The following is a 137931-nucleotide window of genomic DNA, read 5'->3' on the forward strand; positions in this document are numbered from 1 at the left end:
CACCAGGCTGCTGTCGAGCATGCGCTGCAGCCAGGCGGGGCCTCCCGCCTGTGTCCTCGTCCACACCCAGAGCTACGCGCAGTTACCCAAGTTCTGCTTTTCTGGTGGACGTGTTGCTCCTCCCGTGTGTGTCCTTCTGGTCCAGGAGAAGCTGAGTGATTCCTCACTCACTCAGCAGCTACCAGGTCCCCCTCAGACTCTTGTCCTCTGCTGGTCTTTCTTTTTGAGGGCTTGTCTTTCTCAAGGTAATGTAGAGTAGTTTCCTGTATGTTCTCTCCATCTGTTAGCTTGATGCCCACTTGTTAACATGGTCTATGGAATCCTTCCTTCTGATATAATCAAATCCATCCATTTTCCACCTTATGCTTTGTTCTTCTGGAGAATTGAAGAAATCCTTTCCCGCTCAAGGTCGCAAAGACACTCTCCAGCGTTTCCTCCTGCAGTTTTATCATTTACGTTTAGGTCTCTAGCCTCTTACACACAGGTTCCCCTCTGTATGTGGCATGAGTTAGGGACCCTATGCTCCATTTTCCATAAAGTGAGCCAGATTTCCCAATATTGTTTGTTCCAATTCCTATTGCTACATAAAAAATTATCCTAACACTTCGGGGCTTAAGGCAAGCATCTTGTTTTGGTCACGTTTGAGCTCCTGGAATTTGGGAAGGACTCGTCATGTGTTGCAGTCAGATGCCAGGTGGGGTGCACCGCTGGCTTGGTCCCTCACACGGCTGGCCATTGGCTCTGGCTGTCTCCTGGGATCTCCGCTGGGCTTCTACCTGAGTCCCTACCTCAGGCCTGTCCAGCATGGTGGTCTCAGTGTAGACGGACTTTGTGGCTTTTGCCTGGCTGCCCCCAGAGCGAGTGTCCCAAGAGAACAGGCAGAAGCATGGCCTCTTCTGATCCAGCTGTAGATGCTCTGTGGTGTTATTTGTCGGCATTCTGTCGGTCATAAGCAAGTCACTAAGACCAGTCCGGGTTCAGGGCAGGAGACACAGACCCTACCTCTCCGTGGGAGAGTGTCAATGTATTTGCAGAACTCGTTTTTTAAAACACTATTCTTTTTTATAAAAAAATCTTCTTTTTCCAAAGATGTACTATATCAACTCTGTCACAGATCAAGCTGCCAGAAATACGTGGATTTGTTCGGGGGGATCTGTATTTAGGGTTTGGGGAGTTTATCTGGTCCAGTGCCACTGCCATACAGTTTTCTTCCTATGTCTTTGTAGTATATTTTAATAACTTTAGGGCTGTCCCCCTTCTCTTTGTTCTTCCTTTTCAAAAATGTCCAATGTTCTTGTATCTTCACTTTTAAGTGTAACAAATGAGAATTTGTTACACTTCTCAAAACACCTTTGATTTGAATCAAATCATATTTAATTTGTAGATTAACTGGCAACTTTATGATGTAAAGTCAGCCGTCCACACACATGACAGACCTCTCCTTCCATTCATGCTTTTTACTAGATTTGGGACTTTCAATTTTCTACAAAAGGATCTTATGCACTCTCTTTAAGGTTAAAACCCAGGTACTTTATTGTTTCAAAGCTATTGTAATGGTTCCTGTTCTCTATATTTTCCATCTAGATACTGTTGGTTTGGGGGAAGACTAATGATTTTTGCAAGATAATTGTGATAGTTTTACAAATATGTCCACAGATTCTTTGATACTCTTCCCTTCAAGAGATGGAGCTAAGGGATTTCCCTGGTAAGTGGGTAAGACTCCACGCTCCCAATGCAGGGGGCCAGGGTTCGATCACTGGTTGGGGAGCTAGATCCCGCATGCATGCCAAAACTAAAAAGTCTGAACGCTGCAACTAAAAAGATCCCGCATGCCGCAGTGAAGATCCCAAGTGCCACAACTAAGACCCAGTGCAGCCAAAATAAATACATAAATAAATATTTCAAAAAAAAAAAAGAGATGGAGCTTAATTCCCCTCCCTTGGAGTGTGGGCAGTGCTTAGTGATTCACTTATGACAAGCATATGGTGGAATTGGCAGTGTGACTTCTGAAAGTAGATTATAAAAGGCACTGTGGCGTCCTCCTTCCCCCTCACTCTCCCGCTCTCCCTCTCTGATCACTTGTTTGGGGGGCGGCCAGCTGCCATGTCGTTTGGACATTCAAGTAGCCACATGGACAGGTCAACGTGGTCACAAAATAAAACCTCCTACCAATGCCAGCAGGGAGCTGAATTCCTCTGACGGCAGTTATGGGGTCCACCGTCTTGGAAACGGATCCTCCAGCCCCAGTCAAGTCTTGCAGCTCCAGCAAATGTTTGGTCTCCACTTCATGAGAGATGGAGCCAGAGACACCCAGCTAAGCTGCTCCCAAATTCATGACCCACAGAAGCTGTGAGATAATCAATGTTTGCTGTTTTAAGCTGCTGATTTTAAGTTGTTACACAGCAATTGACAACTAATACAATGATCTTGTATCTGTCAGTTTTGTTAAATTCTCTTATCAGTTCTGATGCTTTACCTGTTGGCTTTGTTGTGCTTTCTACGTAGGTAATCACATCACCTGCTTAAAATAAGTTTGTTTCTCTCTTACCAATCCAGTAACCTCTTACTTATTTTTTATTGTCTTACTCCATTCTTCTTGGTGACTAGTTTGAGCAATAGAAGTGATATGTCCTTATCATGTGTACGTGTTTAATAAGAGATTTATTATAGGGAATTGAGTCATGCAATTATGGAAGCTGACAAGTCCCAAGATCTGCAGTCGGCAAGCTGGAGACCCAGGAGGGGCGATGTGTTGTCTGGCTCAAGTCTGAAGGCCTGAGAACCAGAAGGGCCAGTGGTGAAACTTCCTGTCCGAAAGCTGGCAGGAGCAAGAACCAAGACAAGCCAATTTTTCCATTTGAGTCTGAAGGCAGGAAAAGACTGATGTCCCAGCTTAAACAGTCAGGCAGGAGGAGTTCCCACTTATTCAATGTTTTTGTTCTATTCAGGCCTTCAGTTGATTGGGTGAGGCCCACTCACACTGGGGAGGGCAATCTGCTTCACTCAGTCCACCAATTCAAACGCTAATTTCATCCAGAAACATCCTCACAGACACGCTGGAATCACGTTTGATCAAATGTCTGGGCACCCCACAGCCCAGTCGAGTTGACATGTAAAATTAACCATGATAACGATCAAATCCTCTTTTTGCAGGGTGAGTGGGGAGATCTAGTCAGCTTATAACATAATTCTTCTTTTTAGCCCATTCATGAAGTCAATCACATTGAAAGATTTTCTGAAGTTGAACCATCTTTGCATTCCTGGAATAAACCCATTTGATATTTTTCTAAATATAAAAAAAATTTAATATACACTTGGAGTTGGCTATATTTTATTTATGATTTTTTATTGAAAATGCTTATAATTGTCTTTTCTGTTCTGATTTTGGAATAAGTGTATTATAACCCATAAAATGAGGTGAGAGACTTTTCCTTATTTTCTGTCCTCTGGAAGAGTTTTCATAAAACTAATTTATCTTTCTTGAAGTTTTTTAGTGGAGGATTATTTGTTTCCCATTTCAGGTTCTTTAGTGGATTTGGGTCTATTTAAGTTTTCTACTTAGTCTGGTGTCAATTTTGGCATTTTATATATTTTTAGAAATTTATCCATTTTATCTGTATCCTGAGTATATGTGTAGGCGTTCATAATCTGCCTTTATTATTTTTTAAATTATTTTCCATTTTTCTTTCTTTGTTTATTTGCTTCTTCTCTCTTTTCCATCTGGCCAGAAGTCTGACTCTTTGTTATACTGATAAGGACTGAACCAGTTTTAGCTCTGTAAATCTTTTCTGGCTTTTTAATGTTAAAAATGTTCTCTAGTTCATTGATTTCTGCTCTTATATTTATTTCCATCTTATTTTTTAGATATATATTTTAGTTTTTTTATAGCCTCTTGAGCTGGATACTTAGCTCACTTATTTTCATTCTTTCTTTCTTTTCTGATAAATGTATTTAAAATCATAATTTTTTCTGTTGTTGTTGCTTTATGTACGTCCCACAACTCTTAACTTGCAGTGCTTTAAATATTTTATAATTACCTTATGATTTTCTCTTAACCCAAGGCTTATTTAGTACTTAAGGTTTTTTTCTTCCTAGACATCTGGAATTTTTTTCACTATTCTTTTGTTATTTATTTCTTTGCATTACTGTCAGAGAATACAATCACTATTATGTTGATTCTTTGAAATTTATCACATTTTCTTTCGTGGCTATAATGAGCAGTCTGCCTCCAGTTTTTGATGTTTGAATGCTGACAGCTTTTAAGCCTCACCCCTCCCTCTTCCCTTTGTGTCTTGTATCTGGACAAAATGACAAGAAATCCTGGGTACTCCCTCCTCTGATGCTGGTTGGAGATGCAGACCACACATGGGAAGATTCTCCCCAGCCCCAGCCCCTAACCACAATAAAAACATCTTTCCTTGGTCTCTCAAGTGATTTCTGACTTGCTTGGGAGGCCTACACTGCTCTCCTCAGAGACATCAATTATGCAAGTAATCCAAACCTTTTCATACCCCCTTGGTGTGTGTGGGGGTGGGGGGGAGCTCCTTCAGTCTCAATATTTGAACCAAATTTGCAGTGAGGCCTGACTGCCTCTGCAGATAACCATAACAGTGGCCTAGCACATAGCCCATTTTTGTGAATAATAAATTATGCACAAAAGAACCCATATTCTCCATATGATATGTAAATTGATAGGGAAATAATAGGTGTAATTTAATTAATTTACTATACAATTCAGATTTAAATACTGTATCTATACTGACTTTTTGTATATTTAATCTATCATTTTATAAGAGGAGTTTGTTAAAAGTTCCAACTACCATAGTTTAGTCATATATTTCTCCTGGTAATTTTCTCATTTGTAGTTTTATATTTAAGATTATATAGCTTAAAGGATACACATTTATGATTATTATATCTTCTTGATCTATTATTCCTTTGAATCAATGTCTAATATTCTTTGCCTCATGATTTTCTTTGACCTTAATTCTATTTTGTCTGGTATTAGAATTGCTACTCCAAATTCCTTTTGGTAGCTTTTTTCCATCCCTTGATTTTCTTTCTTTCTTCCTTTCTTTTCTTTCTTCTTTCTTTCCTTCTTTCTTTCTTCTTTTGTTTTTGTTTGGTTTTGGTTTTGTTGTTGTTTTGTGTGTGTGTGGTTCGTTGCTTTACTTTATAACTCTCTGTATTTTATGAAACTTTATAACCAGCATATATGACTTTATAATTAAGTTTTTACAGTTTGTCAAATAAAAAAAAATGGGAGGAAACAACACAGAGAGCACAATATTGTTAGTGCTTTCTTACATGCATTTCCCAGGAGGAAACTCTGTTGTTTAAGAAGAGCCAGTTCTTCTCTCATAAGACTAAGACACAGCTGTGTGCCTGGTGCTGCCCAGTGTGGTGGGGAAACAGCCCGCAGAGCTGTACGTAGCAGCCCTCGGGGGAGTTGCTCCATCCAACGACAGAAATCTCTGGAATCTTTGAGAAATAATTCTGCCTGCTAATGCTCAAACTGTGACAAACAACTTCAAAGCTGGAGGTTCACAGACACCAGGTTTTTCCTCAAAAACCAGGTCAGCACATGGCATTCAGATGCTCACCTGTGTACCTCCAGATCCTGCTGACTGTGGTCCCACATCCACAACACTCTGGCTCCTAGCAGCAGCTGTCAGCTAAGGGGACCTGCTCCAGCAAAGAGTCCCCCTAAGCCTCTCCAGACTGCAACACCTTGACTGCAGCTGTTGAAAGCCCCTGCCCTTTACTGGTTGCTTTTAGGTGCATGGAGGCCAGGCTGAGATTTCAGTCAGAGCCTCTTTGGCTGCTGGACGATCTATGGCTGCCATCCCAGCAAGCCATGCTTCATGTCCTAGAGGTACTGCTCTGGTCCGTGGAGTGGGAACTTTGTAGCAGCAGCACTTACATCTCCCGTCCAAACACTGCTGTTCTGGGGGTCCTTGGTATCCTTGTATTTCTTCTCGGATGTCTTGTCTCTGAGGGAGACAACGTTTGCAGCAAGGACTGGGCGAGATGCTCCCTCCAAAGGAGAAGTTGCTTTAGACATTGCAAAGGCTGTTTTTTAGGGGGCACTCTTACTACCTTTGTGCCTCTTCCATCCTTTGATTTTCAATTTTTCTGTACCTTTTCCTTTAAAACGTTCCTTCTCTAAGCAACAGACTGCAGCATCTTGTTTCTCATCCAATCTGTGAGACTCTGCTTTCAATCACTGAGTCTAACTCATTTATATTTATTGTACTCATTTTATATTAGGGTTGATTTATGCCATCTTGTGTGTTTTGTAATTTCTATACTTGGCTTACTTTTTTCTTTTCTCCTTTTCTACTTCTCCAGGGTTGCAAAGACCCTGCCTCTCCCCCTTCTCCATGCAGGTTTGTCCCTCTCTGGACACACTGTGGCCTCTGCCCTCCAGGCTCTTTGATCCACCTAGAAAAGCCAGCCACCCCTGCATTTGCCAGGAATGGAGTTGAGAGAGATTGCATGTCCTGTGATGGCGTTCCTGCAGCAGGTGCAAGCCAGGACGTGGTGAGCTAGCGAGGACAGGGTGGCAGTCAGTCTTGTTTCCCGTGGCACCTGCAGCACAGTGCCCACTAGCACACCGAAGGCCTCAGTTTATATTACTGTGAGTGAAATAATGAAAAATTAAGTCCTCATTTTTTTTGGACACATGACCTACCCTGTGTCCACCCCACCTGTGGCTCCTTCCAGGTGTGGATTCAGGATCCATCCAGGGGCCTGGGAGTCCCTGGAAGGAAGAACATGAGCCCCTGCATAGGTGGCCAGGGAGGGGCAGCAGAGGGAGGAAGCAGAGTCCCTGGATTAGGACCTCAACAGGGGGCACACGGCTGCAGATGCCTGGCCGGCAGCCCCTCACCCCACGCCCACCCCTGCCTGGCAGCCAGTGCAGGTGTTCAGAGCCTCCTTCTGGGGTGCAGGGCAGGAGAGAAGGCTGAGTAGGAGGAGAGCTAAGTAGGAGAGCAGATGGTTAAGCCCGAGGCCGTCAGTCGTCCGGGCCACGGGCGTGAGCTCAGCACCAGGCGCTGGATGATAAATGGACGCTATTTTTAAAAGGAGACGCGGCAAAGCTCATTTCTATTTGTTTCTGTGGGGTTTAGTCTGGGCCGCTGTACCTACGTATTAATGCTACTCTCTGAGGAAGATAAACGGGAAAGCTGAGCCCTGAACCCACCTGATACCATCGAGCACCACAGGGGAAAAAATGCCGCGTAATAATCTTGTGAAGGTTTTCTAAATTAAGACCAAACAGATGACCCTCGGTGTATCGCCCGCATCAGCCACGTCCGACACCGTACTCCCATCCGTCTCCCCAGACAGTGACAGCTCCACGATGCAACCTTGCAGCCTGGCGACCTGTCACCCCCACGTGGCCTGGGGTGTGTCCAGCGTGGAGGAGAGACCACACAGATGATCCCCAAGTTCACTGGAGGGAAGGGCTTCCCAAATGTGGGGCCTACGTGGTCCCGACCTGCCACGATTTGCTCCTTCCCGGGACTCTCGCTCAGTCGGGTGAGGGTTCCTTAGAGGGTCCCGAGGCCACTGAGAACAAGCAGCTGTGTGCCGGACCCCGCACCCAGCGCCTACGCCCCTTGCTCTGGACTTGGCCTCGTTCCTCCCGATGCCCAGTGCCCAAGTCCCCACACCCCCAGGCCCAGCTCCCACTCCCCAGACCAGGCTGGGCCGCAGGACCCTCAGTCTGGAAGACACGGGGTCAGAGGGGCAGGTGGATGCCAGCCACAAGTTGTCAGGGTGCCCAGAGTGGGGAGAGACCGGTTGCTGGAGCGATGCCCGAGGCCGGGGGACAGGACCCCCACCCTTGCCCACGTCTGAGGTCAGGGCTGCCCTCCAGGGGTGCTGGCCACAGCGGTCAGCCCACAGGCCACGGGAGCAGGGCCTCCTGGAAAGGGCCCACCTGCCTGGGTGGGGTGCGCCCTGAGGCGGGCACATAGAATAAAGGCTCAGGGCCGGCGCACCTGTGCGAGGCTGGCCCTTGGGTTGGTCTCTGCTCCCGGGGATCCAGGGGCCAACACCCTCCCGCTGGACATTCCTGATTGGGCTCCACTAATGGCGGCCAGCTCTGCAGGTAGGAGCCACCCCCTTAGGCCAGAACCCAGGGCTCTTGAGACCCAGGGTCTCTGACGAGGCGGCAGAAAGCACCCTGCCCACGCAGGCCCCGGGCCTCCAGGAGAGATCGTTGCCTTATCCTCGGCCGGCAGCATCCTTCCCCCCGCGCCCCTCCAGTGCAAGTGAGGCATAAAAGACAAGGGGGCTGGAGTAGGGGTGGGAGCATGGCTGAGGCCTGGGAGACGCTGCCAGTTCTCCCTCCCGCTGCTCCGAGGGTCAGGCCCCTCCTCCTGGCTCTCCCCGGCCCTCGCCTGCCCCTGGCCTCGTGGAAGCAGCTATCGGAGAGGCTTTAGGGGGTCCATTCTTCCTTCCAGTGCAGCTGGGAGCGTGTGGACAGGCTCTTCCAGGGCCATTCGTCATCCCACGGGTGCCACCTTTGGGTTGGCACTGGTCCCAGGGGACCTAGGACGATCCACACACTGTCCCCACCCCCCAGGTCCTGGAAGAGCCCAGAGGAGCGCAGGGACCCGACTGAGGCCTGAGCCCCCCCAACTCAGAGAGCAGGACTGGGTGGGCCAGGGGCATGGACGCCCCATCCCCCCCTGGGCTGCACGCAGGCTGCTGTCACGATGCTGGCGGAAGTCACCGCTGTGTCTCACAGGGCCTGCTCCGCTGGCGGGGGGCCCACCTGCACCTGGCAGTGAGGGCCGGAGTGGTGGGGACACAGGGAACCCTCCCCAGATGCCTGTGCCAGGCCTAATGGGGGGCAGAGCTGCATCAGCCCCTCGCTTGCCTCGAGGGTGGCCCAAGGCAGGCGGCACCCCCAGTCCTGGCCTTCTCACCCCTCTACCAGCTGATGGGCCCCAGCTCGGCCAGTTGGCATTGGCGCCCTTCCCGAGAATCAGGGCAGTTCGCTGCCCACCCTCTGAAGCGGCCCCCCCAGCACCCTCCTGTCGCCCTGCTTCCTGATGCAAAGTCCTGACAGTCGGGGTGCAGACCCCACAGGTGCCACGTGCCCACGTCTGGGCACTAAGCTGGCACACCCTGGAGGCTGGAGCAGGGGGCAGCGAGGGGAAGAGCAGGCACGGGACGGGGGCCCTCCAGCCTGGGTCAGCCCCTCTTAGCCCCCAGCGCAGGCCTCGGGGCGTCCAGGGGGTGGCCAGACACTCTGCGGCCTGCAAGCCTCAGGGTCAGAGACGCACCTACATGCCTCTCCGTCAGCACGACCTCCTCGCCTGCACGAGGGAGGGAAGCTTGTCCCCATGGCCGAGGGCTGGCACCTGCAGCCGGGAGCCCCAGGGCCCCTCCCAGAGGTGTCCGAGGTGCGTGCAAGATCGGCCCGGGGCTGCCCCTCCGCACCTCACCCCGTACCCCGGCCTGGCCCCCTCGGTAGATCAATAGCTTCGGAAATCTGAAAAGAGCCCAAACAAAGAAGTGGGCTTGTAAGTACCCAGCTTGTATCAGCTGATAAATGGGCCCCTCTTTAAGGGACTTATCTCTTTAGGGCTCGCGGGATGAGGGATGGCGTCATTTGTCCTGTTGGCTCGTCTGGACCAGCCCAGCCGGATCTATTTAAAAGATAGCGCGATACTGTCGACAGCAATAGACAGGGTAATTGCAGAGCGACTGCCGGGGTATAAATTACACGGCTCTAAGTGGTGGAGCGGCCGCGGGAGAGTGGAGAAATTCCTGACAATTTACTTGTCCCTCTGCCCTGCCGCCTGCTTATCACGGGCCAGCAGAAGAAACGCGCTCCGGGTGAAAAAATTAAGTATTGATCAAATTAACAGTTTTTACTGATTTTTTAAGGGAGAAAAGGAGTGCAACAATTAAATTTAGAACACAAAAGACGGGCAGGATAACTCTTGACCCCAGCGTGGCAAAGTCTGTGACACCAACAAGCAGGAGATACAGTCTCGGGAGGACTGCCGTCCACCGGAAATTTACGGGCCCGAGAGCGCCCGGCGAGCAATGGCACGTCACTGCCGTCATCTCGGGGCCCGGGAGGGAGTGGCAGGGCCTGGCCGCAGGGAGGGGTGCCTCGGAGGGCCTCCCAGACCCCAAAGCATGGCAGAGCCAGGACAGCAGCACAGTAAGTGGCACCTCCACTGCCCCAGAGCCCCTCCAGGGCAGAGCCCCTCGTTCCCGAGGGTGCTGGTTAAGGAGCAGGGAGGTTGGGGACCCGGCGGGGGCCCTGCCTTCAGGGGCTCTCGATACAAGGCTCCAGAGGCAGGATGGACAGACAAACACAAGAACTTACAACTCACGGCACTGCCTGGAAGGCTTCCTGGAGGTGGAGGCGGGCGGGCTGGCGGGCCTGGAGGGACAGACAGATGGGGTGGGGGGGAGGGAAGGAAGGGAAGGGACCCAGCAGACCCCCCGGCTGGAGACAACCCTGGGGGTCCCTGGGGGACTCTGGTCTCAGCGCCAACAACTCAGCTCCAGTTTCCAGTCATGAAAAAAGGCCAACCGCAGCCCGTCCTGCCAGGGCCCTGGGACAGCCGGGCTGCTACTGTGACAGCTGTTGCTGCAGCCGCTCTCGCCTCTCCTCATCCCACCTCCCGGGCTGTGGGCCTGACACCACACTCTGAAAGGCCCTGAGGTCTCCGAGGTTCTCAGCTCCCGCCCAGTGTCCACGGCAGGGCGGGGCGGCCCTCACTGGCCGGGCAACTCCCCTCCCTTCTGCACCGCTGCCCCGGGTGAGGGCACAAAACCCCGCACCCATCGGGGGTCAAAGGGCAGGACAGGCGTGCGGAGAGCCTCAGGGCCACGGAGAGGGGGACGCCACTGAAGGCTGAGGAAGGGGTGTGGGGGAAACGGGCCCCATCCTGGGCCAGGGGTGGGGACGGCAGGTCTGTCCCCCTGGTCGGTCACCCCTGGAGCTCCATCCACAGGATGCCCCATGCAGCTGCCCCTCCCCCGGGCCTTCGTGGGCACTGCCGCAACACGGAACCAGTGGTCGTCCCAAGTGGGTGCTGGGGCAGGACGGGGGCCGGGGGGGGCTCTGGGAAACGGCCTCCTGGTATAAATTAGGGGCACGAGAAGCTGTTGAATATACAGCCCCTGAGCAGACGCCACCCGAGCACAGACCCTTCCTGACACCACAAGGTGGCCCAGGGCCCTGCAGTTCGCCCTGCGTCCCGGAAGGCGGTGGGCAGCTCCCAGGAGCCAGCCTGGTCCCCTCCGGGCCCAGCCGGGCTAAGAGGAGCTGAGAGGCCTGTGTGGTCCCTTCGGGCCCTTTGTCTCCTCCTCTCCCTTGACCTGTCTAAGGAGAGTCCCGTCCCAGTGGCCAGGCTGCTCCTCTGGCCCCCACAGGACTGGTTGTGTCTCATGGGTCACTGTCAGGTCAGGCCAGGCTGAGCTTAACCGGGGACAGGAGAAGGTGTCTGTCTTGCCTCTCCTGCACTGTCCCTGTGGTGTGATACGTAGGGTCCCTGCTCCTGAGCCAGGCTCAATGTGCACTTGGTGACAGAGGGACAAGAGAAGGGAGGACACCCAGTAGCTCAGGGCCACCCCCAGGCCACCCACAGAAACACTCAGGGGCACAACCCAGGAGCCACACCCTTGGGCCACTTGGTGAGGGCCGTGGCCATGCCCACAGGGGCAGGGCTGGGTGGGTCACATGCTTCCCACACCCCCCGAAGGGGGGCTTCTCCCTCCATCCACGCTCCCCCCTCTAGGCTCCCCCCAGAAAGCACCGCCTTCTGTCCAGCAACAGGCGGCCTGGGCAGCATGGCCGAGCATCTGCCCCTCACGAAAGGGCTCCAGGGTGGCTGGGTTGAGCCCCCTCCACTCCGTGCGCGCACAAGCCGGCTGCTCCCCTGGCCCCGGGCTGCGCTGGCCTCAACCACCGCCCTCACCCGCTCTGGGTTTCCCACGCGGCCTCTGGGAAAGGGGTCCAGGGCCCCAGTGCACATGAGGGAGGTGGGCGCCAGCAGGGATGGAGTGGGGTGGGAGAAACCCAGAGTCCCCGCACGGTAGTCACGGCCGTGACAGCGCCTGAGCCCCGTCAGAGCCCGTGGGCCTGTCCACACCACGAGCACCCGAGCAGCCGACCCGGCCAGGTGCCGGGCCGCACAGGTGGGTCAGGCGCGGCCCACGCAGGGTGGGTGAGCGCCCGAGGCTGGCCCACAGGCGGATGGGAGGAGAGGCCGGTGCTCTCCCTCTGCATCTTTCCACACTGGAATTTCTTATTACAACTGTTGTAAAACTACTTGTTTTTAGTTAAACTTTTATTTTGAGAAAGTTACAGAATCACATGAAGTTGTCAGGAACTGTACAGAGCGATCCCACGTTCCCTTTGCCCCCAAGGCAGCTGATCTCAGCCAGGACACCGGCGTCGACCAAGACGCAGCCGCCACCCCGGGTCCCTCGTGTCCCCCATCCCCGTGCCCCCGCAGCGCACACAGCCTGCAGTTGTCGGTGGACCAGCTGGCGCTGCCCAATTCCCTGGACGCTCCCACCGTCCAGCACCGCCGGCACCCATCACCCCTTCCCACTAGGGTGGGTGTGACCCTTTAGCCACTGGACGACATCCAGCCGCTCCCAGCTTTTCAACCATGGTGCTTCTGAAATAGCACTTCTTTTTCTTTTTTTAAATTAATTTATTTCATTTATTTATCTTTGGCGGTGTTGCATCTTCCTTGCTGCGCGCTGGCTTTCTCTAGTTGCGGCAAGCAGGGGCTATTCTTCGTTGCGGTGCGCGGGCTTCTCATTGCGGTGGCTTCTCTTGTGGTGGAGCACGGACTCTAGGCACACGGGCTCAGTAGTTGTGGTGCATGGATGCAATGTGCTGCAGTAGATGTGGCTCGCAGGCTCTAGGCGCGCGGGCTTCAGTAGTTGTGGCGCACAGGCTTAGTTGCTCCGTGGCATGTGGGATCCTCCCGGACCAGGGCTCGAACCCGTGTCCCCTGCTCTGGCAGGCGGATTCTTAACCACTGCGCCACCAGGGAAGCCCTAGCACTCCTTCTAAAAGGAGAGACAGATAGAGACAGACCCGTCAGCGGCCTTGGAAAGTTAGTGCTGGGAGCCTCGGTCCAGCGTCCATCAAGAGGCTCGAGAGGGCAATGCTCTTTGAGAGCACCCACGGGCCTGGTGCTGGGTGGGAACCTCGGCTGGACCCTGGAGCCCCAAAGCCCAGAGGCGCCCAGGCAGCCCCGTGTCCTGGCAATGCCCAGCTCCTGCGTGACCTCTGCGGGGCCGAGGCCAGGCCCGGGCTACCCAGATCCCCCGTCCCTGCTCCCTGCTCTGTCCTCCCGCTGCCCCTCCACAGGCGTCTCCCACCACTACCCCCGGTCCAGCCTCTGCTGCAGACCCCAGCTCAATGACATCCCTGAGGCCGGCCAGCGTACCCCACCTGCCCCCCTCCTGACACTGCACCACCACTGGCCTGTCTTCCGCTAGCACAGGGCTTCTCCTCGCAGGCCAGCCTGACCCCGCAGACCCTGTGTGTGGCAGGGTCTGAGCTGGCGTTGACCACGGGGCCCCATGCGGGCATCGGCCCCCAGCCCCTCCTCGGAACTTCTGAGCAGGGCGGGCGTGGAGGAAGCAGCCGTCACCGCCCAGGGCCTGTGCTTCTGCAGAGACCCCCACAGCCCTCCAGGTCACAGGGGTCCCCCGGCAAAGCTGAGGATCTCACGCGGCTGACCGAGGGCCGCTCCTTGGCTCTGGGGCCCTCCAAGCCCTGGGGCGGTCCCCGCTGTGCCCAGGGAGACGGGAAAACAGCCCCCCTTAAGGTCCGAAATGCAGGGAACAGCACAGCCCTGGTCAGCACCAAGGCCGTTGCTCTGCCCACTGACCTTGGCCCAGAAGGGCAGCCGCGTTTGAGTGTCTTTGAGAAATTTGGGGGCAGATTCCAAACCTCAGCCCTCCCGCCAGCCTCCCCAGCCCAGGGGGGTGCAGACAGGGGCTGGGACCCCCGTTCGAGTGCCCGGGCTGCCTGGATTCCATTCCTCAGGCCTGAGGCTGATGGGGGCTGACTCGACCCCCAGACGTCTAGTGAGGGTAAGAAACAAAACCGTAAAAGCCCGCAGGGAGAGAGAGGCACCGGAGAGAGGCTCCGGCAGCGCATCCCTCAGAGACGACTTTTAAGCGTGAAGAATCGCGTGGCAGGACCGTTCTGGAATGCCCCCTCCTACGTTTGATGCCTCTTCTCTGCATAGTAACGTGTCTTTGAAAAAAAGACCCCTGATACATGTTACAAGAAGTGTATCTCTTTCACTGAGACAGAACATTTTAATTCCCCGACACCTTTTAGTGATTGCTTCAATTTCCAAAGATTTTGATAAAATCATGCGGTTTAAGAGTCGCAGGCTGGAGTGCCTGACGCGGGCAGAACGTAATGAAACGCTCCCGTTTCACAGCCTCCATCTGACACAGCCCAGCTCCGGGGGCTAATAACGCCGCGTGATAAATGTTGGAGCCACGATTGTAAAAATATACTTGTAATTGGGTTAATATGCTTTAAAATACTACCCATCACTTATCTTCCTTCTCCTCTCTGCGTGTGCGGGGGTGCGTGCGGGCGAGGGGCTCCCCTGCCGCTTCCTTCTGTCCCCTCCTCGCCTGGCTGGCTCTCCATCACTGAGACCAGAGGGTCTGGAGGGCAGGGGGCAGAGGCAGCCGCCCAAACCCCCAGCAGGACACACGGGGTAGGGGTCCCTCAGGCAGGGAGCGTGCTGTGCGCGGACGTCCCCAAGGACAGGTAGTAAGAGGGCGGGGGCGCCCGCGAGGCGCTGACCTGCGGGCAAGCCGGGGGGAGCGGGCGGGCCTTCCCTCCTCTGCTCTGGGGGGCGGCCCAGGCTGGGGTGGGCGCTGCGTATGCCAGGGAGGCACCCTGGAGCTGAACTGGAGCTCAGATGGGACCCCAGGAGGGACCCCAGCCCTGCCCCCGAGCTGCCCCCCACCCCCCAGTCACCTGTCCGTGCAGGGGAGGTGGACTCGTGGGGCCTGCTGTGTTCTCTGGGGTCCCCAGTGCCCAGGCCATGGCCTGGCCCCCTCAGTGTCCTGTGCGTGTTAGTGGACACACCGATGGACGGATGGGTATAAGGGTGAGGGGTGGATATTTGGGTGGGTGGGTGGCAGGAGGCTGTGTGACCCACGAAGCACGTAGGGCCACCTGGAGCAGCACGTGGCGGGGAGCCTCTGTGTGAGGCGGGAGGGTTGGGGGGTCTTGATTCAGGCCAGGAGGGGCTCCCCTTCCCCCCCGGGCAGGGGCCTTCTCCCCAAGGGCTCACACCCTCTCCGGGGTCTCAGTTTTGCCCGTCCCCACCCTGCTGGGGGTCGGCTCTGCAGCCTTCACTCGTAGACCGCCCCCACCACTGCCCAGGCTCTGGTCTCGCCCCCAGCCCCCGGGGAAGCGGCTGCGTACGATCCAGGACCAGGGATCCCGACAGGGACAGACTGGGGCACCCAAGGGGGTTCAGGGGCTCAGGGCCGGCTGTGTGGGGAAGGGGTTCGCTGGCCAGTGGAGCAGGTGGAGAGGAGGGGCTGGTCGGGCCACACGTGGAGACGAGCATGGGGCGGGTGAGGGTGGGAGCGGTCAGTGGAGCCAGACCTTGGCTGTCTCAGCGCACCACACACCCAGGCCCCAGAGGGGTACTTGGAATCTTCTGGAAGCTCCACCCCACGGGGGATGGGCCCGCCAGCCGGGAGCTCCCCTGCCTGGATTGTCCCCTGGGCTGCAGAGGGCTGCTGACGGGAACGCAGCCCATTTCACAGATGAGGAAGCCAGGCCCAGAGGGGCCAGGGCGCGGCAGGGGGCGGGCCAGCGCTCAGAGCCCTGGCGGACCGCGCCGAGGCCAAGGCTTAGCCGGCAGCAGACTGACCTCTGAATGGAAACGACCGTGCTGATGGCGGGGTATTTAAAAGGAATCCTCCAGCCTCGCCCTGGGTGACTCAGGGCTCACACCCCACTGTCCCTCCACGAGACCAGAAGTGGCCTCGCCGGCACACTCAGCTCAGCAGCCGTGCTCCTCACACGCACACACCCGGCACACACCGGGCACACACCCGGCACACACCCGGCACACACCGGGCACTCACCGGGCACACACCGGGCACACATCCGGCACACACCGGGCACAAACCGGGCACTCACCGGGCACACACCGGGCACACACCGGGCACTCACCGGGCACACACCCGGCACACACCGGGCACACACCGGGCACTCACCGGGCACACACCGGGCACACACCCGGCACACACCGGGCACTCACCGGGCACACACCCGGCACACACCCGGCACACACCGGGCACTCACCGGGCACACACCCGGCACACACCGGGCACACACCGGGCACTCACCGGGCACTCACCGGGCACACACCGGGCACATACCGGGCACTCACCGGGCACACACCCGGCACACACCGGGCACTCACCGGGCACACACCGGGCACACACCCGGCACACACCGGGCACTCACCGGGCACTCACCGGGCACACACCCGGCACACACCGGGCACTCACCGGGCACACACCAGGCACTCGCCGGGCACACACCCGGCACACAGCGGGCACTCACCGGGCACACACCAGACGCTCACCAGGCACACACTGGGCACACACCAGACGCTCACCAGGCTCACACCAGACACACACCAGGCGCTCACCAGGCTCACACCAGGCACACACCAGGCTCACACCAGGCGCTCACCAGGCTCACACCGGGCACACACCAGGCTCACACCGGGCGCTCACCAGGCTCACACCGGGTGCACACCAGGCACACACCAAGCTCACACACCTCCCCCCAGCCCTTGTTGCAGGGCCCCGGCTCCGTTCTCACCAAGCACAGCCACCTGCTCTCAGCCAGGCCTCAGCCATCTCCACATGAGGCCCCCGCCATGCCCAGGCCTCCACCTCCCCCCAAATGCCCCCCCAGGTGTCTCCCCCCGTGGGGGCATCACATGTCTTTCACTCCTCAGCTAACTTTTTGGACCCCATGGTTTCCTGCCATTTGCCCCAGAAGGAGAAGCTCCATGGGGGTCCCTGCAGCAGCAAGGAGCCAGGGGTGGCTGGGTGGGTGTGGGCAGACGGAGGAGAGCCAAGCTGAGGCCTCCTGGGGACCGTGAGGCACCAGGAGGGGCCCGGCTCGGCCTCCGTGACCCCGGCCCGTGGGCTGTAAGGCCGCTCCTTCCGCCCGACCCCCCACCCCAGCCCCTCTGAGTGGCAGCCCCGTGAGGAGGGGCAGAAAGCAGCCTGTGGGGACCAGGCCAGATGAGGCCAAGGGCCGGGGGGTGCGGCCCCACCCCGGGCCAGTCAGGAACGGTGGGTGGAACCCGTATCTCAGGGTGGGCTCCCCCCACTCCCCAGAACAGGTCACAGGAAAGGCTCTCGCCTGCCTCCCCAGACCGCGGGGCACTGACAGCTGGCCTCTGAGCCCCCAGGCGGCCCAGGGGCAGAAGGCCAGGCCCAGCGACCACGATTCGTGGCCCATGTCAGTGGCCCAGCTTGGTGGCCGAGGCCACATTGATCAGCTCCTCATTGGAGGTGAAGGGACGATCCCGCAGGTGAGGGTGGGGGGCTGGCTCCTAACTGGGGGGGCCGTGCCCGGGGAGTTGGGGCTTCAGGGAGTGGGGGTGCTGGGGCATAGAGGTGGGGAGAGGCCACAGGACCCCAGAAGGAGTCGGAGTCGGGGGAGGGGGTGGGTCCTCTGTAGGGAAGGGCTGTGGCCTGGGCGGGATGGGCAGGGGCTGTGTGTTCACCACCCTCCCAGGAGCCCACCAAGGAGGCGGCTCCTTGTATGGACAGGTGGACATGGCAGCCCGCCAAGCCAGAAGGAGCCGGAAACACCACCTGTACCGGCGGGCAGGGCCAGGAGGGGAGCAACCCCCACACACACACCTCCCAGTCCAGGAGGGCCTCGGTGAAGGATGCGGGTAGGCACTGCCGTCCCGGGGGACCCCCACTCACACGCACCCCCATCCACCGCACCTCAGGACCGGGCGGCCCTGGGATGCAAAGCCTGCACCACCAGGCAGGCACGCAGGCCGAGTCTAGCTGCCCAGCCGCCGGAGTGGCCCCGGGGGGGCACGGAGAGCAGCCTACTGGGTTCGCTTTCCTCTCCAGCCACCGTGGCCCACGTGCTCACCACGGCCCCACTGCCCCAGCGCGTGCCCACCACTTACGTTGAACCTTCCTGTCTCGTGCTGTCCTCCTGCAGCAGGTGGGGCGTAAACAAGACAGATGGACAGAGGTCTGTCAGGCTCAGGCTGTGCGGGGCTCTGCACACTGGGCACTCCAGGACCTACCCTGCCCTTGGGGCCCCACCCTACAGGGAGGTGGAGAGGGGGCAGGAAGCTCCCACAGCTGCGGGAAGAGCCCAGAGGCCTCCAGAGAACACCCAGTGCCACACCTGGGGGCAGCCGGACAAGGGCCACCCAGGCCTGGGGCTGCCTGTCCTCTGGGACGCGAGAGCGCCCCATCCTTGACCTGACCGTGGGGCCGTCAGCACAGCCCCGCCCCAGTCGCCACGATGACGCTGGGCCTCCACTGAGTACCTCGGGAGGCTCCATGGCCCTCGGAGCCCCGGACCCCAGTCCCACCTGCGTCAGCGTCCCGTCACATCCTGGGCCCGAGGGTGGATGGCTGGTCCACGGGCAGTCTGCGGGCTCCGCCCCGGCGCCTGCCTCAGGGCAGCGGGCTGAGGGGGCACACAACTGGACAATTCCATCTTAAGAGCCGGCGTGGGAAGGGCCAGGCTGGGGCCCGGCCCCAGAGCTGCCTCTAAGTGAAAGCGTGTTTGGGGGAGCCCGGGGCGGGCGTGGGTGCGGCCCCCCCGCGTGGGGTGACGGCCTTGCTGTGCACTCGCGGGACAGGAAGGAGACAACCAGCGGTCTGTGGCCCACACAAAGGCTGTGGCAGGTGAAACGGTGTTTGCCCGCTTCCGGGAAGAATGATGAGACTTTAAATGAATCGCTGACCTTTCTGGAATGACAGGTGACCCGAGCCATATCTGAGGTGGGTATCGAAAATTGCTGCTGCTGCCCGAAAATAAACAATAAGACAGCAAATGTGGTTTGAAAAAATTGACTCGCTTCAACACCGGGGGTGGGGGAGAGGGAAAGATTTCGGCCCCTCCCCTGGGGCGGCAGGAGGGAGGCTGGAGGAGGGGGCGCCTTTCAGCCCAAGTCCTCGGGGATGGCCTGGCCGTGGCCACCCTTCTGCTGCTCCGGCCCCTCAGCCTGCTGCCTTCCAGGGCCCACTGGAACCGCACAGGTGGGCTCTCAGGGCCGAGAGGAAGTCCCCTCCCATCTGCAGAAGCTGAGCTCTCCAACAGGGGCTGGGGGGGCCTGGGGACGACGGGCCGGCATCCGGGGAAGGACGCGGGTGTGGGGCTTGAGCAGAAAGTGCTGGGCGAAGGTGCTCCCTTGAACCCCATCTGTCGCACCCAGGGAAGCAGAGTCGGCCGAACCCGGCCCCGCCTCACCCACAAGCACCTGCCAGGCCGGCCACGCAGCCAAGGGGGGGCGCCCCTCTGCAGGGGACAAGGGGCCCCTCGGGGTCAGGGCCGCGGGCACAGCGGCTGGGAGAGAGAGCCGCCGCCGAGGCCTGTGGTGGCCAGAGCCTCGGGCTCTGCCACCTGCGTGGCAGGGAGGCCGGACGGGCAGGACCCAGGGGTCCCGGGGGCAGGGCTGAGCCCGTGGCCACGCACAGCACAGCATCTCCCTCCACTGCACCTCCTGCCAGCCCTGGTCCCCTGGATCCCGGCACCCCCGACAGCCCCGCTGTGAGGCCGGCCAGGCAGAGGCACTTCCCCTGAGTATGGGGCAGCCCTGAGAGAGTGGTCTTGCGCCCCCACCCCCAGGCTTGGGACAGTCTGGCTTTGCTTCGGCAGGTGGGACCCGCCTCCCGGCAGCAGTCCCGGTGGGAGGCTCAGGCCATCCAGCGGGGTGGGCGTCCTTTGCGCCCAGGGCTCTGCACACCTCTGCCGCCACGAGATGTGACCCAGGGGGCCCCTCAGAAGAAAGGGTTGGAGCAACCTTAAGAGTAAGAAGTCACAACATGTGCCCCCCGATGCTGGACCAAGGCCCTCCGCCCAGGGCAGAAGCCGCCAGGCCTGTGGCACCCCAGCGCTCCCGCCGCTGCCCGGGAGTCCTGGGTATTGCCGTATCACCCAGCAGGTGTGTCACCCAGGCCACACGCCCTGGACCGCTCCGGGTCCAGCACCACCCCTGCTTCCACCTCCTCCGGAAGACCCCACTGTGCAGGCAGGGGAGGGCGGGGCCGGGTGGGGGCTCCAGCACGGGAGGGTCTCTCCTGGAAGGGGCCTCTGGGGCCAGGGGTGTCGCAGCCCCGAATTCACACGGAGGAGGACACGGAAGTCACTGCAGGCAGGAGGGGGTGCCCGGGGAGGCAGAGAGCTCGGCTGGTCCCGGGGTCAAGGTGAGGCCTCCAGAGGAAGAATCACCCCCAGCCTCCCAGGCCAGCACATCCCCGCCCGACCCCGGGAGGCCCCAGGAAGTGCAAGGCATGCTCTAGAGTCTCCGCCTAAAGCCACATGGAGTGGGGCCTGCATCCAACCACACGCCACACGCCCCTGGGCTGAGCCTGCGCCCCCTCGGGCTGCACCTGCTCTCTGGGCTCCTGGGCAGGTTCTGGTTCCTCCCGCCTCCACCTCTCCTCAGCCAGACCCTCCTCCTGGTGTGCAGACACCACCCCCCAGCCCCACCTGGCCCCTAGGCACGTGGGCTTCAGTAGTTGTGGCACACGGGCTCAGTAGTTGTGGCTCGCGGGCTCTAGAGCGCAGGCTCAGTAGTTGTGGCACACGGGCTTAGTTGCTCCGTGGCACGTGGGATCTTCCCGGACCAGGGCTCGAACCCGTGTCCCCTGCATGGGCAGGCGGATTCTTAACCACTGCGCCCCCAGGGAAGTCCCCACAGAACTTGTTTCACCCTCTCATTAAAACCTCTGTACTTAAAAAAAAAAAACTCTGTACTTAGCAAACGCTAACTCCCCCTCCTCTCCCTCAGCCCCTGGCGCCCACTGTGCACTCTTGTCTCTGTGAATTTGACTCCTCTAGATACCAGGGCAGAATGTCCTCAGGTTTATCCGTGTCATAGCAGGTGTCGGAGTTCCCTTCCTTTTGAGTGTGAATACTATTCCACCATGTGGACGGACTACATTCATCCCTCCCTGGACACTTGGGTGGCTTCCATGTCTTAGCTGTTGTGAACAATGCTGCTACGAAACAGGTGTACAGACATCTCTTCAAGACCCTGCTTTCAATTCTGTGGGGTATAAACCACAGAGTGGGATTGCTGGATCGTATGTTAATTCTATGTTTAATGTGTTGAGGACCCTCCGTACTGATTTTCTCAGCAGCCGTCCCGTTTACATTCCCGCCGACAGCGCCAAGGGTGTCAATTTCTCCATTTCCTCGTCAGAACTTGCTGTTCTCTGTTTTTTGGGCTTTTTTGGTTTGGGTTTTTGGGGAGGGTGTTTGTTTGTGTTTTGGGCTGCACCACACGGCTTGCGGGATCTCAGTTCCTCGACCAGGGACTGAACCCGGGGCCATGGTAGTGAGAGCTCTGCGTCCTTACCACTGGACTGCCAGGGAATTCCCTGTTTTGGTTTTGGTTTTTGACAGTGGCCATCCTCCTGGGCATGAGTGGTATCTCAGAGTGGTTTTGATTTGCATTTATTTGCATTATGATGGAAATGTTAATACACACATAAAAGTAGCAAGATCTGTATAAAGGACCCCAAGTACCCATTGCCCTTCAACAGCTATCAATTCAGGAATCTGGTTTCGTCTCTACCCGCACCCACAGGTTATCTGAGAGTGAATTCTCCACACAAACCCTTTCATTCGGATGTGCTTCCAGTTGTATTTCTAAAAGCCAAGGAGACTTTCAACAAAACAAAATCACTAGAAATGACGACCGCCAATTCCTGACAGACTGGTGTTCCCCAGTACCTGGTGTGTTCACATAAGGCCGAAATTGATGGTCTCCTGATTCACACGCCGTGGGGAAATCGAGTCACCCCAAGCCCCCACTGTCCCCCTCCCACTCCCCGCCTCCGCCCAGGGCCCCGCCCCGTCACACCCCGGGTCGTTGCCGCTGCTGCATCCAGGGCCCCTGCCCCGTGCGCCCTCCGCTCCGCGGGGTTGGGTGGGGGCCCTGCTTCCTGGGGACGGGGCTCGGTGAGTCGATGATGACTCCACCCCAGGGGCAGGGGTGCCACGTGACCCTCTGAGAACCACAGGCCGGGAGAGAAGGAGAGTCAGACAGAACCCAGACGGGCAGAGAGGGGGACAGAGAGCCCCCCAAGCCCGGCCACGGAGGCCGGTGGGACACGGAGGGCGGGCGGCACACCAGGGCAGTCGGCAGGGTTCTGGGGCACAAGGAACTTAGCGCGGCCTTTCCACCCACCCGCCCAGGTTTCCGAAAGGGGACAGAAGCCCCCGGTAGGGGTCCCATGCCAAGGGTCCGGCAGTGCCACCTGCACTGCTCCGATCCCAGGCCCCTCCCGGCACCCACCTGGCCCGGTGGGCGCACAGCAGCCTCCGTGGGGGCCGGGACGTTTATCACCGTGTCCTTCACCGGCCCCTGCGCCGCGCCTGAGGGAGAGCCATTTGGACCTGCCCAAGCTGAACAATACAATATTCCTGTTGAGCTGTGAAGTTGATTAATAATTTGGAAATGAAATCAATACGGCTGTGCTTTTCATTCCTGGAGTATCCCTGTGCCTAGGGCCACGGGCGGGGCTGGGGTGGCCTCCACGCATCTGCTGACCTGACCTGTACTCACCTCGAGCTCTCTGCGGTAGCTGGAGGATCACAGGGCTGCGGGGCCGGCGCCTGAGCTAGTAAATGGCCAGGACCTTCGCCTGGGCTCCTTGCAGGGACTGTCTGTCCCCTGCCTGGGGCCCACCCACCCCAGGACGCAGGGCCACATCTCCCTATATCCCTCGCTCTCACCGGGAGGCCCGGATGTGCACCCACCCAGCCTCCCTCGAAGCCTGGATTTTCGCTGAGGCTCAGCCACGTTCACCGTGGCTTCCCTGAGCTGTGGTTACCCTGACCCCCAGATCATGGCTGCTGAGCTCCCTGCCAGCCCATCCGTGCCCTTCCTCGCTGCAGCACGCAGGGGCCCGCCCTTCCCCAGGACCCTCCCAGGGCCAGACCACTGCCCACCCCCAGTGAACAGAGCCCAGGGGCAACCGCGCCCGTGCAGCTCCCCCAAAGCCCGCTCCCCACTCGGCCTGCCAGCTCTCCGCTCCTGGTCAGGCAGGGGTGGGGTTAGTCTGCAGATCCAACCCCCCAGGCCCAGAGCTGCTTGAGGGGAGGCCTGCTGGTTCATCCCAGGGCGGAGGGAGTAGGGATGAGTGTGGGCTGAGCCAGCCAGAGAAGGAACAGGTGAAGGGACGGGGTGATGAACTGGGCTCTCAGGAAGGACGTGAGGGCTGCCCAGCGTCCACGGGGGCAGTGACCTGAGGACCCAGGGGACCCCCAGTGTGGAGGACCGGAGCAGCAAGGGACACCCCAACGCTAGGCTGGGGAGGGGTCTGGAGGACACAGGGAGCAGAGGGCTGGGCAGCAGGACCCCCCGGGCGGGGTGGGGCAGGTTAGGGGAAGGGGCGCCAGGCCTGAGGACCTGCCCCCAGGGCTTACCGTGTCCGGCCCTCAGTGCTCACGGTCAGCCGTCAGCGAGGGGCCACCGCCATGTCCCACCCACCCCTCAGCCATCGCAGAGCCCCACCAGGACGTGCCTTCCCAGCTGCCCACGCTGCAGCCGTCTGGGTGCTGGGCTGGCTGTCCTGCCCCGTCCTACTCAGCACACCGGCCTGCACACTGCCCACCTCTGCCCCGCCCCCCCGGGAGCCACCCCTAACCCACGACAGCAGCGTTCAGCAGGGCCCTCTCAGCCGCCCAGAGGTCAGAGCCCCTCGTGCCTGCGGCGTGGCTCTGAAACCTGCCCGTGGCCTTGGGCAGGTCCTTGAGGCCCAGCCCCTCGCCTGGGACATGGGGGCACAGGAAAAGGCCCCCGTGCTGTCCAGCGAGCGGTCTGGCACTCGGCCCGGCCAGGCGTGTGGAAGGGGGCACCCCTGTTTACTTGCTCAGACTGGGCCAGGGTATGGGGGCTGCGGGGTCCAGCCCCTGCGCCCCCCAAGACCCTCTTGCTGCCAGATTCCAGTCCAGGCCACCCTAGTCTGATGCCTTGCTGCCAGCGATCCATCTACCCCACCGTCTGTCCCAGAGACCAACCCTCAGACCCAGACACTGGCTACGAAGGGCAGCTCTGGCCTGGCCCTAAATGCCTTTCACCAGCTCCCAGGGGGGTGACCCACTGGCCGGCACAGGTGGCCTGGGCCCGTGAGTGGGCAGCCGGCTTCCCTGGCTGTGTGCACCCTTGCTGGGCACCGAGACAGAGGGGTACCAGGGCCCAAGGGGACAGTGGCTACACCAAGCGGAGCAGATCCACCGAGGGGGTCTCCTCAACTCAGGGGACGGCAGGCCGGTGCGGAGGGGAGAGGGGGCCCCCGCCCACCCCGGGTCGGCTCATGGCGAGGTGGCCCCCCAGTGGGCTGGCAGTGGGCACGCGCACAGAGGTGGGATGACTCAGCCGTGCCTGCCGTGGGAACAGCTCCCCGAGAGCCAGAGTTCCTTGACCCACGCTGGGCGGGGGAGGCGTTTTATAGGAGCCATTGACCAGTAGCATTGATCCCCGAGAATGTATCGCACAAATCATTTTGCACTAAACTGCGGAATCGATGGAGAAATCTCCCGGAAAATTTATATTAAAAGTCTCTGTTTGCCTAAATGAGTTCCCTGTGCCCCGTATTGAATATTTGGCTGATGAATTGAATGGGTTTAAATTTGAACATTGCGGACCCATTAAAGAATGAATTCTTAAATCAAATCCTGCCGTCTATGATTGAAATGAGATTTCCTCTGCGATGGACCAGCCGCTGTATAAGTCAGCTGTGCGTTTTATACGCAACCGTAAACAAGATATAATTCTTTTAAATGCACAACAGGTGCCTTAAATCTTTTGATGCATCTTGTATTTATCTGAAGTGGGGATTGCTGTATTTACACCAGGTCATGTGGGGCGTCTGACGGCACTGCCCGCGAAGGTGAAGGTCTCTGTGCCGTGGGGTCCCACACAAGGTCCCTCCAGAGAAGCCCACGAGGGGCCAGGTGACGCCCAACCCGGGCGCACACCAGTGCCCACAGCCAGGCCCCTCAACGCTCGTGCACACACAGCACACATAATCATGCTCACGTGAACACACGTGCATGCATGCACACGTGAAAGTGTACACAGCACAAAGGTGCTTGTGCGTCTGAGCGTGCTTGAGTGACCCACGTGCACAGATGTTCGTGCAGGTAAAAGGAGCAGGTGGGTACGTGTGCCTGCCTGTGCACAAGCATGAACAAGCATGCACACACCAGCACATGCACATGGCACGAGCACACACAGATTCGCACACGTGGATATCACCCCACACCATCACAGACCCCCGCCTGTACACACAGACACATGAGCACGCAGCACCCCACATGTACGCACGCTGTCCTGCAACAAACACGCCAGACACACACACGTGCACAACGGCACAAATCCGATAACACAGGAATGCACACGCACACACGCACTCACCTCAAGGCTCTCCCCAGGACCCGAGGGCTCAGGCCACGCTAGGCTCTCTCCTCGAGCCGCAGCATCTTCTCGGCGCTGTGGGCTCCACCCGACCTGGCCTGGTTCTGGGAGCGGAGAGAAGCCTCCCCATCGCGGTTCTGAGCTCCCGGCTGCTGCCCGTGCCTGGCACCTACACACAGGAGCCCTCTAGCCTCCTCACACCTACATGACCTCCAGGAAGAGGCAGGCCAGGCACCAGGAGCTTCTGAGTCATTACAGATGCCAGCTGGGCATCCAGGAAGGCTTCCTGGGGGAGGCGACACCAGTGCTGAGCCCAGGGGATGAGCACAGTCTTCCGCCCCTGGTTTGGGCTCCAGGCCAGCGGGCATGTCTCGCATGGACAAACCCTTCCACAAACTCTCTCGGGGCATCTGTGCCCAGCCTCCATCCATGCCCACTGGCAAGCCCCAAGGGCTCCCGGCCCTCAGCTGACCACTTGGGCTGGAGGGGGCTTTGCTGCCCGCGAGCAGCAGTGGATCCCCAAGGAAGGGCCACAAAAAGCACCCTCACCCGGTGATATGGGTGTCGGGAACATCAGATTGGGAGACTAAGGCTGGGGGGAGGGGTGGGGCCAGAGCTCCAGACCCTTATCCAGAGGCTGGCACCTCCCCCAGGAAGGGATGGCACTGGGATCCCTCCCATCAGCCCTCCTGGTCACACGTGCTGCCCCCAGACGCCCACCCATTCTCTCCAGAGCCGGATCCCACCCACCCTCCGAGTCCTGCCTGCCTGGATGGATGGGTGGTCCTTACTGCCGGACACCACGCCCCGTCCTCCCACTTCTCAGGGACTCCCCTCCCTCGCCGGCAGCCTCGCAGAGCTCAGGCGCACACACCCAGCGGCCACAGGCCCCCTGCCACACCTCTCCAGCATCCCACCCAGCGCCCCCACCCAGGCTGATTCTCTGCGGAAGCCTGCCCTTCCCCCACCCAAGCCCCCATCCCTCCCCCACCGCTCCCCACGGCCAGCTGCCCAGCTGGTCTCCCACAGCTGCCCCACGGCAACCAGAGCAAGTGCTCAAAGCAGCATCCAGAAAATGCGTCCAAATGGGCGGAGGTTTTGTTTGTTCTTTTGGCTGCGTTTGGTCTTCGTTGCTGCGCGCGGGCTTTCCCTAGTTGCGGCGAGCGGGGGCTACTCTTTGTTGCGGTGCGCGGGCTCTAGGTGCGTGGGCTTCAGTAGTTGTGGCGCGTGGGCTCAGTAGTTGTGGCGCACAGGCTTAGCTGCTCCACGGCATGTGGGATCTTCCTGGACCAGGGCTCGAACCCGCGTCCCCTGCGTTAGCGGGTGGATTCTCAGTCACTGCGCCACCAGGGATGCCTTTCCTCAAATGGGTGTTTTTGAAAAGTACCACCTCCCCCACCGAAGACCCCGAACCCCCCAGGCCCCTCTCACTGCCCGACACAGGCCGTTCCGGAAACAGAAGAGGGCAGTCCCTACCTTGTGAACCGAGGTGATGGCCCTACACCAAAATAAGGGCACACAGACGGCTCTGAAAAGAAATCAGATGTGGAGGGGATGTGTGCAGGCATGTGTGTGTACCTGTGTGTATGTTCAGATGTGTGTACATGTGGATATGTGTACACATGTGTACAGACGTATGTACATGTACAGATTTGTGTGTGCACAGGCACGTGTGTACAGGTGTGTGTGTGTGTGCAGACGTGTGTACACATTTGTACAGGTGCATGTACGTATACAGATCTGTGTGTGCATGGGCAGGCACATGCGTGTACAGGTGTGTGTGCCCATACAGGTGTGTGTGCCTATACAGACGCGTGTATATGTGCAGATGTGTGTATGCACACAGGCATACATGTATGTACCACAAGTACATTTTCATTTTAAATGAAGCTCTTCTAATCGAACCCAGTGGTGTGTTCTAAATGACACCTCGTACTTCGTGTGTCAAAGTGACTCAGCTCCATCGAGGGCCAAAGGGAGAAAAATGACACGAGCATCTCAAAAGATCAGGAAGTGTGTTTGGTAAAGTTCAACATCTATTTATTGTTTTGTTAAATCACTTAAAAACTAGGTATGAACGGGGATTGGATTATTGTACAGAGAAAAATAGAGCTGCGTTCCCAGCTCAGGCCAAACGCAAAGATCTAGGGGCTGAGGCCACGTCAGCAAAGTTTTGGAAATTGATGCGAAAAAGCTGGAGAACCCAACAGAATAACTGGGCAGACAAACAACATAGGGGAAAGCCGGTAGGCTAAGCCGTTCACCAAGAGGTCGACCCAGCCAGGAATCAGATAAACGCAGAATCGGACACACTCGGTGCCCTGCGGAATAGTGGGCTTCTGAGGTCAGCCCAGAGCCGACGCTGGCAGAGCCCGGCCACCGGAGCAGCTGCGCAGCAGGTCCCAGAGCCCATGCGGATCCCGGGCCTGCAGCCCCACTCCCGGGCCCGCACCGCCAGGGTCCCGGGAGCCCCGCCACGGGCAGGCTTGACGTTTGCAGAGTCGGAGCAGCCAGACATCTGCCACCAGGGGAAGGAATGAGGGCAGTGGAAGTCGTCCCAGAACACTGGGGGCAGGGGGAACGCAGCCACAGGCGGATCGTCACCACAAAGGCCATGGGAAAGGAGGGACGTACAGCCAGAGGCCACATCTGAGCCAAAGCGGCCCTCCTCGCTGCTCGCGGCCTCCTCGCTGCTCGTGGCCAGCGTGCTCTATCGTCGCCGGAAGCTCGGAATCTCTGGACCCGCAAGCGCTCACCCCTGGCTCCTGGGGAAACACCGGGCTGCTTCCTGCCAGCCTCTCGGCACGGCGTTTTCCCCGATGGGTCAACACAAAAGACCACTTAGTGAACAGACACCGTCGTTGGCTCGTTAAGCACTGACCCGGCCGGCAGCGCTGTCCCTCGGCCCGGACGGAGCTTCCCCGGCACACGGGTTCCTCCGCAGGGCACGTCCCGGCCTCGCGCGCTCAGGACTCTGGATGTGAAGAGCCCTCGGCCGGGGGCCGCGGAAGCCGCAAAATCACCACCGAAAGCACAGGAGCGGAAATGCAGCCCCGAAGGGGCAGGAAGAGGGCTCGTCACGGGTGAGCCAAAGCGAGAAGGCAGGGCCCGTCCATCCGCGCACGTCCATCCGTGGACAGCCTCAAAGGCGCCGCAAGCATTGCCGACGGTGGGACAAGTGGGCCTTCGCCAGCAGGCGGACTCGCAAAGACAGGCTCCGCAAATACCGAAGACCGCCATCTGTCCAGAACCAGCGCCTCGCCCTGCCCCTCCGAGCCGGCCACACAGCAAAGACACAGGCCAGCAGGTGCCCAGGCCGGGGAGGGGCCAGGGGCCGGCATTTGAAGGACAGAGACCAGCTGACCGCAACTCAAGGCTCGAGCTGCTGGGCCTCCGGCCATTGGGCCAGGCTCCTGGCTCTGTCGTTCACCCTCCCTGGAGCGCTGGACCCAGGGGCGCCCCACCTGGACCCCAGGAAGGCGGGGAGACGGGCTCCAACGAGGGAAGAAGGAGAGACTGGATATCAGGGGACAGTGAGACCAAAGACAAAAATGAGACAAAATAAAATAAAGTAAAATATAAGAGGCAGGCCTTGCACCGACTGGGAAGGAAAAGCTCATTGAACTGCACGGGAGGCTCTCTCAGCTCCGCATCTGAGGCTGGAAATGCCACGGGGTGGGGCGTGGGGGGCATCCGGGGCTGAGTAGGGCTCAGCGGCCGGCGCAGGGCGTGAGCTGGCCGGGGCGTCAGGTGGGGAGGGGCACAGGAGGGCTTCGAAGGCAGTGCGTTCCTGTCCTGTTCTGTTTAAAGGCTCCTCATCAAACACCCGAGCTCCTGAGTTTTGACGTGTAACAGTCTCAGTATCACCATTTTCTAAACTGCCCTGAACGACTGGGCTTTTGTTTCCTCTTTGAGTCAATGGATATTTAGGGAAGAAAGAAAGAGATGAGATTGTTCCACGGTGTGAGCATGTTGAGTTGTTTCAGCTTCTGTTAGTGACTCCGAGTGTTATACTGCAGCCAGAGACTATAAACGGGGTCTCTTCTGTTTGAGGAATTTATTGAGATGGTCTTCGTGGGCCACTAGATACCTCCTTTTAGTAAATGTTCCCTAATTGCTTAAAATGAGGGTCTTCTGAATGTAGAGTAGGAAGTTTGATGCATATATATATGTATATGTTAAATTATCTCTGGATAATTTTATTCAAATCCTATGTACACGTGTGAATTTTTATGCCCTGATCTGGTCAAAGACTTTCATCACAATTGTGTCCCTATCGTGTTTTTTTGTTTTTTTGTTTTTTTGTTTTTGCGGTACGCGGGCCTCTCACTGTTGTGGCCTCTCTGGCTGCGGAGCACAGGCACCGGACGTGCAGGCTCAGCGGCCATGGCTCACGGGCCCAGCTGCTCCGCGGCACGTGGGATCCTCCCGGACCGCGGCACGAACCCGTGTCCCCTGCATCGGCAGGCGGACTCTCAACCACTGCGCCACCAGGGAAGCCCCCTATCGTGTTTTCTTTGCTGTTGTTATAAGGGTTCTTTAAATACTTTGATGCTATATTGTTCATCCCATAGAAGTTTATCGCTCCAGTCTCTTCATTGTGGAGTTTACCTCTGGTCAATATAAGTTTACTTTTGCTCCATTCTCATGCTTTCTACCTTTAATCACATTTGGCCTATGGACATTTGTACAGGCCTGCAGACTCTCCTGCTGGGAAAGGGTACCTACCCGCCCCCACCAGGCCGGAGGGTGGCCCGGTCGTGGTGACCGGAGAGCGAAGGAGAGGGCGGCCTCCAGCCCCTGCCGAGGCCCACGTGGGCGGAAGCAGCAGGTGAGCGAGAGGCCTGGGAGACCCCACCCCGCTCAAGCCTTTGGGCGACGCAGATTCCACCCACACTTGCTCCGCCTCGCTCCGGCCCAGCCCAGAACCACCAGCCAAGCTGCCTCCGACCCCTGCCCCTCGGAAGCCATGAGGTAATGGCTGTTCCTCCAGCTGCTCGGTTTGGGGTGACTTATTACACAGAAAAGGGTAACGAATCCGGCTTGGCAACGTTATCTTACCTGACCGCCCGTTGTGGCTCAGTGTTTACCCAGCATGGTTTTACTCTCCTTCATGTGTAACCTCTCCCTGAAGTTCATTGCAGGTGTAACGTCGGGATTCCAGCAGGAAGCAGATGGCGGCCCCAGCACCAACAGAACAGCGGGAAGGAGGACGCGAGCGCAGCGCCTGGCGGCCGAGAGCAGGTCGGGGCAGGCTGCCCAGCGCGGGTTGTCCCCTGCGACAGCTGCACTAGCAGACGGTCCCAGCGTCGGACACAGACACAGCCGTCACGTTTCCACAGGGCGCGTGGCTCGCTTACACTTACGGTCACGACGTATATTGCTCTCACATCTACAGTGTTCTTCAGGAGCTGTTTTTATGCTGCTTCCTGGTCTCTCTGCTTCTGTCGTTTGGCTTAGGAGTTATGGCTTCTTTGCTTTTTTCTCATTCGTGATTCATAAACGGGCATCCTGTGTTTTCGTTTTTGTTTGTTTTTGTTTTATTTTTATTTTTTTAACTTTTAAAAAGTTTTTATTGGAGTATAGTTGATTTACTGTGTTTTTAAATTTACATGTTGGTTATATTTGCATTAAAAACGTGAACTGGATTGGAGGCCGGGGATGGAGGCTGAGAGCCTGACTCGGGCTGACTGAGGGGACGAGGACGTGTGCCCCAAGCCCGTGCCCAGCCCCACCACCTACCTGCCCGAGGCCTCCCACCTCCCCGTGGACTGGCCGCGACCCCTGTGCGAGGCGTGTAGGACCCCGGGAGTCCCGTCGGTGTGGACATCACTGAGTGCCGGGAAGGGATGTCTCGTACATGTTTGAGGCAGAAACGCAATGGAGAGGAGGCTACAGAATCTCCAGGACACCAGCCACACCACCCAGGAAAGGCTGAGGCCTGTCGGCCCAGGGACAGTGAGAGCAGAAGGCAGACCTGCTCCGAGACGCTCACCCAGCAGCCGAGGCCCCGGCAGGACTGCTGTCAGGACCGGGCCGTTATCCCACCAGGATGTGCCGGCCGGCCGGAAGCAGCGGGTGCCAGCCAGAGAAACGCCGCGAGAGGGCACTGTCCTCGAGCCCCTCGCATCCCATCAGAGCTGTTAAAATAAAGAGCAATGGAACCTGAAAAAGAAACCTCCATTTCTCCATTTCTTGATTATTCCTAACTTGATTCATTTCTCAGGTGAACATCCTTCAGTAATTTTTAAAGGAAGAAGACGTAGGGGGAGGGATTTTTCTCAGGGTCCTTTCATATTTCAGAATGTGTTTCAGTATCTTTACGTTTTGGGAAACAGCTCTGCCTAGAACGATCACGTCATAATCTTGTTTCAAAACCTGACAGCTTATTCAAGGATGAAATTCCTTACGCATAACCCTACCCAGGAGGGAGCCTCCAAGGTGGCCCCTGACGCTCACACCTTCGGTGTGGGCTGGATGTGGGGACCAGAACAACGTCACTTCCGAGATTCGGCTGTAAAAGACTGGCCTCCGTTGTGGGGCGCCCCCCTTCCCCTCTGAACTGGCCCACTCACGCCGGGGGCGCAGCTGCCATGCCTGGTGGCAGGGGGAGTCAGGTGAGACCACAGCCCCAGCCAGCAGCTTGACTACAACCTTGTGAGCCCTCGAGCCAGAGGCCCCCAGTTAAGCCACACACAGACTACTGACCCTCAGAAGCCGTGAGATCATAAAAAGCTTAAAGCAAACAAGTTTTAGGGGTAATTTGTTACGCAGCAACAGGTAACTAATACACGAAGGGATCCCGAAAACAGCTCCTAGAACTGACAAATAGAGTTAGCAAGGTCACAAGGTCAATACACAAAATGCAATTGTATTTCTGCAAGCTACTAGTAAACAATTAGAAAATGAAAATTTTTAATCTATTTAAATTAGCACCAAAAATAAAATACATGAGAATAAATTTAACAAAACATGTGCAAGACCTCCACACGGATAACGGAGAGAAATTAAAGACAAGTAAATGGAGACACCGACTGTGTCTGTGGGTTGGAAAACTCAGTCCCATCAGGATGGAAATTCTCCCCAAACTGGTGTAGCTTTAGCACAAAATCCCAATCAAAGTGCCAATGGCATCTTTTGTAAAACATGTTTGAAACCTGGCCTGAAATTTTTAAAGGGAAGGGAAAGACTGATGTCAAGACTTACTGCAAAGCTGCAGTGGGACAGACGGACCGACAGACAGTAGGACAGAACAGAATCCAGAAGTGGACGTGTAGAAACGTGGCGTGTTTACTTTTGACGAGACACCAATGCTTATTAATGGGGGAAGGAAAGTCTTTGGAAAGAGACGGACTCCCCTCCTTCCTCGTAGCACACCCCAAATTAATGCAACACAGGTCACGGGTCTAACCGAAAGCCAAGGCTACTGGTTTAGGAAAAGCGCAGGAGAGCTGCTCCTCGACTTTGGGGGTCGTTTACGGATTCACCTTGGTGATTTTGAGGGGGTCCCTTTCCAGAGCTTCTGGGGTGTTATTCAGACACAGGGTACCCCCAAGACGTGTGCAAGCCTTGCCCCCTTCTGTCCTCTCCTGCCCCCTTTGAAACACTGTCATCTTCACTGTTTCCTTCCCGCTCACTGGGAACCACGTGGGCCGCGTGCGGTTTGGCTCCAACCATCACTCAGAATTCAGAGGACTTGGGGGACAGGGACCTTCATGTTCGCCCACCTCTGCTGGTCTGTCCCCGTCGCTCCTCCTGCTGAGGTCCCGGGCTTCTTCTGGTCTGTTGCGAGGATTTCCTTTGGCCCATCTTCTAGGGCAGGCGGCCGGCGCAACCTTCCCTCGCTTCCCCTGCATCGTGAGGCTGACAGCGCCTTGCTCTCTGCACCTGAGCAAAGGAGGACCCCTCCCGCAAGTGCACCCCCGGGAGGGGATGCGGCACCTCGGGGAAGACCCCACAGGCTGGTGACCCCGGCATCTCCCTGACCCATGAGGAAGTGATTTTGAGACGGGCGCTCCCACATCCAAACGCGCGTGGGCGACCCACGTGGTCCCAGGAGCGGGGATGGGGCGGGGGGGGTGGGGGGGCCGCGATGTGGAGGGCGGGGACACTGCAGAGCACAGGGCCCTCAGCCAGGCTGAGCCCAGACGGGCGGGCTGGGTGGGGAGGCCGGAGCAGACCCGGTGAGCGGGGGCCTTCCTCCCCAGCTGGCTCGGGGGAAGCTCCACCTCACTTGTCCTCTCCCACCCACCGTCCTGTCTCCGCCTCCTTTTCTCTGTCCCACGTTTCCTTACATTGTATTAAAAAACAAGTCGATGCCTCATAAAAGCCACTGTGTTTTCCAGTAATAGACCACAGCCAAGTAACCTTGACCTCAGCTGTTGGGTGAAACAGACCCTCCCGCTGTAGAACGCCCCACAGGACTGGCCCTGCGAGCCTCTGCTCTGTCCCGGAACAAGTGAGGCCTCTCTAGGAGCTGCTCCCACACACGGTGGATCCTCCTTGGTTCCTGCCTCACTCAGGAATTGCGCTGGCTGCATATACCACCAAAACACTACCAGCAACAGCAAAAGTGGCTTCGGTAAGTCAGGCGTTCACGTGTCTCTCATGAGACAAGAGTTGCAGGTGGCCAACCAGGGTGGTCTGGGTCTCCACAGTCATCGGAGACCCAGGCATCTCTGTCCTTCTTCTCCAGCTCCTTGCGCATGGCTTTCTGTCTCAAGGTCGCCTCATGGTTCAAACTGTTGCCAGAGCCCCAGCCATCACACCTCTGTTCAGGAAGCAGAAAAAAAGCAACGCAAAGGACAGGGGGTGCTTTTCCCAGGTGAGTCAGCTACTTTTAAGGAGCCCTCGAAAGCTCTGTCCAGCACTTTTACTCACATCTCCTTTGCCAGACCTTTGTTATTTGGCCGCACACAGCTGCAAGGAATATCGGGAAATGGGGTCCAGAGAGGATATCTGGCTCGGCCACGATGGTGAAGGCCCAGAAACTTGGGATGGGGGAGCCCTGTGGGGCAAGTCTGCCCCCCAACCCAGCAGAGAGCGAGGACAGGGGCCAGGATGAGCCCCACAGAGTTCTGGCCAAGGACACAGACCAGTGCCAACTCCTCCCTGCGGGACTTGGGCGGGACTCGTGCCCCCTCCCTGGCTGTCCCAAGGCCCCGCCTCCGCAGCTCCGAGACCCCAGCAGGGTCTTCAGGGACCAGCAGGACCCACGGATGGGGGCAAACTTCTGATCTCGCACCGTCTCTGTCACGGTGCCTGGGGCGAGGTCCAGCCAACCCTCTGCAGTCCACTGACTCAGGACACAGCTCAGCCTTGGGATGCGTTGTCCAGCCCTTGTGACAGTCCAAGCTTGGGCCTGGACGCCTGGACCAGAGGCAGATCTGTCTGGAGCAGCCCTTCAGTGGGGCTCCTTCTCAGCCCCTGCCCATGGCCTGCTCCCCGACCCAGTGGTCCCCCAGGACGGCCATGCAGATCCCACCCACGCATGCTCTGCCTCGCTCTGGCCCAGCCCAGACGCCAGCCCTTGGGGTCTCTGTGTCGGGCACCATGTTTCCAAGCGCCTCAAGGGCCCCTGGGAGCCCCTGCCTAGGCCTGGGGTCCACAGGCAGCACCCTAGCCCTGGAGGGCCCAGGAGAGGGGCCGGTCAGGAGGTCCTACCCCCTCCCCGGCAGGTCAGCAGGAGGCGGGAGGAGAGGCCTGGAGAGGAGTTGCGCTTTGCCTGAGCCCCTCGCCCCAAGCCGAGGAGAAGGCCCAACGTCATCCCACGGTACCGATGAGGAAACTGAGGCACAGAGCACAGAGGTGAGCTGCCCCGGCCACGTAGCTGGACGGCCTCCCGCCGTGGCCACCAGCCCGGCATCCCTTCCCCACCCTGAGAAGCATGGGGTAAGGCAAGTCCAGCTCTCGGGGCTGGCGGTGACCAGGCCTGGGAGCCCCGGCTGCAGGACAGGGATGCACGGCTGCAGGCAGATCCCAGCCTCTATCAGCAGCTCCAGGGGGCCGGCCGAGCTCTCCGGGACCTGCTGGTCAGAGCTCTCCAGGGACGAGGCCCCCGCCCTACCCTCCCGCGGAGGGGCAGCCTTGGTGCCAGCGAGGGCGGGCGTCTAGCTGCCCCCACCCCGCGCCCTCCGCGGACAGCAGGCAGAAGGCCGGCGGCCGCGCTCTCCCGAAGGCGCTCCCGTCCGCCAGTTTCGCGGAGTCCGCTTGGCCGCCCACCTTCCGGGGCGCCCAAGGCCCGCCGGCCCCTCCCGCAGAGGGTAGTGGCTGCGCCGGTGACCTTGTGGTAACCTGAGCGCCATCCGTCAGCGGCCGGCCGCCAGGCTCTGGAACGCTGCGGCAGCTCATCTGAATTCAAATTACCCTGGGAGACGCGCGCCGTGCCAGCCATAACTCAGCGCGGCTGGAGAAGCACGGCCGCTGCAGATTGGACATTACCATACATTCCTAGGGCGTCGGACAGGGCTGCTAATGAAAATATCAATCAAAAACTCAGCTGACTTAATGGTCAATTTAAATTAATTAATTGGGGAGGAGAAAAAAGTCGAGGGGGCAGCGCTGACGGGCTCCGTCTCCGGTGGCCGCTGAGAAGCTTGGTGCCCGACTGGTACAGCCCCCGGCCTGGCAGACGGGGCATCCCCTCCCAGGGACCCCAGGACACCCGAGGACCCAGGGAAGGGGTGTTAGGCCCGGCCTCCCTGCCTCGGCAGCTCCCAGCCAGCTGCGGGCAGCCTGTCCGACTGTCCGGATCCCTGTCTGCAGGGATAGCCAGCCACCTCCTGCCGGGTCCCCCCGGTCACCAAGGAGCAGAGAAACCCCTTTGCCCGCGGGACGGGGAGCGGCTGGCGGGGCGAGGGCAGATGAGCCACCGTCCGCTCGGGTCTATGCCTGGACGTCTGCCCACCCCCTTAGGCCTCATCTCCTTGTCCATAAAAGGGGGTGGCGGCAACCCCCGCCCAGGGTGCTGCAGGCCAGGGCACCCCAACGCCCCTCGGGAGAGTCAGTGAATTGTCTTCCACATACAAAGAGAGAGGGCAGGTCCCCAGAGCGCAGCCCCGCTACAGCCAGGCAGCTGGAGTGCGAGCTGTTTAGTGTCCCTCTCAGCCGTGTGGCACTGGGAAAAGCTTCCAAGGCCCCAGGTGACAGGGGAGCAGGGCTCGAGGGACACACGGGGACCCGCCACTCAGTGAGGGAATGGAGCTTGAGAGGCAGACGCCACGGCCCAGGGGCACCGGCAAACCGTTCAGCTGCCAGAAGGGGGGTCTGGGGGAATCAGGATTCCGGGCAGGACCCTCAGGGAGATGCCCACCGCAGGCCCCCGCAGACGGGACTTTTTACATCCTCAGAAGCAATAACAGAGCCCTCCAAAAAGGAGGGAGGCGACAGAGCCAGGCTGGCCTGGCCCCCCGGCCCCGCTGCAGGGCACCAGCCATCTGCAGACCTCTCCAAGGGAAGGCTGGCCCTGGGGTTGGGTCCCAGATGCCAGGAGGAACATTCCTTGCCATGGGCTCTTACCCAGCACCTTTCCTGCAGGAACTGCTCAGGGACATCGCTCACGGCTGAGAGGAACCCGCCATCCAGGGTCTCAGCGCGTGTGGTCAGGGCCGGGGGAGCCCGAGGCGACGCGGGGATTGGAGAGGAGGTGGGAGGCTGGCGGGGGGCGGGGGGGGGCAGTGAGGAGGGGTCAGGACCCTCGGAGGCAGCCAGGAGGCTGTCAGTGCCAAGTTCAAGTGATTTCACAGGAGGGGGGGGTGGGCAAGTCAGGGTGAGATGTGATGGGGAGGGCTGGGTGGGCATCTCGGGCTGGGGATTGGGGACCCGTGGGGGCTATCCCTGGGCTTCGGGTTCTGGTGGTGTTTGCGGTCAGCACTGGGGCACCACCAGGGTTCTGGGGAGACCCGGACAGTCACCCCCACCCAGCCCACCTTCAAGGGGAGGGCCCACTGCCTCTCCCGGGCCTGGTGCAGGAGGGGGGCCTCATGTCCCCCAGCCGCTTCTGCCCGTGCACTGTTAGGCCCCAAGCCCCCGAGGGTCCCCCCGACCCAGCTGTTACCTCTCGCGCCCCCAGGCCTCCTGGTCAGTGCCCGGCCGGGAAGCCCAGCCACCCAGGTCCCCGTGGGCCAAGTACCGGGGACGAAGGGCCCACCTGGCCCAGCAGGTGGAGGGGACACGAGCTCCACTTCTGACCCCAGGGCACTGCCGAGACCACGGCAGCTGCTCAGCAGGTGGCACTGTTCTTGACTAATTCCGCCCACCGGCGACAGCTGGTGCAGGTGAAATGTCTGCAGACGCACGTTTCCCAGGAGAGGTACGTGCCGACATCACTCCTCCAATAACTGCAGGATCGATGGTACCAGGGGCCCCAGACCGAGGGACCCTGAGGGGCCCACCCCGCCCTCCGCCCCTCCCACCCACCCCCACCGGGCCTGGGTCCCATATGCTACTTGCCCTCCCATCACCTGTGCCAAACTCACTGGCCAGACGGAGCCAGGGTCTAGGCTGGGCCAAGCAGCCAAGGGCTGCAGCCAGGCCGAGGCCGGGACGTGGAGAGAGGGCGTGAGGGACGGAGCCCAGGAAAAGGGGGTCCCAGGCCCTCACCTTTGGGCGCTGGTCCCTCCCAGGGTCTCCACTCAGTGGGGTGGCTGCTCCCAAGGTCACGCAGCAGGTTGGTGGGAGCCTGGGGCTTGAACCTCAATTTCCCCGGGCTCCCCCTGGCAACCCACCCACCGTGAAGTGGCCCCTGGGGGATTCGGCTGTGTGAGCTCTGTGGCCTTAGGCGAGTCCCGCACCCTCTCTGGGCTCAGAGCCCCATCTGTAAATTGCAGTGTCCAGTGACTAGCGCTGGGTTCAGTAAGCCCTGGGGCCACGCTCACAGCCACTGGGGCCACACCCACAGCCACCGGGGCCACACCCACAGCTCACCCTGCCCCATCCGACCCTGGGCTCCTGCACTCCTGACAAGCCTCCTGGATGGATGGCCTCCCTGGGGAGGGGACATCTCATCTTGTCCACACTCCCCAGGGTGGCCAGCGCTCTTTGGGAATGGCATTGATCCCCTTCCTGGACTCAGCCCTCTCTGGGAAGTAGAAGGAGCCACCAGAAGCCCTGAGGACACTGAAGTGGGGAGACTGACCGGGGGACACCATCGCCACCACACCCGGGGCCCCAGGGTCTGCGCCACCTCCACTCCCACGCCAGGTTCCAGACCACCCTCCACCCCCCACCCCACCCCCACCCCCCGCAGGCTTGCCCACACGCCGGGCAGGCTGAGGTCTCAGCCACTGCCAGGGGCAATCTTTGCTGCCACCCAGCGACCGCCAAGGAAAGTGCAGGTGGAGCCACCGGCCACCGCAGGACCACCCAGCCACAGGGGCCTCCAGGAGCTGGCCAGTGGAAGTAGAGCCCCTCTTTGGGCCTGGACCATGCACCCCAGAGGCCCAGCCAGAGGGCAGCGGGGGACCAAGGGGGTGGGGCCGAGTTCTGGGCAGAGCAGCCACTGCCTAGGTCTAGGGCCACCTGGCTCCGCCAGCTGTGGGGAGGTGAGCATCCATCCTCCAATTCCTGCACGAGCGTCCCGGTCGCCCCGTGAGGCCAGGACCCCTAGCCCCACACACTGAGAGCGTCCAGCGTCTGGACCCTCAGGCTTCAAGCTGAGAAACAGGCCTCGATCCAAGACCCCCGCCCAGCTTGGGCAGCCACAGTGCGATGCCCACGCGCAGCTGCTCCCCTCGGGCCCTCGGGCCCTCGGCCCCAGCCCACACCCTCAGGAGGATGGGGAGGGAGGCGCCCCCGCCGGCCCTGGCCTGTGATCCCAGCTGCTCTGGGCACACCCGCATCCAAGTGTGAGCAGCTGGGGCATCACCGGCTGCACAGTGAGCATCTCAGGGGCCGTCTGCGGCACAGCCCTGGCTGTGGGGGGCCTGTGTGGCTGCAGAGCCCTGGGGCAGCCCTGCCCCTCCCTGCCCTGGTCCGGGATCTCTGAGCCGGGTCCGGAAGGCTGCGGAGGGCGGGTGGGATGGGCCGGGGAGCCCTAGGCAGCAGACACTGCCTGGCAAGGTGAGGCCCAGCCTCTCCCTCCCTGACCCATGAAGGGACAAAGCCCCCCAGGCCACAGGCTCCGCCCCCCGGAGGCCCCTCTGTGCACTAGCCTGTCATCCGTCAGGTCCACCTGCAGCCTCCCCCGCAGCCCCTGCAGCGTGGCCTTGGCCTGGCGTGGAGAACCGCCCGGGCCCGGCACAGAGCGGACCCTTGGCAGACGGGAGCCCGATGCCCAGGGCAGCCCTGCTCACACCCTGCTTTCATGGAGGGCATACTGGGGGCTCCCAGAACAAGTGTCTCAGGCCCAAGCCAGCCCCCCGGGAGGAGGGAGCCAGCCCTGAGTCCCTGGTAGTCCCAGGGCTGCCGTGGCTGTCCTCACCACACAGACCCACCTGGGCCACCCAAGGCAGCTCTGAGATCAGGGCCCCCCCCCTCAAAGGCCAAAACCACGACAGAGGGGCAAAAACCGTGGCCGCTCAACACCCTGCCCCGGTCAGTCCGCCTCGCCCTCACGCCCCGGGTCCATTCAGACAGAGGAGGTACCATGCTGGGAGGCGAAGCCAGGCCCTGGGCCTGAGTGAGTACCCACTGCCCCCTGTGTCCCCAGCACCCCTGAAGGAGGAGGCCTTGGTATCTGTTAACGGACAGGGTGTCCTGCCGCCCGCCTGCCAGGGCTGGTGGAGGTCTGTGCCAGGACAGCAGGACAGAGGACCCACGCCTCGCGCACAAGGGCATCAGCCACCCCTGCCAGCCGCCCTGAGCCGAGCTACACCCACGAGGCGGCCGTGCTCCCAGGAAGCCAGGAGAATGGGCGTCAATCCCCATTGGACGGATGCTACGCTGGGGCCCAAAGAACTGGGGCTCCCGGGGGCCGGGCCCTGGACCTCCCTACCCTGGTCCAGCACCCTGTGTCCTTCTGTCGACGGCGAGCATAACCAGGCTAGCGGCGGCCACGCATCCAGCCAGGCGTCGGTGGCGGGGCTGGGAGACTGGGAGAACTGGGCACCGACCGCGGGGTCCGCAGATTCCATAAAGCACCAGAGGCAGCGTTTCCCCCTCGTGGGCCAGACAGCCTGTGCGGTCCCTGCTCACCTCTGCCGCCCGACACGCTTCGCTTTGGGAACAGCCAGGCCCGAGGGCTGCCAGGTGCCGAGCCTTGATCTCGTGGGTACACTCAGCCCAGGGCCCGTCCCCCGCCTCCCGAGGCCTCTTCCTCTCCTGCACCAAGGGCCCTGATGTGCGATTCCATTTCCGTGAAATGTCCAGAATGGGTAAATCCACAGAAGCAGAGCAGGCTGGTGGGGTGATGGCCAAGGGTAGGGGGCTTCTTTGGGGCCACGGGGTGAAATGCCTCGGAACTGGATGGAGATGGTGGCTGCACAACCCTGTCAATGTCGTAACTGCCACCTTAAGATGGTTAATTTTATGTCATGTGAGTTCCACCTCAAAGCAAGTTTCAAAAAGACAATTAGATTGGAGGGATACAGAGACGATTAGCATGGTCCCTGCGCAAGGATGACACGCAAATTCGTGAAGCGTTCCATATTTAAAAGAAAACAAAAATGAGATAACTTGGATGTATAGTAATATATGAAATTAATACCTAAGTCAATAAATCTCATACACTAACAGTAAAAAGATGTTTGCAATTAATTGTGTAAGACTTTTAAAATAATAATACCAGAGACGGAAGGCTTTGGTCCTGTGGCCGCTGCATCTGCCTGGCCCCAGCCCCCCTCTAGCCCCTCACCTGTGCCCGCCCACCTGTGCCCGCCTGGGCTCCCCACAGCCTCGCCCCAGGGAGCTCCTGGCTGTGCAGGGGTGGACGACATGACCCTCCCGCACGGCGGCACCCACAGCAAGCGTCTCGGTCACCCCACATGTCCCAGGTCTCGGCCTGGGAGCGGCAAGGCTGGTGTTCATCCCAGACGCCACAGCACACTCTCTCCGCTGCAGTCCGTGCAATGCTGTGGGGTCTCATTTGTCATCTGTCACTGTGGTTTCTTGTTCTTGGAGCGAGTTCCCAGCTGAAGGGGAGCTCCCTGGGGAGGGGTCCCAGCACGGGGCACATGCAAGACCCAGAGAAAGTTCCCCTGAGCTGAAAGGGCAGAGACACCCCATGACCCCCGCCTCCTGGGTTCATGCTGGCTGTGGGCCGCACCCACACTTCCATCAGGCTCCGCAGATGGCGGGTGTGCTGTGGCTAGCTGGCCCGCCGAGGGAAGCTGGCTGCTTGCAAGTTTCCTTGGAGAAGCCCTGGCGGCAGGACCGAGGGTGACTCCGAGGAAACATGTGCGGTGCAAAGGGCAACGAAGAGCCATCAGGGTGGGACATATGTGGGGACACCCACAGCCACTGACAGCACATGACAGGACTGTCAACGTCCTGGGGGTAAAACGAGGCTGCCCGTGCACAAGAAGAGGACAGAAAGCCAAAAGGGCAGGGCCGGAATTAAAGTGACCAAGGTCCTGGTGTTCGGGGGGAGGCAAAGACCTGGGTGAGCTTCAGACTTTGCGAGGTAAGGATGCTCATTATGACGGCGGGGCACCCACTTACAGAGCAGAAACAGAACTCATAACATCACGACCAGGAGAGGGAGAAGCCACAGAACCCAGTGACAGAAGACTTACAATAAGTGAAAAAACACCTAATTCTCCAGGTAAAGCTGGAGGTGGGATTAAGAAAACCACTCTGGTCTGTTCACCAAAGGCCTAACATGCAAGGCTACCGAAAGATTTAACACAAAAGGATGTAAAAATATAGACCCAGTGACGCCCGCTTCTGGTCAGAATGCAGAGGGTGTTGAAACCCTCGGCTTCCGACAAGAAAACTCATCACATGAAAGCCAGGGATGCAGGAAAAGCAGCGCCTGCAGGGCAGCTTGAAGAATTGAGTTGCACAGAGAGACGAGCCTTTCCTCACGGGCACCTGGGGTGGGCACCTGTCTGGCACGGTGGGTCTGCCTGCAGCGGTGGGGGGTCAGCGGGCTTGGTCGACAGTCCAAACTATCAAGTGTCTAACAGGCATGGAGCTGGAGGCCCAGAGGGCAGAAGAGAGAAGACTACAGCAAAAAATCTAACAACCCACTGAGTTCAGAAGCTGGCTGAAACAGCAGCAACCGTGCAAGATAAATACAAAGAAAAACCATTCCTAGGTGTGGCCAACTGCTGTAAACCAAAACTAAAGAGAAAATCTCAAACGCTTCCAGGAAAAAAAAAAAGACACATCACTTACAGGGATTCAACAATAAAATCACTTCTGACCTCTCACCAAAAACTATGCAAGCCCGAAGACAACGGAATTGTTTCTTTAAAGAAGGAACGAGACAAACTAGAATTCCATGTATGGCAAAACTATCCTTCAAAAATAAAGGCGAGGGCTTCCCTGGTGGCGCAGTGGTTGAGAGTCCGCCTGCCGATGCAGGGGACGCAGGTTCATGCCCCGGTCCGGGAAGATCCCACATGCCGCAGAGCAACTGGGCCCGTGAGCCACAACTACTGAGCCTGCGCATCTGGAGCCTGTGCTCCGCAACAAGAGAGGCCAAGACAGTGAGAGGCCCGCGCACCGCGATGAAGAGTGGCCCCCGCTTGACGCAACTAGAGAAAGCCCTTGCACAGAAACGAAGACCCAACACAGCCAAAAATAAAAATAAATAAATTAGAAGAAGGCTCAACATTAAAAAAAAACAACAACAAAAAACAGACAAAAAAAACAACAGAAAACAAGTGTCAGCCAGGATGTGGAGAAACTGGAGCCCTGTGCACGGCTGGCAGAACGTGAAATGGCGCAGCTGCTGGAGAACAGTGTGGAGGCTCCTCAAAAAACTAAACAGTCACCACTGAACCTGGCAATTCCACTTCTGGTCACACGCTCAAAAGAACTGACAGCAGGGTCTCAGTGGGGTATTTGTACCCCCATGTTCATAGCAGCGTTACTCACAACAGGCAAAAGGTAGACACAACCCAAGTGTCCATTCACACAGTGGAATGTTATTCAGCCTTAAAAGGGAAGGAGATTCTGACACCTGCTACAACATGGATGAACGTTGAGGACATTATCCTCAGTGACATAAGTCAGTTAAAAAAAAAAATACTGTGTGATTCCACTTATATGAGTCCCTAGAGGAGTCAGATCCATAGAGACAGAAAGCAGATGGTGGGGGCCGGGGGAGGGGGACGGAAGGTTAGTGTTTAATGGGTGCAGAGCTCAGTTTGGGAAGATGGAAAAGTTCTGGAGATGGATGGTGACGGCTGCACAGCAACGCGAATGTACTTAATGCCACTGAACTGTGCACTTAAAAACAGAAGTAGAGTCATGGATGTAGAAAACAAATTTATGGTTACCAGGGGGTAAGGGGGGGAGGGATCAACTGGGAGACTGGGATGGGCACAGACACACTACTATATATAAAATAGGTAACTCATAAGGGTCTACTGTAGAGCACAGGGAACTCTACTCAATACTCCGTAATGGCCTATATGGCCTAAAAAAGAGTGGATATATGTATAGGTATAACTGAGTCACTTTGCTGTACACCTGAAACTAACACAACGTTGTAAATCAACTATACCCCAATAAAAAAAAATTTTTTTAATGGTTAACGTGGTAAATGTTATGTTATACGTATTTTACCACAATAAAAAAAAAATTGGAGACAGGGTCTTTAAAGAGGTGAATAATGTAAAATGAGGTCCCAAGGGTGGGCCCTGATCCAATCTGACTGGTGTCCTTATAGGAGGAGGAGATTAGGACACAGACACACACAGAGGGACGACCCTGTGAGGACACGGGGAGGAGGTGGCCGTCTGCACGCCCAGGAGAGGCCGCCTCAGGAGGACCCAGCCCCGCGCACACCCTGAAATGGGACTTGCAGCCCCCAGGACTGGGGGGAGCAAATGCCTGTTGTCTGAGGCCCCCAACGCACCCTCCCCAGTCTGTAGTATTTGCTGTGGCTGCCCTAGAAAACTCATGTACAGATTAAAGGAGAAACATCGTATGATCATCTCAACTGACGAATAAACGAAAATTCAACGTTCGTTCATGATTTTTTTATCATTAGCAAACTAGGAATAAAATTGGACTTCCTGTGAATCTCCCGGGTCTTCCTCGCGCTCTGCTCCTTGTCTTTGGGGTTGGAGGGAGGACCTGGGGCCACAGGACGAGCCCCACCCTCTGCCACCAGCACAAGGATCCCCAACAAGCCCTTCCCAGGCCGCCCGCCCGGGGGCCTCCAAGGTGTCTTTTCAGCCTGTTAACAAGCAGTCCTGGCCATCGAGACCCAGCAAGGGGCGCGAGATCAGGGATGTCACCGTGAGCATCTGGGGATGCCAGCTCCAGCGCCCAGACCTCAGCCAGAGACCCAGGACCGGGTGGACAAAACTGGAAGGTGGACGAGGCCTGAGTCCCCTCCTGGACGCCCTTGACTGGACAGCCCTCGCCCGGCCAGAAACCACATAACATTCCCCACACGTGTGCATGCACACACGTGCACGTGGGCACAGCCCCACACGTGCATATACACGCCCATGCATGTACACACACACACGTGGGCCCACAGGTGCACACATGTGGGTGCACGCAGGTTCATGTGTGGGCACGTGGGTGTGCACGCTTGCATATGTGTGCACGTAGGTACACACATGCACACACATGCAAGCATGCCTCACCACATTCCAAACGGTGAGACATTTATACGCCTCATTATTTAAACCAATGCAGTGACACTAAAAATTGCTAAAAGGATCTAAAAAAGAAGCCAGATGATTTGGAAATTCAAAGCTACTCTCCTAAATAACTCCTAGGTCAGAGAGCAAATGAAAGTTGCTGTGACAGACGATTTCACAGGTGTTGGGAGAGAGACTGCACATCCCCGGGGCCAGCTTCAGGAACGGTTGTCAGAGAATTCGCAACCTTAAATGTTTTTATTACTGAGCAAGAGAGACTGAAAATAAATGAACTCAACATTCGACACAAGGAGGGAAAACAGAACAATAAAGTAAATCCGCGGGAGGCAGGAGCGAGGAGTACAGATAAAGGCGGATTAATGAATTGGAAACGAGGAAAATGGGGGAACTCAAAAGTAAATCCAAGCGCTGGTTCCTCAAAATAAATAAATAAAATAAACAAACGTCTGACCAGGCTAATCAACAGAGCGAGAGAACCCAGACGCCGTGCGGGCCCAGAAGAGGGGACCAGAGAGCCCGGATTAAAAGTGACAGGTTAGTACATGGGATATTCTTGATGAAACTGACAACGTTCTAAGACAATATAAATTACCAAAATCAACTTAAATAGGTTTTTAAAAGCTATATCCACAGCTGCAGAAAAATAGGAAAAGGTGCATGATGGGCAGGCACTTCCCCTCCCACTCGACACCAGGGCAGAGGCCCACGGTCGGGATGGGCTGCGGGCACCCCGGGAGGGGGGCCCAGCTGAGTAGTGGGGTGGGGGAGGGGGTCAAGGTCAGGGGGCCCGGGGAAAGGGCGGAGGGGCTTGGCACCTACAGGCTGGTGGCCACTGTGAGGGGACCAGGGCCCTCTCCCTGCTGTCCGGAGGCCTGGGGTGAAGGCCAGGAGACGGACCCTGCTTGCCCTCGACCCTGACCACTCTGACCCTTGACCCCGACCACCGCTGAGCTCCACCCCACCCCCACCGCCCCTCCACGCCGTCGTGTCAGGGCCTCCCTGGCCACACTGGATTCTCGGGGGCATGTCTTCTCCAACTGGAATCTCCTCCATCTTGTGTATTTTGTAGGATTTGCCCAAAGTCTTCTGGGGTGGGTGTGGTCTTTGCAGGAAGATGCTCAGCCACGGCCCATTTTGTTCAGTGGTTGCAGGACTAGCCCTGGGTTCTGACTTCCGGCACTGGCTTCTGCACTATTTTCCTGGGAATTCGCCCTTTCCTCCCCGCCGCCCACCTCGCCCTCTCACCATCGGCAGGGGCCCTGCTGCCCTCAGGCTCTGTCCTCTTGTCACCCCTGACTGTCCCTCTGGGCTCCGTCCCGCTCGGCCCGTCACCTGAGTTCATCAGAGGCAACACTCCCGTCTCCTCGCTCTGGGTCTGTCTCCTCGCTCTGGCTCTGTCCGCTTCCATCGTTTCTGCTCTTACTTTACCATCGATTCCTCCTTCTGTCTTTGACTTTATCCTTTAATTCCCCGAATTCAGGCACCAGCAAGCGACCCCTGAACGGTGACTGCCCGAGAGAGCTCAGATGGATTTTCCACTTCTGCGGGGAGAAGACTGTACGTGACCCTCCAAATCCAAGGTATTTACTATCTGGGGGCAACCAGCATGGGGGTCACAAGGCACTCACCTGGAAGAGGTCAGGAGGCTGGGAGCTGCGGAGCAGCGGTGCTCACCTGGGCTCCTAAGACGCCCCTCCGCGGCCGCCCAGACCTGCAGGCTGACCCCGAGCAGCTTGGAGTGACACAGATGTGCTCGGCCTGGAGACCCACAGCCGGCCCAGCTGGACAGGGTTGTGGGGAGCTCTCCCCTGCCCGCCCGCCACCTGCTCAGGGCCCCCCGGGGCTGGGCCCGGCTGGGCTCACTCCTGCACACAGCACTGCCCCTGCCGTCGCCGACTCTCTCCCACGCTTCCCCGCCTGGGCCCTACAGTAGCCTTTGCCAGGCCAGGGTCCCCTCCTCCAGCCCCTGCTGAAGAGCCATCCTGGGGGCTCTCCAGCCGTCCCAACACCACCAGCACCACGTCCCCTGCAGCCACCTTCCCGTCTCACCCCCACCCCGGCTCCCTCGGCAACTTATTTTTGTTCTTTTCTCTTTCAGCTAAACCTGGGCAGCTTCCAGGGCTTCCCTGGAGGTCCAATGGTTAAGACTCCACGCTTCCACTGCATGGGACAAGGGTTCAATCCCTGTCAAGGAACTAAGATATCACATGCTGCGCGGCGTCGCCAAAAAAAGCCCAAAAAAGGGCTTCCCTGGTGGCGCAGTGGTTGAGAGTCCGCCTGCCGATGCAGGGGACACGGGTTCGTGCCCCGGTCCGGGAAGATCCCACATGCCGCGGAGTGGCTGGGCCCGTGAGCCATGGCCGCTGAGCCTGCGCGTCCGGAGCCCGTGCTCCGCAACGGGAGAGGCCACAACAGTGAGATGCCCGCGTACCGCAAAAAAAAAAACAAAAAAAAAAACAAAAAAACCCAGGCAGCTTCCAAATCCCCGCTGTCCAGGTGACACCCCAGACGGGCCCAGCCAGTGGCAAGGGCCTCTGACTGGACATGTGGGCTGTTCAGAAAAGGCAGGAGGCCCCTCTGCATCTGTCTGCGGCACAGACATCCACCCCCCCCCCCCCCACTTCCCAGGAGAGCAACCAGGAGCCCAACTGTGCCTCTGAGGACAGCGGGGCCCTCAGGCTGCCGCCGAGGTTTTAAGAGAAGAAAGACCTCTTCGACACTGATGGGAAAAGAAGCCTTTACCGCCACTTCAGTTCTGCAAGTAACTGTGTCAGAACAGGTGCTGCTGAGTTTCCCAAGAGGCAAGAGGAGGGTGGGTGCCCGGCAGGCGGCCGCGCAGCACTCAAAGACCCTGCCCCCCACCTCACAGGGTAGGGCCAATGGGGGGCCCATGGGGAAGAGCACGCTTCCCAGCCTTGCCCGGCCCCCAGCTAAGCCCAAGCCAGTTCAGAAGGCGCTTCCAGTTAACAACAGGGCCCCACGACCATTTTCTCAGGAAAGAAAAGCAAGAATATTTCTCCAAAGATTATAAACGTCTCCTTTCGCTATCGCAAATCCTTCCTCTTACCCAAAGTTCCTTAGATCAACGTGTTTGGTAGAAAGCCTATGATTTTATTGTTAGAATGAACAAAAAGAGACGCGAGGCCAACCAGGCCTACGTGACCTGGGGAGAAAAGCGAGCGGCAGAAGCCACACCGCAAAGCAAATGAATGCCTTTTATTGAAGTGACAGAGCAGGGCTGCCAGGACCACGTCCTCACGGCCCGTCCCAAGTCCTCAGCGACGCGGCCCTGCTCCAAACAGCCCGGCACACAACGACCGCGTCCACAGAGGGGCCGGCCACGCGCCCAGTGTTTCCGAGCAGCTGAACCACGCGCAGTGCCCTTCACAGCAGGCGTTTCACCAAAGGAACGCAAACCCACCCCAGGGTCTGTGCACAGACCCTGTTAACAGAATGCCCTCACAAAAATTCACTTCAAAACAGAGACGCTTTCTCGGAACCGTAAACGCAGTAAAAACGCAGAACACTTCTTTAGGAAAGACTGGATCAAAGCGACACCTCGAGTTCAAAACAGCGCATTCGCGGGGAAGAGCCGGGGCTCCCCCGCCTGCCGGTCAGTTGTTCTCGATCTGCTCCAGGTCCAGCTCGCCGCGGCCCAGGGGGAAGATGCCCTCCTCCCCAGCGCTGTCCCAGTCACTCGGGTCCCCGCCACTCCCGCCCTCGCCCTCACCGGCCACCCACCCCCGCCAGACCCCCGGGCTGGGGCCGGCGTCGCCGGGGCTGGGCGCAGCGGTGCTCATGGGGCCGTGCGGGTCGCATGGGGAGGACACGGCTGTCTTCACTTGGGCGTCTTCCTCATCCTCGTCTTCATAATCGAGGGAGCAAAGGCTTTTTGAATTTTTTAACGTCTGCAACAGAAAAGACACGGGCTTGAAGCATCTCCAGGAGGCCACAGGGGAGGTGGCACCCCACCAAGAGGGGTCCCCGAGGTCACAGAAGGCGTCCTCGGTCCCCTGGGCCCCGCCACACGCCCTCCCACCCTCGGGGCCACTTTCTCAGAGCCCTGCCTGCCCGCGCCCCTGCCTTGCCCAGGGCCATGGCCCCACTGAGACCCGGCTCATGGGGGACAGGGGCCCGGGGACTCGAGGCCGGAGGTGTGTCCACGATCCCATCAAATACCTGCGGAAGGACTGGCCGGAGGTCCGGGGTCCTCGCGCAACAACGGCCCCGCTTGTCAGCCCAGCCGGCGCCCGCCTCCACAGCCTGCCTCAGGGGACCCCCACCAGGGTCCCCAGCTCCTGCCAGGCGAGCCCCACAGCCACCCCCGGTGCCCACCTTCCTCTCCCCTCAGCCCTCCCTCTTCCAATGGTTCCGCTTTCAACACCGACACGCCGTGACTGTCCTCACCTTAGAACATCTGAGACGCACACTCTACACAGGGGGCCTCCCCTGAGCCTCCACCCCCTCCAGCCTGGCGGGCATCTCCCCACCCCACGCCCCTGAGAGCCGCTCTGCCGATGGTCTGCCGCTGGTCCCTCCCTGAACTCCTGGTCCCGCAGCTTCGTGCAGTGCCACGTGCTGTCCACAGCGTGTCCAGGCGTCACCCCTGGGCTGCCCACCGTGCCCCGCAGACATGTCACCACGTGTTTTTGGGCTTCTCAGGGCATTGGCAGAATCCGACGTGGCGACGTGTGTGTGGGGGTGGCGGCCACGGGGCGAGGGTGCCCCCAGGCCTCCCGCGGTCAGGCTCCTGGACACACGTCTCCCTGGAACAGGCCCCCCAGAACCACACACGCAGCTCCCTCTGGAACCAGTGCTTTCGGGGGTGCCACTCAGCTCCACCAGACCAACGGCCTTATTTCGGCTGTTGTCCTACTGTAAAGAGTGAGCCACCAAGAAGTAACACTGAAGAATCAAGTCCCTGAAGATCTGACAACTGGCCACAAGCCCTGGTCACAAAATGAGGACGCGTGAGATAATTTCTTCTTCATTCAAATCAAGGTGGATGCCACAGTCAAGGTCACTTTCGTACGCAGACCCCACAGCACGGCGGGCCCAGCCCTCCACCCACAGCAGCAGAAGCTGACGTGTCCTTCCTCACATCTCCACCTACAAAATTCTCCTTTTGATTCACAGCACGGAAGTTGAAGCCCTACCCAGACGGTAGTAACCTGACAGCTGGCGGGAGGACCACGGCCCACAGGTCCTCTCGGTGGCCAGGACGGAGGCCCGCCTACGACCACAACTGCGGCTCAAGCGTGAATGCAGCAGCTCTGGACACTCCCGGCTCAGGCCACGCACAGCTCGAAGCCACTGACTCTTCACACTGAAGAGCCCAAAAGGGGCGTCACAAAGCTCCAGAGGGCCGGGCCTGACCTGACACGTGTGACCCTCGCTGCCGGACGGTGCTGCTCTGGTCTGACGGTGACCTGCATCTAAGCAGATGAACAGAAAATATCTTTTCAAAATCAAAGGTCAGGACTTCCCTGGTGGCACAGTGGTTAGGAAACCGCCTGCCAATGCAGAGGACACAGGTTCGATCACTGGTCCAGGAAGATCCCACAGGCGGTGGGGCAACTAAGCCCGTGCGCCACAACTACTGAGCTCACGTGCTACAACTACTGAAGCCCGCACACCTAGAGCCCATGCTCCGCAACAAGAGAAGCCCCCGCAATGAAAAGCCTGTGCACCGCAACGAAGAGTAGGGTCTGCTCGCCGCAACTAGAGAAAGCCCGCGCGCAGCAACGAAGACCCAGCGCAGCTAAACATAAATAAATAAATAAACAAATAAATAAATTTTACAAAAACAATCAAAGGTCAAAACTTTGAGGTCTGAATCAGGGGCCCTCAGTTTTAGAGGGTCTTTCACCTTGTGTGCAAAACAGCCTGGGGGACGCGCCCACCACAGACCACCCAACTGACGCAGGCAAGAGCTCACGCTCAACCCTCCGCGGCTGGAGCCAAGAGGCCCCGTGAGACTGAGCCGCAAGCTTCTGCAAGAACAGACACCATCCTGCCAGCAAACGGCCGGCCCGGCCCAGCCGCAGGCTCGTCAGGTCTCTTCCTGGAAGCACAGCCCAGTGTCCATGCTCGAGACCAGAGCTGGCCCTGCCCACAGGCCACGGTCACAGCCCAGGCGGGAGCCCCCGGCTGCCCGGAGCCCCTGGAGCCCAGCACCCGGGCGCGGGTCCAGCCTGGGCTCCAGCCGAGGAGAGGAACCCGGACATGCACCGCGGCCGACCTGGCCGAGCCAAGGCCCTCCTCACCCGCCACGGGCGGAGGCCGGCCCGGTGGACACCACAGGACTGGGGGGACGGGGGGGTCCACCACGAGCAGGACACATGTGGAAACGGGGGCCACCTGAGGGTCGGCACCCCGTCTGGACTCCCAGCCTCCCCAGGCAGCACTGGAAGAGGCCTCTCTGTGGAACTGGGGGTGAAGACTTGGGGGGTCCCAGCACCCCACAAAAAGCTCACGGCCGAAGGGCCACACCCAGGCACATGGGGCCGCCGATCGGCCTTTGGGTCCCCGTCTTAAACGCAGGCAGGCGTCCCAACGTTACCAAACACCTGGGAACAGCATCTTGTATGTAAGGCAGCAGTGAGGATAACCCAAAAGAGGAAGCAGTCTGGAGGAAACAGGCGCTGCAAGACAAAGAAAACGTCCCCAAAACCAGACCCCCAACACCCAGGGATAAGATCCTCCATCTGCGAACCGACAAAGGGAAAGAGGGGACCAGTCAGGAGGCCCACCCTCTGAGGACGGGGGCCCCAGAAGGCAGACTGAAGAAAATCACACCCCGAAATCATCTCCCCAGCAATGCGGGAGCCCCCTGGACCCGACTGACCCCCAAGGACCCGGCACAACCGACAAACACAGACACACGAGGTCTGTCCTCACGAAATGCTTGGAGGACAGAGAGGAGATTGGGGAACCAGGACCAGACGGGATGGTGCGGGGCCCGGAAGCTGAGGGCAGCGTCTGGAGTGTGAAGGGGCCGGTCCTGGGCAACGGGAGAGGACGTGCAAGGCCTCTGAATCCATCCACCCCCCTCCTTCCTCAAGAAGCCGTGCGCTGAAAGAGATGGTGACAAGGAAGGCTGACCCCTGGGTCTTGGGGTTGGCGAGTCCACTCTGCAGTGGACGGCCACCTGTCTCTGGGTCTCTCTGGAGGCCCAGACACCGGCTGGGGGGGCCGTCACCAGGTCGCACAGCCAGGATGGCACCACTGGGGTGTCTCCTGCTGGGCGGCCTGCAGTGCCCGGGGATCCTCATTTCACCAGCGAGAGCCCGTGGTGACCTCAGCGACAGGGCTACGGGGGCCTTACGAACACAGCCTCTCTCATGCCTCGTGCCCTGGGCCCTGCGTGTCTGGCACCTCGCCTGACCCCGGCACTGACCTTCTCAGAAGAGGGAAGAGAGCGTGGCCCCGAGGCCACTGGGCACACCTCCACCCACAGTGCCACCCACAGCGGTAACAGTGTCCCCTCCGCAAGAGAGATGGGTGTACCCGCCACGTGCGGTTTTTACACTCATCACCTTCCACGTTCGTCTAAAGCAATACGCTCACGCGACAGTCGATCGGGAGAAGCGAACAGGTTAAAGCAGACTAGACAGAGTACATCTACCGTGACACGGTCTGTTTACTCAACTTGGGGGAAACTGAAGCACGAATAAAAAGGACGAAATGAAAGGCAGACACAAGCTGCTCAGAAAACGAACTTGAAACATGTGGACAGGGAACTAGCCTCACAAATACAGAAGCTGCAGGTCAACCACCACCACCCCGGGTCTTCCCCGCCTCTGCCGGACCCTCCCATGGTGCCCTCCCCCACCCTGGGCTGGTGGACGGACGGCCAGGGCGAGGCCCCCAGCCCCACCTGCTCACCCTCTGCCCCCCTCAGTCCAGCAGGCCGTGAAAAGGCCGCGACTGCCTGACCTCTCGGTGCCGGGCCCCCCGCCCTCTCACCGGCCCAGTGACATCCACACAAGACTTGGGAGTCAGGGTCCGGCCGCCCCTGTGGCCACTGGGGAGGCACATCAGCACCCTGGCCTCGTGGGGGGCCCTCCCCAGGGAAGGCTCACAGCCACATTCCGGCCACAATCTCTAAGGCACTGTGTGCATGACACAAAAATAAGGACAAGAACCAAGAGGCTGCTCCTGTGAGAAAGCAGTGGGAACCCAGCTGACCAACAAGCTTCCAGGCCTGGCAGCTCCGGGCAGCTGCGGGCGGCAGGCCCGGGTGGGAGCCGGCCTTGGACAGCGTGGAGCCCCAGCGCTGTGTCCAGGGACCTGTGCACTCTGACCTCTCGGGGCTCCTCCCGTGCCTAGGAAGCCTCGTGGAAGGGAGACGGACTAAGGGACAGGAAACCTGGGGGTCTCCAGGTACAAACGGACAGAATTCGCCAGATGTCCAGGCTGAGCGACGGGCATTTCCCCGAGGCGACGTCCTGCGCGGAGGGGACGCCTGGTGACAGCGGGTCCTCTATGCCCCAGCCGCCCGCAGAGCCCAGTGACCGCCGCGGCCAGCCCAAGGGAGGGACCGGGACCAGGGACTCAAGTCACTCCTGCAGACGGTGCTTGGCCCTCCCGCTTGCAGCCCCGCAGCAAACACCCGCGACACTCTCAGCTCGCTCCTTGCGCAGCGTGCCGAAGCGGGCCTGCCGCCCTACAGGCCCCACACCCCAAACGCAGGGAGGCCCGAACCTCGCCACTCAGACCCCGTGACTGCTTGGCCACTGTCACCTCACTCCCCTGACATTTGAAATAATCGTGTTTTCTAGGTACGTTGTAACATCGTGATGGAGTACGGAACATACTTGGTCTTCTTGCAGGTGCCTGGCTCAAAGCTCTAAACTCCTCGGGGTTCCCTGAGTGACAGGGGCGGGGGAGCCCCTTCCAACCCCACCCGAGTTCACGCCAACACGACTCGACCCCGCAGCAGCCTCAGGATGGGGGCTGGTCACCAGCGGAGCCAAGCCTGGGATTCCAGGGTCGGACTTTCAGCCCACCCCACCTCCACCTCCAGGGACCCAGTTAATCACCAGTGGCCAATGGCTTAATCAATCACACCGATGCAACGAAACCTCCATAAAATCCCCTCAATGGTGGGGTTCCTAGGTGACCTCGTCAAGGTGCTGGGAGCGTGGTGCACCTGGAGAGGGGTGTGGAGGTTCTGCGCCCTCCCTATGCCTTGCCCTACGCATCCCTTCCATCTGGCAGTTCCTGTGTTGTAGCCTTTAAAATAAACGGGTGTCATAAATAAGGTGCTTTCCCGAGTTCTGTGAGCCATTACAGCAAATCATGGACCCTGAGGAGGGGTCGTGGGAACCCCCTATTTATAGGTACAGGAGGCCCTGGACTTGGGGCTGGTGCCTGAAGTGGGGCCGTCTTGTGGGACTGAGCGTTGACCTGCAGGGTCTGCACTAACCCCAGGTAGTTCGTGTCAGAAGTGAAGTGAGTTGTTGGACACTGGCTGGCGTGTGCAGAGGACGGCAGGTGTGTGGTGGGGAAACCCAGGCATTCAGTTTCAGAGGCGGTGTGAGTCCACACAGGTCACAGTCACGTCGCCTGGTGAGGGATGGAGGGGCTGCCGACCGGCCGAGGGGCCCGCTTGGGCACTGACCTCTGCACCCGGCCCGGAACTGACCCCACGCCTCAAAATGGGGATCAGAACTGGCACGGGGGGAAGGTTCTTCACCAGATGCTTTTCAACAGGTGGCCGTTGTGATCTGTTTGCAATGTTCCTAGCCACACACACTTCATCATTCACATTAAAGATAAAAAAGTACAGACTACAAATTTTAAAGGCCTGAGAAATACAATGAGCAACTTTGTACCCAAAACTGAAACCTTAACTGTAACAGACAAGTCCCCAGAAATACTCAAAACAAACTGAAGAAACAGAAAACCCTACTAGATCCTGACTGGAGAAAGTGGGTGCGGGTCTGTTTAAATCCACATCCACCCCAGGCCCAGATGGCTTTCCAGCAATCCCACCAAACCTCCTCCACGTGAGGGAGCTGGGAGGTGGCTCCCCCAGCCCCAGTCCAGCCTTAGGTGCCCACAGCCCTGGCCGACAGCATGGCCGTGACCTCAGGGAGTCCCTGAGCAGAACCGGCCAGCTGAGCCGCTCCTGGGTGCCCAACCCACAAGAACATAGCACAGACGTGTGCTGTTTACGCTGCTAGATGTGGGGTGTTTGTTACGAGGCAACAGATGACTGATACACTATCTTATACTTTCATTTCAGAGATGGCTCTGCTGGGGACATCAGGGTTGAATCAGAGGCAGACACCAATGAGTACGAGAGAGGTTGCCAGGAGCCTGGGGCAGGATGGCTGGAGAAGGAAGGGGACACGGGACGAGACTGCTGGGCCCGGGAATTGCGTGGTAGGGGCGCAGGGGAGCTAGCTCTAGGACCACAGCCACACGCCCGTAACAGGAGGAGCCATCCTAGGAGACAAGCAGCCTCTGCCCTCCCCGGGCTTGTCCCTCTGGGGGGCGGCACCTCAGCCCTGTCCTGCCCACACCCCAGCTCCCGTCTCCTCTCTGCTCCCCCACCAGCCGCCCTGCACGGCAGCCTCTCCATCACAAGGCGATCATGACCACGCTTGGCCCAGAACTCAGCAACCCGAGAGTTGCCGGGTTGGGTCCACACACATCTGTGGTCAGTGGTCCTGACACCCTCCTCCTCACCCTATCCCTGCCTCCTCCCTGGTCTGAGGGGTTGGCACGCCCACCCAGCAGTGAGGGCTCCCCCTGCTTTGCTCCCCCTGCCTACTACGGAGTCCCTGGTGGGAACGTCCCCACAGTCCTGCCCCCTCGGGGCCCGCAGACGCTGCAGTACTCGGAGCTGGGGGGTGCGTATCGGGCTCACGGCCAGCTTTCCTCCGTGGCACGTGGCAAAGCTCGGAACATCCCCTTCCTAAACCCCAGCTCTCCGCGGAAACTTCACAGCCAGCAAGTGTGGGTTGGGAGCTCCCTCCCCACCACTGGGAAGAAGCTTCCAGAAAACCCACCAGTCAGGAAAGGTAAAGCTGACAGTGAGGTCGAGAGTGGGTATAGATGGCATCGTGCAGCCTGGATCCCACCTGGGTTCTGTGGACCACGGAGACCTCAGTCCCACCCTGCGGGCTCCTGCGCCCCCGCCAGGACCCCAGGCACAGCCGCCTCTGTGATGAGGAGGCCTGGCAGGCTGGCCTCTCCCTTTTCTCACACCAGAGCCCCGTCCTTGCTCCTCAGCACCCCCAGAAGGTCCTGCCATCCCCCTGCAAAGATGCCCAGGTCAGACCTCTGGAAACCGGCTCTTTCCTTTAACTCTGCTCTGAACTGCCCGCGATCAGAAAACAGCATGGGAGGGGCAGGCGGTGACCCCGGACACCAGAATCTTCAAGCTGGTTCACAACCCAAACTCTGAACAACACCTTCTCCAAAGAGGCATCATTGGTGGCAGGCTCCGCGAAGGACGGCAAGGAAAGGCTTGGTGGCGGACGGCGCCCGCTCAGCCTCGACGCCCTGACCAACGGCTCCTGTCTCCACCCTGCAGAGGGCAGCCCAGGCCCGCGTGGGGGGTGGATCCCCCCATAAGCACCCCGCCCCGTGGAGGGGGTGCCTGCACTGGACGCAAGAGGGAGCCTCACCCGCGTCATTTTCAGGAAGTCCAGGGCCGGGCGCGGCCAGCGGGCATCCTCCTCACGCCTGCGCTTCCGCTGGCCCTTCCCGCCCGCGCGCACACATGGCTGAGAGCGGCAGCGGAGCAGGCCCCGGCGGCGGCCCAGCTCGGGCGTGGACGCGGGCGGACGTGTGTGGACGTGGGTGTGGACGCGGGCGTGCTGCCCGCTGAGGGTGGGGCCGCGTCCACTGGCAACAGGTGCTCCTGTGACAGGGACAGGCGGCGGCGCGGCGAGGGCAAGCGAGGTCCAGCGGGTTGCCGAGCCGGGCCCAGGGCCAGGAGGCCGCTGCTGGCCAAAGCCGAGGCCGGCCGGGGCACAGGGGGTGAGGCGGAGCTGGCAGCGGGGAGGGCTCGGCCCGGCGACCAGGCACTCCTGGCCTGCAGCGTGGCGCTCCCGCCACTGTGGCACCGCCTCTTGGAGACAGGAGCCCAGACTCTGGAGCCACCGGGGCGCCACGGGGACCGGCAGCGCGCCAGCTCGTCGGGCTCCGACAGGGAGCGGCAGTGTCGCTTGGTGGGTGGTGCTGAGGGCGGCCCTGCGCCGTCCCTGAGGTCCCTGGCACTGACCGCACCCAGGCTGGCGCTCGGGCCGCAGGGGCCAGGAGGGAAGGGGATGGCAGGGCCCGTGGCCCCCTGGCTTCCAATGGGCTGTCCTCCACCGACGACCTTCCAGGAGTGCTTGTTTTCTGGGGAAACACGAAGGAGAGACGGGTGAGGGGCGCGTGCCCCCCGCGCCCTCAGCCCTACCTGGCCTCAGGGTGGGCCCAGCCCTGCTTGTGGGATGCCCCTCCTCCCCGCCCCTGCCCTGCACAGTCGCAGCTCACACCACGGTGGGGACGCCTAGGGGCACGGGAAACCTGACACCACAGACCCAGCTTCCTCGTCATCAGACGGGGGCATAAGGGTCACTCGAGAGGCCGAGCGTACAGGGGTCAGCAGCTCGACACAGATGGGCTCACGCAGGCAGCATACCTGGGCAAGGGGGCAGCCAGGGGAGTGGGGCCAGGGCTGGGGGAGCCCAGAGCCCTGATGACCTGGCCCAGGGGCGGCCAGCAGCCCCTCCAGCCCAGCTGCTCTGCGGTCACCCCCAGCTGAGGGGCCTTGGCATGGAGGCCAGGACCCACCGCTGGGAGAGGCACAAGCAAAGGCCCTAGGTGACCCCGGGTCACGAGGATGCACAGTCAGTCAGAAAGGATGGCAGGGCCGGCTCCGTGGCCTACGGGAAGCCCGAGGGGCTCCGAGCCAGGACTGTCCCTGTGTGGGATGGAGACAGTGCCCAGGGCCACGTGCGGGCCCATACTACCCGAGACCTTGGTGACAGCTGCACCTGAGCAGCCTGGAGGAAGCCGAGCACAGCGTCCCCGTGGAGGTGAGCAGGCCCGCAGGGGAAGACCTGGATGCCACTTGGACTGTCCGGCCTGAAGTCGCACCACTAGCACCTCACTACGACCACGGACACCAGCCACGGTTCGTCACAGGGGCCACGGCGCCCACACTCACGCTCACGCAAACAGACTTACGCTCGGGCGGCCAAGCCTCCTAGGTCCATTCAGACCACAGGGTACACGTGGCAGGGGCGTGCAGTGCAGGGAAGGGGTGTGGCAGACCCAGGCCCTCCAGGCACGCACAACCCCGGCTCCTACCACTGGCCGGGTGTGCGCCACACCAGCGCTATGGCACAGGCCGTGCGTACCGCCGGACCCCCATCCTTTCCCTGGTGGCCATAAGACCCCACCGGGCGGGCCTTTCAGGTCTGCACTGCCAGGCCACTTCCAGAAAGGAAGCTCTCCAACCCGCACCGCTGCCCAGAGGAGGGAGAGGCCAGCAGAGGAGGGGGCGCAGCTGGGGCCTCGCGCTCCGTGTCAGCCTCCCCATCCAGCCCTGCTCACGGGGTCCTGGCCCACAGCAGCCCAGAAAGACCCGCTGGGGCTTTTAAATACTTACCGTCGGTCTCAGAAGGGAACGAGTGGCCACTTGTGTTCAGTTTCTGGGCAGAACACTGAAAGTGAAGAGAAAGAAGTTTCAGTACTGTGGGTTTACACATGCGGATTCAGAAAGAGTTCCAACTCAAGAAACAGGCCTGTGTTTTTATCCCTGCAATAAACTTGTTTGTCCCCAACACTGTCTTTCTTGGTGATTAAAAAGAAAAACATGGGCCCCGGAATACATTTCTTTTCTTAATCAGGAATTTTAAAAGCCTCACAATTACTCAGTTGAGTAAAGGACATAGAGAGCCACAAGCGGACTTCCCTGGTGGCACAGTGGTTAAGAATCCGCCTGCCAATGCAGGGGACACGGGTTTAATTCCTGGTCCAGAAAGATCCCACATGCCACGCAGCAACTAAGCCTGTGTGCCACAACTACTGAGCCTGCGCTCTAAAGCCCGTGAGCCACAACTACTGAGCCTGCATGCTGCAACTACTGAAGCCTGTGCGCCTAGAGCCTGTGCACCACAACAAGAGAAGCCACCACAATGAGAAGCCCACGCACTACAACGAAGAGCAGCCCCTGCTCGCCGCAACTAGAGAAAGCCCACGTGCAGCAATGAGACCCAACGCAGCCAAAAATAAATAAAAGTTTTTTTAAAAAAGAAAGAAAGTGACAAGGCAAACCATGGGATAGGAGAAAATACTGGCAAAACACACATCCAAGAAAAGACTTGTATCCAGAATATACAAAGAGTTCCTACAAACCAGTGAGAAAAATGCACACAACCCAAAAGAAAGATGAGCAAAAGGACAGCAAAAAGGACATACAGACACCCAGTAAGTACAGGAAATGGCCCTGATCTCACTGGTCATCAGGGACACGCGGTCAGAGTCGTGAGCAGACGCCACCATTCCCGACCAGGGAGACGGCACGGCTGGGGCGCTGACGGGCCTCTGGGCAGGACTTCGCTTAACACAGTGGGAACAGACTTCCACAAAAGGCCTGCACGCGAACGCAGTCAGCGGTGTCATTCTTAACAGCCAGTCGTGGACACATCCCAAGTGTCTGGCAACAGGAGACGCGGACCATTCAGCAGAGTAAAGGAACAGCTCCTGATGCACCGTCCACACAGTGAACCCAGGGGCACTCATTCGCCTTGAGTGGAGAAGCCAGTCTCCAGGAGTACACGCTGCATGTTGGCACTTCTGAGACAGCAAAGCCACGTGGGGCCACAGGGGACTTCCTGGGGCGATGGAGAGGTTTGCAGTGACGGTGACAAGGTTATCGCGTACACGACTGGAAAACTCACCCAATCCACACCAAACCCCATCTGTGCATTTCACTAGATGAAACGTACACCTCAATAAAAAAGTATTTTTTAAACTCAAGGCTTTAAAAGCTGAGCTCTCTGCCAACCCAACTATACCTGCACAGCCGGACGTGCTGGAGGACACACACAGCACGCTGAGGCTACGTCCACGGGGGCCAGCACACGCTGACCCTCCCTGACCTTGCACCCCCCCTCACTCCTCCACCTGGCACCCTTCCCAGGCCCCCAGCACAGCCCTGCAGCAGAGGGGGCCTGCTCCCCTGACCCGAGTCATGGCCTCTGCTCCAGCCCTGGCCCTCACTGAGAACGGACGCCAAGCACCTGTCCCCACCAGGCTCGTGTCCCCACCGGCTCCTGTCCCCACAGGGCTTGCGTCCCCACCAAGCTCTGGGGCCTGTGGGCCCTGCTACCCTCTCACTCCCGCGTCCGGCCCAGGCTCCAGCTGGCTCACCGCCCACAGCCTCTGCTCCACCGAATTCCAGCCCTGTGTCAACTCCCAACGCCCCTCCCCACTCTACTTGTCCCCAGCATATCACCTGCTTCGCCTCGACCCCAGCATCGAGAACAGCTGCCCTGCTCTCTGGGGTGCCCCGAGTCCAAAATCAAACAGTGATAGAGATGACCGGGACTTTCTTGCTCAGAAAGATACACTAAATTGTGTCTTTCACTATGTAAATTACACCTCTTATTTTCTTTTTTTTTCTGGCTGCGCAGCTAGCAGGATCTCAGTTCCCTGAACCGAGGCCCTGGGGCAGTCAAAGCGCCCAATTCCAACCACTAGGCCACCAGGGAATTCCCTCCTCTTTTTTCTTTTAAGTGAATGTTAGAGCAGGTGCTCTAAGCACGTCTATGCACCCGCAGCACAGGAACCCCACGGACGCATCAGCAAGCCTCGCCAGGAACTCAGTGAAACGCCCACTGGTACAGAAAGGCATTATTTCCCACACACGTGCATCCTGTACGAAGGACGTGTGGGGAAGTCACACAAGGTGAAATGATGTGTCACAACGGGAAGAGTTATAAGTGGGACTTTTCTTGTCATGCTCTCTCTACAGCGAAACCCGCTCGCGTGCCCCCTTCCCTGCAGGACACCACAGGCGACAACAGGCCAAGGGCTGGGTGTGGGCGACACGACAGCGCTGAGCACCCGCCCGGGGAGACGCTCAGGCACAGCCCCCAGCACCAGGCAGGTGCGGATGCTCAGCCGCCTCCCTCTGGACCTCCAGTTTAACCAGGCAGGGTGTGAGCTGAAGGTCATGGCAACACGGCCCTAGAAATCGGCTCCACCTCGGGCAAAGCTAACCCACAGAGACAGAATTCAAGAGGAGCTCTCAGGAGGGGCGGCGCCCGGAGGCACGGGCAGCGTCTGGTGGGCACGGCTGCCGACCGGGTGGACGTTTGCCCACTCAGCACCCAGGACCATATGCGTTTATGTGTAGCTTAGGCTTTCAAACTTTGTTTTTAATGATGCTGAGAACCCACCATCACGACGCTGACGGGCTCTGGGGGCTGCGAAGGCGCCGGAGCCTCCCTGGGATACTGCCCCCTCCCTCCTCACCTCCCCCCATCCTCTCCCCCAGCTGAGGCCCAGCCCAGGCAGTGGCCCCCAACATGGGCCGGGCAGCTCACCGGGCCGGCATCGTAGCTCTTGCGGGCAAGGTCATCCAGGCTCTGGTTCTGCAGCTTCTCAGTGATGAGGGTGACCATGGTCTGGGGCCCGTGCCCTCTGTCCGCACCGACAGGCCCTGGGGTTCTGGAACATCAGGCTTCAGGAGGCCCGGGCCGCTGCTGGCTCTGAGCTAACCCTCAAGGGTACGTTTCCATTTTAAAGACGAGCGATCCATTTCCGAGGGTTCTTCAGAGCTTCGTGCCTGTTTCTGGCAAAGAGAAACAAACCATCATAAGGATTACAGGCAAAGCCGTTCAGCTAATGACTCTGTCACCCGCCAGTACTGCGTGTGTGAATATTCTGATCTTGCTGCCTAACAAAGACCCTCCCGCGTGAAAACTACCACAAGAGCTCTCTCCTGGAAAATGTAATAAAAGCAGCGGTCTGGGTGAAGGATGGCAGGTGGACACGCGTGAGAGCCAGCGAGGGAGGCCGCCCCACCCCTGCTCCAAACACAGGCGCCAGACGGGAGGAGGCGCGACCGCCACGCTTCGGACTCGAGAAGCTGCTGGAAACCTAGTCCTCAGCCAGCGGCAGCGAGACCCCGGAAACGAGCTGGCCATGAACGGCTGGACCCACCTGGCCGCTGACCAGTCACCGCTGACCACTGACCGCAACAGTTAGACACCCCTCCGCTCCACCTGGCCAGTGAGAGCCCCGCCCCCAACTGAAGCTGGGGTTCCCTCCTGGGAGGGGGGCGGGGGTGCAGAGTTGGCAGCAGACCCACCTGGCGGCGGCCCGGGGAGGACACTCGGAGGACCCGGCTCCCCGCAGACGCCGACGGGAGAGGGCCGGCCACCCGCCCACCATGCAGGCACCCCCTTCTCAGTGGCTCGCTGCCGCCCGTGAGCAGCTGCCGAGGGCCCCCAGCCCAGGAAGCCACAGACAGAGGCGGACAGACAGGAAGACCCCAGCAACTGGAGAAAACAGATGACGCCAGAGGACGAGAGCTTCCGAGCGAGAAGGCGCCATACCTACACAGTAAGATTGCTAAAAGGGAACATTTAGAGAAAACTAAAAGAGCTGCTGGAAATTAAACACGACAGCAGTGATGGAACCTCCATAATCTTCAGAGCCCGGTTCCTAACTGCCTCCCAGAGGCCGTGAGCTCGCCCCGACCAGAGGCACCATCCACACCCAGGATTGGTTCTAGGCCAGGAGAGCTGCTCTCCATCCACAGCGCCCACGTCTGCGCCCCTCAGCCTGAAGCCCGTCCACGGGGTCTTCAGCACCCAGCATGCTTGGTGCTGACAGCACCCCTGGGCTCCCCCTGTCCTAAGTAGAGATGGCCATCTCTTCCAGCACAGCCAGGGACCCCAAGGCCCAGACAGGAGGGTCAGGGCCAGCAGTTCCCCAGGGGGCAGCTCTGCACCGGCAGTGGTTCTGCTTCAATGCGTTGCGAACCCGGGAACCAGATCAGAGCTGGCCACACCACACGCCCACCGCCAGCCCCCAGTCCCTGGGCAGGACCAGCCAAGCCACAGAACAACTCTCCCTGCCGCTCCCCACAAAGCCACCTGGGCCCCACTCAGAAATCCCTCAAGAGAGGGCCTTTACGAGGGCCCCTTCATCCCAACACGTGACAGATCAGCCTCCCTTGCTGCAACCCCCCGATGCCCACGGCACTGCCCTCTGACAGACGGCAAGGGGGCAGCGTCCTCCTCTGCCCTCTGCCCCGAGCCGACCGCTCGGGGGTCTCTCAGACCCTCCTGTCAAACCCTCTTGGTGGCACACAGCACACAAAACCCTAGAAAGGTAACAGCAGCCACGGCAAAATTTGAAAAAAATAATAAAACAACTAGTACTTTAAAAACAGGCCCCACGGTCCTTGGAGAGATGGCTGATGTCCAGGGCTGGGGCAGGGAAACGACCAGAGGAGGCTGGGGCATCTCCAGGTGCCAGAGCATCAGGACAGGAGCAAAGAGTGGTGACAGGTCCCCCAGGGCAGCTGCGAAGCGAACGAGGCAAGTGGACTATACTCCACAGAAAAAATGAGATGCACGAATCCACACTGAAGTAAATAATTGAAAAGGTGGGCTTCCCTGGTGGCGCAGTGGTGGAGGGTCCGCCTGCCGATGCAGGGGACGCGGGTTCGTGCCCCGGTCCGGGAAGATCCCACGTGCCGCAGAGCGGCTGGTTCCTTGAGCCATGGCCCTGAGCCTGCGCGTCCGGAGCCTGTGCTCCACAGCAGCCACAACAGTGAGAGGCCCGCGTACCGCAAAAAAAAAAAATAATAATAACTGAAAAGGTAAGGAAATTGGGGAGGGGGAAGCTCTTCCTTTTGGTAGAATGCCAACTAAGACACGTAGAAGGAAGGACGGAATGTCTTTTAAATCACCACCTGAAAAGCACCGCATAAAGTTCCAGGCAAGAATCATCGCTGAAGCTAAAGCCAGTGGGTGGAAGCACGAGGAGAGGCAGGGTATCACGGGGCCCCAAGGGTCTCCCTGCAAGGCGCTCCATCGTGGACCGCACAGCACAGGCGCCTGGAGGCCTCACAGGGCCCCAAAGGGTCTCCCTGAAAGGCTCTCTGTCATGAATCTCACAGCACAGAAGCCTGGAGGCCTCACAGGGCCCCAAAGGGTCTCCCTGCAAGGCTCTCCGTCGTGGACCGCACAGCACAGGAGCCTGGAGGCCACCGTGAAAGCCAGAGGCCAAGGTGAGCACAGCCTGTTCCAGGGCACAGTGACAGCATGGGACACGGGATTCCTGTCAGAAACACAGAAGCTGGATTTAGCTGTGAGGAAAAGTCAGACAAACCCAAATGAGGTGAACTGTGCAAAGTGACGGGCAGCAATCAGCAGTGTCAGGGCCGGGAAAGATGCGCACGAGGGGGTCCTGCCCTGCTGACGGCCCTGGGAGGACACGAGGTCCTGGGTCAGAAAAAGGGCTCCAGGGGACAACGCCCGACATCTGCATCGGCACGGCGGTCAGAGCCAGCACCTCGGGTCCCGATGCGACCCTCACGCTGCGCCACGTCCGACACGGACGCCAGGAGCCACGCGGCCCCCAGGGGGCACGGCCAGCTTCCACGTGGAATGGTCCTCCGCCACCACTGCAGACGTGCAAGAAAGGCAACAAAACAGCGTCAGGGCAAACACGGCTCCCGGCTGCTACGGGGCGGTGTGCGCAGGGCGCAGCAGCTGCGGACAAAGTAAGAGACGCCCAGTGGGGACGCCCAGCTGCCCACCCGGGGCTGGGGGTGGGGGCTGAGCACCGGGCAGAGGAGAACGACCGTCCTGGGTAACGTTTTCATTTTCGTCTTGGGGAAGGAACGCGTGCCACTCACAGTTGCTAATATGCAGATTCAAATCCCAGCTCCCCGGAGCTGCCCCCACGAAGAACCGAAAATGGGGGGCTTAGGACAGCAGAAACCTACTTCCTCCGGGTTCTGAGACCCAAAGCCAGAAGTCGAGGTGTCGGCAGGGTTGGCTCCTCCTGGGGCCTCCAAGGGGGGATCCGCTCCCTGTCTCCCTCCCAGCCTCTGGTGGCGGCCAGCGGTCCTTGGCATCCTTGGTTGGGTCGGCATCACACCCACCTCCGCCTCCATCCTCAGGCAGCCTCTCCTGTGCGTCCTGTATCTCTGTATCTCTTCTTATCAGGACACCAGTGATTGGGTTGAGGTCCACCCTAATCCAGTATGACTACATCTTTTTTTTTTCTTTTTTAAAAATATTTATTTATTTTTGGCCGTGTCGGGTCTTCTTTGCTGCGCTCAGGGTTTCTCTAGCTGTGGTGAGCGGGGGCTACTCTCCATTGTGGTGCGCGGGCTCTAGGTGCCCGGGCTTCAGTAGTTGTGGCTCACGGCCTCCAGAGTGCAGGCTCAGTAGTTGAGGCACATGGGCTTAGTGGCTCCGCGGCATGTGGGATCCTCCTGGACCAGGGCTCGAGCCTGGGTCCCCTGCATTGGCAGGCGGATTCTTAACCACTGCGCCACCAGGGAAGTCCCCAGTATGACTACATCTTAATTTACATCTTAATGTAAAGGTCCTGGGGTCAGGACTTGAGCAGACCTTTTGGAAGGACACACTGTATCAACCCTCAAGGCCAAGCCAGTTCCCCTTACAAGAAATCAAACGATCAGGATGGAACCTCACGGGCACAATGCATAATGCCCTGCACGTCCCTGCTCAACGGTTAGCATGACGAGCCGGGGCTGGAGCAGCTCAGGACAGCGTCCTGGCCCTGAGGGAGGCAAGCTCTCCTTGGGAACAACGCCAGCTGGTGGCAGGTGCTAGAAGGAAGTGAGCAGGACCCCATCCACGGCAGGGCGGCCTGTTGGGAGGACGATGGAGCCAACACTGAAATCTGAGCAGGAGGTGCCAGGACAGAGGGACAAACCCAGGACCCTGGGGGCCCAGGTGGACGCAGACGCCAGACGTGAGAGGACTAACCGGCCCTGCTGGCCGGGCGCTGAGGGCCGGGGAACACAGGATCCGTCCCACAAGCCCCAGGACGACTGAGGCAGACGTGTGGCCAGGGCTCCTCGGCACCCCTGGAAGCACAGGTGACCTTTGACTCCACCCACAGCCCCAGTTCAGAAGCTCCAAGACCCCACGCACACACACTGGAGCATCCCCTGAACAGGGGACAGTCTCCTCCCGTGTCAGGCGGACCCGCCGCAGAGGAGGCCCGACTGTGGACGCCTCACCACTTTTCCTACCGTGAGAAATTCAAAGCCGCTGTCCTTCCTCCAAAGGCGCTGGTCCTTCTTCACAAGCAAACCAGTGACCCGGCTGCCCACCTCCCGGGGCTCCTCTCCCTGCCCACCCCTGTGAGCCTGGGCGGCCGCAGCAGCAAAGCTGTCCCTTCCCGTCCACTCAGCAGCCCTCAGCTGGCCCCAACAAGAAGTAGCCACAGGGCTCCAACCACCAGAAACACCCCGCGTGGCTGCAGGACAGAGGCCAAAATCCTCACTCGGGGCCTCCTGGCCCCTCACATCCCCACAAAGGCACCCTCCAGGCCCAGGGGTGTCACGCACACAGTAACTGCTCAATGGGCAGCCCCACGCGTGGCCCGACCCAGACTCTGAGGGCCTCTTGGCCGGCCGCTCTGGCCCATCTCATCCTCTGGACCCCACCCTCCACAAGGGCGCCAAAGTGGCTCTGCTTTTCTGTTCTTTTCATTTCAGTTTATTGACATAGAGTCAGACAGCATTTGTAAAGCCATATATGAGTGTCTGAGGGCGGCCACACGCTGGGGGCTTAAGCAACAGACACTTACTGTCTCCCGACTCTGGAGGCTGTGCTCCCCCTGAAGGTGCCGGGGAAGAGTCTGTTCCAGGCTCTGCCCCGGCTCCTGGTAGCTCCTTGGCCTGTGGCAGCCTCATTCTCACTGTGTCTGTGTCCAAAACCCCCCTTATTATAAGGACACCAATCGTTTTGGATTAGGGGCCACCCTCCTCCAGCATGAGTTCACCTTAACTAATTACATGTGCAACAGCCCTATTTCCAAGGCACTGGGGTTTAGGATTTCAACACAATTCAGCCTACAACAAGCCACGTCTATCGTATCACGGCAACGCATAGGTTTAAAAGCCAACACTGCTGCGTTTCTGTAACGCAGAGGACGGGCGCCAGCAGTGCCTCTGCCAGGGCACTTCCCCGCAGCTCTGCACTCGTACCCCGAGTCCATGCTGGACAGTGCATGCGCACAGCTGTCCTTGGTTGTCTCTGACTTGGGGAGCATCAGGGCTGAGGTCTTGCCAGCACGTCCCCACACCAACTCCCTGCCTCCTCCGCCTCCCAGCCTCCCAGTGCGGCCCACCAACACTTCCGTAAGTCATCGCCGACATCACTCTGTCATTGTAAACAGCATCCCCAGCCGAGCCACACAGGGAGCCCGTTTCCTCAGGTTAATACTTGCCTCCTTTTTCTCCTACGCAAAGTTTCTGCCCGATACAAACTCTTCCCTCAAACTCCCCCAAAGAATTATCAACTCGGCAAGCAAGCTTCATTTGGTCAAAGACGTCAGGACGGCCGTTAGCCCGTGCACTCCTGGACCCCCGGCCTCTGCTCAGGCCGGAGTGGCACTGGCCAGCTGGGCCCTGGGCCTCACCCTCACCTTGTGGCTTCCTGAGCAGGGTGCCTGGCGGGCGTGTGATGCCCGCGCCCCTTCTCTCCTCCCTGGATGCCTGCCGGACTTTCTGACTCTTCTGTCTCCCAGGGCTGGGAAACATACACAGGGCCTTGAGAAGGGTCTTCTTAACCAGGAACCCGAGCCACTGGGGCCTCGGAGGTTCGACAGCGTCACTGCCGAGCCCCTCCCGTCCCCCCTTGCCCTGGTCTGTTTCAGGGACAGCCGGTGCTCTGCGTTGCGCTCCTGGGCTGGCCCTCCCTGATCGTCCGTCTCTGTCTCGTTTTTGTTGCTGTCGATCTGTTTCCACAATGGCCAACACCTCATCTTCCACGCCTTCCAGTGACATGTTTATTTCTGCTCCCCTGTTTAACCCGAGGGCCCCGGCACGCCTCTGAGCGCCGTGAGCCTCCGTGTGTGCTCATCTATGAGGCTCTGACCCAGCACAGGGCTCTCCTCCTAACAGTTCCTTCGTCCTGTTCCTGCTATAGTGTCTCGGTTCCCTCAGCCAACTCTGCTCAGCTGGACTCAGCTTCAGGCCGGAGGTGTCCCCTGCGCCCATCACCCTGCTCCCCTTTCACGCTGGGAGGGGCCTGCACGGCGTCTCCATCGAGGGCCACCCGGCACTCGGGGAGGTCAGTGAGGACACGCCGAACAGGTGGATCCGCGTGGACAGCAGGCTGCAGACGGCAGCAGCCCGGGCTGGGGGCGGGGGGACAGGGCCACTGGAAATGCAGCCTCCCTCCAGCCCTCAAGCCGGACCCAGCCCTGGCTGCAAACCAGACCCCGGGCCCGAGCCTGGGCTCTGGACAGGCTGCTCCAGCTCCCCCGCCAGCTCCTGAAGCGCGAAACGGGGAGAAAAGTTTCCAGGACCTGCTCAGTCAGTGGTGCCAGAGCGCGGGGAGGCCAGAGCCAGGCCACTTTAGACCCAAGAGCATCGGTTCTGGGGTTTTCACAGAAAAGACAGCACGGAGCCCCCGGCGCCGCAGACCCAGCAGCGTGTCCCCAGTTCCAGGCGCGTCGTGCAGTCACAAGCTCGAGGCCGGCACAGCGGCACCACCTCCAGCTTCTCAGAGATTTTCTTTCATTTTCTCACCAAGAACACTCGAACAAAACTTGGAACCTGACTGGACATGAGTTATTAACTAGCACCGTTTGTGTGCTGGTCTCAGCGGCCCCCAGGAGAAGGTGGAGCTGAGGTGCCCCTCGACCGGACAGAGGCGAGGTGACCTCCGGGCACTGCAGAGGCCTGGTGCCTTTAGAGACACACCCTGGAGGCACCACGCACGGGGCGATCACAGTGATGGAGAGGCCAGCCACCCCGATCCCCACATCTTCCCAGCCCCGGAGCCAGAATGTCCCCCGAAGGGACGCTCAGCCCCAGCCCCCGGCCAGTCAAGCTCCTCCAAATTCCGGGCCCTGAGACCCTGAGCAGTAATAAATGAGCGTTGCTGTTTGAAGCCACCAGTTTTGGAGTGAATTTGTTGTGCTGTCATAGTAACCAAAGCAGTGACACTTAGCAAAGCGAAGGGAGCCAAGCGTCCCCCTCGAGCTGCTGGAGCCAGTCACGGTCCCGACTCCTGCATCACATGGAGGCGGGGAAGGAAAGGGGAGTGGCCATGTCCCCACGCTGCATACAGACCACAAGGGAAAAGTTACTGCAGCCGCCGCAAACGCCCGATGATTTTCAGTTGGCGGGGTCTGGGGTACGACTCCACATCAGGGGTTCGGTGCCTTCCCTAACAGGGCACATTCGGTGCCACACTCATGACCCCTGGGAAAGTCTGAGGCAAAGACAGCCCTGTGTCAGTGCCACCGAAAAACTGTGCGCAAGGCCACCGAAGTCTTTTCGAAAAGACTTCAAAACAAAACGAGAAAAGAAGACAGAAATCACCTGTCCTAACTAACCAACATCTTGCTAATATTAAAATACACAACTGGAGGGTTTAGACAACAGGAGTTTTAGTTTAAAGTTGCCCGGAAACCATGTTTGAACTGTGACCTTTGCAAGGCAACAAGGAGAAGAAACTTACATGATATCAATAAAAAGGAGACTATGCCCATTACCTCCCTGCTAGTGCGTGCAGAGTGCACCGCGCTGCAGAAGAGACACCACACCCAGAAATATCGTTCTGAGAAAGGATGTAGGGTGGGCTCTGATCAGCTGGACAGAAGGCCCAGGGTCAGACCCCGGCTGGCCTGCTTCGAGCTGGGCTCTCCCAGGTCCGTGACGTCACGTCTCTGGGAAAGAACCAGCCACATCATGAGGCTGCAAGGAATCAAATTAAGAAACACGCGTGAAAGTGCTGGGTCCCCGGCACACGTGTTAAATTACGACCACTTATAACAAATGCTTAAAAGACTGTGAAAGTCCACTTTCCTTTCAAAAATATTACAGCAGAAAAAGCCAAAAGGGTTTATATAAAAATTTTAATTTGCTTTAAAAAAAAAAAAAAGTCGTTTTTGAATGTCTGCAATGCACCTGTAAAAAACACCAGACTGGGGCTTCCCTGGTGGCGCAGTGGTTGAGAGTCCGCCTGCCGATGCAGGGGACGCGGGTTCGTGCCCCGGTCCGGGAAGATCCCACATGCCGCAGAGCGGCTGGGCCCGTGAGCCATGGCCGCTGAGCCTGCGCGTCCAGAGCCTGTGCTCCACAACGGGAGAGGCCACAACAGTGAGAGGCCCGCACAACGCAAAAATAAACAAAAAACACCGGACTGTTGCCCTGGTTCTTTTATCTACCAGCAAACAAACAGGCCTCCTATGTGCCTGCTCCCTGTGCACCCAGGTGCGCATGAGCAAATGTCTCCATAACCAGGAAAGGTCCTGATGCACCCACTTAAAAAGGAAAAAAAAGACAATAACGTTGGCAGCCTCTCCATTACACATTCCCAGCAGCTACAAGAACGCCTCTCCTCTCCCCAAATCCAAAGTAAGTCAAAAAAATGTAGGGATCCACCCAAAGAGCAAACCCTTTACACCACACGTGCCACCCACCCGTGATCCTTAACCAAGGCCTAATGGTTCTCTGGACAGTGAACCATGGAAGGAGACCAGTTTAAAGAAAAGCCACTGTTCCTAACCAACTGCTATCTCAATTTCAACTGGGGGGTAATATTCCAGAACTTCAAAATCAAACTGTTTCCCGGCCTTCTACCATCTGACTGCTAAGGCTGCGCTTCCCTGTCCGGACCTGCTTTGATAAGACAGTGAGATGAAGAAGCAGAACCTATAAGCTCAAGTTAAATTTCTTAAACATTGTGAAACTGAAGCCATTCTTGAAGTCAAACAAACCTATCTAGAAAAGCTCTCAATACAAAGAGGTCATCATAAACTCAACTAAGTAGTGAGTGACTGAGTTAAAAACAAAAGTAAAGTTGTGGAAGCTTAGAGTCAAGTACAGGTAGCCCATGACCAAATGCAAACAACTGGAGTCAATTTAACACAGACATAACACTTCAGATCTGCGACTGTACTTGGAGTAAAGGGAAAATAAAGTAGAAATAAAGAAAAACACACTCTACCTAACGCACCTCTCTCCACTCCCAGGAAAAGTCTGAGAGACTCAACCCTCGTCTATGCAGAGAAAGCAGCTTCGGAATCCACTTCCAATCACCTTCCACAGTTCGCCGGGGAGGGTCTGGTCTCCCCCGTCGTGCGGGTCCACCTTTGGGCTCCCTTGACGCACAGTTTATCACGTCCAACTTCCTGCTTCTCTCTCGCTGCAAGATGACAGGCACATGAGTCCCGGGAACCGCTCAGGCCGCGCGTCTCGGCACCGGAACGACGACAGCTCGCAAAGGCGACACCCAAAGTCGGTTCAGCAAGTGGCAGCGCGCCCCAGGCAGGGCCCCTTACAGCCAAAGGGCGCGTAGAGTGTACGGGGCCCCGGGTGCGCAGGCTCTCGGGGCGCGCGGGGGTCCCGGGGCGCGGGGCTCTTGGGGAGCAGGGATTCCGGGGCGCAGGAGTCCCAAGGCCAGGGATTCTCGGGGCGCGCGGGGGTCCCGGGGTGCGCGGAGCTCTCGGGGCGCAGGGGGCCCGGGGCCCGGGGCTCTTGGGGCGCGCAGGGGGCCCCGAAGTGGGCAGGGTCTTGGGGTGCAGGGGGACCGGGGAGTGGGGGGCCCGGGGCCCGGGCCGGTCCGGGGGTGGTGCGCGCGACAGGAGTCCCAACCCCAGGTCGCGAGCCCCCGGGTCCCCGCGCCCTCAGCGACCCGCCCGCCTTGCTCTCCGTGTGCAGCGGCGAAAACGCTCGGCACCGACGCGAGTGGAAAAGCATCGGGCCGCGCGGGCCGGGCTGAGCGCGCTGACAGGAGCGGGCACCCTCTGGCCCAAGTTCACGCGCGGCCCCGCGCGGGCGGGCGCACGCACGGCCCCGGGTGCGCGCACGCACGCCCCGGGTTCTCGCGGGCCACGCCGGGCTCCGCACCTGAGCTCGGCCGGGCGGGCTGAACGAGGGAGGTGCCGGCCCTCAGGCCGCGCTCCTCCCTCAAAGGACGTCGCGCCTCAGAGGCAACAGGACCGCGGCCGGCGCCCCGCCCCCACGACACAGGCCCCGCCCCGCGCCACCGCCCCGCCCATCAGCTGGCCGGCACTCGCCTTCCCACAGCCGCGCCGCTCCGAGCGCATGAGAGGCGGGGCCTATGTCGTGGGGGCGGTATCTCGGTCGGCGAGTGGGCGGGGACTTACGGCGGAAGGGGCGTGCCTTGTGGGGCGGGGTTTCAGCCAAGGGGGCAGGGCCTGCGCATGCCGGGGCTTGTTTCCGCGGCGGGCGGGCGAACGGCGCGTGCGCCGTGCTGCCCCCGGCCCCGGGTTCGGGGCTACACCCACCCACCTACGTGCGCGCCTGCGGGCGGTGGGCGTGAGCCAGTGTCCAGGAAGGCGAAGGCGGGCGGCGACGGCGACCTGAGGCAGCGGGAAGGCACGCTCGGCGCAGGGGCGAGTGGCCTCCCCGGCGCGAAGGGCTCGGCCCCGCCGGCGGCCCGGCCGTTCGGGGTCCCCACTCCCCACACCGTACGCCCCGGAGCCCTGGTTCGGCCTCGCCGCCCACCGCGCCCTGCCTGTGACCTGCTGTGTGACCTCGAGCAAGTCTCTTGCCTTCTCCGGTCTCCCGGCGACTCCGCCCTGTGCGACCGGCAGGGCGGCAGGGGCTCAGAGGCCGTGGTTAGCGCTCCTGGCAGGAGAGAAGTGTGGGCCTTCGTCCGAGCACAGTGACGGCTGAGACCGGACCTCTGGGAGGTGAGGCTGGCGGTCAGGGGACTGGCCCTTGGAAGGGGCCCTGCCTCGCCCTCCAGCCTTCCATCCTGGGTGCCGGTTGGGTCCTGACCCAGGCCCACAGGCCCACTGGCCCCCGCATCAGACCCGCCCTGCTGGCCCAGCTCAGGGGGCAGCTCTGAGGCCGGGCGTCTGCGTGGGCTTGTTTCAGACGAGATGGTTCATTAAACGGGTAAGGGCAGGCAAACGCTCCTCACTCGTGGGAGGGGGTCACTGGGGCTGGGAGAAACGTTAGGGACCCTGTGGCCCACAGTTCCCCCACTTGAGTCTCCAGGCCCTGAGCTTTGTGCAGGTAGCAAGAAGGGGTTCAGATGGGAAAGAGCCACCTGCCACCTGTGTGTTCACTCTTGGCCTGGGGGCAGGGGCATTGACGAGGGGCTCCACGCTGACCAGGCCCTGCAGTGGGCCCTGAGGCCAGACAAATGCATGACAGGGATGGGGTGGCGGCTCTTTTAGCTGGAAAAGGGAGTGGCATTGGGAAGAAACCCGAAGGAGGTGAGAATGGAAGCCTCCTGGGCATTCCTGGGGTTGGGTGTTGGGGGAGACATCAGGGGTGTGGCCCCTGAGCGCCAGGCCAGGGCCTCCATGCAGTTTCTGGGCCTGGTGAGGCCTGTCCTATACAGGTTTTAGAGCCGAGCCAAGCCACCTGTCACCAGGACTGGCGGGGAAGAGTCCCCCTGCAGGCACCTGGAAGAACTGGAGTCCCGGCATAGCTGGTGCAGGGAGCAGGGCCAGCGATAGATGGGGGCGGGGGGCACGGCGATGTGGGCGCCCAGGCCGCTTCCACGGGCATCCACACCGCCATCCTTTAATCCCCTCCAAGAGTCAAGCGGTGCTGGTCAGGTTCCCCGAGGACAAGTGGCTCTGTGATCCAGGACGGAGCAGGACACAGACACCTGGGGGCACCTGTGTGGGGGAGGGGAGCTGGGTCTTCTGCTGTAGCCCATCTGGACCCGTGATGACCACCTCAAGTCACCAAGGTCACCTTTGTGTTTGTCAGAAGCCTCCGGACTGATTAAGTTGTATCCCCCTGCCGCTCAGCCCTTATTTGCATATTTACTGAAGGTTTCCAGTGGATCAAGAGAGGTAGTCTGTGCCCCATTAATGTCTCTCATTGGATCTAATGATTTCACATAAAACTGAAGAGCATCTCAGAACCCTCCTGCAACCGGGGACAAAGTTGTGGGGATGGAGTTACAGACCAGAGGTCCTTGCCAGCTCTTGCTGGCTCCTGCCGCTGTGGCTGTCCCATCAGGAGGGCTTGGCCCACACTAGTGCCCTTTGTCAGGCCCTGCATGGATTAGCCCGAGGGAGGGAAGGTGCTAGAACCGACCCTTTCAGATCGGGAGGCTGAGGCACAGAGCAAAGGGACTCGTCCCACCCCGGTGCTCATCCTCCCTCTGCCGGAGCCTTGTTAGGAGTGAGGACAAGCCCCCCCAGCCTGTGACCCCGCCCAGAGCGGCCAGGAGCAGCAGAAGGGGCACACCGCATGCACGGTGGCTTTTGACCTCTGCTGGGGGTGGGAGGTGCGGGGGCACCCTCCAGGAGGCGGAGCTGGAGCTGCCTTAAAGCCAGCAGCGCTTTCATGCTTTCACCAGGAGCCACAGGGCTGGGCACTGGGCACACGGGCGGACGAGGGCAGATGCTCACTCTACGCTGTGCCCTACGTAGGGGCCGTGAGGCCCGGGACCTGCCACCGGCCGGAGACACCCACGCACAAAAGGTAGTCACCGGTGCCCAGCCGCGATGCACTATGGAGCGAGCTAAGGAATACGAGGGCGGGTGGGCTGGTGGGAAAGCTCCTAATCTGGGCTAGGAAGGGCCTGGAAGAGGGGATGTCCCTTGGGGGTTTAAAGCCCAGTGGAAGTGAGAGGAGGAGCAGGCAAAAGTCAGGAGGTTGAGCCCTGGAAGGAGAGTCTCCAGGAGGCCCCTCTCGGCCCCAAAGCCTGAGGGGACATCTCCACCCTCCACCCAGGGCCCTGCCCCGTCCCTCCCTGGCCTTCCTGGCCCAGGGTGCCCTTCGCTGACGCCCGGCACTCAGACTGGGCTGAGGAGAGAGCCTTTTAGACAAGCCTCTCTGGGTCCCCAGGGGCCTGGATGGCTTTCTGATGGGAGGGCAGGAGTGGAACCCCTCTTTTGACCCAGGGGCTAACCTCCAGTAGCGAGAGCCTACCCTGGGCTGCCCTGGCCTGCCATCCACCAGTGTCCGCCTCTGGGTGCGGCCATCCTGTTTCCAGAGAGTCCTGGGTCCAGTCCTTCCCTTCAGGCTCAGCTCCCACTTCTCAGATAAGAAAACCGAGACCCAGGGAGGTTGTGACATTTGTGCCAGAGATGGGTCTGGAAACCGGCCACTCAGAGCTGGAGTCCGGGTCCTCCTCCAGCCCAGCACCAGCCTTGACAGCCACCGAGGTAGTCTGGACCGACGGGCTCAGCAAGTCAGGCAGCCCAACTCCGGGGTGCCACTCATGCACCTGAGCCACCTGGCGGCCCTGGGGCCTCCCTCCTTCCAGAGGGGTCTGCCGGTGCCCAGGCCCCGAGGTGCTCCGGGCTTCGCGTTGGGAGAAGGGCAAGCCAGCAGGGCCACTGCGAGGAGGCTGCATGGGGTGGCTGAGTGTCCCTGTGGGGCGGGGGAGCTGCCCCCTGGCTGGGCCGTCGGGAAGCCCCAGGGGAGCAGCTGATGGTCAGAGCGGGGCCTCACGAGCAGGGCCGAGGGCAGGGGTGGAGCCGGTCATCGGGCCAGGGCGGCAGGAGGCCAGCACGGGGGCTCTGAGGAGGTCCAAGCAGAGACCACGGGCCAGGGCTGGGCGCTGGGGGCGGCGGTGGGACAGCCCAGCCCCAAGTCAGGGGTGGGCTTCGAGGAACATCACGAGGTGAGACAGACGTACAGAGACCAGAAAGGGGGTTACTGGCTGTCCAGGGCTGGGGGCCGGGGAACAGCGGAGGCATGCAGGGTTCTTTGTGGATGTGAAACGTTGACTGTGGTGAGGAACACGCAACTCAGTGGCCCTAAAAGCCACTGAATTGTGCACTTTGTGAATTGCACAGTATGTGAACCGTTCTCAACAATGCTGCTTAAAAAAGAGAGAAATCGGGACGTAGGCAGCCTCCCCAGGGGGCTCGTCAGGGCCAGAGGCACACCCTCCCCCAGCCGGACCAGAAACGCTCCTTTCCTGGACCTTAGAAGCAGCTGACGGACCCTGGGGGCAGCGCCCAGACCCCACGGGAGCTCAGTCCTGTCCGTTTCCCTACTTGGAGTCCCTTTGGCATCTCTGATCCCACATCCTCCATCCTTTTCCCTTCCTTTCCACGCAGTTGCAGAGCCGGGACCACTGTGCCATCCCTGGAGTGGTCTGCACGTGGCTGCTGCGGCCTGTGGGCAAAGCCCAGCGCCGGCTCCTTCCTCTGGGTTTCCTGCCAACCGGCAGTCAGACCCAGGGCTTCAGTCAGACTCAGCTTTGGTAACTGGCCAAACTACAGGTGGTGCTGGGCAAGGCTGGGGCGGCTCAAATGCCTGGCTGTGTCACTTGGAAGTCTGAGTGGCCGTCCCAGGGGAGACCCTCCACTGCCTTCTTTGTCACTGATCGTCGGAGTCCTTGTGCAGACACCGTCCAGTGTGGGCCCTGCAGGGTGCAGCTTGGTCCGGTGGCCGCCGGAGAGACGCTGGGATCATCCCCTCCCGCCACCGGCTCTCACGAGTGAGGTAGCTCCCACCAGCCTCCAGAAGTGGCCCATTTCTCTTTTTCCAAGGTATCATTCTGAACTTGTGAACTTAAACATTTTGATGGGTTTTAATCCATGGCATTTTTTATCCCCACTGAAGATCAGGTTGTTGCAGTCTTGGCCAGTGAGGGGGTCTCTCCAGGCCACTGCCAGCTGCTTTGGACATGACGCTACTGGACCTCAACGCAAGGCCCCCGGCCTGATGCTGTGCCCAGGCTCGCGGTGGACACTCCTGCCCCATGCCTCGGACAGGCCGCTTCTCCAAGAGGCCCTCATCGTGAGAAATGCTATTTCAAGACAACGGTGTGGGGCTTCCCTGGTGGCGTAGTGGTTGAGAGTCCGCCTGCCGATGCAGGGGACGCGGGTTCGTGCCCCGGTCCGGGAGGATCCCACATGCCACGGAGCGGCTGGGCCCGTGAGCTATGGCCGCTGAGCCTGCGCATCCAGAGCCTGTGCTCCGCAACGGGAGAGGCCACAACAGTGAGAGGGCCGCGTACCGCAAAAAAAAAAAAAGACCACGACATGGGGGCAAGGGATGGGCACTGCCAGGTTGCTTACTGTTTCTAGACCTTCAGCACAGAGCTAGAGGGAGATAAGAATGATATAGATATCGGTTAATATAGGTGACGTATAGATACACAATACATACATAGGATCTCTGGCAACCACTGATCTGCTCCATTTCTGTAACTGTCTCTCCCCCAACGTTACACAGGAGGAAGCACATAGAACACAGCCTTTTAGGTTGACTGTTTCCGCTCAGCCTGACCCTCTGGAGATACGCTCGGGGCTGTTTGTCCTAACAGTCCGTGCCTTTGTGACGTGGAGTATTGGGTGCTGGGGCCACCGAGGGTTTACCCTCACCCGACAAAGAACGCCGGGTCCTTACAGGCATGGCTGTTACAGGTGCGATGGTGCCCTCGGGGCTCCCCGTGCGGCCCAAGACCCAGAGCTGTTCCGTAAGATCTTCTCTACTTTCGACGTGTGCATTCTTCTTCAGCACAGAGGACCACACAGGAGACGCGCCGTCTGGAAGATCCATCCCACAATTACTCATTCAGTTTTCCCAACAATATGATCGCTAAAAACATGAAGTGTTTTTGCACCTCTGCCCTCTCTCCCTACCCTCCTCCAGGCTGCTGCAGGCCCCACTCTCCCATCGCAGCCTTGCCGGCCCGGGCCCCGAAGTAGCTGTGCGTGTGACACTGTCCTCGGTGCCCACGCTGACGCGTCTGATCACATCAGCGGCAGATCATCTTCCCGTAGATTCTCGGGAAGGGCTCACAGGAACAAGATCTCTGAATTCTGAGCTCTCCCACGTGGATGACAACTTTTCTGTGCCCTTTGTACTTGCAAGTGAGTTTTTTGGATATAAAATCCTTGGTGTACACTTTCTTTCTTCAAATATCTGAAACATGTTACTCCATTGTCTTCTGGAATAAAGTATTGTTGTCAAAAAGTATGATAGTCTAAAATCAAAAAATAGAATTTTTTTAAAAAAGTAAAAATATAAAAAAATAAAAAAGTATGATAGTCTAATATTCTTTCCTATATAAGTAACGTGCTTTTTTCAAGATGCCCAAAGGATTTTTTTTTCTTTTCTCTTTAAAGTCCAGTAACTTTTCTAGAATGTGTCTGTGTTGGTCATTCTGAGCCAATATATCCAGGAACATGGTGTGCCCTTTCAACATGTAATTTTGCCTCTTTTGTATTCCAGGAAAATTGTCAAGAATGATCATCTCCCCCAGGATAAAATCTTGCAAAACTCCAGTGCACTGTCATAACCAGTGAGCGCCCGTCCACACTGGGGGTGGCCTGGGGTTTGCTTGGCCACTGCCTGTAGAAGGACATGTGGATTGTTCTCGTCTGGGGCTGTTCCACACTCGACCGTTAGGGACATTCACACCCAGGTTTCTAGTGAACATGCGTTTTCAGTTCTGGGATAAATGCCCAGGAGCACAGTTACCGGCTCCGGTGGTAACTGTCCGAGTACCTTCCAGAAGGGCTGCGCCACCTCCCCTGCCCGGTGTTCACCAGCCCTCGCTGTGTCCCTGCGCTGACGTCAGCACTGGTGGCTGGTTCTCAGCCACGTTTCCCTAACGAGCAGTCTCGCTGGACACCTTCTCACACATCCTCTGCCCCTGTGTCCTCTCCATGACTTGCCTCCCTCCTCACGCCCCCTGCTCCTCTTCTAGCTGGACTGCTTTTCACTGTGACTTTGGGGAGTTCTCCTTTATCCCAGGAGAACCCCTGTCAGATACGTCCCCCGAGCCCACCGCCTGTCCTTCCGCCCTCTCAGCAGGGCCTTGCCCAGAGCAAGTCTTTGATTGTGATGAGGTCTTGTTTAACCATTTTCCCTTTTGCGGCGCATGCTTTTGGTGTCCAGTCTAAGCACTGCCTCGCCCTAGAGCCCAGTTTTCTACAAGTTTTATACTTTTGCACTTTACACTTAAGTCTGCGGTCCGTTTTAAGTTAACTTTCATGTAATAGGAGACTGAGGTGCCGGCAGACGTCCAGCTGCCCAGCAGGGCCTCTCACGGCATGTCCCCAGGTGGCTCCAATGGCCCCTCTGCTTGAGGGTGGGCTGGCACCATAGCCCAAGACGGGACCCCCACCATGCTGTGTCTGCTGGCACTCTCATTTGCTCTGGTGAAGCAAGCCCACCTGGCAAGGAGTGAGGGCGACCTCTGGCCCATGGGGCACACGCTGAACACAGCAGTGGACATGGCTCCTCCCTGGTCGAGCCTTCAGATGACACCCCAGCCCCAGCCGATGCCCTCTTTTTTTTTTTTTAATATTTTATTTATTTATTTGGCTGCGCCGGGTCTTCTATATGGCACGTGGGATCTTTAGTTGTGGCAGGTGGGATCTAATCCCCTGACCAGGGATCGAAGCCAGGCCCCCTGCACTGGGAGCGTGGAGACTTAACCACTGGACCACCAGGGAAGTCCCCCCCAGCCGACGCCTTGATTGCAGCCCCTTGAATGCAAGGACCCGACCGAGCCACAGAAGCTGGGGGATAAGTACCGTCTTGTAAGCCACAAGTTTGGGGTGACCTGTTCCACAGCAGCAGGTAACCAACACGGCTCGCGCCACCTGCCCGCATCGGTGGCAAGGCCCCACTTGGCACTCCCGCCCAGGGAAGGGAAGGGGCTTCCTCTGCCTTCTTCCTAAGGAGCACAGCAAGTGCACTGATGGCCACCACACCTGGAAAGCCCCTCAAGATCGCACACGCCACATGCCCCTCGCATGGCTTGGCGTTCACGCAGGGGAGCGGCAAGCACTGGACTGGCTCCAGGGCCCCTCCCTGGGCAGACTGACCATCTCTAGGCCTCCGGGAAGCAGCTTCGATGCCCGTGTGTAGTGGGTGCCCACTTCCTAAGTGCCTGAGGCCCATCCCTGCCCTCCCGTCAGTGAAGGAGTTAATGGACATGTGGGTTTTGTCGGCACCTTAAATGGGGCCTTCGGCAACCTCGACTGCTGCCGTCGCCCAGCATCATTAGCTCGCGGCATTCATTCTCTCCTCTAATCCTCAGAGCCAGCCTAGGAGGTAGCTGCTACTGCCCAGGTCTTATCCACGGGGACATGAAGGCCCCGTCACACAGCGGAAGAGGCAGAGCTGGCACCGCAGGGCAGGGCCGCATCCCACATGCCATACGTTGAATGCGCCTGCGATGTGCCAGGTGACAGGCTCTGGCTACACTGTACAGAGTCGGTGCCTTTTGGAAGGTCAGTCACAGAGCCTCAGTGCCAGCGTCAGAGGCTTTGTTTCTTCCACCCTACACTGAGGGAGCATTTTTCCGGAAAACTTCATGTGCATCTTCGAAATGTGAGTTTTCCAAAGTGGCTTTGATCCCATTAAAGTCTGCACGTTACAAAGCAAACAATGACAACAGAGCAACAAAACTCCAAAATAAAAAACCCTCAAGACTCTTTTGTTTTGTTTTGTTTTTTGGTCGCGCTGCGTGGCATGCAGGATCTTTGTTCTCCAATCAGGGATCGAACCCGAGCCCCCTGCAGTGGAAGCACTGAGTCTTAACCACTGGACCGCCAGGGAAGTCCCCCCTCAAGATGCTTAAACGTAAAATATACAGACTGACGATCGAAAAGGCACACGTCCCCCCTCCCCCCGACCCAGGTTCCAAGAAGACACATTAACTGCAAGGTACTTCCGGTTTGTCAAGTAGCGTCACATGACTCTACCTGAGCGGCTTTTCGAGTTTGCCTACACGGGCAACCACGCTCCTGTAACCCCTCCGTTAACTAGAAGAGCCACCCACACGGGTGGAAGAGCAGCCTTTTGGTTCAGGTGGGCTGCTGACTCACCTGGGAGGATCTGTCACCATCTTCCTCTCAGAGGCGGAGGGACCAGCAACCTGATGTCAGGATCCCGGCGGGCCGGCAGGAGAGGACGACATCACGGCACAGCAAGGAAGCGAGTTGGGGATGGACGATGACAGCCCTGATAAGCTGCCCACATCTGCACTCAGGAGACAGGAAAATGAACCTCCACTGGGAACGAGATCGCAACCAGCCTGGCACCGTGCAGAATTAATCATGCTGGACAAACGTAATGGAGTTCTGACACCTCTGGGTTCAATGTACGAGAGTCAAGAATAAAGAGCCCTCAGTCCCAGCCGATGGGCTCCTTGTTACACTCACACGGAAGAACCAGCTCACGTTAACAGCACTAAAGAGCAAGAACTCAAGCCTGAAGACTGATTTCCCTGGTGCTTAAGAGCATTCTAAGAATGTAGGTGTGAAGCAAAAGCCAGTAGCCGGGGTGACTCTTCCAGAACCTGAGTCAGATATCATGGCCCCTGCTCAAGGGCCCCTGGCTGCCCACCCCAGACTGCACCCGTCACTCCCTGCTCCAGCCAGCCTAGCCTCCCTGCCCACTACTTAGGGCCACCGCAGGCCACGCTCTGGCCACAAATGATCTACGGCCTTCCCGAGGCCCCCAAGTCTCACTCTGCATCAGCACCAGCCCGACGTCCCGATCCCGTCACAGGAACAGGCTCTGATGGAGGAGTCCCCCAAACCCAGCTCCTGGGGCGAAGAGAGACGACTTACGTGCACTCTGTCCCCAGGACCCGCCACACACACACCAACATACGATGGGCCAAGCCTGGCGTAACTGCTTCGGCCGCTCCTGTAGGGGCAGGGGGTACGGGGGGAGGGCTGGGCAGGTCTCAGTCCTGCTGCATCGGTGACTCTCCACGCCTCTGGGATCCACCTGTGAATCACGCTCCCTTTTCCATGAAACGCAGCCTGTGTTCGCAGCTGTGTAGCTTCTTCAACCTGCCTCCTGACACTAGAATCTTGAGGCTCCAAAGGCCTCTTTTCATTCTATACTGCCCGTCCATTTCAGTCCAAGCTGGCAGTGTTTCTGCCAATACGATTCTTTCAAAAGCTTTTTGAGTCTCCTGTGACTCTTACTGCGGTTCGATTCATTAGACAACAGCCACACGCACAGGTCTCCTCAAAATAAGCCCTTCTCTGCCTTGGGCTACTGGGGGACATAAGCTTCTTAGACGTCCTGTTGTCTGATACAAAGGCTCTCGAACTTCCGAGGTCCTAACCAAGCATTTGACAGCCACGGCCTCAGCTTCACTGCAGACCCGTCTCCCCCGGCATCCTCTGGGTTTGATCTTTGCTCTGAAGCCGTTTCTTCATGTTCACCTTGTTTGCCACCCAGGAAGGTGGACATAGCTGAGACCACAAAGGGCTCCCCCCATCCCCGCAATTAAACAGCCCTTCCCTCTGTGTTCTCGCCTCTCGGAATGAGCCGTGGGAAGTCAGAGGCAGCTCCGAGGGTCTGCCTAGAAACCCTACCGGCCCATCCAGGCCATAGGTCAGTGTTTTCCACCACCCTGTGCGCAACAGGGCTGCCAGCGGTCACTACGCAGCAGGGGTCCACTTTGCTTCGGTTCCCAGTGTTCTCACCCGTCCTGGGCAGCCTCCTCCAGGCCCCGAGGCGTCCCCTGCCCCCCTTCACAGCTCTTGTCTTTCTCAAACAGGCTCCAGCCCACACCAGCTGCCAAGCCTCTCCCATGTCTGAGCACTGCTGGGGTTCCGTACACCATATTCCTACCCCAGGGCCTTTGCACTTGCTGCCCTCTGGGGTGAATGCCCCCGCCCCACCCCGGCAGCACATCTCTGCTCACACACCACCTAATAGGGCATCTCCCAGCCGCCCCCTGCCCTGCTTCGCTGCCCTCCTACCCTGTAACCTGACACCATATTTGCTATCTTCTGTCCCCAAGAGCGTGAGTGCAGACTTCGGGGCACCCTGTCTCCTGTGTCCCAACATCCACGAGGCTGCCTTACATACTACGAGCTCAACACATGTGTGAAGCCAACAGGAAGGGCTTCTGGCCTTTCAAAGCACCTTGAACAAAGTGACCGATGCCCACCCCTTGCTTAAAGGGAGCTCAGCATCACTTCAAGGGGGTGTCCACAGGGCACGAGCTGCCAGGGGCTACGCGTGCCGCTGTGGGTGGGGCAGCCCCTCAAGCGGGCCGTCGGCTCTGGCGTGGACTGCCCAGCCTTGGTCTGTCTCAGGACACAGGGAAAGGCCCTGTCACCCCAGCTGCCAACCAAGCAGCAAGCCGAGGCCCCTGGCTTCCTAGTAAGTCTGTGGGCACACACTCCCTTTAACCAGGAAAGCCTGGGTCCAGGGAAAGCACACACCGGGCCCACCGCTGACACCAGGTCTGGACCCGGCTCCAGCCCAACCAAGACCCCAGGCCAGAGCTGCAAACCTATCAAAATGTAGGGCTCCTCGCCAGGCAGGGCGGGGCCACAAGCCCAGGCACGACATTCCCACCACTGCGTGCCACCCTCCCTGGGCACAAGCCAAGGGCAGGAATCACCACAGCAGGCAGCCTATCTGGCAAGGTAGTAAGTCAGTTAAAGAAGGTCCTTTTTATTTTTGCAATGTCATTCCATACAAAAGCAACAGAAACATAACAGTCTTAACAAGAAGTTTACAATTGAATATTTGAACAGAAAATCTGTACACATTATCATTTACAGCAATTGTACACCGTAAATTAACTGACTATAAAAAAATGTTCTTTCTAAATCCTTCTGCTGTCTTAACTCTTGGAGTAGTATAGGTAGAAGGGCTACTGAGTGCTATTTACAAGTACCAAATTAAGACCGTATAACTTACATAAACCCCATTAACCTACCAGCTCAATTTAACATCTGACTATTCAGTGCTCTGTACGAGGAAAAACACCCATCTTGACATACTGACAAACGGCCCAAACCCTAACCCTTTCCATAGATATTAAAGGTATCTGATTATGAGAATACTCGGCCAGATACCAGTAAAGAAAGCCCCGTGAACATATGCTTAGACCCAAACCAGCCCTGACAAGCAGCAATTAACACCTAAAAAACCTGTGGAAAACCAGTTACGGTACACTTGTCAGGTTAACTTCAAGGATGCGGAGATTACGCAATTAAGATCGTTGCAAGATTGCCTCGAGTTCAATTTTCCTCGGATTTAGTTCCATTTACAATTTAAAACATGCAAAATGCATTCCCTATATACAAAATTAACGTTTCTTAAGAAAATAAGGCAAGAACACCAATTCACCAAGAGACTGTACACTGTGACAGAAACCCCCAGTTACAAAGGCAGGACGCATGCTTGGTGGGCCACCCCGCCCGGGGAGGCAGCGCTGCTCCCAGGGGCCTCCAGGTGGCGCCGGTTAGCTCATGGCTGAGAAGTCTTTCAAGGGTTCAGTTAAACAGGCTTCCAAGTCAAACTCATCCCCCGCATGGCAGTCCACGTGCCTAACTTTCGTAGGGGTGCCACAGTACATGTCCTAGAAAACAGAAGCACGGTCACAGCCGGTCCCTCGGGCACACTGGACTTGCTGCTGGAGGTGCTGAGCAGGGGGCTGAGCGCCTCCCAGGAACGCAGGACATGCCCGGGAGAGCATCCAGCAGATACTGACCGCCAAGCTTCCCTTCAAGCATCTGTCAAACTCCCACCCCCCGCCCCCGCCCCATGAGTGACCAAGTGACCTTTAAGGCCCCTGAGCCACAGCCGCTCACGCCTAACAGGAGCCACTGTGTGGACGGGACACGCCACCGTGGCTCGTGAAGCAATCACGTCACACCGCCGAGCACTTGGCGCTGGCGCTGGGCTGAGGACCGCCCCACCTCACCCCCAAAACGGGGGCCAAAGGGTTCAACCTGAATCTAGTCCTCAAGGAGACAGTACGACAACTCCCAACTGAGGAACATCCTGCTTCATAAAAACGGGCCTGAACCCTTCCAAAGAGGTCAACGTCCTGGGGGAAAAGCAGGAAGACTATTCTAAACTAAAGGAAATTTAAGAGACATGGCAATTAAACGTGTAATCCTTGATTAAATTCTGGGCCAAAAAAGAGAAAAAAAGACCTGTGACAAGGACATTATTGGGACAACCGGGAAACCTGAGCGCGGCCTGGTTACGAGGTAGCCGTGTTTTACCACGGCTGCGTTTCGTGAGCACAGCAGTGAGGCTGTGGTAGTGGCCGGTGCTCGGCGGCGAACGCGCTGCTCCCCGGTGCCTCGGGCTCGAGCAGTGCAGGCCCGAGCCGGGGGGCTCCGCTTCGCCACCCAGCCTTCTCTCCTGTCCCCCGAACGTCCCGCCGGCTCCCACCTCTCCTCGGCGCCCCAGGACCCCCCCGTCAGGACCGCTGCCTCTGATCTTCAGGGCCTGGCCCCCGACCCGCCCGTGCAGTCGCCACCCCCTAACTTCTGTGACCACGAGCGGCACATTCAGACTCGGCTTCTTGAGCTGGGACAACGGCCACTCTTAATCCACACCAAGGATACCACCTGCCGAGATCGTCATGGGTTTTAGTCCTGCCTGTGTATAAATATCCACAAAACTGGGATCATCCTGTGGGTAAGTACCCTGTTTTATCTTGACGATTTTCCACGTTATCAGTCTTCAAAAACAATCTGTAGTAGCTGCATTGCTTATGAATGTAATTTTGTCATTCCTCTCTCTTGGACATTAGTGTTACTTTTTTTTTTTTTTTTGGCCACGCGGCTTGCAGGATCTTAGTTCCCCGATCAGGGATTGAACCCGAGCCTGCTGCAGTGGAAGCGCTGAGTCCTGACCACTGGACCTCCAGGGGAGTCCCTGTGTTACTTCTAACACCTCGAATAGTCACAAAGAGTATGTGGGATGCAGATGGTCCCCAAGACTGGAAGGGCACGTCCCAGGCTTATCAGGGTGACACAGATGGAAGGCAGGCAGGAAAAGGCAACTACGCACTTTCATTTTATATGTTCCTGACCTGTTCAGATACAGTACAGGTTGATCTTCTATAAAGCATGAGTTTTTCAAACAAATATTTATGAGTTCCAGTTTTTAACCTACTTTTTTACTTAATGCGCAGAATATTTCCACATGTAAATACTGGGGCCGTCTCTTTTAAAATAACAAAGGGATCCTTTCACTGTAAAGTGCTGCTGTGCATTTGGCTTGTATACGTGCAGAGAAGTCTGGAAGAACGTGCACCCAACCCGTAACTAGAGAATTAGAGACGAGGCAATTCTGTACGTCGCTTCTCATCTTTGGAGGTTTTTTCTTCCGAAAACACGTAATTTTTAAAATTGGCAACTGTGGGGACCCCTAGGCCCGGAGCACTCCTCCACTTACAACTAGCAGATGGTTCCTATGCTAGCGACTCACCAGAGCCAGACAGCCTAAAACTAAATAGTGACAAAGCCTGCGAACCACAGAAAAACAGGCCTTTCACCTTTAAATGAAAATGGTGGTACGGATTAGTTGGATTGAACCCAAAATCTAAAACGAGGCCACTACCTACGAACTCCATCAAATCTGACACTTCAATAAAGTCAGAGAAAGGGGTAAGGAGCCCCTTTTTCATAAGTATCAGAATCAAATTTCAGCTTAAACCTCAGCTTTCAGAGGGGCATATGTTGTCAACAATTAACCTGTAACACTCACGCGCACAGATAAAACAAAGGAAAGGTACTTACAAAGTTATCCTGAGAGCTCGTCCGGGACTCAGAGCTGCTCTCCGCAGATTCCGTCTCCATCTCCCCGAGGTCTACAGGACGTCTGTGCGGTCAGAACAAGCACGTCAGTCACCGCGGAACAGAGCCAGGAGAAGGCAAACGCCACCATGGCCTCGCTGCCCGTGAGCGCTGACATGCATCTCCTCTGCTCCCTGAGGGACCCACCAGCTTTCAGCGACTCCCCGTGTGCCAGACGGACCCTCTGCCCGATCACCTGGCAGAGGTAAAGCAGGCCCTGCAGGCAAACAGGTCCACCCGGCTCGGAGCGCACAACCACCTGCCCGCTGTTGCCCATGGCCCACTATCTGTACACACCCGCAGGCATCCTTCTAAGTAGGAGCGTCAATAACAGAGCCCAGTTCTGGGGGGAGACAGACACCGTGACAAGCCATACTACACACCATCACTCATCTGTCCAATTTCCTACCCATAGACAGAATGGGACAATAGTGACACCGGGAAAAAAAATCAGTGTGTGTCTGTGAGGCCAAACTTCTTTCTAAAAAATTTCCCTAGCACAAAGCAGAAACTCCAACACTTGAATGAATAAATGTGTCTCTGAGGGCAGGAGAGTCTCAGGTCGAAGGAGCTGAGAAGAGAGGCTGCACAGACAAGTCTCTCCACCTCCGCACTCAACCGGCATCCCGACCACGTGGCAGAAACTCAGGCCTGAGACCTTTCCAACTAGACACAGTTTAAAAAGATAAAAGCCTTCCTGAGATTAAAAAAAAGACCTTTCATGTTTATAGCTCAACATAAATTACTCACATGCTTTTTAAAATGTTATCTTAAAAACAAACAAACCCCACATATCTCTAGGTTTCCTAAGATGAGTCTGTCCGAGCTACAGACAGTAAAGCCAGCCCAGGAAGCACACCCCTCCCTCCAGCCTCTCCCGGAGCCCGCCTAGCCGGCTTTATACACTCGTGCAGAGAAAAAACACACACGAAGCTGTGACCACAGGCGGACGTTATGCACGATAACGTGCCACACAGTGACAGAGCCACTGCGATCACCGCCCGAACTGCAGACACGGAGGACGAGAATGCAATAAAGACATACATTTCTTGCAAATCACATCCTTCTTCCGCTGGAGGATCCCAAAAATGCAGAGCCACCTTCCAGAGTTTGATCTGCTGGTCCCACGATCGTCGACTATACTTCTTGAATTTGTTGGGGGTTTTGGGATGAATGCCAGGCTGTCGAAGGTGCCTACCGGGACAGAGGGATTATCCTGGCACACACCATCCACATTTGCAGGTGAGCTTAAAAGCACTACCTCTCTGCCTCTGCTTTCCTTCGCAGTCCATGCCCCAGAATAGGACATCTGCACTTCAATCCTGCCAAGCAGCTGGTACACTCTCTAAAGCTCCCCTTGTATCTTTGTGTGCGTGGGGGGAGGGGGGATGCTGCTTACACAAAACGGGGCAAGACTCGTATCTTTCTCTAATGAAATCTTCACAATCTGTAACTTGAACTTTACATTTTCCCATCATGTGTTTTAATAATCTTACATTTACAAGACAGCTATGAGTCCTGAGAAACGAAATGTCATCTAACATTTTAAATTATGAAAATGTTATTTATCTTCACGTCCTTGGTTTCTCAGTCACCAACCCATTCTTCTTTATTTATGTAAGTGCCTGAAAGTCATTAATAATTAATAGTACACTTCTTAGCAGAACTAGGCCCAGAATCAGATTTACCACCAAAGCAACTCTTTAGACGGCAATGCCACATGACTTGACCAGGACATGCTGGCGAAACAAGACTACCTTGGGACTTCTTTAATATAGCGATCGTAGGCAATGGTGTTCTTCCCATAGTTGATCTGCTTCTGTCTCCTCATCAGGACACTTTCATCGGTCTCTAAGTCGGCTGGCAATGCTGACATAGACTCCTTCGAATCCGAACTGAAGAAAATGAAATGCACGGCACAAGCCTCACTTACAAGATCACGACGTAGGAAAACGTCTGAACACGATACAGGAGTATCTGCGCTCTGGATTCCAAACCATACTAACCCCACGACAGTCCAGGATCTTTGAATATATGGGAATTTAGTTCACGATAGATACACATTTCTAATCAGTGAAGAACAGAAAAACAGTAAATGCTACTGAGACACTTAGCATCTCATGTTCCGTTTTTTTTTCATTAATAAACTACAGATCTATTAAATTAAAACAGAAATAATTACACAGCATTTACCTTCCTGATGATGATTTTCTCTCTCTTCCAAAGTCATTTATGAGGAGTTTCCTTTTATATCTGAGAGCAAAGTAAATGTTGCTGTTTTTAAAAAGGTATAGAAATGAACACAAAGCTTTTAGAGCTAAGAGAGCCACAGGGAACAAAGCCTCCCTGAGACTGCGGTCTGGTAAGTGGATTAAGTAACAGTAGGTGGCTTCTTTTATTTTCAACCTCCCTCAATCACCTTTGAGGCAAAGATAAAGGTTACGTGCCAAGATCATACAAGGTGCTTAAAACAACCAGGTTCTAAAAAAAAAACTACTGCCGCCAGTTAAGTAGTGAGACCCAAACGACACAGAAAGTTACATCCCTCTAACCCGGAAGGCTTTAGAAAAAAATAAACATGAGTTGAGATACAAAGCTTTTATTTCTAATACCACGATTACTTATTAATGAGGCGTGTGCCTGTTGGGACTACTCACCTTCTTAGAAAGACTGCACACTTTCCCCCCTCCCCCCATCCCTTGTGGATTTCACCGGGCATTTGCCTTCTATCACAGCAATGACCAACACCCAACTTTGCAAAAGCACGTCACCAAAAAAGCATAGTGCAATCTAATGTGGAAACCGTGAACCACCTCTAGCTAGAAGCTCACGCAAGTGTCTAAAAGATGTCACGTATCATGGTGCCGCCTTCCAAATCTAAAATTCTCAACCTTCCCCAAGTTTGCTGGGGCACCCCAGTGAAGCCTGGATACCAGGAGATAATGAACCACCCCCTGAGAACTGCGAAACTAGTCCCTGAAATCATTTTCTGTAGGATTTCATTATTTCTGGAATCCCAGTTGAAAAGACTGGCTTCAGGTATGACTAAAACCCATTTTCAAATTTTCAGACCGCTGGTGTGTAGTGTGTGCTAGCCTCCTTGGCATACAGTGAGCTGAATTCTTACCTCCCCGCTTCCTGGTGGGAAGTAAGACAGACCACCATCATCAAAAGCTCACATCACTTGGGTCTTATCAAAAGCAGCAGCTTTCCATCAGAAAGGGTGTGATCCACAGAGCGGCCCAAAACTGTGCTCTGGACAAGATCAGGCCTGCTTTGCAAGGTAGGACAATTTTCAGAAAGGAACAAAGAGGGGTCCACCAACAGGAAGGTCAAGACAAACAGGGGTCTCCCTGCAGCACATAAGAGCTGCAGACAGTCCCCAGCAAAAGGTGACACTGGGGGTCCATATACACAAGGACATGATGAGAACTGTTATAACCCTTGAGCAGAACACAAAAACTGCATAGACCCAGTCAAACAGCCTACCGTTACAGCTGGGAAAAATCAAGATTTATATAAACACGAGAACTCATTCAAAACACTGAAGCCCACGGCTGTCAACTCCAGTTCACCCTTCTACCCAGGCATCCTACTCACCCACACACATGCATTCTAATAATGTCTGAAAGGAATTAAGTGGTCACAACCAACCCCCACGTGTGTCCGAGCCTTTCCAAAGAAGGCAGCTCTGGGCTTCCCTGGTGGTGCAGTGGTTGAGAGTCCGCCTGTCAATGCAGGGGACACGGGTTCATGCCCCGGTCCGGGAAGATCCCACATGCCACGGAGGGGCAGGGCCCGTGAGCCATGGCCGCTGAGCCTGCGCGTCCGGAGCCTGTGCCCCGCAACGGGAGAGGCCGCAACAGTGAGAGGCCCGCGTACCGCAAAAAAAAAAAAGAAGGCAGCTCTATATACCATCGACCACTGCAGAGGGGGAGGAAGCAGTCTGGCCCTGCTTCCCTGCTGACAATGAGGACATATTTTCTCATCAGAATTAAGAACAGACTCTTGGTTCAATATACTTCAATTAATTTCGAGCCACAACATTTTAACTCAACGTTCATGCCCTGGGTTGGATGGCATCTATCAAAGGGAAGAAAGGCCCCAAAACACCAGGGAGAACGTAATCCAGGGGGGTGAGCAGTGGTGAAGGATGCATCACTGAGGAAGAGGAAGTGGCTTGGAGTTGAACTTGAATACACAGCTCTGGGTACGACTGCAAGGGGTTCACAGACACCAAGTCAGGGACCCGTCCCCGCACGCACTCTGGCATTTCTGAGCTGTTAGCAGCGCCACCTCCCACTTACTGCCACCCTGGAAGGACAGCCCCAAGACACCGGTTCTCAAATTTCAGTGAGCAGACTCATCTGAAGGGCTTAAGCCAGGGCTGGGCCCCACCCAGTTTCCCATCCAGCAGGCCTGGGGTGGGGCCTGAAAACCTGCATTTCCAACAAGTTCCCAGGAGCTGCTGACGTGGCTGGTCTGGGGCCCACCACTCTAAGATATGCCTCAAATTTAATATATAATTTAAAACACCAGAGATAACATTTCAAACTGGCCTGAAATGCATACCTTGCAATTTCTTTGTTAACTCTAGTCCTCATTTCATCTTCTTCGACTGCACTTGCCCAGTCTGAACATCTAGAACGGGGCTTAGGGCCTTCGGGAGTGGTAAAGCTGCAATAAAATGAAAACGCACATTTGAACCATGACACAACTTTCAGTTTCCTTTCAAACCGCGCATCAGGAAATGTTCTGAGGTTGTTTGGAGAGTGCCAAGAAAACGGGCTCCAGAGAAATCTCTGCTCCATGACTTGCTAGCTCACCGAGTTCAGGCAATTCGTCTGAAGCCTCCTGGGCTCTGTTTGTTAAACAACTTGTGTGTGCCAGTGCAGGGGAAAGGCAGACAGAGTCAACGGTTATCATCGGCACCTACCTAGTACCACTTCTTTTATTTACAAAAAGAGGGGTTTTTTTTAGGATTTTAAAAAAGATTTCAGCTAATACATTTTTAGAGCTAAGCAGAGTGACCAGCACCTAATAAATGTGGCTACTATTTACTTCTAGATGCGCACAATTAATGGCTCAGGATCTATCACATCATAATTAAAATGGGGGGGATAAAAATGTACTTCAGAGTTCTTACTGCATTAGGACTTAGTCTACAGGTAAAGGTGCCCCCTAGAGTTGGGTTAAATTTAATCTAGAAGCTCAGTTCTATCTAGGGCTCAAGGAAATCTTTAGTCAAGTTCAGGCAATTTGAACTTGATGCCAAGAACTCTGGCAGTTAGAATTGTTGCTACATCTGTTAGTTAGAGATTAGATGTAAACTTGCATTTTTACTTTTCCTCCTCAACTTTCTACTGGCCATCCCTGGTATATCAAAAGTGGAAACTAACTTCAACTGCATCAGTAAGCGGCTTTATACATTCTAGCTGGAAACCCAATGACATGCTTTGAAAATGCAACAGCAATAACAAAAAAGTAATCCCTTTATATAATTATCATTTCTCTCCTTATAATTACTCCACCCATAGAAAGTCAAATTGGATCCGCAAAAATAAATTTCCACAGTCTAAATATGGTTGGCAGGGTCTGAAATCAAATTAATGAATTAAAATGACTCAATGACTGTATGGTAGATACAGAAGAGAACCAAATGGAGGCCTGTCTAGGGTTAGACGTCAACATCCTCACTAGTGTTATCAAGAGGTCCAGGTCTGGGTTTCCCAGCCGTGACAGATTCCTGAATTTCTAAAAGGTGCTTACAAACGACCTTTCACTCCATCTCATGTTTTGGTAGCTTGATAAAAACTACCTTGTGTGGAACTAAAATTCATTTCTTAGATTAGGCAAATTATATTCACCAACTCACCCTATCTTAGGACAAGAGTACTTCTGGAACAGTGCTCAAGTAGAAAACAAAGCCTATTTTACACAATTAGCTAACGTCCCTCCAAAGGAACCAGTTCTTGCAGCCGTGGAGATGTAAGTGGCTCCACTCACCATGCGCCCCGTGTACTCCCCGCTGCCACCACAGGGGGTTGTGGGAATAAAAGCACATGCACAGAACGAAGAGCAGGGGCAACGTGCCTAGGACAGGGGCATTCCTGTCAGAAGAAGGAGGCCTATGGGGTTGCTGTGAGCCAGAGGAGGACACAAAGGAATGCAAAGCAATGTAAGGATTTAACACCTTGTCTGCAGCTAAGACAGAGACCACCGCAGGGCTCAGAGCAGGAACTCAGAGATACCATTCGGTCACCTGTTCTTCACATCTAGCCCTAGGGCGGTGAGGGCCTCTTCTCCGTTCCCATCTTTTCCCAGGTAATCTCAAATCCCAAATCTTTAAAAGCCACGTATATGCTAATCTAACATCTGCGCCTCCCCGACCAGACTGTGAGATCCCGCCCGCTATTTCCTCAACGTCTCCTCTTTACTCATCTGAAAAGCTTCTTAAGCCTAATCACCAACTCCTTCCCCAGAGCAGGTCTGCTCCACCCCCATCCTCTTCATGGTGGCAAAAGATTCCACAAATGAGCAAGGTCTCCAGGCCAAAAAGCTAGAGTCACCCCTGAACTCCTCCCAGCACCCACCCCTAACCCATCAGTAAGTACCTGAACTTGGCAGCTGTGCCCCGCACCCCTCGCCCTCCTCTCCTCGGTGCCCGTACAGGCCCTGGCGGGTGGCTCTCCTGGGGACCCCCTCCCATCTCGTCCCGACAGAGGCCTTCCCTGACCACGCTGCCCTTCACCGCCGCCCCCTGCGCGTGCTCTTCAGCCGCTCCCGTCTCTGACGTCCCTCGTCTGACTCGCTGACCCGTGTCAGGGTGCAGGCAGACCAAAAAGGAAATCTAGGTTGACACGGCATCTTGGCCTCCCCAACACACTGCTCAGCCCAGAAAACACTCAAGCGAGCGCGTAAACACGTAAATGCTGCGACCAAGACTCGCCAGGAGGGAAGCGCCTAGGGGGCGTCAGGGTGGAAAGAGGGGCGTGGAGCCGAAGTCTCGGTTTGCATCCTGGCGCCCACCTTCTGTGACTCTGCTGTTGACACCCAACTTTTCTGAGCTGACTCTTTTAAGGGTCAACCTAACTGCTCTGGAAAGTTCTAAGTTCGTGGTGGCCCCCAATGCCGTCCCTGGAACACAGTAGGGCTCGCTGACTGAGACTGAGCCCGCTTTCTGTTGACACCCATCACGGAGACACCTCACGGCCGTATGGTGAGGCACAGGTACCGGGACTAGTCAGGGGTGGTGACCCAAGGGCGTCCCGACTAGTCAGGGGTAGTGAGACAAAGGCACCCTGACTAGCCGGGGTGGTGACCCAAGGGCGCCCCGACTAGTCGAGAGTTGTTGGTGACCCACGGCACCCCCTAGTCAGTCGGGTGCGGGGACCCCCCCGCTCCGGACCCCGACGGCCGCGCCGGGCCCACCTGTCGGGTCTGCGGTCGCCCGGCGGCCTCGAGGGGCCCTCGGCGTCCTCCGGCTTCCGGCGCCTCCCGTCGGCCGTGCGTTTGCGTCCGAGGCTCCATCTTGAGGCGGGCGGCGGGCTGGCGACAAGACACCACGTCAGGGCGGGGAGGCCAGGGACCCCCGCCCGAACCCCGCCCGCCGCTCTCCAGCCCGGGAGCCCCCCGCGCGCGGCCCGGCCTCACCTGGCGTCGCCGTCGCGGCGGCTCCCGCACCCGTGGGGACTTCGCGGCCGGCAGGCCATGGCGACGCGGCGGGCGGGATTGTGGGGGACTGGGGTCCGGCGGTGGCGGTGGCGGCGACTTCGGCGACTTCCCCTTCTCGCGACGCTGACTGAGCGCGCCCCGCCCCCAACAGCCTTTATGGGCCACCGCCCCGCCCCCCGGGCTCCCGCGCGCGCCGGGCCGGTCGAGACCATCGGGCCCGCTCCGGGGGGAGCCTCTCGGAGGCGCGCGCCCCGCAGGGCGTCCAGGCCGGGCCGGGAGCCGCGAAACAGCTGCCCCGCGTGCTGCCATCCGGGAGGCGAAGGGGCGCCGCCGGGTTGACTGAGGCGAGGCCCTCAAAAAAGGTTGCCCCCTCCGCCTTGGAGGCGGCCAGGCCGCCGCGACCCTCGGACGCTGATTGGCCGCGCCTTCGCGGGCGGGGATAGGGGTATTGGCGGGAGATTCGGACGCTGGCGACGCGGGCGCGCCAAGGGAACAAGGGACGCGTCTCCGATTGGCCCGGCCCCGGTTTCGGGCGCTCTCCGATTGGTCGGTTCGGCGGGAACTGTGTCCGCGCTGGCGGGAACCCGGAACCCGGAAGGGGAGGCAGCAGAGCAACATCTGGCTGCAGTCTTCAGGCACGGAGACGCCTGCGGTAACTCGCTGCACGCGACTGAAGCCCGGCGCCGCGAGCCTATGTGAAGTTCCCGCCGCTGAGCTCACTTCTGCCTCTTTCAGAGCCGCCTCCTGCGCTAACCGCTCCCCCAACCCCGCACACGGCCCACGGGCCCTCCGTGACCCCCACCGGGTACCCCACCCGTTGGGGCCCTGGGCCAGTCTCCACGCGTTAAGTGGTGATGCTGTGTGCAAAAGAAGTAAAGAGAAGGACTGAAGTCGAAAGAACGTCAAAGATCTCCGGGATGTAGAAAATTCAAGACTGTGTTATCTTTGTTTGTTTGTTTAGTACGCGGGCCTCTCATTGTTGTGGCCTCTCCCGTTGCGGAGCACAGGCTCCGGACACGCAAGCTCAGCGGCCATGGCTCACGGGCCCAGCCGCTCCGCGGCACGTGGGATCTTCCCGGACCGGGGCACGAACCCGTGTCCCCTGCATCGGCAGGCGGACTCTCCACCACTGCGTCACCAGGGAAGCCCTACCTGTGTTTTTTAAATGGGTTGCATGTACCACTTTTTAAAAACGTTTGGGGGCCAGCACCAATATAAGAGAGCAGGAAGCACGTGCCGTTGAGGAGCTCCCCGACCTGAGCTGCTCTCCTGGAGCCACCCAGGCATCCCATGGGACACCCAGACATCCCATGGGACACAGCAGAGAGCTCAAGGTTGGAGGCCTCGACGAGCAGGGCCCACCACCTTGGGCCACCAGTGTCCCCTGTACCTGGAGCACCTGCATGCTGACCCCCCCCTACAACCCCCAAGACCCTTCAACGAGGGTGCCCTGGAAATGGGCTTTCTGACCCCAGCTGGGAAATCAGAGGAAGATTCCCGCATAGTCTGCCTCCCTTCTCTTATTCTGAGCAAAACGTGCACATTAAAAGCTGCCACTTCTAAGATGGCATCTCCCCAATTATTAACCAGAGTTTTAGTATCAGGAAAAACAAAATATTCCAATCAAGAAAATATATAAACTCATAGTAACATTTTATTAAATAGTGTATCACTTCACTACAATAGATTTATCTTTATAAAACTAAGTAAGTTTCTTTTGTAGAAAAGATAGCCCCAGGCCTGGCTCTCCCTTGCCAAGGTTTGCAACTCCAGGCTGAGGCTGGGCATGGCTCCCGCCTGCCCCTCTGGTGGCCTTCATCTGTGGGCACCCCCGAGGACCACAAAGCTGGGCTTCTCACTTCTAAATCCCTGGCTTTGGTGCAGCCTTGGGTGAGATGGGCCAGCTGAGTCCATCTCCCCTGCTTAGAATGACCAGGTTTAGGGGGCTTAGGGCCCCTCCAACAGTCCCATTTGTCAGAGCTGTACCCAGGGACCTGGCACTTGCCTCCCTGCTCCCCTCCTGCACCAGCAGGAATTGGGAAGACAGCTGCCATTGTCCTGACTGCTGGGCACTTCCCTTCCTAAGTGGGTGGACCCTGCGGGGCTATGGCCAGCCCCGTGCTGAGTCCTAACAAGCCTGTCATCCGGATGTAGGACGCTGCTGTGGAGCATGGTCTTCAACTCAGTGCCCTCGCTAGCAGGAGTCTGAAACTTGGCCCTTTCCCTGGACTCGCAGGAGCGGCAGAAGGCACGTGGTTACAGGCCCCTCCAAGAAGTGGGCGGCCCCCACAAGCACGCGGCTAAGAGAACGGCAGCTGAAAGCAGCCAGCCCCTGATGGGAAGCCCAGGGTATCCCTGGGCAGGGAGCAGGCAGGGGCCACCCCCCCCCCAAGGAGTGGGCTCTTGGCTGCCCACAATCACCAGGAGACCCTGGGCAGCGCTCTCACCCTCCACCAATTAGCTCTGCGCCAGGTCCTCAGAGCAGCCTCCGTGGGGAGAGTGGAGGGTGCCAATGCCACAGGGCCAGCAGCCGGCTTGGGGACAGGAGCAGGATAGACTGCAGTCTCGGGCAAATCCAAGTCTGTCGTGTAACTGACGAGCAGTTAAGGTTTATGTGCCCCATACGTTTAAGGCAAGTGGCTTAAGTTAGGGCCATCTGGGGCAGACGACGGGGTCTCCCAGAACACAGCTCAAGGGGCCCCAGAATGCTCTGGAGATGGACCCAACACCACGTTCTGCGTGCCCAGCATCTACCCCGTAATCAGAAGCATGAAGAGTCGGGGAGACAGAGGCGCTGAGGACCCATCCCGCTGCCACAGACAGAACTTCAACAGAAAACTTCTTTTTAAAACCAAAACCCCAGCCCTACTGCAGCCTCAGCCCTTCTGCACCGGTGAGTCGCCACACCGGGATGAGCCACCCATGACAGCCCAAACCAGGGCCCAGAGGCCCAACTACTCCCCAAGGCAGTGGCGGGGTCCCTCTGGCGGGCTCAGCGCACGGCACACACGTCCAGGATGCAGAAGCGTGCGCGGCAGGTGGGGCAGGGCACACGGCTGGCCAGCCAGGTGTCGGGGCGCTGTGGGTCCTGGCGGCTGGCGAACCACTTGCCCATGCAGGTGAGACACCACATGGGGCGGCAACAGCACTGCTGACACTCGCCCTCGTCCGCCTCCTGGCAGGTCTTCACCAGCCTCACGCTGGCCCGGGTCTGCATGCAGCCGATGCACGCCTCCAGGTCCTGCAGGCGGCCCAGGCGGTCAGAGGGAGTCCTGCCAGGCCGCCCTGGGGGGCCCCCACCGCAGGAGACGTGGTCCATGGGGGCCCAGCTGGGGAACCCGCCACCCCTGCCCAGCCCCCCACCTGGCTGCTGGGGACCGAGTAGGCCGGGTTGACCTCCACCAGGGAGGCGAAGGTCTCCAGGAACAGGTCGCCCAAGCTCTGGTGGATGACCACGTTGGCCGCGCTGTGGATGGGCGCCCGGAGCTTCTCACACAGCTCACCATACTCCGTGGAATTCAGCCTGCACGAGGTGTTTGCTGCTGGGTGGGGACCACCGGGTGCGTCTACGGGGCAGGGCTGTGGTTCCCAGCGGGCTGGCAAGGACCCCGGGGCGGGCAGAGAGGCCAAGGCTGCGCCCCAGTGCCCAGGGCGCCCACGACCACACAGACGTGGCAGCTCAGGCACAGCCCAGCAGCTAGCAGAGAGGGCCCTGGGGCCGGAGCCCACAGACCCAAAGCTGCCCGCTGGCCCCCCACGACGTGGGAGGGCAGGGGGGCGGGAGGACTGTAGCTGAGAAACAGAGAGCCTAGCCCTCGGCAGGTTCAGGCCCGGGGCATGTCCCAGGAGGGGCAGCGCAGGCCCGCCACAGCCTGAACTAGACGGGAACACCTGGGCTCGGGCCCAGGCCTCAGAGCCGAGGGAGCTACCAAGCCTCTGTGCGACACGGCAGCCCCCAAACATCCCCCGCGTGCTCCCTCCGACATGCTGTGGAAGACGGCTCAGAGCAGGGTGTGCAGAAAGGGGAAGCGGAGAGTACCTGGAGGGGGCCGGGGGGATGGGGGCGCTGAAGGAGGGGCACACTGGAGGGGCGGCTGATAGGACCAGCTCCCACCATCATCACCTCCTGGAGCAACTCAAAGACCAGAACTTGGGCGCTGGCTGGCCACACCCACCCCAGCAACCCCAGCCTCACCCCCACCCAGCCGCAGGCCCACCTACCGGATGTCGAAGGCCGGCAAGGCAGGGTTGGCACTGGCCACGCGGATGGTAAGAAGCTGCACGGGCAGGTTCGAGTCTGGGGAGAGGTCGTGCTGCTGGGACTCCGTCACGGTCAGGTGCACGTCCTGCTGCTGGGCCACACGCACACGGTACGTGGTCACCTTCATCACCCACGTGTCTGTCACAATCACACGGGCACCCGGCGCCCCCGTGGCAAACTTGTCGATCCGCCGGAACTCGGTGTCCACGGAGGAAGCGACGGCCCGCCAGCCTGACTGCGGGAGGGCATAGTGGGCCAGGGTGCGGGCCAGTGGGTGGTGGGCCCACTGGTCCCGGGACCAGCAGTAGATCAGGGTGCAGGCGATGGTGGGCAGTGTCAATGCCAGCAGGAGGAAGACCCGCCAGGTCTCCGGGGCCTGGCTGGGGGAGTACAGCCGCTTTTCTGAGGCTGCGAAGCACATGCCCACGTAGTAGCCTAAAAGGAACAGGGCAAACCTCAGCAGAGGTTGGGACTGCCACGCTCATCCTCCTCAGGTGGTACCCACCAAGGTCCACAGTGCTGTTCCTGACCCTCCGGGGGCGGGGGGGGGCACACTTCCTTTAGCCCCCAGGCCTGGGCATGGCCGTCTGCCCTAGTCGGCCCCCAGAGCAAGACCACGGTGCCCCAAGGCAGGTGGGCCTCGCCCGCCTCTACAGCTGACTCACCTCAGTCCTTGCCCTGTCAGCAGGAAACGTTTTTATCTTACTACTTTATGTGCAAACGACATATAACTACCAGAAATAAAACAAGAAAAACCTAGAAAAGCAAAAGTAAATACAAGGATCTGGCGTCACCCAATGCAGAGCTGCCCACTGGCCCTCCTGGGGCCGGATCTTGGCCTCTGAACCCCACCTACTCTGAGGAGGCGGATCAGAGCATGGCCCATCCCAGAACTGGGATGTCCTGCACCAAACAGTAAGCAAAGAATGACAGGAGCATGTCACAAGGACACAGGAGCCAGCTCCAGGGCTCCTGCTGGCCAGATGGGGGCCAATTTGCATGTCGAAATTAATGAAGTAGACAGTGACCTGCAGCACAGATTTGAGATTGCGAAAATAATAATAAATGTTGTTGATCGAGTTGATATGCTTTAGGTAACTCATCGTGTAGAAATAAATAACACATCTCTAAACATTCAAAGGTATTTCAAAACAAATTTAAAAAAAAGCAGACTCCTTGTCTGACCACAAGGCCAGGCTCCACCCCATTTCCTCCTCGAGCGGCCCCCCTAAGTCATCTGGCTCACCTTCCAGTTTCCCTGTCCATCACAGAATGGTGGTGGCCCAGCCCCCCCCACAGCCTGGTGGGAAGATGCAGTTAGAGGCTCCATAAAGCTGCAGAGATCCTTAGTTCCCAGGGTGGAAACCCAACAGACGACCCTCAGGAGAACCCAAACTCCTCGTATGGGAAGCCGGCTGACGGGCATCCCTGCCTCCCTGCGGGTTCAGCAGAGCTCCCAGCTCACCACATCGGCCCTGCCTCTATGCTGGCGTGGCGTCTCCTCTGCCGCCTTCCACACAAAGCAGGCAGCCCCCACGCACAGGCCAGCCTCAGCCCAGCCCGCTCCTGGCCACTTTCCATGCCCTGCTGCCAGCTGGAAACCCTTCCCTGTGTCCACCGAGCTGCACATGCTGCTGGCCACCGCCACCGCCCTCCCAGACCTAATTCTGACCCCAAGTCCTCAAGAGAACCCCACCTAGTAACCCATCCAACCAGCCAGCCTCCCAGAAGCCAGCTAGCACCTAGATCACCACCCAGCACAGCCCCTGACAACGTCTGAGCATCCACACACACACACGCCTTCCCTGGCCTCTGCACCTGTCACACTCCCAACTGGCGTCACCCTCTACCTGCCTTTCACGCACCCACAGTCCAACGACTGGGAAGGGTCACCCCTATTTGCATCAGTTAACTCATGCCCCTCTCCTGGGAGCTACCCCCCCACGTGACAGCTCACCACCCGCCCCAGTGAGCAAAGCATCCCTTCCCCCAGGGTTGAGCCCGCCTTTCCGCCAGGTACCTGCAAGAGGCAGCTGCCGCCAGCACCGTTCTCCCCACTCCTGGGAGCACACGGGCGCTTGGCCCGCAGCCCCGGCTCTCCCGCACGGGCGCCCTCCGCCGTCCCTCCCCACTCCGGGGTCCCGGAGCTCGGTCTCGAGCGCCGCCCACGCCCGCCGAGCTCACCTAGCGGCAACAGCGAGTGGCACAGCACCGTGGCGGCCGTGCGGCGCAGGTGGTAGGGCACGAAGGCGGCGTCCTCGCTGCCCAGCCAGCCCGACAACAGGTTCTGCACCGTGAGCCCGGCCGAGTGGAACTCGGTGGGGGTGAACACGAAGCACACGGCGAACACCACGTAGGCCAGCGTGAAAGTGACCTCGGGGCTGTCCATTGCGCCACCGTCGCCTCCTGGACGCCGTCCCGGCGAGACCCACTGCCCCAGCGAGAACAGGCCGCGGCGTCCGGGTCCGGAAGACGCGGGGCACTCTGGGAAATGGAGTCCCCACCCTCAGGCCACTCGCGGGGCGCTCTGGGAGACGGCGTCCTGCGGGGCACCCTGGGAAATGAAGTTCCCGGTTGTGAACTGCCGCGACAGTCCTCGAGAGGGTTTGGATGCTCCTCAGGACCCGCCTTGGTGGCGGTGCTGCACTTGGCCCCAATGCACAGCTGGGGAAACTGAGACTCGGGCGAGCGGCTCTCAGGCCCTGACCTTCCCGCGCAGCCCAGGCGCGTCCGCAGGAGAGCCCGAGATTCCCGGGCGACGGCGGGCACCGCAGTCACTGCCCGCCCGCGTACGGCCTTTCCTCTACGCCCGCCTGGCAAGCTGCGGTTACCGAGAATTCCAGCGACCGCCGCGCCCAGCGTGTCGTCACCCCGGAAGCGGACGCTCCTCGTGGGCGTGACCTGTGATTCGACCTCCCATTGGCTGGCGGCGCCCGTTCGTCTCGCCCCAGCCACGCGCTGATTGGCCGCGCGCGCCAACCGTCGGTATTTGAATCGGCGGCGGGCAGAGGGGCTCCCGGACTCCTCGCCTCCCGCTCCCTTGGTTCCGTGCGGCGGCCGACAGGTAAGGCGGTGGTGGGGTCCGGGCTCGGGGCTCCGGTCCCGCCTCTGGCCTGGCCTCGGGTCTCTGCCTGCCGTGCTGGCGGCCACCCTGTATGTGGGCCTACGCCCCCTCCGGCTCGTCCCGCGGCTCCGCCCTGCCCGCCGTCTGGGCCCCTCCTCAGGGTCCTCTCTCGACTGACTTCGTCCCGCCCGCCCGGGCGCAAACGGAAGCGGAGCCGATGGGCTCCCGCCCCTGCCTCTAGAGACGCCTGGTGGCTCCTATGTCGCCCTCCAGGAGGCCCCTCCGGCCCGCTGCGCCGGCCTCTCCTCTCCCTATCCCGGTGACCTCGTCCAGCCGCAAACCGCCCGTGGCTGTGACCTGCAGAAACACGTCTCCGCCTCTGAATACCCGCGGGCTTGCAGCTCTGCGCCAAAGGCAGGCCTCCTAGGTCCGGCCCCTCCTCTGGGCGCAGCCCCACCTGAGAGCCTTCACCGACTCCTGCAGCACCTGACTCCTGACGCACCTGCTTTGGAAACCTGGGCTCCACGCTCCCCGCCCCGCTGATTCCGGAGAACCCGCTCGCCCCCGGCCACCAGCCCTCCTCCCCGCCTGGCCCTGCTCCCTCTGCTCAGGAGCCCCCTCCGTGGCCCCATCATTATATAAGCCAAACCCCTAAAGGCTGCTGTCATTGTTCTCCCACCTTCCCCAGGCGACGGGGGTCTTCCGACATGATGTCTCCCTTCTGTGTCCTCCAGCCATCCAGCCCCCTTCCCCGTTTTACCCCGTTGCTCAGGCCAAACCTAATAGTGACCCTTGGCTTAGGCTTATCTTTCCCGCTTCCACACGGCAGGTGCGGGCTGCTCTCGAGCCAGGGCAGACCACTCCACCCTGGCGCGGTGCCAGAGCTCTGGCCGCCCCCTTCCCTGTGAGCCTTCCCTGTTCACACGCAGCGCCCTTCCAGGTTGGCTTGTCACCCTGACCTCCCACGCCGAGCTCACCTCTTTTCAGGCCACCCTTTCTCTCCCTGCCACAGCCACCTGGTCTCTTCCAGGCACAGTCCCCAGGGCCCCCACTGCCAGCAAGGACCTGTAGTGCCCCCGGGCAGGTCAATGCCCAGTGCTCTGGTGTCTCCGAAGTTGGGAACGCCACGGTGTTGACCATTATGAGGGCTTCGGAAGGAGGAATGGGATTGTTCTAGAACCTCCTGGGCCCCACTGGAGGCCCCTGGTGCAGAAGCTCCTCGACTCCCCCCAAGTGACTCTGCACCTGCTTCTTGTTACTTCCTCTAGCTCCTCCTCTGAGCCTCGGCCCTCCTGACGCCCTAGTCCAGTCCCTGTTTCCCAGCCCCGTGGGTGGAGAGCAAGCTGCTGTGCCCTTCTGCTTTACTTTTTTTAAAAATTCTCTTTTTTCTTCCTCCTCCTCGTCTCTCTTTTTCTATTTTTTTGAAATAGCATCTTATTGCATTACTTTTTCATTTATTTACCTTGGCTGTGTCGGGTCTTAGTTGCGGCATGTGGGCTCCTTAGTTGCAGCATGCAAACTCTTAGTTGCAGCTTGCATGCGGGCTCTAGTTCCCTGACCAGGTATCGAACCCAGGCCCCCTGCATTGGGAGCGCAGAGTCTTACCCACTGGACCACCAGGGAGGTCCCCCCTCCTGCTTTTGTTGTCCACTAACTTGGCAGCTGCTCCACCTCTGATGCTGAGGCCTGTGGGGAGGCCCAGGCTTCCTCTGCCCCTTGCAGTTTTGCCACAGATCAGCCCCTATCTGTCTCCCAACTTTTACCCACAAAGTTCGAGTTATTTCGAGCACTTGGGTCTTCCTTCTTGCCCTGTGGGCTGAAAGCCCCTCTAGCTCTTGCTCCTGGGAGGTGGCAGCTCCCCCAGCGCAGGATGGGGACTGCCTGGCAGAGGACACACTGCCTGAGGTGTGACCCACCTGTGCAGGAAGGCGGACGTCCTCCTTGCAGCACTGTGGGGTCAGCTGTCACATTCACATATGTGCGTCCAGACAACGCGGGTCACTGCCCTACTCCCGACACAAAACTCTCTGCTTTTCAGAATGAGTCTGCACGTCTTCAGTGACGAAAATGTCACTGGTGACAAAAGTACAGAAAACTGCGACTTCCTGTTTTCACCACTGGAACTTACCGGAAGATCATCTGTTCTCCGTCTGTCACAGAAAGAAAACGTACCACCTAAGAGCACAGCCAAAGCTATGAAGGTAAGCACGTCTTGCCTCTGCGTACTGTCTACCGTGCGTCACACATGAGGTCACCTGCTTTCCTGGTGACTTACTGAGCTGGCAGGGCAGGGCGTGGTGCTGCCAACATGGTGCTTGAAGACTTGAATTATTGAACAGGTGCCCTCCTCCCTCCCCGACAGGTTACTTTTCAGACACCTCTGCGGGATCCACAGACACACAGGATTTTAAGTCCCAGCACGGGCAGCAAGCTTGAAGCTTGTTTTGCTCTGGGCGACACCATTGGATTAGAAAACTGTCATCAAGTCTGGACCCAGAAAGAGAAGTAAGTATTGGCGCTGTTTGATGTACTGCAATTTGTAACCTCTCCGATGGACTTGGCAGGAGAAGTCTGTTTCACCCGCCACATCCGGTTGGGCTCCTCCTGGTCTCCGCTCTGGGTCTGTGTAGTGCGCGGCCCAGAGCACCGCCGAAGTCGTTTGTTGTTGGAAAAGTGAATAATAAAACAGGAAGTTTAAACTTCACATTCTGCCCCTCTGTTGTGCTCTTGCCAACAAATTGGCCTTGGTTTTGTTTCTCTAACTTCATGAAATGTCCTGGCCGAATCTCCAAGGAGGGATGCTCTGTGGTTTTGCTTCTTTTTTAGCATTCCACTGGGGTCTCCTGCTTGCAGGTCCGTCTCCTGTCCTCAGCGGCAAGCCTTGGAGAAAGCTTACAGATAGCTCTTACTGCTAAAGGCAGAGGAACCCGTGTGTTGTGTAATCTGACCAGAACACGTGTGACCTGACGAGTCAGATTTGAAACACTTGACTTTAACCAGCAGAAGCTTCTTTGCAGCCTCGCCTGGCTTTAGGTGGTTGGCTTGCGTGAGGTGGTCGACAGTGTGAATGCCAAGGCTTTTCCTGCCTCTGTCTGGAGACGAGGACCCTGGCGGTGGCCCTTCACCCCCAGATGAGGCTGAATTAACCTGGCTGGCGCCCCCAGGGACCCTCTACATCCAGAGTGGGAAGGGGCCTCGCTGGCACATTTCGTTCTGACTTTTGCTGACTTAAACTGTTCAAAACTTGCTTTTTCTTTTAAATGGATTTCAGATGTGCAGAGAAAGGTATAAAAGCAAAAGGTCACTAACATACCCTTCACCTCGCTCCAGTGAAATGTCCTTGGGCCGAGTATCTCCCCATGGCTGGAAACTCCTCAAACCGGAATCTCCCCCTCTCCCCAGGTTTCCTTGCTACTTTTCAACTTCAATTTTTTAGTTTTCATTTTGAGATTCAGCTGAGTGAGATTAGAGTGACTCAAATACTGTTCTTTTGTAACAATCCCCAGGAGGGAAGGGAAACCCAGCCGTTCAGATGCTGCCTCCTGGCCCCTGGGTCTGAGCTGCTCCAGCCACAGAGCAGGGGCGTGGAGGGGCCAGGAGGACCCGGGAGCTGGGCCCTGCTCCTTGTGAAGCCAGCGTCCTTGACCTGGCCTTTCTCTCTCCAGCGGGAAGCCTGACCCTGGTGTGCCCTGACTGTCCCTGGCCGCGTAGCTGGTGGTCCCCAATCAAAAGGGGAAAATAGGCCGGCATGGAGGACCTCAACCTTGGCTGTTGCCAGTCAGGTTCCTCCTCTCTCTCAGTCACCTGTGTCTCTAGGTGGCCCGCCAGCATTGACTTGTGGGAACGTACTTGTGAAGGTTAATCTTGAGGAGAGGGTTGGCCAAATGCTCTTTTTTTTTCCCGTGTATTTAGCTAATGTTTTCACGTGGACTAAAATCTAACTAAAATCCTAACTGGTTCTTTAGTGTTAACTACGTCTTTCTAAAAAGCCAACAGTTCACCAAGGAAACAGACACTAGAACGACCAATGGAATTCTCCAGAAACCAGCAGTGGCCGATGCCAACCCCCCTTCAGAGGACATGAGACCAGCCTCTGACGACAGGCATCGCAGCGGGCCCTCCTTGGCTCCCCAGGCCTGCCTGGATCCTGCAAGCTCTTCCCAGATGCCCGAAAGTGTTGAAAACCCAGAGGCATCTCCGGGACAAACGTCAGGCAGCCCTGAGCCCACCCAGGAAGAACACGTCCATCCTCATTCCTTAGAGGAAAGTGCTACCTCTACTTCCACAATTCTAGAAGACCCTCCCGGGATGGCATCCCAGGACAGAACAGAGGACCCGCTGAGAGCCACAGGAGAAAACTCGAGCGGGGTCCCTGCGCCCTCTGCCGGGGCCGCTTCAGCTCCTGGTACCCACCCCGGCGGAGCCCGCGGAGCAGAGCCCCTCGTGGACCTGCCTAGCGAGGCCCCAGCTGGCCCCGTGGAGGCTGGAGGCGCCACGTTCCCCAGTCCTCAGAAGGAGGAGGCCGAAGGCCAAACGGCCGACTCTTTGAGGAGTGAGCCCATAAGGCTGGAATTTGACTTTTCTGATGCCACCATCAAAAGGCCGCCCCCACTGAGGAAACGAGGGAAGACCCCGGCTCTCAGACCTCCCTCGAGGAGACCAGAGGCGAGGCAGGAAAAGGAGGAAAAGGCCCTCGTGGAGGCGGGCGAGGGTCCCGATCCCCCTCCCCGCGGGTCCAACAGCCTGGACCGGGACAACCTGGACGACCCAGACTGTAACCCCGCCGGAGGTGACGGAGAGGCCCGGCCCCCAGAGCACCCCAAGAGCGGGCCGGCCACAGAGGCCTCGTCTCCAAGCCGGTGAGCACGGGGTGGCAGTGGTGGGCACGAGACCAGAGATGCCACCTGCAGCCCTGAGCAGGGGCCCCAGGGCAGCTGCCACAGCTCTTGGGGAATAGCGGGGAGGGGGTGCCCACGCTGTCTGAGATGCGTTCCCTGTGATGCATCCGGAAGGTCTAGCAAGATACCTAGCCGAGAGCCCCAGGATTCCCGCAGCGCAGCTCAGGGGAGCCGTCTCCCGGCGTGAGCCCCGCCTCAGGCCTGTCCCCGCTCTCCGGGGACGCCGCTCAGTGGCCGAGGGTGCACCCAGCCGTCCAGCACCGGCTGCTGTTGCAGTTTCCTGGTAAAAAGGATAAATGGATCCTTGTGGTTTGCTTTTTCTTGAGTTGAAATGACCTCAGAGTGCCTTGTCTGCTTCTGAGGAGCGATGCTCTTGCAGGTGAGGTCGGGGGATGGCTTTGCGTGGCCACCCGGATGGGCCTCAAGCCTGGCTTCTGGGCTGGGGGGGGGTGCTGGTGGCAGCTCGGTGCGGGATGGGGGGAGGTGTGGGGCACGGGCCCTGCTGACCCCGTCTCTTTAGGCAGGTGCTCTTGGCCTCGGCGGATGACACACCGGGGGTGCAGACCTCGGCAGGGACCGCAGAAGCGGCGGGCAAGGTACGGATGTGGGCGGGCGTCCTCATGCCGTTGCCACGTCTGCGGGTCGTCACGGGGCAGAGGCAGGCCGGTGGTGCCCGGGGCTGGGGGGTGGGACACGCTGCTTCCCCTGCTCCCCCCACGCATCTTGATGAGCCCCTGCGGTGACCCCAACCTCCCTTCCAGGAGGGGACCACAGACGCTTCGGGGGCATCGGCTCCAACCAGCAGCCCGGGCAGCAAGCCACCAACCGTGCCTACTGACCCCACACCCGCAACCCCCCGGGGGCCGGAGCCCGGCCTGGACCTGAGTGGGGAGCACTTCTGGGACCCCGCCGAGGGTACGTCATTCACCCGTCCTCAAGGCCAGGGTGCTAGAACCGTGTTCCGTGGCGCCCGCAGGCGGTCATTGTGCAGGCAGCCCCGTCCCCTGACTTGAGTGATTCACATGGAAATTTCTGGTTTTTCAACTATGGGCATTTTCAGGAGAACAGGACTAAGATCTGTGATATTAAAAAAATATATATTTTAAGCCAACTTAGAAAAACAGGCAGCAGTCCTGACTGACCCAGGCGGTACAGATACAGACACAGGAGGCAGCGGGAACTCGCTGAATCGAAGTGCTGTTTAAAACGAGACCCCGTAGAGATAAAAGGAGAAGCCCTGCCCGTCCACGCACCCTGGATGAGGGGGTGGAAGAGTCGCGGGTCTGAGCTGCCTTCAGTGAGGACTTCCAACTGAGGTGCTTTACAGGACAGGAGGCAGCACGCCAGGATCTCAGTTTTGGTTACTTAAAACCCCCAGGCCTAGAGAAGGCAGGAGACGAGTGTAGGGTTTCTGTGTGGCAGGGCCATTGTGGGGTCCTCCCTGTGCGGGCGGGACCAGGAACCGTGGATCAGCTCCACTGGGGCAGCCTGCTCCCCGGCCAGGGACCCTAGACACGTGACTCGGGGTTTGTGTCCTGTGATGTTTCCAAGTCCCTCGTGTCACATTGTGTGTGGACTTCCTTTTATGGCTGAGTAATATCCCCCGTGTGGATAGACCGCATCTTGTTTCTTCTTTTACCAGTTGATTTCCACTCTTTGGCTCGTATGAACGAGGCTGCCGGGAACACTCACGTACACGTTTTGTGTGAGCGTACGTTTCCCATCTCTTTGGGGCAGACGTACCCTGAAGGGGACGTGGTAACACTGTGTAACTGTTTGTTCCCCGCGGGGTCCGCACCCTCTACTCTGCCCCCGCATGGTTTGAGGGTCCGGGTCTGCACCCCACTGTCCCAGTGGGTGTGCAGTGCAATCTCGGCGTGTTTGGGTCTGTTTCCCTGCTGACTGACGTTGACCTTTCGTGTCTCTTCTTTGGAGAAGCATCTGCTCGGGTCCTTTGCCTGTTTGTTAATTGAGTTGTTTTTTTTAATTGAGTTGTAAAGATTTCTTGTATAATCTGGGCAAGAATTCTTCTTTGGGTACATGATTCACAAAAATTCTCTCTTTGTTTCTTCATTTGGCTCATCGGGTCTTAGTTGCGGTACTCGGGATCTTCATGAGGGCACCCGGGCTCTGTAGTTGTGGCGCGCGGACTTAGTTGCTCCGCGGCATGTGGGATCCTAGTTCCCCAACCAGGGATCAAACCCACGTCCCCTGCAGGCAGATTCTTGACCACTGGACCACCAGGGAAGTCCCTCTCTTCACTTTCTCGATGGTGTCCTTGGAAGCACGAACGTTAACTTTCCAGCCCCATCTCTTCTGTTGCTGCTTGTGGTTTTGGTGTCAATTCTAAGAAATCATTGCCAAATCCAGTGTCACGGAGATTTGCCCTCGCATTTCCTTCTAAGAATTTTATGGTTTTAGCTCATATATTTAGGTCTTTGATCCATTTTGAGTTAATTTTTGTCTATGGTGTGAGTTACCCTTAGGTTTTTTAAGCAAAGGTCATATTATCAGAAATTAAAGGATTCTTTTCAGCGTGGTTTTACACAGTGGTTCTCAACCGGGGCGATTTGGACCCCAGGGGACGCTTCTGGTTGTCACGCCCCCAGGAGTGCTGTCAACACCCTGCGGGACACGGCACGGCCCCATGGAACCATACAGCCCCAAGCGTCCTGAGCCTGCAGACAGCAACCCCGCTCTATAGCAAAGGGCCGTCAGTCAAGGGTGGATGGGGAGGGGTGCCGCTCCGAGCGCACAGCCCGAGTGCTGGCAGTGGGATGCAGCTGGCAGCTGGCGCCTCCCTTTCAGTTCTAGGCACGGGGGCCGAGGTGGATTACCTGGAGCAGTTCGGGGCGTCCTCGGTAAGTTCCCGGCGCCTTCGCGGCGGCCTTTCCTCAAGTGCCAGTCTCAAAAGGGGCTCTTTCTAGAACAGCCCCGGGCCGCGATTACTCAACCGCGAGCGGTGTCCACGTCTGACCGGACGTGGCGGGCGGCCCGGCTGCTTCCGCCGCTCTGCCCCGCAGGCCACTCGGGTCAGGGCGGCTCCCGGGCAGGACGTGGGGCGGGGCGTGGAGGCTGTTGTGTCGGGGGCACCGGTGACCCTGCTTCCTTCTCTGCAGTTTAAGGAGTCGGCCCTGAGGAAGCAGTCCTTGTACCTTAAGTTTGACCCACTCCTGCAGGACAGCCCCCGGGGGCCGGCGCCTGTGGCCCCGGAGCCCAGCAGGTGCGCTGGGGCGGGCGGGAATCCGATCCACGCAGGCCGTGTGACGATGGGAGCGCCCTGCCGCGGGGAGGGGGGCAGAGACAGTGGCCGGGCCTCAGCTGCCCTGGCCGAGCTCGTAAACAAGTTTGTAAGCGGGTCTGTGCTCTTCTGTGCCCGTGCAGCCCCTCCAACAGCAGAGGTGGGCAGCCTGATAGGCTGCATGGCCCACGTGTCCAGAATATTGACCCCGTGGCCCTGGGGGAGAGTCTGGGCCGACCCCTATGCACGCAGACAGCATGCGTGTTCTCTTCTGGTCTCAGTGCACGGGGCACAGACGCGCATTCCTCGGGAAGCCCCCCGGAGGCCCAGCTGCTGGACCTGGACTTCGCAGGAGCCCCGGACATTCCCGTAAGTGGTTCGTCCCCTCTGTGGTGTAAAGAGACACTTGTTCTAATGGCCCGACTTTCATGTGCTATGGATCTGAAGGCTTAAGGGGTCCGTTGGGCCGAGGGGGGCTGCACTGTGCCATCTGGGGAGCTGACGGGGCAGAGAAGAGTGCCAGGGGAGCTTGCGGCCTAGCTGGTCTCTGTCACCCTGCAGACGCTCGGCCCAGCTCCTTGTGACCTCGGACGCCGGGCTCCGCTGCTGCCCGTGGGGCCCATTGTGGACGTGCTGCAGTACAGCCAGAAGGACCTGGATACTGCGGTGAGGGCAAGGGGAGGTGCCCAGCAAGCGGCCCCCACCTGCTGGCTGCAGCCCTGGGCGTGGCACCTGCAGGCTGCTCTGAAGAGCCTCGGGGAGCGGGGGTGGCAGCTCTGTGCGCTGGCCTTTTGCTCACACCGTGCAGGCAGGATCGCAGGCGGCCACTCACCGACCCCCGAGCCAGGCGCCCAGCCAGCTGAATGTCCTGCGTTTCCACCCAGTGTCTCTTGCAGAACCTGTTCGCAAGCGAGGGTCTGGGTGTCCGCTCTGAGCTGCCCAGGGGGTAGCGGCCCCCAAGTCCCCTTGCTGCCTTGGTGATGCCCTGGGTGGCGTCCGGCTGGTCCCCTCTCAGGGAGGCCTGTGCGCCGGGCCACGCTGGGCCCAGGAGCTCCTGGCCCCTGCCCGCCGTCTTCGGGCGGTGTTCTCTCTGCTGTGGGGCTCTCCCCCGCATGCTGCTCTACCGCCCCGCCTGTGTCGGGAGGTGTCCCACCCGTGCACCCACCGCACACCGACCCCCCAGCACTGCGATGTCTGCTGAGTGGGGCGGGAGACCCCAGCACGGCAGGACACTAGCGCCAACTCAGGTGTGTGGTCTGCACAGGTTGGGGCGACACAGAAGGAGAACGAGGCGCTTAGGGTCAGGTGCACGGCGCTGCAGGAAAAGATCCTGGAGATGGGGTGAGTCTGCGTGCTGGCTGCCTAGGACCCCACAACGCACTCTCGGGGCTCATGGCATCTGCTCTCCTCCCACAGGAAAATCATGGACGCGTTTGAGGGGACCGTGTACCAGGCGATGGGTGAGTTCCTGGGCTGGGGCAGCTGGCAGTCAGGGAGGCCGGGGGGTGCTGGGCCCCGGATGCTTATCAGCCCTCAGGTTGGCCGGGCCCCGAGTTGGCATCCGGGGCTGTGGCGGCGAACAGATTGGGTCCCTCCAGTGGGCGCTGCACCCGCGGTCTGACCCCTACCCCGAGGGCCGCGCGTCCAGCTGCAGTCTCCGTGCGTGCTGGGCACCGGGTGTGTCCAGGCTGGGGCTGGAGGCCCTGAACGTGGGGTAGGTGTGGCCTGGGCTTTTCAGTCAGGCCCTGGGTTCGTTGTCCGCTCCTTCGGCTTCCGGGTAGAGCTGGTGTTGAGGAAACAGCTGTTTTCGGGGCACTTGGGGCCCCCAGGTCCTGCCCTGGAAGGTCCCGAGAGCGGGGCTGGTCAGCGCCCCAGGGGGCCCTCCTGGCGCTGGTCGTCTGTGGCGCCACCTGCTGGCCGCCCGCTGATCCCGGGTGCTGGTCTTCCTTTAAGAGGAGGCTCAGAAACAGAAGGAACTTGCCAAAGCCGAGATCCAGAAGGTTCTGAGGGACAGAGACCAGCTGACTGCAGACCTGCACTCCACGGAGAAGTCGTTCTCCGACCTCTTCAAGCGGTTTGAGAAACAGAAGGAAGTGATCGAAGGCTACCGCACGGTGGGTGCCCGGCCGGCAAGAGGCCCTGGGGACGGCAGGGTCGGCATTGTTGCCAGTGGGGCAGCGTGACAAGCAGGGACGGGGAGAGACTGGGGGCACTGCAGGAAGAGGGGGTGAGCTGAGCCTTGGTGTTGAGCCTACTGCCGGACGTGAGTGCCTGCGAGGCTGTCCCTGTGCGGCCTGCACAGAGACTGCTGTGTCCAGATGTTCCCTGCCGCTGCTGTCTCCCTCCTGGGGCAGCAGGAGACCCGGCCCCCAAAGCACAGGGCTGGGGGCAGGAGGGCAGGGGCTGGTCCGTGGACCTGGGGCCCGGCCTGCTTTCCCCTGAGGTGCCTGGACATAGGGCTCTTGTGTGCCGGGCAGGGTCCCCTCGGGGGCGGGGGGTCAGGCCCTGCATCCGGAGGCCTCCTGAGCCGCGGGATGGGAGGAGGCCTGGGGCTGTGTGAGTGCTGGCGTCTCCGGAAGGAAACGGGAAGAGCTCCCCTGTAGCCTGGCCCACTGCTGCTCCACGAATGACCCAGAGAGCCTGGGCCCTTAGCTCAGGGCTCAGCGTCTGCTCTTCCTTCCAGAATGAAGAGTCGCTGAAGAAGTGTGTTGAGGATTACATAGGCAGGATCGAGAAGGAGGGCCAGAGGTACCAGGCGCTGAAGGCCCACGCGGAGGAGAAGCTCCAGCTGTGAGTGTCGGGCAGGAGGGTGCAGGAGGCTCCCTCGGGAGGGGTCTGGTCCCCCGTGGGCTCAGCCCAGCCCCTCTGCTGCTCCAGGGCGAACGAGGAGATCACCCAGGTCCGGAGCAAGGCCCAAGCGGAGGCCCTGGCGCTGCAGGCAGTCCTGAGGAAGGAGCAGATGCGCATCCACTCGCTGGAGAAGGTCGTTGAGCAGAAGGTGGGCACAGGGGACCCACAGGTCCAGGCGGAGTTGGGGAAGAGCAGCCCTCCTGGTTCTAGAAGCTCTGGGCCTGCTCCCAGCTCCGAGCGCTGGGAGAGATCTAGGGATTTGATTCTCCTCCTTCAGACTAAAGAAAACGATGAACTGACCAGAATCTGTGACGACCTCATTTCCAAGATGGAGAGAATCTGATATGGCAGCCCCGACCTGTGCCGTCCCCCCGTCTGTCTGTGTGTCTGTTTGTCTGCCTGTCTGGGTTTTTCTTCTCTGTTAACCTCAACTCGTTTTTAAACTTAGGTTGCTTTAGGAAGAATAAATAAAGTTTCCCTTAAGTCTAAGCAATAGAGCTCTCCTGGTCTTCGTTAAAGGGACAGTTTCCGGCTGAACCGACCACAGCTGCTGTCCCCTGTGTGCCTTTGGCCCTTCCCTGCCCCGCACCTCACAGCTGCCCGAGGGGTAGGCGGGTGGCTGGGCGGGAGGGCAGCCCCTCCCGGGGGTCAGCCGAGTGGGCTCCGGCCCCACCCTATCTGCCTGGTCGGCTCTGTGGTCAGGGGTGGGGGCTGTGTCTCTGCCTCGGCCACAGATCAGAATCCAGACAGACTCAAGTCTTCGAGGAAGAAAGCCAACCAAGGCAGCCACGCGGCAGTTGGCTTTGTGTCACCTGGCGAGGCCGCAGCCCCTGGTAGTCGAACACTCACCGAGATGTTGCAGGGTGTTTGTAGCCATGCTGAGTTCACGCCTGCCATGGTAGCACGGACCTGTCCTCGGCGGTGTGGAGGCCTCCTCCAGCCCTCGAGGGAGGAGGGATCCGTCTCGGGACCAGCAGCTCCTGCCTGGGTTTCCAGCCTGCCGGCCTGCCCCCCAGTAGGACCCCACAGTCTCCTGAGACAGAGCCGAGAAGACGGAGGGGGTGAAATGTTCGAGGGCAAATGGGTCTCCTCTGGCTGTCTCTCTGGAGAACCCTCCATGGACAGACATTCGAAGCTCCTAACAAAAGCTCTGCCTCCAAAGGGTCAGCGGTAAGAACGTCTCAAAGTGGGGGGTCTGAGTGTACACCCCCAGCCCCAGTGGGCTGTGTCTCAGCCCCTCAGGGCCTGCTCCAGAGGAGGGGCCCGCAGTACATGCTCACTGGACCCTTGGACACTGGCCGGACCACTGTCCTTGTCATGGTCCCTTGCTCACTGAGGGCAGGGGGGAACGCTTGGAGGGTGGAGGTGAGGCCCTGGCACGGGTGCAGTGGGGGCCAGACAGCCCCCGGGAGACCCTCTGAACTGGGCAGGTCCCAGCCTGCAGGGCATCAGGGGACCCTGGACACAGGCGGGCAGAGAGCTGGCCAGAGACTGGTCTCTGAAACTCTGAGCCCTGAAGCCATTCCTCAGTCTGCATGTCCACCCTATTCCTGGGGGCTGCTGGAGCAGGCAGAGGGCACCAGTCCCGAGGGGAACCTCCGACACAAGGGCGCTTTCCCCTCAGGGAGCCCCCGCACCAACCACCGCATCTACCCTAGCCCCATACCGGAGGCCCGCCCCCCTCATCCGCCCTCCCCCCCCCAGCATCCCGGCATCCGGGCCCCAGCATCCTCCCCTCCCCCGCATCCCGCCCCCCAGCATCCCTGCCCCCACATCCGGGCCCCCTGCATCCGCCCCCAAGCATCCGGCCCCCGCATCCGCCCCCCCCCCGCATCCCGGCCCCCTCATCCGCCCCCCAGCATCCCTGCCCCCGCATCCGGGCCCCCCGCATCCCAGCATCCCGGCCCCCGCATCCGCCCCCCCTCGCATCGGCCCCCCGCGTCGGCCCCCCAGCATCCCGCCACCCGCACATCCCGCCCCCAGCATCCCAGCGCCAGTGAGGGACGGACCCGCGGTGGGCTGCAGCGACATGCTGGCCACCACCAGGGGTCGCTGCCGGCCATGGGCTGCAGCGCGGGGACAGGAACCTGATGACAGTCCCACTGAGGAGCGCCCCCCTCCGTGGGCCCCCAGGGGCACACAGCGCATTTGTCCTCAGCACGTTCAAAGTGACAAAAGGCCAGGCAGGAGCCCAGGCTCCAGGCCCCCCACGGCCCCCTGTGCTCCAGCCCCACCATCTCCCCTGTCCCTGTGGCACCTCCTGTCCGGCCTCCTGGGACCCCTCTGGGTCCCCCAACTGCCCCCATTCTCAGTACAACTGCCAGAGGGTCATTTTCTAACCAGAGCCCCACGTGGTCCTCGTGTGCTCAAGAACCTGTCGTGGCTCCCGGCACCAGGGCCAAGCTCCTGGGTGGGCCAGCAGGACCTTGCCGCAGGGCCGTCACCTCTCTGCGTAAAAGCCACTACTTGGAGGAGCATCCTTGACACCCCCGACCCAGCCAGGCGTGGCTGGGGCACTGGCTCCGGGGGCCCTCCACCAGCCCTGCCCAGGCCAGCCCCAGGACTGGCCCCTCCGGAAAGGAGGCTGGAGGCCCTCGAGGCCTAAGCATACGTGCTCTTCTTACGTAGAGGCCACCCCTCAGCCTCCTGCAGGCAGGCCCGCTGCCCGTGATGACCGGCTTCTCTGCTCAGGGGTCTGTGATTCCTCATCACGCTGGGCCCCCTCCCCAGAGTGACTCAGGCTCCTGCTCTCCGTGTGCCGCCCCCAAATCCTGGAGCCCCTTCCCCACTCCCACCCCATGCCACGCCTCTCTGCATAGGAACCTCCATTTCACCCCCTGCCTCAGCACAAGGGCCCCCATCCTGCTCCCGGATAGGCACCCCCCATCTCACTTCCACCCCAGACAGAAGTGGGACACACTCCCACCCGGGGGGAGTTTAGAAGCTGAGAAGCCACCAAAGCCTGCGGAGGATGTTTCACAGATAAAGACGCTGAGCTCACAGGGACCAGTGGCCAGCAGCGGGATGCGGGTGTGGGCAGCCCCTCTTCTGCCTGGGAGGAGCCACAGGGGCCTGGGTGGGCAAGGGGCAGGACGGGGCCTGCAGCTCCCGGGCCCACCCGCCACCCCGCTGCAGCTCCCCGGCATCCTTACGTCCCTCAGGTGTGCCTGGCCGAGAGGGCATGGTGGCCACACGGCTGCAGGGACGCACTGCTGTTTGGGGAGTCAGGGTTGCTCTGACAGGGCCTGGATGGGCAATCTCCGCACCCAGCTCAGCCTGCCTGGCCTCTCTGGCCACTCCAAGGGCCGCCCAGGGCCCCGTCCCCAGCTGGGGCCTCTGAGCCAGGCCAGGCGTCTGCCCAGAGAAGGCCACAAGGGGCGGCTGGCCACGCTGAGGACACGGGCCGCCGGGCAGCGTCCTGGGCCAGGAGCCTCGTCCTGGACAAAGAGGCCTTGTGTGGCTGAATGGGTGTTTATCCTGGAGGCCGAGTCAACTTAGGGCTGCGAGGCCGGGTGGGGGCCCTGGCACTGGGCTCCCGAGGGTAAACATGACCCGAGCCGGGCACGCAGCCGCGGCCTGGGCTTCCGCACCCCTGCGCCCCTGCACATCGTCGCCGCGGGCCAAGGGGCCTCCTGCCAGGGCGGGGACGGCGGAAATGGAGCTGTCCTGGGGCCGCGGCCCAGGCCTCCTTGCTGAGCGGGAGGGAAGAATTATCAGACACAGGGTCAGCGAGCCCCTCCCCGCGGTGTGGTGGGGACCTGGAACCCCACTGTTAAGGAACAGATGTTTGTGTCCCCCCAAAATTCACGTGTGGAGGCCCTAACCCCAAGGCGATGGAATCAGGAGGTGGGGGAAGATTAGGGCTGGTCCCCGTGATGGGGCCAGTGTCCTTACATGAAGAGGAAGAGACCAGACCTCTCCGCCCTCACTGTGAGGGCACAGGGAGAAGGCGGCCGTTTGCAGGCCAGGAAGCAGGGCCTCGCCCTGAAGCAAACCGGCTGCCACCCTGATCTTGAACCTCCAGCCTCCAGGACTATGAGGAAATAAACGTGTGTTGCTTCAGGCCCCCAGCGTGCGGTACTTCATTGTGGCGGCACAGCAGACTAAGAGCCCCACCACCACTGGGGCCGCCTAGCCCGAGGCCCCCCAGTGCCCGCCTGTCCTCACCGCGAGCTGGCGCCCCACCTTATGAAGAAGCCCAGGTCTGCGGGGCATCACCGCCCACCCCTACCCCCTGAGAGCGTCCACCTGGGGCCACCCTGGTTGGTCTCGGTCCTTTCAGTGGGCTTCGCCTGGGCCCTCTGTGGCCAGGGGCTGCCAGCCACGTGGCTGAGTCCCCAGGGGGGATGGGAGCACGGGGGACTGGCCAGAGCAGACAGACCACCGGGCTGCCCCCTGAGCCCCACCCTCCGTGCCCCCGCCTGCCGGTCCCCTGGACTCTCTCCAGCCACAGCTTCCCCCAAAGTCAGGTGATGTCTCCACTCAGTGACCCCCAGCCAAGGCTGAACCCCAAACTCCCCTCGGCCCTTCCTAGTCCTAGCGAATAGGGCTGCGGCACGGCCAGGCAGGGGCGCAGAAGGTCTTTCTCAGGCCAGCCACCCCGCCCTCTGGGAAGGACCCACGGGTGGCATCTGTGCCCGTGTGTGCCTGTGTGACCTGGGCATACAAACCCGGAGCCCCGCCCACTGGCCCCTTGGGCCGCCCTGGGTGTGCCAGGCTCATCCTATGGGAGGTCCCAGAGGGGATGGCCCAGCAGAGCCGGGGCCGCTCGGGAGGCAGAGCATGCTGGGGAGCAGCCAGGCCGCAGGGGCTGCACGAGGTCAGAGCAGGGGCACCCTGACCCAGCTGAGGCTCTCCGGGGGCTGTGCTGGGCCGTGTCCGCGAGGTGGACGGCACACCTGCGGGGCTGGGCGTGTGGGGACAGGTATTCACTTCCCGGCCCTGGCTCCCGGCCCCAGATCCCAGGCCCCCTGTGCTCCCCTGGCCCGGCTCTCCTGACCCCCAGGTTCCACGACGCCCCTAAGCCCCGACCCAGGCTGTCGTGGCCGCCTGGGAGCCTTTGAGCGCAGGCGGCCTGCAGGGGGCGCTGTGGGGCCGGCCTGAGACTCCGGACTAGCATTGACCACGTCGTCAGCTCCGTCCAGCCTGGCCCCCTGCGCCCGGGTCTTCCGGACCCTCACCGTGGGGAGTCGAGGGGCCGCCTCCTTATTGCCCTGCCCAGCTTTTGGGGGTGCCTGTCCTCCCCTACCCCCCTCCCCCCTGTCCTTCAGACCCGTGTGCCTGGCCCAGTAACCAAGTTTGTGGAGGGCAGGCCCAGCCACTACAGAGGGGCCAGCGGGAAGGGCCCCGGCCCAGGGCAGGTGGGGGGCTGGCCACCCCAGGCAGCATCACCGCTGGGGGTCTGGGCAAGCCCAGGTGGGGCTGTGAAAACGTCTACGGCAGGACCTGCCCCCGCTGCCTCCTCCCCAGCCCAGTCCCTGTCCGGTGGTTTTCTGGGCTACCCCACGGTGGGGTAGATGCCACACCCACCATCCAGGCACACGGAGTGCTAGACTCGTGGCCCTCACTTGCCTAACACCCCAGGAGTGGGCCAGACTCCACGGAGAAACTGCCCCCACCCCAGACCTGGCGGTGGGCACCAGCTACACAGTACTCGGGTGTTTGTAGAGAGAATGGGTGGCTGGACGGGCACCCAGAGCCTCCCTCAGCTTCCCCGGCTCCAGGGCAGGGGCTAAGGGGAGTGTCGGGGCTCCTGCCCACAGCGGAGGGGATGACGTGACGTGTGCCTGAGGAGTGGAGGGGTGAAGGGGTGAATGAATGAGCAAGCCAACAGGGAGTCTGTGCCTGGTGTGGTGGCAGCCAGGTCCCCACAGGTGCTGTCCTCTGAGCGCCCCGTCGTGCTGGAGGACTGTCCCTCTCCTGTACCACTTTCGTGCCCTGGCTCCCCTCTGTCCACCCCTGGTGTCCACTCCTGAGTGGGGGTTAGGGGCGCTGACCAGGCCCACCTGGCTCAGGGTGGAGATGGGGGCCGGGGGACTGTGTGGAGGGGCACCCTCAGGTATTCTGACGGGGGCGCGAGCATGAGACCCAGAGCCCGGGCTGGACCTGGCAGGAAGCGCCCCTGTGTGGGGCAGGGGGCTGCCTTGTGTGTCTGTGGGTGGGTGGCTGGACAGCACCTGGCCTGCTCTCTGCCCCCCCCCACACCCCGCTCTCCGTCTGGACCGGGCCTGCCTGAGGGCGTGTTCTGGCAGGAGCCACTGCGTGGGCAGAGTCCAGGGAGGGGTCTGAGGCAGGGAGGGTGAGGGTCCTGCAGAGCGCCGGGGTCACAGGGAGCCCGAGGCGTCCCACAAGAGGGCGCCCTCTCCTGGAGTGCCGGGCCTGGCGGGGTGAAGGCCAGGCGAGGACAGTGCCCCTGGCTGGGCTGCAGTGTCTTGGCCTCCCAGCTGTGATACAGCAGCAAAGGGGCCCTGGGGCTCCCACCGGGGCGCCTCGTGACCTGCCCAGAGCGAGGCCGAGGCCGTGCCCGCCCCCTCCCAGGGCCCAGGGGGAGAGGTGGGGCAGGGGCCGTCAGCTCCGGGTAGACCCCCATCCAGACCCCTACCAGCCACCAAGCCCGTCGTCACCAACAGTCAGTGAGGGGTGGGATCCTGAGACTCCAAGGCTGCTTCACACTCTTGGCCATTCGTTCCTTTATTCACATGACAAACATGTGCTGAGCACCTTCTCTGTTCCAAGCACTCTTCCAGGCCCTGGGGGTCAGTGGGGGACAGACTGGTCCAGTCCCTGCCCTGGTGGAGCCGACCTTCTGGCTGGGCTGGGGTGGGGGGAACAGAGTGAAGGAATAGACAAGCAGATAGGGAATGTGTCAGGGGAGGGGGTGACGGTGCCACGGCGGGGGGACAGAGTAGGGGGAAGGGGAGTAGCTGCATCATGGCGGGAGGGGGTTCCAGACACCCCTGCAGCCAGTGAGGTCCAGCTGCTTCTTCACAGCGGCCCCCGCCCCGTCCCTACACACCTGTGTCAGGCTTCCCGGCCGGGGGTGCTTGCTCTCCACGCAGGCCAGCGGGCAGAGGGTCCCTGGTGTGTCCAAGGCCAGAGCAGCAGGCAGCACAGGAGAGGGACCAGGGTGGGCTTACCTCCACCCGGGGCAGGGGGGCTGGCCAGGCTCGACCGCAGCTGGCCCAGCAGCTCCTGTGCCCTGGAGAGCGGTTGGACTCGCACGGCACTGCCCCTCACCCTCTCCCTGCTGCACAGAGGTCACGGGCCAACGACCTGCAGGCTCCTTGGGCCTGGAAGGCGGCCTCACACCAGGGTCCAGCCCACCCACTGCAGCCACCTACGACCCCGCAGCACAAGGCCCGGGAGGCGGGCTTAGGGGTTCCCTTCACTGCCCATGAGCAGAAGGCGAGGAGTGCGAAGGCTCCCTCCAGAGCGGCAGGCTCGGCGTCCAGGCCCGGCCACCCCGCGCTGCCCAAGAGGCCCAGGCCGGCCACTCAGCCCTCCTCCCGGTGGACGCCCCGCTGTGGGCCGGCCCAGTGTCCGGGGACTTCCCCGAGGGGCGGGCGTGCCAGGCAGGGACCTGTCTCCTAAAGGCTGTATCTGAAGCCCCGCCTGCCCACCGCCAAGAGGGTGGCCGTGTCCCCTGGGGAGGCCGCGCCCAGCCCGAGAGCCGCCGGCCCAGGCGGGTGCGGCCGGGTGTGCGCCCGCCTCGACGTGCCCACCGCGCCAGGTGCTGGCTCGCCCGCCGGGAGAGTGATCTCATCGCCCCCACAGGGGACGAGACGTGCCCGAGGTCGCGTGGCCATGTCCCCACCCTGCCTCATCACCCGCCTTCCTCCGCTTCCTGAGGGGTCCCAAGCCCACGCGTCCTCACGCGGGGGCAGTGACAACCCAAGCAGGGCCCTGACCAAGGAGCCGAGGGCGGTGGGGTGGCTGGCGGGCACGGTGGGCGGGGGCACAGGCTCCGTGGCACCCGAGGACGCAGCGCCCCGCGGTGCCGGGGGCAGAGGACTTGGGGGGCTGCCTTGTCTGGTCTGGATCCTGGAGGGGAGGCCACCCCGAGCCCTGGGCGGAGGGAGGGCCAGGAGGGCGGGCGCTTACGGTTGTTGCTGTTGCCGTGTGTCCTGCCGAGCAGGAAGCGCCAGGGGCTCTCCCCGCGGGCTGCTGGCCAGGCCTCCTCGGTACTTCTGGGAACCCCCTCTCCACAGGCTAGGAAAGCAGGAATGTGCCCTTGCCCTGAGCCCAGGCTTGTCTGGCCCCAGGCGCCCCACTAGGCCCCGCTGACACGCCTCTCTCCTGGCCAGGGACAGCTGATCGAGGGCAACTTCCTGGAGGAGGCGCCCTGGGACTTGCCAGATGCCAGGGGGAGGCTGGGGGCGAGGACTCGGTGGGGGCTGAGCTTGGGCGAAGTGGGAGGCGGAGGGCGCCGGGAACCGGGCAACGTGGCTCTGGGGCCCAGACTGGGGCTTCTCCCTCCAGCTGTCCCCTCCTCCATGCCAGGCTCTGGACCCTCACACTGAAGTCCCCAGGCTCCTGACCTCGAGCTGCGGGAGGGCTCGTGTGGTCCCTCCAGGCCAGCGGTGGTGACAGGGACAAGCACTGGGCAGGCCAGCTGTGCCCCCTGCTCCTGCCTCCAGTCCCTGCACGCAGACCCTGTGCCCGCACCCCCTCGCCGAGCCCTCACCTGCCGGGGGCTCTCAGAGGAGCCCCCCCCAGAAACGCTCAAGCACTTCCTGCTCAGGAGCCCCCGGCAGCCCGAGAAACTCCGTCCCCACTTGCCAGGGAGGCCCGGTGTGGGCTGGGCGGCCAAGACAGTGCCCTCCGGGCCCAGCCCATAGAGATGCTGGGAGGGCAGTGGGGACCCCGGGCGCGAGGCCGCGGGCTCCGGCGCAGGGCTGGGGGACGCGGGCTGGGAGCAAGATGGGTGCCAGTGACTGAGGGTCTCTGAGCCCGCACAACCCCGGGGCAGCGGCCGGGTGGCACAGCCACACAGGCCACGCGCTGCCCCACCCCAAACCTGGAGAGACGGCCCGTCCTGGCCACGTCCAGCCTGCGCTGCTTGGATGAGGGCCAGTGTGCTACCTGCCCCCAGGGCTTCTTCCCGACAGGAAGAGCCTCGGGGCAGGAGGGCAGGGGCCACAGCCAGGCCACAGCCTGTCGCCCATTCTGTGGCTGAGCAGGCAGTTACCCAGCCTGGGCACCCGCACTGGCGGTCCCGGGGCCAGGTTTCTGGGGGGCCCAGAGCTGGGCAGCCTCTCCGGCCCTTGCCCCTCCCCCGCCCTGAGGGGCTGTGATGGCAGAGCCTGCACAGTGACAGGAGCGGCAGAGGCTTTGGGCGAGGCTCTCCGGCATCCTCCGGGTCACCTCCACCCCATCCCCAGGCCAGGGGGGAGGCAGGCAGAGACTGGGCCTGTGGCTACCTTGCGCCCCTGAGGGGAGCCAGCCTGAGGGAGGGGCAGGGAGGGCTCCCCAGAAGGGGAGGAGCCCCCCAGGGCCCACCCCACATCTGCCCCTCGGGCTCCACCAGCAGGAGCCACCACTACCCAAGGGTTCGTTGGGCACTTCTCAGCCCCTGGATCCCTGGAGCCCAGGGGTTTAGCGGACCCCTGGGCTGGGGGAGCAGCTGGCCTCGGCCAGGCGGGCACAGCTATGAGGCCTCCTCTCACCCCAAATCCGCCCTGGGCCACACCAGCCTTGGGAACAAGATGACCCTCGAATCTCCCAGATGGGTCGCTTCCGGGGTGGGGGGTGAAGCCTGGAGGATGAAGAAGCGGGAGGGAAGGGTGCTCCTGGGGGGGACAGGATGGAGCTGGGGTCTCACTGTCCACCGCTCAGCAGGACACCCTGTCGGCGAGGGCAGCCTCCTTGCCTGGGGCCTGGGAGCAGCCGGTACAGAAGATGCCCTCACGTGGACAGGACCCTCGGGACAAGGGGCAGGGTCACAGTGAAGCCCTGGCCTGGCGGGCCTCCGAGAATCCCCCTGTGGGCTCTGGTTCGGGCACAACACAATCTGATGCTCCGGGCCCAACGTCAGAGCGATCCCGTTTCATAACCAGCCTGGATTCCTCCCCAGACAAGGAAGCAGCATAAAAACCCAATGTATTTTAATTATATCTTTGGGGGCCACGAGCACAATCGTTTCCAGATGGGGACCCCGTTGGCAGCCACTCTGCGCTGGGCCTGGGGTGGGGGGAGGAGGGAGGGCAGGCCAGGCCCCTCTGGGGTGACAGTGGTCCCGGTGGCACAGGGCTCACTGCCCATTCACTGCCCGGATGGATGGGAGTAGCCATCATTGGTCATGATTTCCATTCTATAGATGGGGAAATGGGGGCTTGGGCCTGCTGGGCGCAAAGCCTGACACTGAGGGGTCGGTACCCTGACCTGGGGGCCCTTCCAAGCTGGGAGCTGCAGGGGTGGGCTGACCCAGAGCCTGGAGCGGGGGTGCCAGCAGGAGCCCAGCGTGTCAGGGCCGTGGGCCGTTCACCAAGGCCTGGGGTCAGGAGGGGCCTGGACCACACTGCCCAGGAAAGGCCATCTCCTGGCTCCAGAGCATCTCCCACACATCTCCAGCAGCCTTCTCAGTGGGGAGCGAGAACCGGAGCCCGGGCTTGGTGCAGGCTGGCCAGGACCTGGCCGAGGGCACTGAGGGGCAGTGGGAGGCCCAGCCCCCAAGGGCAGCGCGTGCACACGGTGGGCCGTGAACAAGGCAGGTCGCTGGGCACTCAGCGATGGGGCTTCGGAAGTCTACCAGCTAATAAGATTTGCCCGCTCAGCCTTCCTGGCTCTTCCTGTGGAGATGGCGGCCAGTGTCTGCCCGGAACGCCCCACTTTCTCCCGTCTGGCTGCATCTCCCACCCCAGCTCAGCCCTGCCTCAGTGGGCAGGGCAGCCACAGCCCTGGCTCCTTGTGCGGTGATCAGGGGATGGGCAGGGTGGTGAGGGGCCTCGAGGGGCTGAGATTTCGTTTCTGCTTCTGTGTCCGCCTGTGCACCCCCAGCCTCACCTGCACTCGGCTGGTGGAGACCAGTGGCTCTGGGCTAGTGATGGCAGTGAGGGGGGTGGGGGGCGGACAGCCCTCACCCTCCAGGGTGTTGGTGATGGCCAGGCTGGCCCACGCTGGGAGGCAACCAGCCCATCAAGCCAGGGGCTCTGGAGCCGGAGCCATGGGTAGTCAGTCCCTGGCCCTACCAGTGCCCGGCCTGTAAAATGGGCACCGGGCAGAGGGTCCCTCCCAGAGGGTCCAGGAAGGTGCAGAGGGCTTGCTGTGGGACCCTGGCATTCTGGGCACCCGCGTCTGCCTCCTCTGGCCCTGCTCTGACCCCCCACCTTCTGCCACAGCCCATGCCCCTAGAGGTGACCCAGCCTGGCCCGACTCCTCACAAGCCCCCCCAGAGGCCCAGAGTGGGAGACAGGCTTGGCCTGGGGCCAGGGACTCGGGAAAACCAGGTGAGACTGCCCAAGGAAACAGTGCCCTGCCTGCTCAGTGACCTTGGGGCAACCTGAGTGAGCAGAGGCTGGCAGGGTCGAGGCGGGGACCCTGGACTGTGCGCCTGCTGCCAGACCCCAGGGCACCCCCTCAGCAGACGTGACATTATCCTTTGGCCTCGCACCTGCTGGGAGCGGCAGCGGCGGGGGCATCCTCGGGGCCCACTGGGCAGGCGCGGGCGCTCATCCACGCTGGGCTACCCCAGGCTGATGACTCCCCACCTCCCTGCCCCAGCTCTGCTCCAGGCCGTGGACTCTGGTGGGGACTCTGGCCTCCTGGCGCTTCCTTCCCCGGGACCCCCGCACTCACGCCGGCGGCCGCCTCCCAGCGCAAGGCCCACCCGGCCCAGGCAGGGGCCACGGCCATGCTCTCCACACGCAGGATGGATCAGGCCAAGCTTGTCTTCCCCTGGGACTCTCGCACCTTCCTGACAGCTCAGAACGCCATACGTGCTCATCCTCCAGAGACTCAACCTTCCACCTTCCGTCCACAACCCGCCCCCCCAGGTGCCCACCGGCCGCTCCCATCTCCTCACCTGCAGTGTGCGCTCAACCACCTGCGCCCCACGCGGCTGCACAGACCTACAGACTCACCAGGCGCCCACGTCCCGCTCCTCTGGCCTCCACTCCGTCACTCTGCATCCTCCCACCCCGCCACTGGACCCATCACCCATCGAGGGTTTCCCGGTTCCATCTGTCCACTTGACACACGCTGGCTGACCGTGCCCGCGGTCCCAGGCACAGTTGGGGACCAGAGTTTCCACCCTGGTGGGGAGTCCGGCGGGGGCTTCCGTGGGCAGGCAGCGCAGACGGCAGGAGTCAGGTGAGACTTGTGGGCCGAGAGCAGGGTGGGAGACCTGAGGAGGAAGTGGCGAGAGCCAGTCCTGGGACGGACGTGGTGAGCGCCTGCTGTGTACTGGGAGAGTCTGAGACCCTGAGGAAGGTGCTGAGTGAGGGCTCGCCTTGGAACGGCTGGGCCTGGGGTGAGGGAAGGGGACAGTGTCCCTGTCTGCTGAGGGGCCCTGGGCAGGCCTGAGAGGACCCCTCCTGCCTGTGTCTGCCTCCGGCCCCAGCGTGGGGTGGGGGACCACACGGAAGGCCCCAGCTGGAAAGAGGGCAAGCGGCACAGACCCCCGACCCAGCACCGCAGCCTCGGGTTCCGGGAAGGCCCGGGCGGGACAGGCCTGAGCAGGCGCCAGGAAGGCAGGCGCAGGCGGCAGGCTCACCCCCTCCCATCCCGCTCCGCCCGCCCCCCGCCCCGAGAACATGAGGACTGACATCGTCATCCACCCCCCACCCTCCCCCTGCCCTGAGCCGCAGGCCTCAGGCCCTCCTCCAGCTCTGCCATCGCTCCCTGCCTGGAACCTGGTCCCCCGGCCCCGAGCTGGAGCCCATTCCCAGAGCCACCTTTCAGGCCAGGCACAGAAGGAGAGATTCAGTTTGAAGGGGTCCCCCGAAAAATGGATTGCGAGGGTGCTGGCTGAGGAAAGCTCCCTCCCCTCGGGAGAGCTAAGCGGCCCGGGTGGTAGGCAGTGGACACCGGGGGCCCTCCCCGTGGTGCACCCGGGCTGGAGCTGCCAGCTCGCGTGACCACAGGGCACACGCGTGGCTGCTAAGTGGACACACGGTGGAGTTCAAGGCAGAGGTGGGGTGAGGAGGCCCTTCTCGGCCTTCCTCTGCTCCCAGGCCCGCATGAGATGGAGCGGGGAAAAGAGGGTTAAACCAAGGACAACTCAGGAACACCCACTGCCTGAGCCGGGACTGGACCAAAGTCCCCAGGGGAGCAGAGGAACCCGCAAGGCCCTGAGATGGGAAGTGGGGTCCTGGCGAGACCCCAGGACCCAGCCCAAACCAGGCCCATTCTCCGCCCCTCGTGAGCACGGGGGAGGGGAGAGGGAAGCCCCCCTCTCACATGTTGTCCCCCCCAGGCCACAGAGCAGTTCCCTGGGGAGAAGGGGGCCCTGGGACCCTCCTGGCTGGCTGGCCCTGCAGGGGCTATGCAGGGGGCTGCTGGGCCTTTGGAGCCCACCAGGCTTTTCACCCCTGGGGAGGGTTGAGGCCTGAGAAAGAAGGGCCCGTCCAGGCCCCCTGTGCCTGGCCCCAGGGCCCCACCACAGCCAGGACACCGCTGTGCCCCTCTCCCCAGGCGGAGATATACCGTGTGACTGAGGCACAGATAAACTTCCCCGCCCAGGGCCCTGATTCACGGCAAATCCCAGGAAGTCCCCGCCCCATCCTGAAACCCCATCTACAGCCTGGCTCAGCGAGGCGGTGATCCCACCCATCCGGGGCAGGCCTGGCCCCAGAGGCCACCTCCACTGGTACGCCCAGCCGCCCTCCCCTGAGGCCCCAGCCTTCCCCACCCAGTGGGTGTCATGCCCACTTTAGGGACGAGGAGACCGCAGGGTCCAGGGGCCGATCCTTCCTCCACGGGCCTTCCCCACCCCAAGTTTGCTCTAAAACAAGCGAAAGTGCCCCTGGGGCCACCTGTTCTTTGGAGACCAAAGAGGGGTCCCAGATCCTGCTGTTGCTTAGCCAGGGCCCCGTGAATGCTCAGGGAGCTACCGGGCTCCCGTGGTGAGGGGTTGGTGAGGAAGCTGACTCCTGGTTTCTTGAGACACTCCCCGTCTCAGCCTGCGGCCCCGCACCCCAAGGTCCCCACCAGGCTGGACTCATACCTTGAGGTGGTGGGGGGCTGTGCAGGGAGGTCCCGCGTGGCCCTGTAGATAGAGACTGGGGAGCCCCCTCCTCTCGGGTAGGCGCGACGGGCAGAGACCAGCCCACCAGGGAGGCCCCCAGGGGATGGCGGTGGGGGGACATCGGGACCAGTGTTGGGGACAGCAAGAATGGCAGCTGGGGGGCACGTGGACCTCCCCACTTCCTTCGAGTGAGGCGGCCCACCCACCCATCGCAGCCAGTTCCTAGGGCAGCACCCCCAGCTCAGACCAAGGCTCAGAGTGTGGGGCTGGAAGAGGGTCAGGGGGTTATATGGGGACAGTACAGCCCCGGCACTGGGCTGTAGAACAGATGGGGACACTGAAGCAAAGGGGCCTCGGCTGTGGTCCCCACGGGTCAGCAGCAGAGCTGGGACGATGCCACGGCACCTGGGCAGTAGAGGCCCCACGGCAGGGTGGGATGGGCTGGGGCAGGCACCCCGGACCATGGTGGGGGACCCCGAGCCTGGCCGGGGGGCAGGGGGCTGGTGGGGCTGGTTGGGCTGCGGTGGCCGCAGGGTGTGGCCGGAGCAGCCCTCAGCTGGCCAGGGGACGTGCGTGGCGCCAATGGGCAGATGACTTAATCACAGGCTGGCTTTGTCCATGGGCGTCCGCCCCCCTGCCCGGGTCCTCCGCCAGCCGCACGCCCCCACCCCCGCCCAGCTCCTAGCAACCTTCAGTGGAGCGTGGGCAAATGTGAGGGGGCCAGGGGCTCTCCGCCACGGGCCTGGGAACAGCCCAGGGGTGGCCAGGGGTGCGGCCCGGGTGGATCTGTCCCAGGCCGGGCTTGGGGGACGCCTGCCCAGCCTGGCCCATGCCAGCCCCCTAGGAGGGCATCCTGGGAGTGGCTCCGGCTGGCACCCTGGCAGTGGAGGCTCCAGGGCTGGGGGCTTTGTATGCTGTGCCCCCCACCCCTTCCTGGGCCCCCACCCGACCGATCCTGTCAGAGCCTTAGAAAGTGAGACAAAGGCCCGGGAGGCCCTGGGAGGGCTGGAACCCAGGCAGGAGATGGGGGTTTAATGACCCAACTATAACGGTGGGAGTGGAGACAGCTCCTTAACCCTGCCGGGCCCTGGCCCGGGGCCGCCCACACTGGCCAGGCCCCCATCACTGACCCCATGAGACTGGGAGTGAAGTAAAAAAATCTCTTCTCCAAAGAGACCCGGGTCACAGATGCCGCATGCCCAGGCAACCCGTGCCCAGCCCCCTGCCAGAGGCTCTGGGTGAGACGGAGGCCCCGGACCGCACCAGACAGTAGCCAGCAACACCCCTCCGTCCTGCACTTTCAGCTTTCCTGCTGCCTGACCTCGGATGAGGGGCCAAACCCCAGCTGGGCATCACCTGCAGTGTGGGGACTGCCCTCCTCCCACGTGACACCCCCCCAGCGCACACAGGTGGAGGGAAGTGGAGCCCTTCGTGGACCAGAGCCGTGGCGTGACACAGTCGAGATGCCAGCTACCAGCTCATTCCACACCATTCAGGGGCCTCTTCGCCACCCCCGCCTCGGTTTCCCCACCTCTAAGATGGGCACATGAGCAGGGAGGAGGCTGGGTGTAGGTGGCTGTCTCCGACACTCCTTGGTGAGTGACATGCTGGGGTCCTAGGCGGCAGGGGTCCTGGGGACACCCTGACAACCCTGTTGTTGTCCTACCCAGCAGAGTGAGGCACTCAGCAGAGTGTGGCCTGCCCACGTCTCCCCGGGGCTCCGCCACTGAACAGACCATGGGGGCCAGGTGGACACAGGGCAACCAGCGAGGGGGGCCTGCGATGGCCCGGGAGAGTGTGGAGGGGGCCAGCCGGGTGCCTTGGTGGTTAGAGGGTGACCAGACTCAAAGAGGACTCGGGGTCGGGCCTGAGAGCTGGGACGGGAGCCAGGACCCGAGCTGGGCAGGGCTTGGGGTCAGGAGCTGGCTGTGACACTGTCAGGATGCCCAGTCAAGCTGTCCACTGCAGGCCCAAGTGCAGACATGAGTAGGGGCACATCGTCTATGTCCACGTGCCTGTCTGTGTGTCCTCCTGTGCACGTGCCGTGTGTGCACACCCGTGGGCCTGTGTGTGCCGACCCAGAGCTGGGCCTGGGCCCCCAGACACCACCACGGTAGGTCTGTGTGGCAGAAGTATGTGTCCGTGGGTCAGGGGCAGCAGCCCCCTTTAAAAGGACCAGTCACAGCTCAGGTCCTCCATGGGAGCCCCTGAGTTCTGCCCACTATAGCACGCCCTGTCGCCAGGGTCCTGGGCTTCAGCCTGTCTCTAGGGCCCCTCCGACCCTCTCAGGGGGGGGCCTGGCCCCGTATGGGCACCCTCACCCCTTCCTCCTTGGGCTGGGGTTCCTGGTATGGGCGGGAGGCCCTGCACAAACCAGCCATTCAATGAACACACCATGAGTGAAGCCGTGTCCCGGCTGCGGGCAAGCAGGCCCTGGACCTGGAAGCTTCCAAACAGGACGACGTTACCGGGACATGATCAAGCCCCTCTCCTCTGGGCAGTCCATATTCTGGGAGGAAACTGAAGACCGGCTGAACAGAGGAGTGATGCTGCCCTCACAGTGGCCGCCTGGGTCTGCTCACCCGTGGACGGGGCGGGCCAAGGGGTCTCGCCGTCCGGGCGGTGGCCGCGGGCGCCCAGAGGCACAAACAGCCCGGCTTGTTTTCACCCCAGGGTTCCACGGGGTTTCCACACATCTCAATGGGGAAGGCGGCTGGGCGGCTGGCCGGCGGGGGGGCTGGGATAAATGGCCCCAGTCATGCAGCAGCGGCCCAGCGCGAGTGCGCAAAGTCGAAGCTATAAATTACCCAGCCGGGCCAGCGCCACCGCAGCGGGCGGGCAGGGGGGTGCGGCGCTCCGTAAATCGGCCCTTTCACCACTGGAGGCCGCGCACGAAAGAAAAACTTTGTTTTATTAAAGCAACATCAGCGTTGTGGCCGCCTGGCCAGGAGGCGCCGACAGCCAGGCTGGGCACTGGGCGGGCGGGGGGCTCCGCCGCACCCCGAGCCTCAGAGAAAGGCCCCTTCAGGAGGGACCGGCTCCAGCCGGGGGTCCACGCGGCGACTCCCCGGGCAGCCTCGCCCGCCCTCACCCCCCAAGCCCTGAGACACGGCCCGGGGCCTCTGTGGTTCCCTGAGCCGGCCTGCGCCCGGCCCGAGGGGTCTGCGCCCAAAGCAGGGGTCCTGGGCAAGCCGCCTCTCGGGGTCCGGACCAGGCGAGGGCGGGAGGGGAGACACTGGCCCTGTGCTCGGCCCCTGGCAGGGTCAGGCCCCACTCAGTGGCGCGGCAGCACCCGCGGGGACCACGACCACAGGCCCTCGAGTGTCCCCAACCCCCGCGAGGCCTCCGTCCTCTCCTGGCTGCTCCAGCTCTGGGGCGGGGGCAGCCAGGAGGCTGTGGGAGCTGCCTGGAATAATATTTAGGCAATTTAAGTGGAAATGAATGGGAACTTGGGGCTTATCTCCATTCCCTGCACGGCCAGGAGGCACGGGGTCCCTCAGACCCTGGCATGGTGGGCAATCAGAGACCCGGGGGTTGTGAGCGGGGGCTTCTGCTATCACAGGTCACCCCTCGAAGGAGGCCCTTGGTGGCCTATGGCCCTGCCACCCCGGGTGCTTGCCCCTGCAGGGGCTCCCCCGAGTGGCATCCTCTGCCCACCACCTACTGTGCTCCCAGGCTCCTCCAGAGCCCCCCAGAGCACCTGTAGCCCCACGAGCCACAGTGGGGACTGCAGCTTGAGGCCCAGCCTCCCCCGCCCGCCCCGCCTCTCTGCACCGCTGCCGGACGACAGGGCTGATCTGCCTCTCCTGTCCCTGAGTCCCCACGCAGGACAGCGCCTGGCTTGTCCGGGGTGAGGGGCGGCAGCGTCTCTGGTGAAGGTGCCGCTGGTTTTGGTCCGTTCCCTCTGGGCTTTCCAGACACCTTGGCTGAAAACAGGGCCTGGTGGGCTTCCATGTGAGCTGAAGCCCACCTCTCTCCAGAGTCCCCATCAGGCTGCAGGGACGTCCTCCTGCTTCAGCCAGACGCCCGCCCCCTGCACCGCAGGCCTGGCCTAGGACCATACCAAATCTTGTCACCTCTGGCTTCCCTGACCCCTCTCATCCTTGCAGCCTGCGGCCTCCTGACCCCCAGCCCCGGCTCTCAGGTGAGTGCACGTTCTCAGGGTCACAAAGAGCTGGATGAAGACGGGGCCCTGCAGGAGGAGGGGCTGCCAGGACCAAAACATGTGCCCCGGCAGCTTCACATCTCCAGGAGCCTCGGAGAGGGCCGGGCAAAGCTTCAGGGACAACCCAGGGTCCCCGAGCCCACCTGCCAGACTTGGTTCACACTGCCCCCTCCTCTCACCCTCACACCCAGCCCGGAGGAAGCCCCCCTGAATTGACCAGGCCAGAATGGGGCGCCGAGGCTCATACTGACCACAGCCCCCCTCTGGGCCTTGTCCCCGTACCCTGCCTTCGGGGGGATGGCGGAGGGGAGGTACCTTGCAGGCAAACCCCACGGTGGGCCTGGGTGTGGTCCCCACGCTGCAGCCCCACTCTGTGCCGACCTAGGCCGGCACGGGGCAGCCCGGTACCCGGATGAGCACTCGGGCGCCTGCCTCACTCGGGCCTCACTTATTCTCTGTGGGGATTTGGAAATGGGGGGTTGGGCTCCCCAGCTGAAGAGATGGCTACCAGGGGTCACACAGCCCTTTGCAGGTGCCAGCCCTATGGGGCACCAACAACTGACATCTGCCCTCCTCCTCTGGGTGGGGGTCCCAGGAATGAGACGTGGGGCCGGCTCCCCAATGGAGACAGACCACGGCACACGCCCCCATGTGAGTACAGCTTCAGGTAGTCATGTGAGGGCAACGAGGGGTCAGGGAGGGCACCCTGGGGAGGGCACTTTCGGGTTGAGCCCTGAATGATAAGGAGGAACCAGGCCTGAGGGGCCGGAGGGGCCGTGGGAGCTTTGGGGCACAGGGCTCCAGGGACCCTGGCCTCGTGGGCACTACAGGGACTTGGCTTTGACTCAGAGGCTCCAGGAGCCACTGCCGATGCAGAGGACAGAACCGAGGCTGGGCAGGGGTGCCAAGTCCTATCAGGGTGCCAGGGGAAGGGCCTGGGAGGTGGCCGCACCCCCGGGGACCATCCAGCCCCCAGCCTGCCACCCAGGAGAGGAAAGGCCTTTGCCCGTGCAGGCCCCACAGCGCCCTTTGAAGGCTGTGGGAATGCCCCCAGGGCAGTCAGGTGCCAGGCACCGGGAGGGGGGCTGCTGGTGCTGTGGCCGTGACCCAAAAGGCCTCCTGGCTGAGCCCTGGCCACCCTCCCGAGGCCACACTATCATACCCTTGTCCTGCCTGAGACGCCAGCAGGCAATGGGGCTCAGGATGTACCACCCTCCTTGACCCAGCCGCCAAGAGCAAGCCCTATGATCAGTGCCTCAGTCTCCCCATCTGGAATGCCAGGAGAGACAGAGGTTCCGGCAGCACGAGGGGCAGGGAGGCGGGGCAAGACTGCTCGCCACACAGCCCTGCAGGGTCGGCCTCACTGACCACCGGGGCCCGGGAGGCCCCTCCTTAACCTCCACTCTCAGGTCCAGGGTCCAAGGACGTGTCGTAGAGCCACCACCACCACCACACCACTAAGTGGTCACCACAGAGACTCCAGCCAGAACTGGGGTGCTAAGCCTGTTCCCTGCCCTCTCTGAGACAGGCACTGTGACCCGGGAGGGGATGCCCTGCCCCGGGAGGGTGGGCAGCCTCCACCGTCACTCTGCTCTGACCCCCTGATGGCCTGACCCGGGCTGCCACCAGGGATGGGGGCAGACGCCACGGACCTGTGGGAAGGGGCGGGGCCTGTTGCTCCCCCGGTCTGGGCTGGGGCTGGAATGTTTGCATTCACTGTTTGCCTGAGGGGGGTGCCCGCGGCCCCTCCTGGGGCACCCCTCCCCTCGCCTCGCCCGGGGGGCCCAGGCCCAGCTGAATCTACAGCTCGGGTCAGCTGGGGAGGAGGAGGGACCCTGTGGCTCGGATGGGGAATTCCAGGCCGGCTCCGATACAAAAGGGTCCTCCTGCCTTCGGCCTGTCTCCTCGCCACCTCCAGGCCCCTTCCGTCCCGTGGACTGGGAGACCCCAGCCCAGAGAGTTGCTCAGCCGTCTCCTCCCCCCGCCCGGGGCTTCCCAGCCCGGCTCGGAGATTATGCAAATCCCCGCCGGCTCCTTAATTAAATCCCTAACGAGGCGCTGGGGCCGGGCCAGGGGCGGCGCTGAAAGCCGGGGTCACGCTCCGGAGGGGCCCGGCCCGTCTGCGACGTGAGGCCCCCGCGCCCCTCCCGGGCCTGGGAACCGCCGCGCCGCCGGAGGGGGCGGACCGGCCAGCCCTCCCCGCGCCCGGCCAGCCCCCTCTCCCCCGCCCGCCCCCGCCTCGGTCTCCCCAGCTGGTACGGGGCGGCCCGGGACGGCCCTTCTCCCCCGGGGCGCGAGGGCTCCGGGGGCGCGGACGCACCTGCGCCCCGTCTTGCGGGCTCGGGGTCCCGGGGCCGCCGGGGTCGGGGGCGGGGCGGCCGGGGCAGCGGCCCCCGCGCCCCCCTTTCAGACTCCTGTTGTTGGGCCAACAGCCGGAGCCGCGGCCGCCTGAAAGGCCGGGATTAGCGAACATTAGCGGCCCTTTGAGCGGCGCCCGGGGCGCCCCTTCCGCCGGCCCCGCCCCCGCGCAAGCCGGACCGCGGGCCGGAGAAGGGGCGGGGAAGAATTGGGGGAGGGACGCGGCGAGATGGGGGAGGGGCGGAAGCGGGGGAGAAATGGGGGAGGGGCGGGGAAGGAGACGGGCTGGGCGGGAGCGGAGACGCCCCCGCCGGAGCCTGCGGGCAACCAGCTCGCCGGCGCTCCCCCTCCCGGCGTCCGGCCTCGGTCAGGGCTCCGGCCTGGTTTGGAGCCGAGGGGCTGCCGGGGCAGGAGGTGGACCTGGGTGCCCACCCCGCGGAGCCGCCGTTCCTGCTCAGCGCTGGGGCAGGTGTCGCCGACGGGGAGGGTCCCCCCTTATCCTCCGTGGCTACCAGGGGTCGACGGGGGGAGAGCCCCAGCCATCTTCCAGTCCCAAGCAAAGCCTCTGGCTGGCGGAGGGTCCCTCAGCCCCCACGGAGCTCGGTAGAACTACCGCAGGGCCGTTCCCACGCCCACCTCCAGGCTCTTGCTTCCAGCGTACTCCCACCACCCCAAGCATTGCCTCTCCCAGCCGCCTGCCTGGATTTTCCAGGGCAGAGCTCCCCGCCCCTGGGTCCCTGAAACCTTCTCCTACCGGAGTTCCTGCCTCCGCGATCACATGGCTGGGTTAGCATCCCTCCCCGGGCACCCAGCTGGGCTCTCAGCCTTCTCTGAAAAGAATTCTTGGGCCCTGGGGTCAGTGACTCCTGAGGGGGCCAGAGAGGAGGCTTCAGAGTAGAGAGGACACTGTCCCCAGATGGAACTCGGGGAGGACATAGTGGCTTAGTGCCGTCTACCTGCTAAACCTTATGCCGGACACCTGACTCAGGTTAAATTACAAGGAGGTGTTACTGTTATCCCTATTTTACAGATGAGGACACTGAGGTGCAGGGTGGGGAAGCAGCCCCAGGCCACGCTGTGGAGTGGGCACTTGCCCCTCAGCCCCCTCACCCCGGGTCTCCTCCTCGTTCTACCCAGCCACCTGCCTGTCTGGGGCAGCTCTTGGCCCAGGGGCTTAAACATCTACCCAGCATGACGGGGGCCTGGGGTGGGGGTCCTGCTGCCCCGGGGTGTGGCCTGCACTGGGCCTCCCCTCTCTGAGCCTCCGTTCCTGCCCATTGCTGGGGGCCAGCTCAAACCCTACCTGCTTCCTGGGACCTGAGCACTGGGACCCGCAGAGGTACGCACGCACACACATGCACACACAGGTACACGCAGGCACATGCGCTGCAGCGAGCACCCCCGCCCTGGGAAGAGTAAACATTTTCGTGGAGGAAGCAAGAGGCCTGTCTCCCGAGAGAAAAAATGTGGCCAAACCAGACCCAGGCGGCCTCTAGGCCCCACTCTTGCCACCAACCCCGAGTCGGGATGGCCTCTCAAGTCTGGCGGTAAAACACTGACGCCCTCCGCCCCCGCCCCGCGACGGGCCAGGCACCCACATGGGCGGCTGTGGGGCAGGCCGTGGCGCTGGGGAGGTGGGCACGGCAGGTGCTGGGGTCCAAGCGTGCCCTGCACGTGGGCCGCTGTGAGTCCCTCCCTGACCCCACTCCTCGAGGGCCGACTCTTGGGGCCTATAGGGCCCCCAGGGCCACCCCGTCTGCTCCTGGGATCCTGCCTGAGAGAAGACCCGGCCACCAGCATCGTGGGCCTGGGGCTCTGCTGCTGTGTCTCCCTGGGCACCGCCCCCCCCCACGGGACCCCTGGCCCCAGATGGCTCAGAACCAGCTTCGGGCAGGCGTGGGGCCTGTGAGGCTTTATGGGGCACCCTGAGCTGCGGAGGCCCCGAGACAGAAGCTCCCTGGGTCCCAGGCCCTACTGGGATGACGCTGAGTCCCGGAGTCCGGCCTTTGCTGGCTGCAGGGGTTTCTGACCGACCCTGAGCCCTTGGCCTCTGGAAAGGCAGGAGAGAGGCAGGCCCCCACCCGCCAGGCCAGGACAAGGACGGGCCTGGCCAGATCCTATGACTCTGGAGAAACCACACGGAGCCTGGGGTTTGCAGCGAGAAACCCGATCAAGTAATGACAGGGTTGGCGCGGGGGTGACCGGCTGAGGGAGCCACCGCACCATGGGCCTGTCAGCAGCAGAGGACCCCCGGGCCCTCCTCTTCCCACGGACAGCGGACGCCAGAAGCCAGGCCCCAAGGCCTCATGCACCAGCCCCCCCCCGCCCCCCGCCTTTGCCCTCCTTGTGCCCTCCAGCCTCTCAGCCTGGCCACCTGCCCGCCTGGGCCAGCCCATAGCAGGGTCCCCCAGGAACCTTCCGGAACTTCTGGAACAGCTCTTCCAGGGTCCACCCCGGGGGGGTTGTCCGGCAGAGGGGAAGCCGTGCCCCTGCATTGTCACCTGCACCCCTCCTTGGGCCGGTGGGGCCCCTCTGTCCCAGCCTGAGCTGCCTCCAGGCCCCAAGGCTCCGAGGTAAGGGCCTGGGACAGAAGGAAACCCAGGCGAGGTCCAGGGGAACCAAGGTCATGGTGTCCTGCAGCCGCCTAGCCAGGCCTTTGGGCAGCTGCTGGGAGGCCGGGGCGGGTCCCCAGAGGGTGCTGGAGCGGCTGGCAGCTCACTCCCGGCTCAGAATCCAGATCTACTCATGAACCTGCCCTCCCCGCCACCCTGTGAGAGACCATGTCAGCCCACCTTCCAGAAGGGGACACCGAGGCAGGCCCCGGCGCGCGGCCATTCCCCAGCCCTGGGCCCTGGGCACGGGGCGCACACTACAGTCTGCCGGCGGGCGGGCGGGCGGGCGGGCAGCTTTAATTACCGCTGGCTGCGCCCATTGAGCCGCGCTAATCCGGGCCGCCGCTGCGGGCGGCTCGGGCGGGCGCCCCTCCCCCCGCGGCCCGGGCACGGGGTCCCCGGGTTCTCACGTCCTGCCGGCCCCAATTAAAGCGAGCTTGGCGGGGCTGCCGCTGTGCTAATGAGCTCGGCGGCTGCTGGGCTTCGCGCCAGGGGGGCGCAGGGGCGGGGGGCGGGGCGGAGCTGGCTTGGGTGGGGTGACTTGGGACCATTCCTGAGGAGGGGCCGGGGACTCCCTATCTGCGCCCACCTGCCAAGTGGAGCTCCATGACCACCCCCACGAAGGAGAAACACCTGACTAAGGGAAGGCGCCCTCCTGGTGCCAAGCCCCCAAGCCCTCGACTCGCTGCCCCCGGCCCCCCCCCCCCCCGCCCACAGCCCACAGCCCGTGGGAAATGCCCTCAGAAGTCAGGATGCCCAAGTGCAGGGCAGGAGCCAGGCAGGGGCTGGGGTTCAGAGAGCCAGGGGCAGGGGTCCACAGGGGTTAGTGGTGGGGTTGGTGGCCTGACCAGGTCATACTGCCCTGACCGCTCTACCCTTCACCTGGACAGCAACCTGGGGCAGAGGTGACAGAGGTGCCCACCCAGGCAACTGGCTGGTGTCTGACACCTTGTGCGGCTTAGACACGGGGGGTGGTGCCACCTCCCAGCGTTTCACCCAGAGGAGTGGTCTGGGGCCTGGGGGCAAGGGGCCAAAGGGTCCAAGGCCCTGGCACTCCACGCTCTGCAGCCCAGGGGAACTAGAGGGGCAGCGGCAGGACCAAAGGAATTTGCCAGAAACTTCCAAGGCCCATCTGGGGTGCACGGTTCAGACTGGGTAGGGTGGCCCTGGGAGGTCCCTGGGGGCTCTGTGGGTTTTGCAAACCTCCTCCCACCCAGGGCTTCAGGTCACCCGGGAGCGGTGGCCCAAGCACAGCCCTGGCTCAGAGCTGAGGCCCTCCCCTTGGTGATAGGGGTCCTGGTACAGCACGCGGCTGGGGGGATGGGATGGTCCCTGGCCAGACTGAGTGCCGGTGGGCTGTGAGAGACGGCTGGGGAGTCGCCACCCCGTTTGCTCCCCACTCCGGCGTGCTGTGTGACCTCAGAGGGGCGGCCTCTCTCTGG

The 137931-nt window shown here is 60.2% G+C and overlaps 5 protein-coding genes and 1 pseudogene across 9 annotated transcripts; 3 read left to right on the forward strand and 3 right to left on the reverse strand.

The window, feature by feature from the left end:
• The first annotated feature begins 41209 nt into the window (after positions 1 to 41209).
• Positions 41210 to 41305, forward strand: LOC115801975 (U6 spliceosomal RNA; annotated as a pseudogene).
• Positions 41306 to 48924: 7619 nt separating this feature from the next.
• On the reverse strand, positions 48925 to 72556 carry FAM53A (family with sequence similarity 53 member A). Its single transcript, XM_022554853.3, is given in 6 exon segments — positions 48925 to 49347; positions 57082 to 57237; positions 57240 to 57799; positions 59058 to 59112; positions 62002 to 62249; positions 71641 to 72556. Coding segments are annotated over 5 exon segments (1143 nt in total). The 5' UTR covers positions 62080 to 62249; positions 71641 to 72556; the 3' UTR covers positions 48925 to 49053.
• Positions 66331 to 82754, forward strand: LOC149749080 (uncharacterized). The gene is made up of 5 exons (XM_089911350.1): positions 66331 to 66421; positions 67651 to 67817; positions 68608 to 68805; positions 71853 to 77087; positions 77208 to 82754. Exons 1-4 carry the CDS (start codon positions 66331 to 66333, stop codon positions 73020 to 73022), a joined length of 1626 nt encoding a protein of 541 aa, XP_089767476.1. The 3' UTR covers positions 73023 to 77087; positions 77208 to 82754.
• A 1261-nt stretch (positions 82755 to 84015) lies between these two features.
• SLBP (stem-loop histone mRNA binding protein) lies at positions 84016 to 94993 on the reverse strand. 2 transcript variants are annotated; one of them, XM_022554860.3, is made up of 8 exons: positions 94838 to 94993; positions 94616 to 94732; positions 91757 to 91861; positions 89378 to 89437; positions 88942 to 89079; positions 88229 to 88378; positions 87128 to 87209; positions 84016 to 84948 (listed from the first exon to the last, which is right to left on the reverse strand). In XM_022554860.3, exons 1-8 carry the CDS (start codon positions 94894 to 94896, stop codon positions 84832 to 84834), a joined length of 828 nt encoding a protein of 275 aa, XP_022410568.1. In that variant the 5' UTR covers positions 94897 to 94993; the 3' UTR covers positions 84016 to 84831. The 2 variants fall into 2 exon arrangements, with proteins under 2 accessions (XP_022410568.1, XP_022410569.1); XM_022554861.3 differs by lacking the exon at positions 89378 to 89437.
• Positions 94994 to 96494: 1501 nt separating this feature from the next.
• TMEM129 (transmembrane protein 129, E3 ubiquitin ligase) lies at positions 96495 to 101616 on the reverse strand. Its single transcript, XM_022554812.3, has 4 exons — positions 101304 to 101616; positions 99080 to 99554; positions 98222 to 98381; positions 96495 to 98099 (listed from the first exon to the last, which is right to left on the reverse strand). Exons 1-4 carry the CDS (start codon positions 101506 to 101508, stop codon positions 97851 to 97853), a joined length of 1089 nt encoding a protein of 362 aa, XP_022410520.2. The 5' UTR covers positions 101509 to 101616; the 3' UTR covers positions 96495 to 97850.
• Positions 101617 to 101647: 31 nt separating this feature from the next.
• TACC3 (transforming acidic coiled-coil containing protein 3) lies at positions 101648 to 113665 on the forward strand. 4 transcript variants are annotated; one of them, XM_022554810.3, is made up of 16 exons: positions 101648 to 102183; positions 104222 to 104384; positions 104546 to 104688; positions 106173 to 107042; positions 107602 to 107677; positions 107843 to 107996; positions 109890 to 109942; positions 110201 to 110304; positions 110466 to 110691; positions 110884 to 110988; positions 111587 to 111663; positions 111739 to 111782; positions 112276 to 112436; positions 113006 to 113112; positions 113200 to 113320; positions 113450 to 113665. In XM_022554810.3, the coding sequence occupies exons 2-16, from the start codon at positions 104223 to 104225 to the stop codon at positions 113513 to 113515; spliced, it is 2469 nt and encodes an 822-aa protein (XP_022410518.3). In that variant the 5' UTR covers positions 101648 to 102183; position 104222; the 3' UTR covers positions 113516 to 113665. The 4 variants fall into 4 exon arrangements, with proteins under 4 accessions (XP_022410518.3, XP_089767514.1, XP_089767513.1 ...); XM_089911387.1 differs by lacking the exon at positions 101648 to 102183 and having other exon boundaries at positions 102205 to 104384; XM_022554811.3 differs by lacking the exon at positions 101648 to 102183 and having other exon boundaries at positions 102207 to 104384; positions 110604 to 110691.
• Positions 113666 to 137931: the final 24266 nt, after the last annotated feature.

The sequence above is a fragment of the Delphinapterus leucas genome, chromosome 5 (genome assembly GCF_059928025.1).
Source record: "Delphinapterus leucas isolate spDelLeu-1000000601 "Yukka" chromosome 5, BTC_Dleu_Yukka2, whole genome shotgun sequence".
In the NCBI taxonomy this organism is placed as follows: Eukaryota; Metazoa; Chordata; class Mammalia; order Artiodactyla; family Monodontidae; genus Delphinapterus; species Delphinapterus leucas.

Bases quoted from the DNA above. Each gene is read 5' to 3' on its own strand.
- SLBP (XM_022554860.3), bottom strand. From the start codon at position 94,896: ATGGCCTGCCGGCCGCGAAGTCCCCACGGGTGCGGGAGCCGCCGCGAC. The intron at 91,862-94,615 runs GTGGGCCCGGCG...ATTTTATTGCAG, and splicing joins GGCGACCGCAGACCCGACAG to CTTTACCACTCCCGAAGGCC. The intron at 87,210-88,228 runs GTATGTCTTTAT...CTGACCGCACAG, and splicing joins GGATGTGATTTGCAAGAAAT to ACGTCCTGTAGACCTCGGGG.
- TACC3 (XM_089911387.1), top strand. From the start codon at position 104,160: ATGTGCGTCCAGACAACGCGGGTCACTGCCCTACTCCCGACACAAAAC. The intron at 107,043-107,601 runs GTGAGCACGGGG...CCGTCTCTTTAG, and splicing joins GAGGCCTCGTCTCCAAGCCG to GCAGGTGCTCTTGGCCTCGG. The intron at 109,943-110,200 runs GTAAGTTCCCGG...CCTTCTCTGCAG, and splicing joins AGCAGTTCGGGGCGTCCTCG to TTTAAGGAGTCGGCCCTGAG.
- LOC149749080 (XM_089911350.1), top strand. From the start codon at position 66,331: ATGGAGCCAACACTGAAATCTGAGCAGGAGGTGCCAGGACAGAGGGAC. The intron at 67,818-68,607 runs GTAAGTCATCGC...TTCCTGCTATAG, and splicing joins TGCGGCCCACCAACACTTCC to TGTCTCGGTTCCCTCAGCCA. The intron at 68,806-71,852 runs GCAGCAGCCCGG...GCAAGATGACAG, and splicing joins TGGACAGCAGGCTGCAGACG to GCACATGAGTCCCGGGAACC.
- TMEM129 (XM_022554812.3), bottom strand. From the start codon at position 101,508: ATGGACAGCCCCGAGGTCACTTTCACGCTGGCCTACGTGGTGTTCGCC. The intron at 98,382-99,079 runs GTAGGTGGGCCT...CACCTCGTGCAG, and splicing joins TTGCCGGCCTTCGACATCCG to GCTGAATTCCACGGAGTATG. The intron at 98,100-98,221 runs GTGGGGGGCTGG...GGCCGCCTGCAG, and splicing joins ACTCGGTCCCCAGCAGCCAG to GACCTGGAGGCGTGCATCGG.